The sequence below is a fragment of the Salvelinus alpinus genome, chromosome 3 (assembly GCF_045679555.1).
Source record: "Salvelinus alpinus chromosome 3, SLU_Salpinus.1, whole genome shotgun sequence".
Taxonomy (NCBI): Eukaryota; Metazoa; Chordata; class Actinopteri; order Salmoniformes; family Salmonidae; genus Salvelinus; species Salvelinus alpinus.
Genome location: NC_092088.1, coordinates 8,182,510 through 8,304,405, shown reverse-complemented (window position 1 = coordinate 8,304,405; position 121,896 = coordinate 8,182,510). Strand labels below are relative to the sequence as shown.

At 45.6% G+C, this 121,896-nt stretch overlaps 5 protein-coding genes across 10 annotated transcripts; 2 read left to right on the top strand and 3 right to left on the bottom strand.

Moving 5' to 3' along the window:
* Nucleotides 1-220: 220 nt before the first annotated feature.
* Nucleotides 221-21,600, bottom strand: nolc1 (nucleolar and coiled-body phosphoprotein 1). Its single transcript, XM_071391367.1, is given in 15 exon segments — nucleotides 221-1,744; nucleotides 2,690-2,770; nucleotides 6,675-6,802; nucleotides 7,212-7,652; nucleotides 7,804-7,936; nucleotides 7,939-8,534; nucleotides 12,851-13,447; nucleotides 15,141-15,236; nucleotides 15,399-15,513; nucleotides 16,159-16,502; nucleotides 16,855-16,963; nucleotides 17,579-17,658; nucleotides 20,277-20,431; nucleotides 20,647-20,705; nucleotides 21,282-21,600. Coding segments are annotated over 15 exon segments (3,204 nt in total). The 5' UTR covers nucleotides 21,393-21,600; the 3' UTR covers nucleotides 221-1,585.
* Nucleotides 21,601-21,703: 103 nt separating this feature from the next.
* Nucleotides 21,704-22,838, top strand: mrps6 (mitochondrial ribosomal protein S6). Its single transcript, XM_071391366.1, has one exon. It carries the CDS (start codon nucleotides 21,831-21,833, stop codon nucleotides 22,185-22,187), a length of 357 nt encoding a protein of 118 aa, XP_071247467.1. The 5' UTR covers nucleotides 21,704-21,830; the 3' UTR covers nucleotides 22,188-22,838.
* On the bottom strand, nucleotides 21,721-43,118 carry LOC139569961 (equilibrative nucleoside transporter 1-like). The gene is made up of 13 exons (XM_071391365.1): nucleotides 42,781-43,118; nucleotides 39,201-39,284; nucleotides 38,401-38,482; nucleotides 37,839-37,993; nucleotides 37,462-37,601; nucleotides 35,981-36,115; nucleotides 35,276-35,373; nucleotides 33,452-33,521; nucleotides 30,645-30,724; nucleotides 27,283-27,391; nucleotides 27,041-27,126; nucleotides 26,260-26,459; nucleotides 21,721-25,901 (listed from the first exon to the last, which is right to left on the bottom strand). The coding sequence occupies exons 2-13, from the start codon at nucleotides 39,224-39,226 to the stop codon at nucleotides 25,790-25,792; spliced, it is 1,293 nt and encodes a 430-aa protein (XP_071247466.1). The 5' UTR covers nucleotides 39,227-39,284; nucleotides 42,781-43,118; the 3' UTR covers nucleotides 21,721-25,789.
* psap (prosaposin) lies at nucleotides 41,889-71,595 on the top strand. Of its 5 annotated transcripts, none has more exons than XM_071391358.1 (14): nucleotides 41,889-42,043; nucleotides 52,560-52,693; nucleotides 52,828-52,902; nucleotides 55,679-55,804; nucleotides 56,672-56,893; nucleotides 57,242-57,385; nucleotides 58,493-58,549; nucleotides 65,171-65,317; nucleotides 65,569-65,661; nucleotides 68,552-68,735; nucleotides 69,124-69,287; nucleotides 69,417-69,497; nucleotides 69,687-69,794; nucleotides 70,145-71,595. In XM_071391358.1, exons 1-14 carry the CDS (start codon nucleotides 42,010-42,012, stop codon nucleotides 70,175-70,177), a joined length of 1,602 nt encoding a protein of 533 aa, XP_071247459.1. In that variant the 5' UTR covers nucleotides 41,889-42,009; the 3' UTR covers nucleotides 70,178-71,595. The 5 variants fall into 5 exon arrangements, with proteins under 5 accessions (XP_071247459.1, XP_071247458.1, XP_071247460.1 ...); XM_071391357.1 differs by having other exon boundaries at nucleotides 56,669-56,893; XM_071391359.1 differs by lacking the exon at nucleotides 58,493-58,549 and having other exon boundaries at nucleotides 56,669-56,893.
* Nucleotides 71,596-78,196: 6,601 nt separating this feature from the next.
* Nucleotides 78,197-113,604, bottom strand: slc29a3 (solute carrier family 29 member 3). 2 transcript variants are annotated; one of them, XM_071391364.1, is made up of 11 exons: nucleotides 113,077-113,604; nucleotides 105,977-106,645; nucleotides 105,049-105,291; nucleotides 103,083-103,165; nucleotides 100,704-100,782; nucleotides 98,244-98,391; nucleotides 97,703-97,865; nucleotides 96,046-96,265; nucleotides 85,736-85,794; nucleotides 79,695-79,799; nucleotides 78,197-79,022 (listed from the first exon to the last, which is right to left on the bottom strand). In XM_071391364.1, the coding sequence occupies exons 2-11, from the start codon at nucleotides 106,091-106,093 to the stop codon at nucleotides 78,917-78,919; spliced, it is 1,323 nt and encodes a 440-aa protein (XP_071247465.1). In that variant the 5' UTR covers nucleotides 106,094-106,645; nucleotides 113,077-113,604; the 3' UTR covers nucleotides 78,197-78,916. The 2 variants fall into 2 exon arrangements, with proteins under 2 accessions (XP_071247465.1, XP_071247464.1); XM_071391363.1 differs by having other exon boundaries at nucleotides 79,695-79,839; nucleotides 113,077-113,602.
* Between the last annotated feature and the right edge of the window lie 8,292 nt (nucleotides 113,605-121,896).

Sequence of the window (121,896 nt, the reverse complement as noted above, 5' to 3'; positions counted from 1 at the left end):
CAAACTACAGTAGAAAAGAGATTCAGTAACTTAGAGGACAACGTTAAGTAAATCAAATGGTAATTTTTTTTTTGGGGGGGGCCTTCTGCGTTATTTACATGTTGGTTCTATTTAACATAATTTTTTTATTTAATATCCTGTCCTCCAGGAGTTGCTGAAACTCTAAGTTCACAAGTCAAAGGAAAAGACAGCTTTTAAATGTGGAGGGAGGAAGGAGAGATTGGGACAACCAAGTATTTTATTCAAGTAATAATAATACTCAATAAGACTAAGGGTGTTTTATAGGAATAGAAACAGGAAATTGAAAATTCACAAAATTAAAACAACTTGGGGTTTGGTTGCTGAACCTCAGCGGCCAATGAACCACCGAACCAAAAGGCTGGCAGTTTCACCTCAGCGGGAAACAACATCACATCTGAAATGGCAACGTATTCCCCACAGTACACTACTTACGACCAGGAGTGAATGGGGTGCCATTCCAGATGCAAAGAGACCTGTTCAGTAGGCACAACATACTGAGTTTACCGTTTCAAAACGTTTTGTTTCAGTATACCCTACTGAACACGACCCAGAAAGTTTTCTTTTTTTTGACTGCAGCTTGTAATGACAGTTGGATGATCCCAGGCTGAAAAACTTAAATAGTGACATAAAACCTACAAAATCTAAACCGTGACGGCCGCACATGAGTCTGCAGGATTAGAAAACGGGTACGTTCCAGACTACATTGCAGCGGTTGAATCCTTATCCAGGCGTGAGATCTGGTAGACCACTGCAATGTAGTCAGCCTGGAACGCACCCACTACGAAAGATTCACACCATAATAATCATACCAAAGAGAAACTAAAGAACATTTCATTCAACTCTCAAACAAACCACAGGTCTGCATGTTCCATACAAAAAATCTAACAAATAACCCTTCTCCCCGCAATGTGTCTGACAATGCAAACTGCAATACACAAGAAACAGAATTTAAATTTACCACTGAATTATCATTTTTTTTTTTTTTTTAAATCACTGGACAGAAGGTGTGAGATCCAGGCTAACAATATCACAACAAGCAACAGATTAAGGGGCTGAGAGAAAAAGGAAACAAGAAATCTGAACAGTTTAAATTGATATGTGGCGTACTACCGCCACCTGGTGGCTATATGTTGTACATGAATCCTTTGTGATCCGTCCTGAAAGCACAAGGGGAGACAGTCAAGACCTCCCCTGCAGTCTTACCTGTGTTCTAAATGGCACCCTATTCCCTATGTATAGTGCACTACTTTCAATAAGGTCAAAAGCAGTGCACTACATAGCAATAGGGTGCCATTTCAAGGAAAGCTAGTCTCCGCTTCTACACCCGTCATTCCACCATTCCAGAAATGTGCATTTTAAAGGACTGGTTTAACACAGACGTACGAACTAAAAATCACCAGCCAGTTATATGAGTGCAGCAGTCTCAGCTCTAGTTCATGATCTTCAGCTCAGTCAGGTCGCTGCTGAGGAGGTCGGGGGGGGGGGGGGCAGACTGTCCTGGTCCTCAGATAGTCCTGGGTCGAGAGAGGAGGAAGAGGGGTAGTGACAAACGATGACTAGGTTCTCAGTCGCTGTCGAACTTGATGGAGTTGACGGACTGGGAGATGGCTCCTCCACAGTAGCTACCCCTCTTCTTCTTGGTCTTCTCGTGGCGGAAGGACTTTCCCTTGGTGAAGCGGAGCACGTCATTGGCCCTCTGGCCCCAGTCTCCATCCGACCCGCGCTGAGGAGGAGAGCAGAGAGACAGTCAGAACCAGTCTAGCCAGTGATCACATCCCTGGTTGAAGGGTTGACAACTGTCAAGTCATAACTACTGTAGAGTTTAATGATTAAGCATGGTAAATTAGTGCAAGCTAATGTGTGAACGTACTGTTGTCCATTCAGAGTGTGAATGATTAATGACATTTACATAAAGAGGTTGGAATAATACTGCGAAATGATAATGCCCTTTTGGTGTTTGAAAAGACGGCCTGAAATGTCAGCCTGTTTTGGTAGGATGGAGTTTGTCTGTCTAGTGACATCACAAGGCAGTAAATGAGTTAATAGACCAATAAGAAAGAGTTCCAAAGCTCTCGGCCAATAACTTGTTTTCCCCTCCCAGCTAAATTGGTGATTGGGGGAAATCGCTCTTTGCTAAGAAGCTGTTTGTTTCTTTTTGACCATTTTAACCAATCACAGTAAGGTATTTAAATCATTACCCAGAAATGACTTGTTAGAGGTGAATAAATATCACCAATAATGTTTACACAGAACAGTAATGGTGTTAAATGAAGGACTTAGTACACAGAACACTAATGGTGTTTAAATGAAGGCCTTAGTACACAGAACAATAATGGTGTTTAAATGAAGGCCTTAGTACACAGAACAATAATGGTGTTTAAATGAAGGCCTTAGTACACAGAACAATAATGGTGTTTAAATGAAGGCCTTAGTACACAGAACACTAATGGTGTTTAAATGAAGGCCTTAGTACACAGAACAATAATGGTGTTTAAATGAAGGACTTAGTACACAGAACAGTAATGGTGTTTAAATGAAGGACTTAGTACACAGAACAATAATGTGTGTTCTTAGTAAGATGTGTTATAAAGGAAATAATTATACAAATTGCAACTGAATCAGGTTTGAGCTGGCGCCGTTAGTACACAGTGGGGAGTGGCGTTCTCACCTTGGCGTCGAAGGAGTTATCGGCCAGTCGGTTATCCACATCAATGTCCTCCTCTCTTATTCTACGGAAAGGTACATTGATCTTTAGGAGGGACAGACGGGTCAAACAGGGAATTTAGGAGGCAAGTTACGTCCACATTTGACACAATGCTCCACAATGACACAGACCAGTTAGTTCCACAATGCACCTCAGTTCTGTATAGACCCAAACAAACATATATCTGAAACGTATACAGTGCCTCTGGAAGTATTCAGACCCCTTGACTTTTTGTTACGTTACAGCCTTATTCTAAAATGGGTACCGGTACAGAGTCAATATACAGGGTGTTAGGGTACAGAGTCAATGTGGAGGCTATATACAGAGTGTTACGGTACAGAGTCAATGTGGAGGCTATATACATGGTGTTACGGTACAGAGTCAATGTGGAGGCTATATACATGGTGTTACGGTACAGAGTCAATGTGGAGGCTATATACAGGGTGTTACGGTACAGAGTCAATGTGGAGGCTATATACAGAGTGTTACGGTACAGAGTCAATGTGGAGGCTATATACATGGTGTTACGGTACAGAGTCAATGTGGAGGCTATATACAGGGTGTTACGGTACAGATTCAATGTGGAGGCTATATACAGGGTGTTACGGTACAAAGTCAATGTGAGGGGCACAGGTTAGTTGAGGTAATATCTCAAATAAAATGTTATTGGTCACATACACATGGTTAGCAGATGTTATTGCGAGTGTAGTGAAATGCTTGTGCTTCTAGTTGACAGTGCAGCAATATTTAACAATTCCCAACAACTATCTAAGAGATGTAATAAGAATATATACATATAAATATATGGATGAGCAATGAACAAGCGGCATAGGCAAGATGCAATAGTTGGTATAAAATACAGTATATTCATATGGGATGAGTAATGCAAGATATGTAAACATTATTAAAGTGACTAGTGATCCATTTATTAGTGGCCAAATATTTCAAGTCTGTATGTAGGCCGCAGCCTCTATGTTAGTGATGGTCTTGAGATTGAAAAACAGCTTCTGTCTCTCGGTCCCAGCTTTAATGCACCTGTACTGACCTCGCCTTCTGGATGGTAGCGGGGTGAACAGGCAGTGGCTCAGGTGGTTGTTGTCCTCGATGATCTTTTTGGCCTTCCTGTGATATCGGGTGCTGTAGGTGTCATGGAGGGCAGGTAGTTTGCCCCCCCGGTGATGCGTTGGGCAGACCGCACCACCCTCTGGAGAGCCTTACGGTTGTGGGCGGAGCAGTTGCCGTACCAGGCAGTGATACAGCCCGACAGGAAGTTCTCAATTGTGCATCTGTAAAAATTGAGGGTTCTAGGTGACAAGCCACATTTCTTAAGCCTCCTAAGGTTGAGGCGCTATTGCGCCTTCTTCACCACTGTGTGCGTGGACCATTTCAGTTTGTCCGTGATGTGTACGTCGAGGAACTTAAAGCTTTCCACCTTCTCCACTACTGTCCCCTCGATGTGGATAAGGGGAGTGCTCCCTCTGCTGTTTCTTGAAGTCCACAATCATCGTTGCTTTGTTGACGTTGAGTGAGGCACTCCAATGTGCCCTCACCTCCTTCCTATAGGCTGTCTCGTCATTGTTGGTGATCAAGCCTACTACTCTTGTCGTCTGATGCTCTCATGCTTGACTCGAAGCGAGCATAGAAGTAAATTTAGCTCGTCTGGTAGGCTTGTGTCACTGGTCAGCTCTCGGTTGTGTTTCCCTTTGTAGTCTGTAATAGTTTGCAAGCCTTGCCACATCCGACAAGCATCGGAACCCGAGGTGGTACGATTCGATCTTAATCCTGTATTGGCGCTTTACCTGTTTGATGGTTCGGAGGGCATAGCGGGATTTCTTATAAGCTTCCGGGTTAGAGTCCCGTTCCTTGAAAGCGGCAGCTCTAGCCTTTAGCTCAGTGCAGATGTTGGTTGGGGTATGTACGTACGGTCACTGTGGGGGCAACGTCCTTGATGCACTTATTGATAAAGCCAGTGACTGAGGTGGTATACTCCTCAATGCCATCAGAAGAATCCCGAAACATATTCCAGTCTGTGCTAGCAAAACAGTCCTGTAGCGTAGCATCTGCGTCATCTGACCACTTCCTTATTGAGCGAGTCACTGGTACTGCCTGCCTTAAATTAAGCAGGAATCAGGAGGGTAGAATTATGGTCAGAATTGCCAAATGGAGGGTGAGGGAGAGTTTTGTAAGCAGCTCTGTGTGGAGTTAGTGGTCTAGAGTCCCCCCCCCCCCCCCCCGATTGCACATAACATGCTGGTAGAAATGAGGTAAAAATAATAAGTTTCCCTGCATTAAAGTCCCCGGCCACTAGGATCGCTGCCTCTGGATGAGCATTTTCTTGTTTGTTTATGGTCTTATACAGCTCGTTGAGTGCGGTCTTAGTGCCAGCATCGGTTTGTGGTGGTAAATAAACAGCTACGAAAATAACGATGAAAACTCTTGGTAAATAGTGTGGTCTATAGCTTATCATGAGATACTCTACCTCAGTCGAGCAAAACCTTGAGACTCCCTTAATATTAGCTTTCGTGCACCAGCTGTTATTGACAAAGACACACAGACCCTTTGTCTTAGCGGAGGCAGCTGTTCCATCTTGCCGATGCAGCGTAAACCCAGCCAGCTGTATGTTATCCATGTCGTTGTTCAGCCACGACTCGGTGAAACATAAGATATTACAGTTGGTAGGATAGTGTAAGAATATTTTGAAGATAAATACACAACGCAGAAAGGACTAGATTTAACGATCAATGGAAATAGTGGTTTTTCTGTAATAGGAAATTATTGATCACTGGGTCAGATACATGGCAGGAATTTGTCTAGGCACCGAGCCTGAAATAGGATACTTGTTATTTGGCCATTGGCCCAGTTTTATTGCAAGGAATTCTAATTGGTCAACCACAAGCTAGGGCGGGGTTATAAATGACATCCTGTTCCTTTGTTCTGTGGAGAGAATCACTGAGGACAGGGGAGCACGGACATCTACCTCCCCGCATGATTTGTTCTCTTTGAATGAACGTATTTACCTCCCCCTGATTTACTTCGGGGTCTGTGTTACTGAATAATAACATCCACTGCTAACAGTAGTCTTGAGCGGAGCTCATTCATTTTGTTATCCAATTGCGCGTTAGCTAATAGGACTGATGGTAGAGGGGGATTATTCACTCGCCATCAGATCCTTCCCTGACCTACGTCCCCGATATCTCAGTCTCTTCTTCATGAGAAGGACAGGGATTTGGGCCTCGTCGGGTGTCTGAAGCAAATCCTTCACGTCCGACTAGTTACGAAAAAAAATCTTTGTCCAGTACGAGGTGAGTAATCGATGTCCTGATATCCAGAAGCTCTTTTCATGTCATAAGAGACGGCGGCAGAAACATTACGTACAAAATAAGTTACAAATAACGCGAAAACACAAGAGGATAATTGGTTAGGAGCCTGTAAAACGGCAGCCATCTCTGTCAGCACACAGCCAAGACAACGCAGGTCTTGAAATGTCCTTGAGCGGACAAGCGTATCTCTGGATAAACCTGAACATAGCTGCGCAGTAACGCTCCCATCCAACCCGACAGAGCTCGATAGGATCTGCAGAGAAAAATACTGGTGTAGAATTTGTTTTTAAATTTCTTTATAAATTAGCAAATATGTCCAAACCTGTTTTTGCTTTATCGTTATGAGGTAGATTGACGAGGAAAACCCCCAATTTATATCAATTTTAGAATAAGGCTGTAACGTAACAAAATGTGGAAAAAGGTCAAGGGGTCTGAATACTTTCTGAAAGCACTTTACATGCAAGAAAAGTATCTCTGTGGTACAGAAATGAAACATCTATTTCTGTATACTAATAGTCTGACACCATGTTAAAGTGTATTTACCATATACAACAAATACTCTGAATCAAACCAAAAAATAAGTATTAAATAGTTATACAAGCCCAGCGCCAGCCAGTCTCTGTTCTCACCTTCTTAGAGACTTTAGGGAAAGTCTGTGGTTTAGTTGTTGCTGCTTTCTTATTTTTAGGTGTCGTTAATTCTTCCTCATCCTCTGACGAGGCGTCTCCATCCCTTTTTCTCTTACCGTTTACAGTGCCTGTGGAGGGAGAGAAGAGGGATAATGAGAAAAATATCCTTCTTGTCAATCTATCCAGTTATATAAAAACAATCCTGGTTATAAGAATTCAAACGAACCCAATAACCCATTTAAAAAAGGGCAATACAACTATAAAACAATTCAAACAAGGATGACTAATTTAATTGTAGCGTGATAATTAGCCTTGCTGCAAAACATGGGCCATTTTTCCTTCTCTTGGTAAATGGCTCCAATATGTAGGCCATTAAGATAGCACTCAACACAATACAGTTGTACTGAGGCTTATGGAGGCATTTAAAAGCTATAAATTGTCAAGAATCAAATGGGTAATTATCATGCATTTAAAATGACCATTGAACAGTTTCCCCAGGTTCCAGACTGTACCGTTTTAGTGGCGTTCAACACTCACCGTTAGCGATGGGAGTGGTGACTGCTGCCGGTGCTTTCACCGCCTCTTCTTCAGAAGAAGAAGAGTCGTCTGATGAGCTGCTGGCCTCCTTGGTTTTAGGTCTGGCTGCTGGGGTGGTCTTGGGGGTGGTCTTGGGGGTGGTCTTGGGGGTGGCGGCGGGTTTCACAGTCTTTTTACTGGCCTCCTCTTCCTCAGAGCTACTCTCCTCGGAAGAGGAAGACTCGGCAGCCTTGGTCGGTTTCGTTGCCTTGACTGCAGAGGTGGTTGCTTTGGGTGTAGCTGGCTTTCCATTGGTCAGAGCAGGCTTAGCGGGCGTCGTCTTGGCGGCCTCCGTCTCCACCTCCGAGTCGGAACTGTCGGAAGAGTCCGAGCTGCTTTCGGCTGCCTTTTTAGCGGAGGCCGGGGTTGTAGCCTTCACTGCTGCTGGTTTGGGCGCTGCTGCTACAAGGTTCAAAGTTCAATTTAGTTGTCATATGTATAAAAAATACAACGGAATGCTTATTCACAAGCGACCTCGAAATATGATAAAGATACACAACAACAAAAATAAGCCTACACATAAGTATGAGAGAGAATCTGTGAATCTTCTTACCCTCTTCATCGCTGGAGTCACCTGAAGAGCTGCTGTCCTCCTTGGCTTTAGGTCTGGCTGCTGGGGTGGTCTTGGGGGTGGCCTTGGGGGTGGTGGCGGGTTTCACGGCCTTTTTACTGGCCTCTTCTTCCTCAGAGCTACTCTCCTCGGACGATGACGACTCTGCAGCTTTAGCCGGTGTCTTGACGGCAGGACTCTTGGCTGCAGGTTGGTGGTGGTCTTCTTGGCAGCAGCAGCAGCCTGGTCCTCGGAGTCCGAGCTGTCTGAATCGGAGCTGCTCTCGGCTGCTGCCTTGGCTGGGGCTGATTTAGTCACCACTGGGGTGGCTGGTTTGGAAGCTGATTTAGTAACCGGGGTGGCTGGTTTGGGGGCTGATTTAGCAACAGAGGCTGGGGTAGCCTTCTTAGCCGGGGGTTCGTCATCTTCAGAAGAAGAGTCGGAGTCCGAGCTGCTCTCCGCTGCAGCTGCTTTAGTAACCGGGGTGGCTGGTTTGGAGGCTGGTTTAGTAACCGGGGTGGCTGGTTTGGAGCCTGGTTTAGTAACCGGGGTGGCTGGTTTGGAGCCTGGTTTAGCAACAGAGGCTGGGGTAGCCTTCTTAGCCGGGGGTTCGTCATCTTCAGAAGAAGAGTCGGAGTCCGAGCTGTTTTCTGTAGCAGCCTTGGCTGGGGCCTTGGCTGGGGCCGCTGCAGCAGGTTTAGCTGGTGTCTCGTCCTCAGAACTGCTGTCAGAGTCTACAGGACAGACAGATGTGAACAATACAGCATTTTAAAATGGTAGATTCAGTTAAATAATGTGAGTTTGTTTGACATTAGTCTAAGCCAAGACCTAAATTCTAATCCCCCACTCCCTAGTGCTATGGAACACTTAACTGTTAATTATTCAGCACCCAACAAACAGAAAAATATTTCTTAACAAGTTCAGACAGCTTTATCCGGTGTCAGACTGAAATGTATTCAACTGGTGCAGAGTGAGAACAGAAGCAAAACTGAGGACAGGGAAGAATGAACATCTATAACCTCCCACCATATCTGATTTGTCCTTTTCAAATAAATACATTTTTTCTCCCCTCCGATTTGCTTTGGCGTCTTTGTTATTGAATAATAACATCAACTGCTAACACCGGTTAGTCGAGGTAATATGTACATGTAGGTAAAGTTAGTGACTATGCATAGGTTATAAAACAGAGTAGCAGCAGTGTAAAAGAGGGGTCTGGAAAGCCCTTTGATTAGCTGTTCAGGAGTCTTATGGCTTTGGAGTAGAAGCTGTTTAGAAGCATTTTCGCCCTCGACTTGGCGCTCCGGTACTGCTTGCAATGCGGTAGCAGAGAGAACAGTCTATGACTAGGGTGGCTGGAGTCTGACAATTTAGGGCCTTCCTCTGACACCGCCTGGTATAGAGGTCCTGGATGGCAGGAAGTTTGGCCCCGGTGATGTACTGGGCCGTACACACTACCCTCTGTAGTGTCTTGCGGTCGGAGGCCGAGCAGTTGCCATATCAGGCAGTGATGCAACAAGTCAGGATGCTCTTGATGGTGCAGCTGTAGAACTTTTGAGGATCTGAGGACCCATGCCAAATCTTTTCAGTTTCCTGAGGGGGAATAGTCGTAAAGAGGGCACAAAAAAGCCTATCTTGGTGTGTTTGGACCATGTTAGTTCTGTTGGTGATGTGGACACCAAGGAACTTGAAGCTCTTAACCTGCTCCACTGCAGCCCCGTCGATGAGAATGGGAGCGTTCTCGGTCCTCCTTTTCCTGTAGTCCACAATCATCTCCTTTGTCTTGATCACGTTGAGGAAGATGTTGTCCTGGCACCACATGACCAGGTCTCTGACCTCCCTATAGGCTGTCTCGTCATTGTCAGTGATCAGGCCTACTACTGTTGTGTCATCGGCAAACTTGGTGTTGGAGTCGTGCCTGGCCATGCAGTCATGAGTGAACAGGGAGTACAGGAGGGGACTGAGCACGCACCCCTGAGGGGCCTCTGTGTTGAGGATCAGAGTGGTGGATGTGTTGTTACCTACCCTTACCATCTGGGGGCGGCCTGTCAGGAAGTCCAGGATCCAGTTGCAGAGGGAGGTGTTTAGTCCCAGGATCCTTAGAGTAGTGATGAGCTTTGAGAGCACTATGGTGTTGAACACTGAGCTGTAGTCAGTGAATAGCATTCTCACATAGGTGTTCCTTTTGTCCAAGTGTGAAAGGGCAGTGTGGAGTGCAATAGAGATGAAACCTGTGGATCTTTTGGGGCGGTATGCAAATTGGCGTCGGTCTACAGTTTCTGGGATAATGGTGTTGATGTGAGCCATAATCAGCCTTTCAAAGCATTTCATGGCTACAGACATGAGCGCTACGGGTCGGTAGTCATTTAGGCAGGTTACCTTGGTGTTCTTGGGAACAGGGTGTTCTTGGGAACAGGGTGGTCTGCTTGAAACATGTTGGTATTACAGACTAGAGGTCGACCGACTACGATTTTTCAACACCGATACCGATTATTGGAGGACCAAAAAAAAGCCGATACCGATTAAATTGGCCGATTTTAATATATATTTGTAATAATGACAATTACAACAATATTGAATGAACAATAAACACTTATTTTAACTTAATATAATACATCAATAAAATCTATTTAGTCTCAAATAAAAAAATGAAACGTGTTCAATTTGTTTTAAATAATGCAAAAACAAAGTGTTGGAGAAGAAAGTAAAAGTGCAATATGTGCCATGTAAAAAAGCTAACGTTTAAGTTCCTTGCTCAGAACATGAGAACATATGAAAGCTGGTGGTTCCTTTTAACATGAGTCTTCAATATTCCCAGGTACGACGTTTTAGGTTTTAGGACTATTTCTCTCTATACCATTTGTATTTCATATACCTGTGACTCTTGGATGTTCTAATAGGTACTTTAGTATTGCCAGCCTAAACTCGGGAGTTGATAGGCTTGAAGTCATAAACAGCGCAATGCTTGAAGCATTGCTAAGAGCTGCTGGGAAATTCACGAAAGTGCTGTTTGAATGAATGCTTACAAGCCTGCTGATGCCTACCACCGCTCAGTCAGACTGCTCTATCAAATCATAGACTTAATAATAATATAATAAACACAGAAATACGAGCCTTAGGTCATTAATATGGCCAAATCCAGAAACTATCATCTCGAAAACACGTTTATTCTTTCAGTGAAATACGGAACCGTTCCGTATTTTATCTAACGGGTGGCATCCCTAAGTCTAAATATTGCTGTTACATTGTACACCCTTCAATGTTATGTCATAATTATGTACAATTCTGGCAAATTAATTACGGTCTTTGTTAGGAAGAAATGGTCTTCACACAGTTCAACGATCCAGGCGGCCCAAACTGATGCATATGCCCTGACTGCTTGCACAGAACGCAAGAAAAGTGACAATTTCCCATAGTTAAAAGAAATTCATGTTAGCAGGCAATATTACCTAAATATGCAGGTTTAAAAATATATACTTGTGTATTAAGAAAGGTGTTGATGTTTATGGTTAGGTACACATTGGTGCAACGGCAGTGCTTTTTTCGCAAATGCACTTGTTAAATCATCACCGTTTAGCGAAGTAGGCTGTGATTCGATGATAAATTAACAGGCACCGCATCGATTATATGCAACGCAGGACAAGCTAGTTAACCTAGTAATATCAACCATGTGTAGGTAACTAGTGATTATGTTAAGATTTAATGTTTTTTTATAAGATAAGTTTAATGCTAGCTAGCACCTTACCTTGGCTCTTTGCTGCACTCGCATAACAGGTAGTCAGCCTGCCACACAGTCTCCTTGTGGAGTGCAATGTAATCGGCCATAATCGGTGCCCAAAAATGCAGATTAACGATTGTTATGAAAACTTGAAATCGGCCCTGATTAATCGGTCGACCTCTATTACAGACTCAGTCAGGGAGTGGTTGAAAAAGTCAGTGAAGACACTTGCCAGTTTGTCTGTGCATGCTCTGAGTACACGTCCTGGTAATCCGTCTGGCCCTGCGGCGCTGTGAATGTTGACCTGTTTAAAGGTCTTACATCGGCTACGGAGAGCGTGATCACACAGTCGTCCGGAACAGCTGGTACTCTCATGCATGTTTCAGTGTTACTTGCCTCGAAGCGAGCATAGAAGTTATTTATCTCGTCTGGTAGGCTTGTCACTGAGCAGCTCTCGGCTGTGCTTCCCTCTGTAGTCGAATAGTTTGCAAGCCCTGCCACGTCCGAAGACTGTTGGAGCCGGCGTAGTACACATCGATCCTAAACCTGTAATGAAGCTTTCCCTGTTTGATGCTTCGTCACTCTTAAAAATGTACGCACGGTCACCGTGGGGACGACGTCCTTGATGCACTTATTGATGAAGCCATTGACTGATGTGGTGTACTCCTCAATGCCATTGGAGGAATCCCAGAACATATTCCAGTCTGTGCTAGAAAACCAGTCCTGTAGCTTAGCATCTGCTTCCTCTGACCACTTCCTTATTGAACCATTCACTTGTGCTTCCTGCTTTAATTGTTGCTTGTAAGCAGGAATCAGGAGGATAGAATTATGGTCAAATTTGCCACATGGAGGGCGAGGGAGAGCTTTGTACATCTCTGTAAAGGTGGTCTTGAGTGTTTTCCCCTCTAGTTGCACATTTAACACGCTGATATAAATGAGGTAAAACTGATTAGAGTTTCCCTGCATTAAAGTCCCCGGCCACTAGGAGCGCCACCTCTGGATGAACGTTTTCCGGTTTGCTTATGGCGCCGTATACAGATCTGACGGACGTCACCATCATGAGAACTATCTAGCAAAGTATTATCCCTGAGAAGACCATAGAGGGGTCCAACCGGGGAGAATGAGTCGCAATTTACTGCATTGTTTAATGGTTTTGTAACATAACCCATGCATAACAGTAAAAAAGTAAAGAAGTCTCTAACCCGAGGCACAGGTCTGTTTGTGGCCTCTTGCCAACTCATTCAGTTGAGTTGGCAAGACTGCACAAACAGATCTGGGACACATTCTAAAATGACTCAGTCCATCTTACAGCCTATTGTATTAAATCTGTCTTACCAGAGCTGGAAGAGTCTGATCTCTTAGTTGGGGGAGTCTTCGTTGGAGTCACCTTGGCTGCTGGCTTTTTAGCCTCTTCCTCATCTTCTGAGCTTGAGTCAGAGTCCGAGGAGGACTTAGCAGCCTTGCCCCGGGTCACGGTAGGAGTCGCCTTAGCTGGTGCTACTTTCACTGTCCCCTCGTCGTCATCCTCGGAGCTCGAGGAAGAGGAGCCGTCTTCCATCACCTTCACAGTAGCCTTCGCCCCCGCTACAGTCACAGTCTTGGTCCCCTGCTCCTTTACCTCTGCCACCGTTACCGCTGCTGTAGCTGGCGCTACTTTCACAGTCTTCGAACCCTCCTCCTCCTCCTCTGAGCTGGAGTCTGAGGAAGAGTCTTCCTTGGCAGGGGTAACCGTTATTTTGACAGCTGTGGACTTAACCCTTATTAATTCTGGCTTCTTAGCCTCTTCTTCATCCTCAGAGCTGGAGTCAGAGTCTTCGGCTGGGGTAGCCTTGGCCGGGGTAGCCTTGGCCGGGGTAGCCTTGGCCGGGGTAGCCTTGGCCGGGGTAGCCTTGGCTGCTGGCTTCTTTGCTGCTTCTTCTTCAGAGCTGGAGTCTAAGAGGAACAAGAGAATCAATGAAACTGTTCACTTCCACTTTAAAATCATAACACCTCAACTCAGGTAAAACAGTTGGAATAGTGGCTCGTCATAAAAAAAAAAATGGACAAGTTTCACAATATATTTCCACAAATCTAACGTAGATTGATGATACTCCATCTAAACAGTCTTTATGCAAAAGTTCACAACAAAAATAGACACTTCTATTTTAGAAATGTGAATTATATATTTATCAATAACTCAAACGTACAATACATTGCGGCTTTGACGTCAAGGAGTAACGGCCTGGTGCTGGCGGCAGTGCACTGTACCGGCATGCATGTTTGGTTGGAATGCAAGTAGACGGGAAGAAAGTCCTATTGCGTCAGACAGACTAGCGTTAGGGGAACCCCTGGCGCTTCAGTCATACGCAGGCCTCACTAGACGGGAAGAAAGTCCTATTGCGTCAGACAGACTAGCGTTAGGGGAACCCCTGGCGCTTCAGTCATACGCAGGCCTCACTTCGGTAAGTAGGTACTAAAATGCCCAAAAACGTATCATGTTATGTTGCTAGTAGATAAACAAATATAGATAGCTGGCTAAGTGCACCAGGTCATGCAAAACGAACTGGCCCACACACACACGGATTTAGAATGGTGTTTGGCAATGGAGTTGTTGTTGCTAGCTTATTCCAACAGAATACGGCACGTTTTGCTGATATGAAAACGGGCATAATTCAAGACACGTCTTTATGATTGCTCTACTTCCTGATCTTTATTAGCCGATGTAACTTGCAAGGATATCATTGTAGCCAACGGTTGTGTTAACCATCGTCTGGGTTTACTGCTGCTAGTCGTATCACTTGTGTTAGCATGTGGCTAGCTATAGCTATCATCAGCCAACAACTGAGTTTTAACCAGTTTGTTTATAGACGTTCAATGTCTACTATGCTGGTAAAGGTAGATCTTGTTTTTCACAGTAAAAGAAATGTGCTGAAATGCTAGTATGTTTTTATTTAACTAGGCAAGTCAGTTAAGAACAAATTATTATTTACACCGACAGCCTAGGAACAGTGGGTTAACTGCCTTGTTCAGGGGCAGAACGACAGATTTTTACCTTGTCAGCTCGGGGATTTGAACATGCATGTGATGTGTTTCACGGCTGCTAGTGGGTTAGCTAGTAAAAGTAATCCAGCAGCAATGGAAAAGATGCTGTGTTAAAAGCCTGCGTGTTTGCGTAAGTGATCAAAATAACATTTAAGCTGATAGAGAACAAAGAAATCACAGGATATGGTCAGACGATAAGTTGGTTTTATTCAGAGTGTCAAAATATGTTGTTGTTAAAACAACAGACCTCAGGATGATGTGGGTCTTCGCCGTTTTGTGTGGACAGCGGCTTTCCTCCTGCTAGTGTAGTGATCCTGTCTTTACGTCACTTTTCCCAACGCGACTTCAATCAAATTCATATAAAAATATACATTTCTACCGAAATACAAAATGTATAGTGATCTATCATATTGGGACTTTTAGTTTGAAGGATGTAAACAAATCAGAATGTTGAACAGCAACCGATTTTCTTAAATTTTCCCTTTCACCTGTGCTGAAGATATACAACGTGTCGTGTTTTCAATCGCTCTAGTCTAGAACCTTAAGAACCAGGGTCTACAACAGATATAATCTATAGCCTTTAGAAACTCGGTCTCGAACCTACCTGTGCTCTCAGAGCTGGACTCTGCCTTCTTGGCAGCTGCGGCAGCTTTGGGGGTCACAGTCTTGGCCGGGGTGGTTTTGACCGGGGCTGCTTTAGCTGAGGAGAATAACAAGATGGCAGATACCAGGACAGTACTCAGGGCCGGTTTCCCAGACAGATGTAGCTGGTCTTGGACTACAAAACACTTCATTTGAGTTTAGTCTTCAAAATAATCTATGTCCGGGAAACCGGCCCTGAGTACAAACAGTAGTTTGTTACCTGCCACTTTCTTCTTCTTCTCCTCCTCATCATCACTGCTGTCATCGCTGCTGTCTGAGGAACTACTGTCCTTAGCTGGAGGGGTCTTGACAGGGCCAGAGGGTTTCACCGGGGTCTGTTGGGGGAGACCGAGTCAGTCTAGGAGGTACAGGTATCACTAACTACATTGTGTAGACAGTCTGAAGATATAGCAGCTGTACATGTGGTTTTAATTATCATCGAGGACATGCTAAAACAATACATTTTTTTTTTTAAATCCCACCAAAATATGAAGAGTGCCTTGGTATTTTCGTTCTAATGTGTCCATTGTAGATTTTTCATGAAGATGTGTAATGACTTAGTTTTACGGTTGACCGAGTCTTAATTTCTCGTCTACTACCCCCCCCCCAAAACACATTTACTCCACAATATATAGCTAATGTTCCTTCATCCATTCCTGCGTCGTATGACAGAGGCACACGAGACTGCTTTGTTAGATCAAGAAGATACTGTACCACGCCTAGGAAGGGAGGCTGTCATTGACAACACAGCTCCCATGGTAACGTGGACGCCTGTCCTGTTTGTGAGTCCTGGGCACATATTTACAAATAGTCTCAGAGTGGGACTGCTGATTTAGGATCAGGCCCCTTCTTGTCAACCGACCTTTAAGTCGTTACGATCTAAAAGGCAAAACTGATCCTAGATCAGGTCTCCTCCACTGAGAGGCTTTTTGAATAGACCCCCTGGTGAGAGGTTGTGTGTTGTGGATCAGTTTCAGTACCTTAGTGGGCGCCTCGTCTTCACTGGAGCTGTCTTCACTACTGCTGCTGCTCGCAGTCTTCTTCTGAGCTGCCGCCTTAGGGGTCACGGCTCCAGCCTTTCCCGCCTTAGGGGTCACGGCTCCAGCCTTTCCCGCCTTAGGGGTCACGGCTCCAGCCTTTCCCGCCTTAGGGGTCACGGCTCCAGCCTTTCCCGCCTTAGGGGTCACGGCTCCAGCCTTTCCCGCCTTAGGGGTCACGGCTCCAGCCTTTCCCGCCTTAGGGGTCACGGCTCCAGCCTTTCCCGCCTTAGGGGTCACGGCTCCAGCCTTTCCCGCCTTAGGGGTCACGGCTCCAGCCTTTCGTTCTACAGAGCAAGAAGAACAGTCAACAAGACACCCGCACAATGAGGGAAGCAAAGCTTATACAAATATGGGATCATGTGTGCATGGTCGTAAAGCGATCGTCTTGGTCAGGTCTCCGTCTAAAGAGAGTCCATGTCTCAAGGGAGTTCATGGTTGAACAAAGGTTAAAAATGTACAAAAGTGAGGTCATACGCACATCCTAATAAAAAACATGGGTGCTGGGCTAAAGAAAGACACTAGAATCTGACGGAGATCCTTCTGGATCAAAACGTTATCAAGTAAAGGTGGCGATTGGGAAAACATTCAGTGTCCGCGGGCCTTCCTGTTCATTCCAAAAGGTTAACATGTACTTACTAGCTGCAGGAGCTTTGGCCTCATCTTCAGACGACTCACTGCTGGAGGCCTTTTTCCCGACTGCTGACCCCGCGGGCGTCTTCACTGGGGCTTTGGCTGCTGCAGGTTTCTGTTAGCAGAGAAGAAGAACAGATTTAAAAACATGCTGCAAGAACAGACCTACACCTTCTTTATAACATAACCAACATCTCAACAGCGAGATGCCTTCATCAGGACACGCATCGTCTTCACTAAACCCTCCCCCCCATTGCTCTGTTATAGCCTATGGTCAGCCATTATAGCAAACATTGATATTTTATTAGGATCCCCATTAGCCGACAACAAATGGTGACAGCTAATCTTACTGGGGTTCTACACATAACAAAAAAATACATTCGACGTTTACATCCACAAACTACATGTTAATGTTTTTAAAATGTATGTGTGTGTGTGTGTGTGCATCTATCAGTTCCACATACATGTCAGTACATACACACAACCAGTAGGTCACGTGGGGGGGGGGGGGGGGGGGGCGGCGTTATGCCGTGAGGTGTTGCTTTATCTGTTTCTATAAACCAGGTTTGCTGGTCACCACATAAGATGGAAAGGGAGGTCCATGCAATCATGGCTCTGTATAATACTGCACGTTTCCTTGAATTTGTTCTGGAGCTGACCATAGATCATATGGTTAGGGATTTTAACATAATAAAAAGAGAAGATGACTTGTAAAACATAGCTCGTGTACCTTCGCTACAGCCTCCTCCTCGTCACTGGAATCATCGCTGCTGCTGGAGTCTGATTTAGCCGGGCGTGGAGCCTTGGCTGCTAACAAAAACACATCAAGAAAACCATTAAACGGTAGACTCAGCAAAATTACGTTGCCACGAGCAACACCACAGATAATGAGAAGAGCGAGATGCAAGACTCTGCTCTAACAGCATCTGTGCATGGGTTCACTTCACAACGTCGTAGCCAGGGTAGCAAAACAGCAGAGAAGTTGAACCTCACGCTTCAACTCTTTGTGTATGCGAAAATCTACCCAATATGCTGTTTACATATCTCAGTCCACCTTTCTTACCCCCGTTTTCGTGATAGCCAATTGATAGTTACAGTCTGCAACTCCCGTACGGACTCTGGAGAATTGAACGTCGAGAGCCGTGCGTCCTCTGAAACACAACCCAGCCGCACTGCTTCTTGACAATGCTTAAACCGGAATCAAGCCGCACCAATGTGTCAGAGGAAACACCTGGCGACCGTGTCAGCGTGCGTTGCACCCGGCCCGCCACAGGTGCTCGATGGGACAAGAACATCCGGGCCGGCCAAACCCTCCCCTAACCTGGATGACTTTGGGCCAATGATGCGTCGCCTCCGGGGTCTCACGGTCGCAACACAGCCTGGTATCGAACCAGGATCTGCAGTAACGCAGCTAGCACTGCCTAAGACTGCAGCACCACTCGGGAGGCCCCTCCGAGTCTACCTTTAACTGGATAAAAAAGGTCAACTCTGTCCATCAATGCAGGATATTGGTTTAGGGGCAGCGGTTCCCAAACTAGGGGTCACGACCCCATGTGGGGTTGCCTGGTATGAAAGTTGGAGAATTTCAAAAAATCCTTAAAATACACACACTGTCCAGTCAAAAGTTGACACACCTACTCATTCAAGGGGTATTTATGTTTACAATTTTCAACATTGTAGAATAGTGAAGACATCAAAAATATGAAATAACACTTTTTGGTTACTACATGATTCCATGTTTGTTAAACATATCAAAATATATTTTATATTCTTCAAAGTAACCACCCTTTGCCTTGACAGCTTTTCACACTCTTGGCATTCTCTCAACCAGCTTCATGAGGTAGTCACCTGGAATACATTTCAATTAACAGGAACGCCTTGTTAAAAGTTAATTTGCGTAATTTTTCCTTCTTAATGCGTTTGAGCCAATCAGTTGTGTTGTGACAAGGTAGGGGATGTATACAGAAGGTAGCCCTATTTGCTAAAATACCAAGTCCATATTATGGCAAAAAGAGCTCAAATAAGCAAAGAGAAACAACAGCCCATCATTACTTTAAGACACGAAGGTCAGTCGATCCGGAAAATGTCAAGAACTTTTAAAGTTTTTTCAGGTGCAGTCGCAAAAACCATCAAGCGCGATGATGAAACTGTCTCTCATGAGGACCGCCACAGGAAAGGAGGACCCAGAGTTACCTCTGCTGCAGAGGATAAGTTCATTAGAGTTACCAGCCTCAGAAATTGCAGCCCAAATAAATGCTTCACAGAGTTCAAGTAACAGACATCTCAACAGCCACTGTCCAGAGGAGACGACGTGAATCAGGCCTTCATGGTCGAACTGCTGCAAAGACACCACACAGAAGAAGTAAAGGGGATACCTAGTCAGTTGTACAACTGACTGTACTCAACTGAAATGTTCTGGTTCAGGTATTACACTATAGGGCCAACCTGGACCATAACGTTCTGGCTCGGGTATTACACTATAGGGCCAACCTGGACCATAATGTTCTGGTATTACACTATAGGGCCAACCTGGACCATAATGTTCTGGCTCGGGTATTACACTATTGGGCCAACCTGGACCATAATGTTCTGGTTCTGGCTCGGGTATTACACTATAGGGCCCACCTGGACCATAATGTTCTGGTTCGGGTATTACACTATAGGGCCAACCTGGACCATAATGTTCTGGCTCAGGATTTACACTATAGGGCCAACCTGGACCATAATGTTCTGGCTCAGGTATTACACTATAGGGCCAACCTGGACCATAATGTTCTGGTATTACACTATAGGGCCAACCTGGACCGTAATGTTCTGGCTCAGGTATTACACTATAGGGCCAACCTGGACCATAATGTTCTGGCTCAGGTATTACACTATAGGGCCAACCTGGACCATAATGTTCTGGCTCGGGTATTACACTATAGGGCCAACCTGGACCATAATGTTCTGGTATTACACTATAGGGCCAAACTGGACCATAATGTTCTGGTATTACACTATAGGACCAACCTGTCCCATAATGTTCTGGTTCGGGTATTACACTATAGGGCCAACCTGGACCATAATGTTCTGGCTCAGGTATTACACTATAGGGCCAACCTGGACCATAATGTTCTGGTTCGGGTATTACACTATAGGGCCAACCTGGACCATAATGTTCTGGTTCGGGTATTACACTATATGGCCAAACTGGACGATAATGTTCTGGCTCAGGTATTCTCTCTTGCATTGTCCTTTCCAGCATTGTTCCAGGCCAGGCTAACTCATTTCAGCAGTGTGGCTCAGGTGATAGAGCATGGTGCTTGCAAAGCCACGGATTCGATTACCGCCGGGGCTACCCATACAAAAATGTATGCACACACTACTGTTGCTTTTGATAAGTCTCTGCTAAATGGCATATATTAAAAGGACAGATGAGTGCGTACCTGTGGGTGCAGCCTTGACAGGCGCTGCAGCTTCCTCCTCGTCACTGCTTGACTCCTCACTGGAGCTCTCTGCAGTCTTTGCCTTCTTAGCAGACGGACTGCCACTGGTTTTAGGACCGATGGGCAGCGCCTTGCGTTTCTTAGCTTCGGGAGACCTGAGAAGGGAATGGTTAAACAGAGCAGTGAGAGACATTCAAAAATAATTTAAAGAAAATTTAAACTATTGGTATGTGCACTTAATGGTTTAGCCTCACAGTCATCGACAAAGGGGCTCTGGGAAGATGAGGTTGGATTGAAAATATACACATGTCAAGTCATTCTCGCCAGCCACGTTGTTGGGTAGTAAAGTTACTGACAAGAGTGTACTTACTTCACCCAGAAGTTGAAAATGTCAAGAAGACCCGCAGCTTCTTTTTCATCCTGGGGTGGCTGTTGCAAAGGAAGAATCATTCACATCAGCCATTTTATTCTCTTTGCAGGTTTATAGGCATCATGAGGTAATACATTTAACCAATTTTTTTCCGAACAATGTTTTACCTACAAACAAGTGCATGAAACACATATTGAAGAGTATTATTCGAACAAGTAAAGTTTTCGATTATGTATCAATTTTCCAACAGCAATAACCATTTCCCAATAAACGCCTGACATGTTAATCTAGCTTGTTAGGTAGTTATAGCGTACACACACGGTATTTCATAGCCTGCTGACTAGTCAGACAGACATTTTATTCAATCGTTCAACGTGAACTTGTTAAGCTATCTAGTTTAGTCCAGTTATTGTGTGGCGGCAGTTGAAGCAGAAAACATTCTAAAAGTTGAATATGTAACTTAACATATTAAATGGGTATTTTAATTTAAAAAAAAATTATTGGTGGGTTGGAGTCACACGTGTTCTCTCGGCACGGCGTGTACCTCCTGCGTAGCTGGCTAGCTCACCTAGCTAGCCGAGCGGTACACAACATTGTCAACAGCTACTAAACGGGATACGGAATATGTCACTTACCACTTTAGCTTGTTTGATGAACTGTTGGGCAGCCTTGGTAAACTTATTCTCCAGTAGAAATGAATAGACATGTTTGTAAAGATCACTCGGCACAGAACTCTGCTCCGCCATTTTCATCAGGCTCGTGTGGAAGAAAATCGCCGGAATCGCATGCGCGTTGAAACGCCGTCGCGTAATAAAACGTCACCAAAATAAATAAAAAAAACACGGAAAAGCACATCTGTAAAAGTCAAAAATCTTTAGTTTGAGACCAATAATCATTTAGTACTCAAAACTAGTAATATTAATGGACATAACTCCAAACATTGTCCTAATTGCGTTTATTATGTATTGTATCAAGATATTTTTTTTAATGTAAAACGTTTTAAGCGCCATACCTCCACCCCTCCACCTTTGGTACAGTCTAGTGTATATATTTTACGTCATCTCTAACCGTCTCACGACATGGCACTTGACGTCCGGGAAACGTTGTAAATGAAGGACATTTTTGTGAGTCTGGACATTTAAACGGTATTACTGTCTGTTCTTGTCTTTCACAAACTATAAATCATGCCTCGATATGAACTTGCTCTCATTGTAAAGGCCATGCAGAGGCCGGAGACCGCGGCACTTTTGCGGCGCACAGTGGAAACCTTGATGGAACGAGGCGCTGTGGTGAGAGGCTTGGAGAACCTTGGAGAGAAACTTCTACCGTACAAGATATCGAAACACAACGAGCGACACACGCGCGGTGGATACTTTCTGATTGACTTCCACGCTGCTCCCGGTATTGTCACGGGCTTGCTGGATCATCTGGAGCGGGACATTGACGTGGTGAGGCCTACGGTCTTGAAGAATGATCCGGAGCCTTCCAATGGACCCTGTTGCGGACCCCCGGTGGCATCTAAACTCCAGGACACAGTGTAGAAATGAACGGTCATCATAAGAGTTGTTTCTAGTTGCCCTGCTTCTGTGACACATTGGGAAGTGGATCGCATTTGATAGCCAGGCTTTAGCCTGGGTGCCAGTCTATTTCTGCTCCCTTGCCAACAATTTAGAACTAGAAGACAGGGTTTTTCACATCCTGAGTGAAGACTCACATCGTCATGTTCATTAGGCACCAAACGGAAGAAAATTGACAAACAGGGAGGCACCGCCTGGACACAAAACCATCGGGAAATTACAACGTATCATTGAGTACGTTTTTGGCATACAACATGTAAACACCTTTTCCTTGGTCATTCATACCATCCAATATACTGTAATACTATTTCAGTGCCATCTACTTTAAGAGTTGATTAATAAATGACTAAACACATTACAAACTTGTAAAAAAAATACATGGTTTCATTTTTTATTCATGAAGTGTATAGTCAAGTTTTGGTACGTGTTTAATTACATGACATTTCCACCTACTCTAAAATGCATTCAGTGAGATGTTAAAGTAATGGCGCATTACCTTCCCTTACAGTCATTTAGCAGACGCCCAGACAATTTAGTGCATTAATCTTATTAACGTAGCAAGGTTAAGACAACCACATATCACAGTCATATAATTAAAGTACACGTTTTCCTTAAGCAACTGTCAACAAAGTCAGTATTAGTAAGAAAAGACTAGAGCAAGTGTTAAAGCCAATTTATGTTGATCTGAAAATGTGGTCGGAGGCGTCATGGAGGGTGTGACGCAATTTCGGGCCTCCGGAGGCATACAGAGACCAAATTGAGCTGTGTACCGCATCGCCGTGTGCCTCATTTTGTAACACTGCGGTGGGCTCCGTGTAGCTCCGCATTCATATGATTAGTTGACGGTAAGTGAGGGCGGGAGGTCCTGCATGAACACAAACTCACTCCATTGACAACTAATAATATTCTCCACTGGGGGGGAAGGTTACTGTTAGGAAATAGACACACTATCCAGGAGACACTTCCACACTTGATCACCAGGTGGCGGTCTAGGTGCTGACCTTGGTAATTACTCTGCTGTGTATAATTAAGGTGATTGTCAGTCAGAGGGCTAGCTTGGAGAGCCGACGAGGCTGCTAGCTTTGTTCGATGGCCTTTTTGTTTTGAGTTAGGAATCTTGAGTTTAGGCATGATTTTTGTAGTTTTATTTTTAGCTGGCTAGTTATTGGTTTCGTAACAATACCACACTAGGTATAGAATTGTTTTCCTCGGCGACTTCTGTAAAGTAGGCTTTTTGAAGGCTGCTTAGTGTTTATCCCATCATAATTCAAATTGAAAGTACTGTATTTGGGACACTACATTGAGACCATATACTATTACACTACTGTAAGCAACATTTGTCATTTAGCAGATGCTCTTATGCAGAGCGACTTACACTTTCCAGTCAGTACAGTTTGGGTATATATTATGAACATTTTGTGACGTTTTTGTTCGGTTTGGTCTCCCCGAAGGGTAACAACAGCACTACACCTAGTAGGAGTGGGAACATGAAGTCATTCAACGAGAGACAAATAGTTTTCATGCACATTTTTTCATTTGAGAAATATTGCACCAAACATCTTAGCTAGATGTAAAATTGCTGCGACTAAGACCAAAAACGTCATAATTAATGACAGATTTCTTGAGTTAGATTCATTTGGACTAGGAGAGACAACCACATATCACAGTTAGTGTATTCATCATCAGATAGCTAGGTGAGACAACCACATATCACATTTAGTGTATTCATCATCAGATAGCTAGGAGAGACAACCACATACCACAGTCACAGTCAGTCCATTCATCTTCAGATAGCTAGGTGAGACAACCACATATCACATTTAGTCCATTCATCTTCAGATAGCTAGGTGAGACAACCACATATCACAGTTAGTGTATTCATCATCAGATAGCTAGGAGAGACAACCACATATCACAGTTAGTGTATTCATCATCAGATAGCTAGGAGAGACAACCACATATCACAGTTAGTGTATTCATCATCAGATAGCTAGGAGAGACAACCACATATCACAGTCAGTACATTCATCTTCAGATAGCTAGGTGAGACAACCACATATCACAGTCACAGTTAGTGCATTCATCTGACCTAAGACGGGGATTTTTTACTAGGAATAAATGTCAGGAATTGTGAAAAACTGAGTTTAAATGTATTTGGCTAAGGTGTATGTAAACTTCCGACTTCAACTGTACATACATATACATGCATATACATACATCCAGGCTGTCAAACACGTGGTTGATACCATTCCACTGACTCCATTCCATCCATTATTATAAGCCGTCCTCCCCTCAGCGGCCTCCACTGCTGTAGCCTAGTAAGGATTCAGCTTCATAAGGATTGCTACAGAATCCAAAAGGCATAGAATGTGATAGGAACAAACCTTCTGCTATGTTCCATTCTAGTTTGGTTGCTGTCAAATAAAAGAATCCTACCAACCGTAAGGTTCTCCAGAGGGTAGTGAGGTCTGCACAACACATCACTGGGGCCAAACTACCTGCCCTCCAGGACACCTACACCACCCGATGTCACAGGAAGGCCATAAAGATCATCAAGGACAACAACCACCCGAGCCACTGCCTGTTCACCCTGCTACCATCCAGAAGGCGAGGTCAATACAGGTGCATCAAAGCAGGGACCGAGAGACTGAAAAACAGCTTCTATCTCAAGGCCATCAGACTGTTAAACAGCCACCACTAACATTGAGTGGCTGCTGCCATACACATAAAAAATGTATCACTAGCCACTTTAAACAATGCCACTTAATATAATGTTTACATACCCTACATTACCCATCTCATATGTATATGTATATACAGTACTCTATATCATCTACTGCATCTTGCCATCTTTAGGTAATACATGTATAACTAACCACTTTAAACAATGCCACTTAATATAATGTTTACATACCCTACATTACTCATCTCATATGTATATACTGTACTCTATATCATCTACTGCATCTTGCCTATGCCGTTCTGTACCATCACTCATTCATATATCTTTATGTACATATTCTTCATCCCTTTACACTTGTGTGTATAAGGTAGCTGTTGTGAAATTGTTAGGTTAGATTACTCGTTGGTTATTCCCGCATTGTCGGAACTAGAAGCACAAGCATTTCGCTACACTCGCATTAACATCTGCTAACCATGTGTATGTGACAAATAAAATTTGATTTGATACTACTAATAAGGCCAGGATTCAATCTGATCGCGCCTTGCTGGCTATGCACCTTTTAAAGGCATTCATGCAAGACCACTTCAACGGTAAATGCTGCATACAGTATGTCCGCTCAATCGTAAATGACCTTTAAATAGCACATAGCCTAGCCGACAAAGCGTGATCGGATTGAATACAGGCCTTAAGCTACTTGCCACACTTTCTGTTCTTTGGATGACCAGATTTGAAGTGAATCAGTATCACTAGTTTAAAAATATACACAAACAGTTGAGAATCTGTTGCAATGCAAGAGTTATGTTTGGGTTATGTTATGTTTGGGTTATGTTATGTTTGGGTTATGTTATGTTTGGGTTATGCATGCTCCTCACAGGGGGATATTTTAGACAATGGCTCTGAAGAGGAATGAGAAGGATGCTCCCAGAGCCAAACCCAGGGACAGGAAAAAGGCCATGATGGCACCAGCCGTCTCTGCCTCATTAGGAGCAACTAATCTGGAGAGAGGAGAGAGAGAAAGGAGAGAAAGGAGAAAGAGGGAGAGAGAGGGGGGATCAGGTATGGCCTGGGTGGCTGTGTGTTTCTGCTGTCTGGCCAACTCCTTATGGAAATGTCATGCAGAACATGGCTTGACAACACCAATGGCGCAGTAGGCAAAAGCACAAACAGATCTGGGACCAGGCTACAAACATGTCTGGGACCAGGCTACAAACATGTCTGGGACCAGGCTACAAACATGTCTGGGACCAGGCTACAAACATGTCTGGGACCAGGCTACAAACAGGCTGTAGGCTACCTTGAAAGTTTCAAATCTATCTGGTTTTTCGCCCAGGCGAAGGAGCCAAGTGGTCTTACTTGGGCCCGAAGCACATGCAGAGGCTGGCCAGGTATCCACTGGAGAAGGCGAAGAGGATCATGAAGACGATGAACCAGGCATCGTGTTGAAAGACGACAGGCAGGTTGTAGCGGGGCTGAACGTTGCACAGCATGAAGAGAGGCACAAAGATCACACGGGCCACCATAAAAATGGGCACCAGTTTGCTTTCCTTCCCAGGCTGAAAGTGGATGGCAGAGAAAGAGACATAGCACATGCACATTCAATTAAATGCCATAGTGCTATGGCTAAGTGATAGTGCCAAGGCTAAGGGATAGTGCTAAGGCTAATTGATAAGTGCTTTATTCGATAGAAGATGACTTAAATTCACATTCGATAAAAACATTGTTTAATAAAATGTTACTGCCGTGTTTGTTTTAATTAAGCCGGTTGTAAAATGCATAGAAATTGGATTGATACATGCATCACATGCACAACGTCACCACAAGATAAGATGCAAAAGGGATTTATCTTAAATTCAGAGTAGTTCAAAGTTTACTTGTATTTTTTTGTCTCTTAAAAAACTACGGTAAATGTACCATGCCAGTAAAGGCTTATGGGTAACCTCTACTGTTCTGTTCGTGTGAGCTGGAATCCTTAGTTCACAAAATCCACAATTCAAATAAGTAGCAGTTAGTTTCAGGCATGTTCATTCAAATGAGCCAATGTCTTCCATTCTGTATCATGTGTTCAATGTCTTCCATTCTGTATCATGTGTTCAATGTCTTCCATTCTGTATCATGTGTTTTGTTGCTGACTTACCCACATGCACACAGCAGTAAGGCTTCTCCCGGCCCAGTCGCTCAGGTTAAAGAGCAGGAAACAACACACGGGGACGAAGTACATCTCTGAGAGGAGAGGGTAACGTACAATAACACATATTACCAGTCATTTTTTTGGTAAAAAGGCTTGTAAATCAAAAGTGTGTAAGTATACCGTAAAATGAACACATAAACCATGCTCTTGTCATAGATATTCAGATACACAGACACACACACACACACCCCAGGCGCCTCCGTTAGCGACGGTAGACTTGACATCCACTGTGACAGCAGGGTAGACACCGATGGTGACGGTGAAGGCAAAACATACAGAGAGAGCCAGGACCCAGATCTACAGTCAATGGGTCGAGAAGAAAGTACTTTAGATCACCTATTTGGAGAGTTGGGGCGATAGAAATCGAATGGTTGGGACATTGAGGTTTCTGCATTATGATGCATTTATATATAACACTACAACATTCTTTGGCAGCCATGTTAGGGTGGCCCGTGGGTTTTTGCATTATGATGCATTTATATATAACAATACAACATTCTATGGCAGCCATGTTAGGGTGGCCTGTGGGTTTCTGCATTATGATGCATTTATATATAACAATACAACATTCTATGGCAGCCATGTTAGGGTGGCCCGTGGGTTTCTGCATTATGATGCATTTATATATAACAATACAACATTCTATGGCAGCCATGTTAGGGTGGCCCGTGGGTTTCTGCATTATGATGCATTTATATATAACACTACAACATTCTATGGCAGCCATGTTAATGCCACATTCAAAATAAATGGGGAATATTTCAACAATGCTATGTTACTGAATGTTTTGAATTAGAACAATATTACACATTCTAAATATACAGTTGAAGTCGGGAAGTTTACATACACCTTAGTCAAATACATTTAAACACAGTTTTTCAAAAAAATTCCTGACATTTAATCCTAGTAAAAATTCCCTGTCTTAGATCAGTTAGGATCACCACTTTATTTTAAGAATGTGAAATGTCAGAATAATAGTAGAGATTTTATTTCTTCCATCACATTCCCAGTGGGTCAGAAGTTTACATACACTTAATTAGTATTTGGTAGCATTGCCTTTAAATGGTTTAACTTGGGTCAAACGTTTTGGGTAGCCTTCCACAAGCTTCCCACAATAAATTGGGTGAATTTTGGCCCATTCCTCCTGACAGAGCTGGTGTAACTTAGTCAGGTTTGTAGGCCTACTTGCTCCCACACGGTTTTTCAGCTCTGTTCACAAGTTTTCTACAGGATTGAGGTCAGGGCTTTGTGATGGCCACTCCATACCTTGACTTGGCTGTCCTTAAGCCATTTTGCCACAACTTTCAAAGTATGCTTGGGGTCATTGTCCATTTGGAAGACCCATTTGCGACCAAGCTTCAACTTCCTGACTGATGTCTTGAGATGTTGCTTCAATATATCCACATAATTTTCCTGCCTCATGATGCCATCTATTTTGTGAAGGGCACCAGTCCCTCCTGCAGCAAAGCACCCCCACAACATGATGCTGCCACCGTGCTTCACGGTTGGGGTGGTGTTCTCTGGCTTGTAAGCCTCCCCTTTTTTCCTCCAAACATAACAATGGTCATTATGGCCAAACAGTTCTATTTTTGTATCATCAGACCAGAGGACATTTCTCCAAAAAGTACGACCTTTGTCCCCATGTGCAGTTGCAAACTGCGGTCTGGCTTTTTATATTGCGGTTTTGGAGCAGTGGCTTCTTCCTTGCTGAGCGGACTTTCAGGTTATGTCGATATAGAACTCGTTTGACTGTGGATATCTATACTTTTGTATCTGTTTCCTCCAGCATCTTCACAAGTTCCTTTGCTGTTGTTCTGGGATTGATTTGCACTTTTCGCACAAAAGTATGTTCATCTCTAGGAGACAGAACGTGTCTCCTTCCTGAGCGGTATGACGGCTGCGTGGTCCCATGGTGTTTATACTTGCGTACTATTGTTTGTACAGATGAACGTGATACCTTCAGGTGTTTGGAAATTGCTCCCAAGGATGAACCAGACTTGTGGAGGTCTACAAATTTCTTTCTGAGGTCTTGGCTGATTTCTTTTGATTTTCCCATGATGTCAAGCAAGGAAGCACTGAGTTTGAAGGTAGGCATTGGAATACATCCACAGGTACACCTCCAATTGACTCAAAATATGTAAATTAGCCTATCAGAAGCTTCTAAAGCCATGATCTCTCGGGTGGCGCAGTGGTCTAGGGCACTGCATAGCAGTGCTAGCTGCGCCATCAGAGTCTCTGGGTTCACGCCCAGGCTCTGTCGCAGCCGGCCGCAACCGGGAGGTCCGTGGGGCGATGCACAATTGGCATAGCGTCGTCCGGGTTAGGGAGGGTTTGGCCGGTAGGGATATCCTTGTCTCAGTATGTAAAATGTAATAAAAATGTATGCACTCTACTGTAAGTCGCTCTGGATAAGAGCGTCTGCTAAATGACTAAAATGTAAATGACATAATTTTATGGAATATTCCAAGCTTTTTAAAGGCACAGTCAATTTAGTGCATGTAAACTTCTGAACCACTGGAATTGTGATACAGTTAATTAAAAGTGAAATAATCTGTCTGTAAACAATTGTTGGAAAAATGACTTGTGTCATGTGTAACCGATGTGAAATGGCTAGCTAGTTAGCGGGGTGCGTGCTAATAGCGTTTCAATCAGTGACGTCACTCGCTCTGAGACCTTGAAGTAGTGGTTCCCCTTGTTTTGCAAGGTCTGCGACTTTTGTGGAGCGATGGGTAACGATGCTTCGAGGGTGGCTGTCGTTGTTGTGTGCAGAGGGTCCCTGGTTTGAGCCCAGGTAGGGGCGAGGAGAGGTACGGAAACTAAACTGTTACACATGTACAAAGTAGATGTCCTAACCGACTTGCCAAAACTATAGTTTGTTAAACAATACATTTTTGGAGTGGTTGAAAAACAAGTTTTAATGACTCCGATAGAGAGCAGTATGAGGGTAGGTATAGTGGAGAATATCAAAAGTGTGATTGAAGGTGACTCTTTAGTTTAGGGATCTACTTTCTAAGTCATGGAAAAACGAGCATTTAAAAAGTATTTATTGCTATGGTGGGTTCATAATCCATTTTAAATACCTACAAAGGTTATTGGTTTTCATTGTTTTTCCAATTCAGAAAGTGAATTGAAATTAATATATTTTTTGTTTTAAATACTCAAACTCAAAATATGCTATGAAAGTGACTGGTCATTCGACATGCTGGAGACAGCTATCGATTAGCGATAAGTGTCTGCAAATGTGTCTCTAAAAATGATGTAATGTAGTGTTTTGTATGTACTTTTAAAGCGCAGTAACGATTTTCAGTTCATCAATAGAATTTCAATTAATTTCCTGAATTGTTTTAGGTCGGGATTTAATCCGTGCTATAACAAACTTTTTAATTTACAGTTGAGCCAACATGTGCAGAGTTTACAATGAATGCGATCTCCGTGAACATCTGAGAAAATGTCTTTAATTAAAAACCTCATTGTGGGCTGTCTAGTGTCCTCCTCTAAAACGAGCCATGGTTTGAATTCCGGCCTCAATCCAAAAATAATTCTGGCATACCTTCTTGAAGATGGTCAACATGGACACGGTTTGTTTCTCTTCTCCTTGGTCGAGAACTGTTGTAGTCGCTGCAGCATTTTCTGACGGGATAAGGAACGAGGCTATCCAATACATGCTTTCGTGATCATTAAAAATTGGTAGCCTAATACAAATGTTTGAATAAAAATATATTCAACAAGAGTCCAAGTTGATGCATGGCTTGGATTTACCTATCTATACATAAAACATGACAACTATCGTTCTCTTATTTCTACATATCTGACTAAACATAAATGGATGTCATTTTACCTTCCAGCCTGTTCCCCTCGTTACTAAGCCTGTTTACCTTCCAGCCTGTTCACCTCGTTACTAAGCCTGTTCACCTCGTTACTAAGCATGTTTACCTTCCAGCCTGTTCACCTCGTTACTAAGCCTGTTCACCACGTTACTAAGCCTGTTCACCTCGTTACTAAGCCTGTTTACCTTCCAGCCTGTTCACCTCGTTACTAAGCCTGTTTACCTTCCAGCCTGTTCCCCTCGTTACTAAGCCTGTTTACCTTCCAGCCTGTTCACCTCGTTACTAAGCCTGTTTACCTTCCGGCCTGTTCACCTCGTTACTAAGCCTGTTCACCTTCCAGCCTGTTCCCCTCGTTACTAAGCCTGTTTACCTTCCAGCCTGTTCACCTCGTTACTAAGCCTGTTCCCCTCGTTACTAAGCCTGTTCACCTCGTTACTAAGCCTGTTTACCTTCCAGCCTGTTCACCTCGATACTAAGCCTGTTTACTTTCCAGCCTGTTCCCCTCGTTACTAAGCCTGTTTACCTTCCAGCCTGTTCACCTCGTTACTAAGCCTGTTTACCTTCCAGCCTGTTCACCTCGTTACTAAGCCTCTTCACCTCGTTACTCAGCCTGTTTACCTTCCAGCCTGTTCCCCTCGTTACTAAGCCTGTTTACCTTCCAGCCTGTTCACCTCGTTACTAAGCCTGTTTACCTTCCAGCCTGTTCACCTCGTTACTAAGCCTGTTTACCTTCCAGCCTGTTCCCCTCGTTACTAAGCCTGTTTTACCTTCCAGCCTGTTCCCCTCGTTACTAAGCCTGTTTACCTTCCAGCCTGTTCACCTCGTTACTAAGCCTGTTTACCTTCCAGCCTGTTCCTCTCGTTACTAAGCCTGTTTACCTTCCAGCCTGTTCACCTCGTTACTAAGCCTGTTCACCTTCCAGCCTGTTCACCTCGTTACTAAGCCTGTTTACCTTCCAGCCTGTTCACCTCGTTACTAAGCCTGTTTACCTTCCAGCCTGTTCACCTCGTTACTAAGCCTGTTCACCTCGTTACTAAGCCCGTTCACCTCGTTACTAAGCCTGTTCACCTCGTTACTAAGCCTGTTCACCTCGTTACTAAACCTGTTCACCTCGTTACTAAGCCTGTTCACCTCGTTACTAAGCCTGTTCACCTCGTTACTAAGCCTGTTCACCTCGTTACTAAGCCTGTTTACCTTCCAGCCTGTTCACCTCGTTACTAAGCCTGTTTACCTTCCAGCCTGTTCACCTCGTTACTAAGCCTGTTCACCTCGTTACTAAGCCTGTTTACCTTCCAGCCTGTTCACCTCGTTACTAAGCCTGTTTACTTTCCAGCCTGTTCACCTCGTTACTAAGCCTGTTCACCTCGTTACTAAGCCTGTTCACCTCGTTACTAAGCCTGTTCACCTCGTTACTAAGCCTGTTTACCTTCCAGCCTGTTCACCTCGTTACTAAGCCTGTTCCCCTCGTTACTAAGCCTGTTCACCTCGTTACTAAGCCTGTTTACCTTCCAGCCTGTTCCCCTCGTTACTAAGCCTGTTTACCTTCCAGCCTGTTCACCTCGTTACTAAGCCTGTTTACCTTCCAGCCTGTTCACCTCGTTACTAAGCCTGTTCACCTCGTTACTCAGCCTGTTTACCTTCCAGCCTGTTCCCCTCGTTACTAAGCCTGTTTACCTTCCAGCCTGTTCACCTCGTTACTAAGCCTGTTTACCTTCCAGCCTGTTCACCTCGTTACTAAGCCTGTTTACCTTCCAGCCTGTTCACCTCGTTACTAAGCCTGTTTACCTTCCAGCCTGTTCCCCTCGTTACTAAGCCTGTTTACCTTCCAGCCTGTTCCCCTCGTTACTAAGCCTGTTTACCTTCCAGCCTGTTCACCTCGTTACTAAGCCTGTTTACCTTCCAGCCTGTTCACCTCGTTACTAAGCCTGTTCACCTCGTTACTAAGCCCGTTCACCTCGTTACTAAGCCTGTTCACCTCGTTACTAAGCCTGTTCACCTCGTTACTAAGCCTGTTCACCTCGTTACTAAGCCTGTTTACCTTCCAGCCTGTTCACCTCGTTACTAAGCCTGTTTACCTTCCAGCCTGTTCACCTCGTTACTAAGCCTGTTCACCTCGTTACTAAGCCTGTTTACCTTCCAGCCTGTTCACCTCGTTACTAAGCCTTTTTAACTTCCAGCCTGTTCACCTCGTTACTAAGCCTGTTTACCTTCCAGCCTGTTCACCTCGTTACTAAGCCTGTTTACTTTCCAGCCTGTTCACCTCGTTACTAAGCCTGTTCACCTCGTTACTAAGCCTGTTCACCTCGTTACTAAGCCTGTTCACCTCGTTACTAAGCCTGTTTACCTTCCAGCCTGTTCACCTCGTTACTAAGCCTGTTTACCTTCCAGCCTGTTCACCTCGTTACTAAGCCTGTTTACCTTCCAGCCTGTTCACCTCGTTACTAAGCCTGTTTACCTTCCAGCCTGTTCCCCTCGTTACTAAGCCTGTTTTACCTTCCAGCCTGTTCACCTCGTTACTAAACCTGTTTACCTTCCGGCCTGTTCCCCTCGTTACTAAGCCTGTTTCCTCCTTGTCTTTTGTTGTAATATCGGTAGATCTCCTAAAGGAAGGTTCAGAAAGACACGAAATTACATTCAATTATCTCACACTGTCTAGGGATTTTAACGAAACAGAAGAGATGAACTAGAAGTATTACATATTTGACATTTATACACTGGTAAATTAATATGTGAAGAATGAAAAGGGGACGTAGTATTAGTTGATTATGAATTATTAGTTGTATTATGAAGTATTCGTTGTATTATGAAGTATTAGTTGTATTATGAAGTATTAGCTGCATTATGACGTATTAGTTGCATTATGACGTATTAGTTGCATTATGGAGTATTAGTTGCATTATGAAGTATTAGTTGCATTATGAAGTATTAGTTGCATTATGAAGCATTAGTTGCATTATGAAGTATTAGTTGCATTATGAAGTATTAGTTGAAGAATGAAAAGGGGACGTAGTATTAGTTGCATTATGAAGTATTAGTTGCATTAGGAAGTATTAGTTGCATTATGAAGTATTAGTTGTATTATGAAGTATTAGCTGCATTATGACGTATTAGTTGCATTATGACATATTAGTTGCATTATGGAGTATTAGTTGTATTATGAAGTATTAGTTGCATTATGAAGTATTAGTTGCATTATGAAGTATTAGTTGCATTATGAAGTATTAGTTGCATTATGAAGTATTAGTTGCATTATGAAGTATTAGCTGCATTATGAAGTATTAGTTGCATTATGAAGTATTAGTTGCATTATGAAGTATTAGTTGCATTATGGAGTATTAGTTGTATTATGAAGTATTAGTTGTATTATGAAGTATTAGTTGTATTATGAAGTATTAGTTGTATTATGAAGTATTAGTTGCATTATGACGTATTAGTTGTATTATGAAGTATTAGTTGTATTATGGAGTATTAGTTGCATTATGGAGTATTAGTTGTATTATGAAGTATTAGTTGTATTATGAAGTATTAGTTGTATTATGAAGTATTAGTTGTATTATGAAGTATTCGTTGTATTATGAAGTATTTGTTGTATTATGAAGTATTAGTTGTATTATGAAGTATTAGTTGTATTATGAAGTATTAGTTGTATTATGAAGTATTAGTTGTATTAGTTGTATTATGAAGTATTAGTTGTATTATGAAGTATTAGCTGTATTATGAAGTATTAGTTGTATTATGAAGTATTAGCTGCATTATGGAGTATTAGTTGTATTATGAAGTATTAGTTGTATTAGTTGTATTATGAAGTATTAGTTGCATTATGGAGTATTAGTTGTATTATGAAGTATTAGTTGCATTATGAAGTATTAGTTGTATTATGAAGTATTAGTTGTATTATGAAGTATTAGTTGTATTAGTTGTATTATGAAGTATTAGTTGTATTATGAAGTATTAGTTGTATTATGAAGTATTAGTTGTATTATGAAGTATTAGTTGTATTACGAAGTATTAGTTGTATTATGAAGTATTAGTTGCATTATGAAGTATTAGTTGTATTATGAAGTATTAGTTGTATTATGAAGTATTAGTTGTATTATGAAGTATTAGTTGTATTATGAAGTATTAGTTGTATTATGAAGTATTAGTTGCATTATGAAGTATTAGTTGTATTACGAAGTATTAGTTGTATTATGAAGTATTAGTTGTATTATGAAGTATTAGTTGTATTATGAAGTATTAGTTGTATTATGAAGTATTAGTTGTATTAGTTGTATTATCATCGAGTAGCATCTCCTAACCCCATTTTTATGTCAAATATATGTAACAATAACATTTCAAATCCAGAGTTTATTACCAGTTTAGGGAGGATCGCATAGGACATTATGGCCAATATGATCACTACACAGGCTGTGAGGAAGTATCCAAAAGCAACATCATTTAGTGCTGAGCCACCTGGGGTGTGTGAGAGAGAGAGACAGAGAGAGAGAGGGAGGGACGGAGAGAGGGAGGGAAAGAGAGAGAGAGGAGAGAGAGTGGGAGGGACGGAGAGAGGGAGGGAGAGAGAGAGAGAGAGAGAGAGGGAGGGACGGAGAGAGGGAGGGAGAGAGAGAGAGAGGAGAGAGAGTGGGAGGGACGGAGAGAGAGAGAGAGAAGAGAGAGATAGAGGGAGGGACGGAGAGAGGGAGGGAGAGAGAGAGAGAGGAGAGAGAGTGGGAGGGACGGAGAGAGAGAGGAGAGAGAGTGGGAGGGAGAGACATCACTTGTACAGCCATATCAAAAGTCATATAATCTTAATTCCAGGCACACCATCACCATTTACATTTGTATATGAATCATTTACAGACATGGTAACATGTACATATCCCAAAGGAGTCTATGAATTAATTTCAATACTACTAATCACTTGCCTCAACTGTCTTTTGTGGAGGTGGACTTAATTATTTTACTTTATTCTAAAGCATTATTAGTAAAAATGTAAAAACATGTATTTTTTATGATTATATATATCTGTAGATGTGTTAATTCTGAAATAAAAAGGTGTATCATGTCTCAGACGTACTTGCGATAGCGCAGATCATGGAGAAGGCAGCGAAAGTGCCTGCCAGGCCTTGCCCACTCATTATGGGTGTGGTGTATTTGGCGGGCAGAAGGCCTGCCATGCCAAACAGACTGCCCTGCAGGATAGCTCCAAAGGCTGAAGAAAGGTTAAAAAAAATTATACTAAACACAGTCAATAACACCGAGTCCAGTCATACAAACATGAAGCTAACATTTAATATGCAGTTTGAGTGTTCAATAATCTTACTTCTCAGTCTAAAAATACATTTGGGTTAGAGATAATTACTGTATTTGTCTTCTTGGCAGCTGAATGAATAAGAGCGTCTGCTAAATCAGCCGTTCCCAAACTTTTTCACGGGGCCCCCTTCCAGCATTGGGGAACATCCCGCGGTTTTCATCAAGGATCTCGCTGTACTTTGCTCCATTCATCTTTCCCTCGATCCTGACTAGTCTTCCAGTCCCTGCCGCTGAAAAACATTCCCACAGCATGATGCTGCCACCAGCATGCTTCACCGTAGGGATGGTGCCAGGTTTCCTCCAGACGTGACGCTTGGCATTCCGGTCAAAGAGTTCAATCTTGGTTTCATCAGACCAGAGAATCTTGTTTCTCATGGTCTGAGAGTCCTTTAGGTGCTTTTTGGCAAACTCCAAGTGGGCTGTTATGTGCCTTTTACTGAGGAGTGGCTTCCGTCTGGCCACTCTACCATAACGACCTGATTGGTGGAGTGCTGCAGAGATGGTTGTCCTTCTGGAAAAGGTTCTCCCATCTCCACAGAGGAACTCTGGAGCTCCGTCAGAGGGACCATCGGGTTCTTGGTCACCTCCCTGACTAAGGCCCTTCTCCCCCGATTGCTCCGTTTGGCCGGGCAGCCAGCTCTAGGAAGAGCCTTGGTGGATCCAAACTTCTTCCATTTAAGAATGATGGAGGACACTGTGTTCTTGGGGATCTTCAATTTTTGGTACCCCCTCCAGATCTGTGCCTCAACACAATCCTGTATCGGAGCTCTACGGACAATTCCTTCGACCTCATGGCTTGGTTTTTGCTCTGACATGCATTGCCAACTGTGGGACCTTATATAGATAGGTGTGTGCCTTTCCAAATCACATCCAATCAATTAAACTTACCACAGGTGGACTCCAATCAAGTTGTAGAAACATCTCAAGGATGATCAATGAAAACAGGATGCACCTGAGCTCAATTTCGAGTCTCATAGCAAAGGGTCTGAATACTTAGGGTCTGAATAGGGTCTGAATTAGGGTCTGAATGTAAATAAGGTATTTACCCGTGCCCTACCAGGGTGCGTGCCCCACAGTTTGGGAACCACTGTGCTAAATTAACAAAATGTAAAGTAAAGACAGACCACATTGAAGGGTGGCTGAGGTCTAATGGTGCTTTCAGGACAACTCAAGGGGAAAGAATTGACTGGTTAAACAGAAGGAAGAAGGGGCCAAAAATGAGGCCGTAGGCTAAAGAAAACTCACAGTTTATGATAACAATCTTGATCACGGTTAATGTGAAGAAAGGGACCACGGCCATGTCTATTTTCACCGCGATGGCCGTGATAAGAAACAGCACCAAAATCACCGCCAGGCTGCCCGTGATCCGGAACTTTAGAGGAATCCTGGGAGTTGGAGTCAAATAATCTGAGGTCAATCTTATGTTGATCACAAGTGGGTCCTCTGCCTGGTTAGTGCACTTTTAACACTACCGAGCCAAGCTGGGCCAAGCTATACATTTACTATGATATTAACTTGTCCCATAAAATATGAAGATTTGACTTTTTGGAGTCGTGCTTTAACGCATTAGGAAACTCAAGATATTGTGGGGCGGGTGGGGGTGAAGTGGTGGTCTAACTAACCTGTGATGCAGGACTGAGTTGAGACAGGTGAAGATCAGTAAAGGTACCATGGCACAAAGTGTCGATACGTTATTGTAACTGGTCTCCATAGGATTACGGTCGTAGGGCTTGTCGGTTGATATCTGGGTGGGGTCTCTGAGACGGCTGGTAAAATACTGTAGAGGGACAAGAGGACAGACCGTTCATTTTAGTTCATTGCTAATGTGTGGCGAAAGGTTCTACAGCAACATGGCTATCGTGCATCACCCAGCTAAGTGCTATTCATTGGTAGTGGATGCAGTACAATAATGTATCAAATATTATGTAAAGCGCTTTGAGCACTTGAAAAAAATACTTGTTCAAATTAATTATTCTAATGAATAGATACGGGGGGTATCAGTATCTCTGTGAATTATCACAAGCTAATATCAAAGATGGTCTGGAAAAGGAACACTTGAGACATATTTGGAAAAGAATACAGACTGAATAAAGACGTCTCACTAAACGCTCCGCCATTGTATTTCTGGTATTCATTTATCGTTCAGGCTGAAAGTAGACGATGAGAACTAATGCCGTGCTCTACCATGGTGGCTGTCATGAAGAAGTTCCACGGCAGGAGAGTTCCTAAACCCAGCATGAAAAAGATCAGCCACACGCCATTGTTTCTGTTGGATGACAGAGGAGAGGAAGCAACTGTTACCCGGGTTTATTTGTGTAGTTTAATATGACATGTAGTATGTAGGCCCACAAATAAATGACAAGGTAAAATGGTAATTACTTGACACATATGATACTAAATGTGGGATTAAAGTGGGCTCCTGAATGGTGCAGCGGTCCAAGGCACTGCATTTCAGTGCAAGAGGCATCACTACAGTCCCTGGTTTGAATCCAGGGACTGTAGTGGGAGTCCCATAGGGTGGTGCACAATTGGCCGGGGTAGGCCGTCATTGCAATTAAGAATTTGTTCTTTAACTGGCTTGCCTAGTTAAATTAAACTCAGCAAATTTAAAAAATGTTCTGTAGGACAAGGTGTGACCACTAGGGGGCATTAGATCCCCGGACGCCTGGCTGACCTCAAGTTGAGCACTCTGGCCACAGTCCCTAAAGAGGTATCTCCCTAAACAGGTATCTCCCTTGGAGGAGCTCGTGACACACTTCCAATCCAAAGGCTAACCTATCGGGTACATTACCATTTGGTGCATGTTACAATATAATTTACCAGTAACCATTATTAAAAGAGGGACTAGCCAGAGTTTCACAGAACCTAGATACTGTATCTAAAACAGTTAAGATGTCAGGATAAAAAGAGGGACTAGATACTGTATCTAAAACAGTTAAGATGTCAGGATAAAAAGTGAACACATAACTAGGCTGCTAACTCACTTGTCTTCAGGCTCGTGGACATCCATTGTTTGTTTTCCAGTGATTAATGTCTATCACCTTTGTCCCCACAGCTCTGCGGCAAACCTGAAAACAAATGGGATGGATTGAAACACATCTCATGTATTTTGTCCTTCAGTCACGTCGAAGGAATTACAACAAAACAAAACTCTAATTATTTCAGTATTCAACAACTTCAGACAAAAACAATGACCTAGACTAGAGGGGTTTAGGGAATAACACTGGATAGAGTATTTACAATTCTACCATTGCAATCTATCTGTAGGTTACTATTCAATCTGAGTATCTAATATTATTGCCCCTTTTGTGGTCGTTAAGGATCCATTTCTAAGCATCCTTCACTATGGCTGAGTTTACACAGGCAGCCCAATTCTGATCATTTTCCCAATGATCTGATTGGTAAACAGACCAATAAGTAAACAAAAAAAAGATCAGAATTGTGCTGCCTGTGTAAACACAGCCATATGTGTTTCCCAAACTGTGGTAATGTTACAGTAGGCTATATGACCTGATCCAATGCCCAGAATTTCACAAGTGAACTTGGAAAGAATCTGTGATTGAGGATTTGCCTGATTGTAAGTCAGGACAAGGTTGTCTCCTAAATGATCCACGTGTAAATGTACAATTGTGGGTAGGCTACCATGTAGGGAAATAGTAAAGAGATAAGCAGATGTATTTAGACCCAATTTAATGAAGATACTGTACAAAAACACTGTTACTCTTCTTCACAAAATATGACCGAGGGTTCAAATGAGAACCACTAAGCTTGAGCTCCAGCTGAAGATAAATACTAATAAAATGTAGGAACATTTGGAGAAAGATCCTTCTGGTGGGAAAAAACCCCCGGAAATTAAATACCCAAAAAATACGATTGTAGGATCCCACTTATTACATAACTAAGTGACATATTTAGTGTCAGCAATAAACCCCCCAAAAAATACAACCTAAATGAGCAAACCAACCGTAAATGTAGGCTAATACTGAACGATTCATATCAATAGCAGTAGCAGGTGTATAGGGCGGCAGGTAGCCTAGTAACCAAAAGGTTGCTAGATCAAATCCCCGAGCTGACAAGGTAAAAATCTGTCGTTCTGCCCCTGAACAAGGTAGTTAACCCACTGGTTCCTAGGCCGTCATTGACAATAAGAATGACTGACTTGCCTAAGTTAAATAAAAAGGTACCCTTTAAACTGAGTTTGCTGTAAAACCTTAGTGCGTGATTCAAAAGTTTTGCGTTGCTCATTTGAATATCATTTACTTTGGGCTTAGTTTTTATATTTAAGAAAAATGCAAGCAAATACATGTCCATATGGAAAATAATACTTAGGCTACAGCAAAAAAAACAATGACAGCAAAAAAAAACTATGACAGCTGCATTTTTCAAATTACGCAATTATTTTCCTGAATGAGATCATGATCTGTCACCCCAAAAGCGATTTTAATGAACACTTTTAAAAAGCAAAAACATTTGGCAGGAGTCTGTAGCCTACCTTTGTTTAAACGTAGAAGCTGGTAGAAATTAAACTCACGGCCCACGATAAATGTGTAGACTAAACAGTCTACAGTAACGCAGACAGTTTGACAAATTGGTGCGTTTTGACTAACTTAACTTTTTCCAGGGGACCTCTACGTAATATATATATATATATATATATATAGTAAACGTGTACCATTCACATTTAAGTCAAATTGTATGTAAAGGAATATATGCAAGATAAACATAGGGCATCTTAATTTAATGACATTTCCAATAAAATACATTCTAATAACGGTAAGCAACCTCTGTACAAAATAACATCTTGAATCCCTGATTGAGTCACAACAGTAAAATACAGAAATGACAAGTATCAGTTCCGTTGGAGTGTCATTAACTAGAGCTTTGTGCTGTTGCACCATATCGTTCCCAACGCAATAAAACCTTTATTTTGAGGAAATATGGCTGTTCTCTGTCACAATCCACCCTGTTAAAATAAATCACATCAAATAAATGTGATCTGGCGCAATTACGTTACATCACAGTAGTACGTCTACATATTCCCCGAGGAGATACCTAGTGAGTTGTACAACGGAACGCATTCAACTGAAATGTGTCTTCCGCATTTAACCCAACCCCTCTGAATCAGAGAAGTGCCGGAGGCTGCCATTATCGACATCTCCGTCTTCGGCGCCCGGGGAACAGTGGGTTATTTATTTGTATGTAAACGGGATAAATTGAGTACCAAACCCTCAGTAGAAATCAAACCAAGTTGAATTAGATCAGTTGAATACAGTGATCGGTGATCTTATCATGTGCAAGCCGTCATTATAAATAAGAATTTGTTCTTAACTGACTTGCCTAGTTAAATAAAGGTAAAATACAAAAATTAAATGTGCTCATATTGATCACCTCATAGGCTACTAGCTAAAGATCAATTGTGATGAGAAATAAAGTGCCTATAGCCTTTTTAGTCAATGTGGGGATGAACAATGAGAATGTTTGTCTACACATATTTGCAATTATGTTCATAAATAATGATATACTATCTATTTTAAAAGCAACAACAACAACAAAAAATGACAGTAAATAGTTATTTGTGGAAACATCAATCAATCAATCAAAGACGCCAAGACAAGATGGTCACATGTCGGGGCTCAGTGGTCAGCTGACGGTGAGGCGTCCTATAAACAAAGACAGTAGAAGCTGTGTGATATAAACCAAGAGCAAGCACCCGTCCTGCATAGCAGCTCGCAGAACTACACCCGAGATTCAAATATACTCCACACAACAAGAGGGACTTCACACAGCTCCGCCATGCTGTGCCTTGCCCTGTTTTTCGTCTCCGCAGGTAATATGATACAATGTCGAATGTATGATTAGTTGTATCAAAGATGGCTAGTTAAAGTTGTGGAGAGAAACAAAGTATCCAGGTTACTTTCGTTTCGTTAACAACAACACAGTAGCCAATTGCTAACTAACCAAGTCATTTAGCCATGTCACTGATACTTTTTAAACCTATTCCTTCACTTTATGCACATTCAAGATGTGTAGTTAACTAGCTGATGAAGCAGCATTGACTTTGTAGTAGTTGGTTAACGTTGGCTAATCATTGTGTTATGACGCTTCCTAGGAGGCAGCAAATTAGCGCTAACGATGGCTATATTATATATCAGTCAAAAGTTTGGACACCTACTCGTTTAAGGATTTTTCTTTATTTTTTTTACTATTTTCTACATTGTAGAATAATAGCGAAGACGTCAACTATGAAATAACACATGGAATCATGTAGTAACCCAAAGTTTTAAACAAAATAGTTTAATGTTTTAGATTCTTCAAAGTAGCCACCCTTTGCCTTGACAGCTTGGCAGTTTCTCAAACAGCTACACGAGGTAGTCACCTGCAATGCATTTCAATTAACAGGTGTGACTTGTTAATTTGTGGACTTTCTTTCCTTAATGCATTTGAGCCAATCAGTTGTGACAAGGTAGGGGTGGTATACTGAAGGTAGCCCTATTTGGTAGAAGACCCAGTCCATATTATGGCAAGAATAGCTCAAATAAGCAAAGAGAAACGACAGTATATTACCTTAAGACATGAAAGTCAGTCAAGCCTGAAATGTCAAGAACTTTGAACGTTTCTTCAAGTGCAGTTGCAAAAACCATCAAGCGCTATGATGAAACTGGCTCTCATGAGGACCGCCACAGGAAAGAAAGACGCAGAGTTACTTCTGCTGCAAAGGATAAGTTAGAGTTACCAGCCTCAGATATTGGCAATTAACTGCACCTCAGATTGCAGCCCAAATAAATGCTTCAGAGTTCAAGTAACAGACACATCTCAACATCAACTGTTCAGAGGAGACTCTGTGAATCAGCCCTTCATGGTCAAATTGCAAGGAAACCACTACTAAAGGACACCAATAATAAGAAGAGACTTGCTTGGGCCAAGAAACATGACCAATGGACATTAGATCGGTGTATATCTGTCCTTTGGTCTGATGAGTCTGAATTTCTTTTAGTTCCAACCGCCGTGTCTTTTGTGAGAAGCAGAGTTGGTGAACGGATGATCTCTGCATGTGTGGTTCCCAGGTTGGCGGGGTAGGTGTTATGCTGTGTGGGGGGGGGGGGGTGTTTTGTTAGCGACACTGTCAGTGTGTTTAAATAATAAAAAAGAATTCAAGGCATGGCTACTGCAGCGATACGCCATCCCGTCTGGTTTGTGCTTAGTGGGACGATAATTTGTTTTTCAACAGGACAATGACCCAACACACCTCCAGGCTGTGGCAGTCCTCATGCTAGCTAAGTTTAGCTCAGCTGTTGGTGTGATGCATTTAGTTAAACACAGTATCTAGCTAGGCCAATGTATTTCTTACACCTGCTTTTATTTTTATTACATCTGTCTACATTAAGTCTGTACCCTCTCCTTTACGTGGAGCATCTTTTAGGGAACCAAAGTATAGTACTGTTGTCGTCTCAAATCAATCTATCCCTACTCTAACCTGTTTTCCTGTTCACTTAAAAATAATAATGTCATTTGAAAGACAGCATGTATTCTTGAGGTAGTCCATCCAGGTGCATGATGGGGCCCCTATCTTTCTCATCTAAACAAATGCATTCATATCCTCAAAGTTCTTTCGCCCCAACTACGTTCCTAATGCAGAAGTCCTAACAAATGATTGTTGAGACAAAACGGGGACAAAGTGTGTAGGACAAGTAAATCTTGGAGTGGGTAGGTAGGCCCCAAGGGAGTGTGGGTAGTGAAAGCTAGTGGGGCTTTATTAGGTAGATGTTTTCAATTTCCTCATTTATGTTTCGTTAGGGTTTCACTTCACTTTCTGATCGTGTGGATTTCTGATTTTAAGTAATAGATGTTAGTATCGACATGTATAATGTTGCCTTTCCATGATTCAGATCCAGAGTAATTTTGCTGCAAACTATTTAACACGCTCCCTAAATCAATCATGCAGTCAGTCTGTCACATTCCCCTATACATGCTCTATACTTAATCAAGCAAAGCTATCTTCCCTATAGGCCTAATTATATCATTACAAAAAGCTTTGTTGTAATAAACATGCACAAGCTTGTTACCTTTCGCTTTAGTGTCCTAGTTTGGTCAGGGTGTTGAGGTTGTCATATTGCTGCTCTGAGAGACAATGGCTAGGCCTATTTATAACGTGCAATTTCCTTGTTGACAACACCCTGTGTGATATGAAATTGTTTGATTATTCATAGTGAATGTCAGTCGTATGATTTCTCATATTTGCAAAACTACAGGCTAGGTATCAGTTCCTGCAATACAATTGTTCTGGTTCCCCTTTAGTTTTGAGGTAATTTGTAGAGCACTTAGTTTGCAACGACGACAACACAATCAGTACGAGACTAGTTCTTTGACGTCGTCATTAGGAGTACTGCTTAAGCATTTGGTGCTTAAGGTGAAGGGGCAGTCGTGGGTGGGGGGGTTAGCTGAATGGGGAGGGGGGGGGGGGGGGGGGTTAGCTGAAGGTGCAGTCGGGGGTTTAGGTGAAGGCGTGGGGGGGGTTTAGGTGAAGGGGCAGTCGGGTTTAGGTGGGGTTTAGGTGAAGCCGTGGGGGGGGGGGGGGGGGTTTAGGTGAAGGGGCAGTCGTGGGTGGGGGGGGTTAGCTGAATTGGGGGGGGGGGGGGTGTTAGCTGAAGGTGCAGTCGGGGGTTTAGGTGAAGGCGTGGGGGGGGGGTTTAGGTGAAGGGGCAGTCGGGGGTTTAGGTGAAGGCGTGGGGGTGGGTTTAGGTGAAGGCGTGGGGGGGGTTTAGGTGAAGGGGCAGTCGGGGGGGGGGGGGGTTTAGCTGAAGGAGGTTCTCTTGTGCCGCCATGTGACGTTTGATTCACTCCCGCCTCACACAGCTGAGTGGCGTAGGCTACAAGCAGCTTTGACCTGTTCCAGTATGCTTCATCAAACTCAAACATGAGATTGATCACTCAACTGTGTTAGTCGTGAATGGTCCTAAACTTTTTTTTTTTTTAATGAAAAGCCGGGCAAGTTTACTGTATAACTATAGGCTATCATGCTAGTGTAGACTCCTAAAATGTAGCCTGTTTTTGTCATGTTTATCCCCCTTGTGATGTTTTCAAAGTAGGTGGTTAAAAAAAAAAGTGAATAGTTGACTCACTGACAATGTAGCATAATGGCTTTGCTCATTGGAGTCAGAGGAGCTGAAATGTCCTTGTGATAACGAGGCCCAGCACCTCACAGAGCAACAACTTGTTGTTTGTCTGCCTAAGAGCCCCCCCCCCCCTCATTTTCTCCATCTCTACTGTAGCTTTCTACTGTAGCTTTCCCAGTACAAGGCAGCATGGGAGAGTGAATGGTTGACTCACTGCAGTGTGAATGTATTATCAGCATATGAACATGAGTGATTTGTTGTACATTGGGTTGCTGACTATGGCCTCAGACGCCTGGGGGTGAGTTTTGGGGCACATCGTACAAGGTTTTGCAACAGAACCAAAAGGAGCGTTTTCTAATTGGACAAATGCACATAGTACCGCCCCCTTTCGGGAATGTTTCGTGCTTACAGGACAGTGCCTGTGTCCTATCTGCTATCTCTTCAGGCTGTTAGCTTGGAGTGGGGCTTTGTGATAACTAGGCAATGTTATGTTGGTTTTTGTCTTGATTTTTCTTTTGTCACATGAGTAGCTATCAGATTGGTTTATTTGGCAAGGGCTGTGCGTCGTCAGTTACTCCCCTCAGTCAATGCAACATTTGTTTTTACGTCTTTGACTGTGAAGATCAGCGTTTTTGCGTCTCTGCAAATTTGGCAAAAAAAACAACTCATGGTAGCCTTTGAATGAAAATAAAATGGTAATATCTTCGGCAGTTAGTGATGGATAAATATGTTTCAACAATAAACTCAACAGTTTTTTGCACAAAAGGTAATCGTGTCTTTTTTTTTTTTCAATTTAGTGATAACCAATTGCGATCTCGTCGCTGTAACTCCCCCAACAGACTCGAGAGGGGCAAAGGTCAAGTCATGCATCCTCTGAAACATGACTTACTAAACCATGCTCCTTAACAAAAAAAAAAAAACCCTCCTTTGCACCTGGTTAAATATAAAACGGTTTAGTGTTGTCCCAATAATGGACTCTCTTATCCAGAGAGACTTACTTACAGGGGGAACTAGGGTTAAATGCCTTGCTGAAGGGCACACCGACAGATTTTTCACCTTGTCGGCTCACGTATTCCAACCAGCGACCGTTCAGTTATTTGCACAATGCTCTTAACCACTAGGCTACCTGCCAGCCATACCAAGACGATACTTGATGCTGTATTGATACAACAAAACAGGAAGTGTATTGGCTGAAGTCGGAGAATAACCACTGGGCTTAATGTTGTTGTTTTTTAAACATTGAACAATATGTTTAACTGATAGAACAACTTTCTTTCAAAAATAAACGCAAATATTAAATAATGCAACATCTGAAATTTCCCTTATGCAAAACCATGTCTGATAACTTATTTTTTTGTTGACAATTACAGAACTCAAATTTTTATTTTATTTGATACATATCAGGGTTTGCTGAGCTATAACGTTCAATAGACCTAGAATCCATTACAGTTAAGTCATTTCTGTTATAATAAATGAAAGAGTTTAGTGCCAAAGCAACAAACACTTAAGCTCGTTTCTGAAGCTTGCTAGTTGGAATCTCAGACTGGGTGACAAATCTGTCTGCCATTGAGCAAAGGAACTCAACCCTAGTTCCTCTAAGTTCTGGATAAGCGCGTCTGCTCAATGACTCAAATGTAAATGTACACATTTATACTATGATTCAGAGTGTATTTCAACTCCCAGGGCGCAATGCTCCACCCAGGGCTCAAGGGGCCAGGGTTCTGGTCTAGAAGCATGGTTTTGACTGGGCCTATAGCTTTGTGTCGGTACTGCAGTTTAACTGACGCCCGAACCAGAGACAATTTCCATAAAGTATGGCTGGTGGCATTGTCATGCTGAGCCTGTAGGAAGGGTACCACATGAGGGAGGAGGATGTCTTCCCTGTAACGCACAGCGGTGAGATTGCCTGCAATGACAACAAGCTCAGTCTGATGATGTGACACCGCACCAGACCATGACGGACCCTCCACCTCCAAATCGATCCCGCTCCAGAGTACAGGCCTCGGTGTAACGCTCATTCCTTCGACGATAAACGCGAATCTGATTTTATCACCCCTGGTGAGACAACCTCGACTCGTCAGTGAAGAGCACTTTTTGCCAGTCCTGTCTGGTCCAGCGACGGTGGGTTTGTGCCCATAGGCGACGTTGTTGCCGGTGATGTCTGGTGAGGACCTGCCTTACAACAGGCCTACAGGCCCTCAGTCCAGCCTCTGTCCGCAATAGGCTGAGAGTCTGAGCACTGATGGAGAGTGTGCGTTCCTGGTGTAACTTGGGCAGTTGTTGTTGCCATCCTGTCCCGCAGGTGTGATGTTCCGATTCTGTGCAGGTGTTACACGTGGTTTGACACTGCGAGGACGATCAGCTGTCTGTCCTGTCTCCCTGTAGCACTGTCTTAGGCATCTCACAGTACGGACATTGCAATTTATTGCCCTGGCCACGTCTGCAGTCCTCATGCCTCCTTGCAGCATGCCTAAGGCACATTCACACAGATGAGCAGGTACCCTGGGCATCTTTTTTTGGTGTTTTACGCAGTCTGTAGAAAGGCCTCTTTAGTGTCCAAAGTTTTCATAACTGTGACCTTAATTGCCTACCGTCTGTAAGCTGTTAGTGTCTTAACAACCGTTCCACAGGTGCATGTTCATTAATTGTTTATGGTTCATTGAACGAGCATGGGAAACAGTGTTTAAACCCTTTACAATGAAGATCTGTGAAGTTATTTGGATTTTTATTGATTATCTTTGAAAGACAAGGTCCTGAAAAAGGGCCTTTTCTTTCTTTTTGTTGCTGACTTAATATATTAATATTGTAATTTGCTTATGGAGCCAGTTTTGTCACGCTGTAGGCATAGAGGTATGTTTTTAAAAGAAGCTGTCTCTTTTCTCTCCTCTCGCTTCTCAAACGTGGCTTACTCTGTCAGCTAGCCTGGCTAGCTAGAGAACTTTCAGACAAATTACTAGATGGACTTGATCCTCTCAATCTGTATATGACGTGAAACGTGTTTGACAGAAGTACCGAAAGTAACACATTCTTGTACCGGAACTGTTTTTATGTTCTAGTATTGGGTGGGTGGGGGGGGGGGGGGTACTGACATAGTGTACAATGACTGTTATATTTTGGTCTTCCGTAGGTTCTCTTTTCAGGGACAACTGTGTACTTTTGTGTGTGGACACCCCTTCAAATTTGTGGATTTGGCTATTTCAGCCACACCCATTGCTGACAGGTGTATAAAATCGAGCACACAGACATGCAATCTCCATAGACAAACATTGGCAGTGGAATGTCCGGTACTGAAGACCTCAGTGACTTTCAACTTGGCATCATAGTCAGCTTGTCAAAATGGCTGTCCTGCTAGAGCTGCCCCAGTCAACTGTAAGTGCTGTTATTGTGAAGTGAAAAATGTCTTGGCGCAACACCGGCTCAGCCGTGAAGTGGTAGGCCACAAGCTCACAGAACAGGACCACTACTGAGTTCCAAACTGCCCCTGGAAGCAACGTCAGCAAAATAACTTTGTCGGAAGCTTCATGGGTTTCCATGGCTGAGCAGCCGCACACAAGCCTAAGATCACCATGCGCACTGCTACGCATTGGCTGGAGTGGTGTAAAGCTTGCCGCCATTGGACTCTGGAAACGGGACAAATCTGGGTTTGGTGGATGCCAGGAGAACGCTACCTGCCCCAATGCATAGTGCCAACTGTAATGTTTGGTGGAGGAATAATGGTCTGGGGGGCTTTTCATGGTTCGCGTGGGGGGTGAGCGCGATCCATCCATGACACTCCTGCTAAATCCAATTTCAGTCGGTGTAGATGAAAGGGGGGAGACGGGTTAAAGAAGGATTTTTAATCCTTGAGACATGGCTTGTGTATGTGTCCCATTCAGAGGGTGACTGGGAAAGACAAACCATTTGAAGTACCTTTTGAACGGGGTGTGGTAGTTTGAGTATGTCAGAACTGCAACACTGCTGGGTTTTTCACGCTCAATAGTTTCCCGTTTTGTATCAAGAACACTCCACCACCCAACGGACATCCAGCCAACTTTACACAACTATGGGAAGCATTGGACTCCACATGGGCCAGCATCCCTGTAGAACGCTTTCGACACCGTGTGTGAAGTCCATGACCTAACGTATTGAGGCTGTTCTGAGGGCAAAAGAGAGGGGTGTAACTCAATATTAGGAAGGTGTTCTTAATGTTTTGTACACTGTGTGGATAGCTGCTGTGTTCATATTGAGGCCAACTGCCTTTAATTTTCTCCAGATGGCGGATTGGACACTGACCTCGTTGACCTCTCTAACGTATATGTGTGGTGTGTGTGTATATATATATATATATATATATATATAAAATACAGTCTAACAGATGGCTGGTGTTGGGTGCTTTCCACTGTGGTTTCTTGGTAGGATCTGTTTCCAAAACTGAAATATAGTGAACTTAGTTTTTTTTTTCTTTTTTCTCTGCCTCTCTGATCAGATGAGGAAGTAGACCTAGGTGGTCGTGGCATTTCCCTTACGAGTCACATGATCCTTCTTTCACTTCCTGTTCTCAGATTTATTTTAGGGAATTGTAATACGTCTCTACTTTCGCCTGTTTGAAAAGGAACTGGACCTAGGTTACTTGTAGGGCTGGGACTAGGTTACTTGTAGGGCTGGGACTAGGTTACTTGTAGGGCTGGGACTAGGTTACTTGTAGGGCTGGGACTAGGTTACTTGTAGGGCTGGGACTAGGTTACTTGTAGGGCTGGGACTAGGTTACTTGTAGGGCTGGGACTAGGTTACTTGTAGGGCTGGGACTAGGTTACTTGTAGGGCTGGGACTAGGTTACTTGTAGGGCTGGGACTAGGTTACTTGTAGGGCTGGGACTAGGTTACTTGTAGGGCTGGGACTAGGTTACTTGTAGGGCTGGGACTAGGTTACTTGTAGGGCTGGGACTAGGTTACTTGTAGGGCTGGGACTAGGTTACTTGTAGGGCTGGGACTAGGTTACTTGTAGGGCTGGGACTAGGTTACTTGTAGGGCTGGGACTAGGTTACTTGTAGGGCTGGGACTAGGTTACTTGTAGGGCTGGGACTAGGTTACTTGTAGGGCTGGGACTAGGTTACTTGTAGGGCTGGGACTAGGTTACTTGTAGGGCTGGGACTGGGTTACATACATACTGGGACTAGGTTACTGTAGGGCTGGGACTGGGTTACTGTAGGGCTGGGACTGGGTTACTGTAGGGCTGGGACTGGGTTACTGTAGGGCTGGGACTGGGTTACTGTAGGGCTGGGACTGGGTTACTGTAGGGCTGGAACTAGGTTACTGTAGGGCTGGGTTGCTGTAGGGCTGGGACTAGGTTACTGTAGGGCTGGGACTGGGTTACTGTGGGACTGGGTTACTGTAGGACTGGGTTACTGTAGGGCTGGGACTGGGTTACTGTAGGACTGGGTTACTGTAGGACTGGGTTACTGTAGGGCTGGGACTAGGTTACTGTAGGGCTGGGACTGGGTTACTGTAGGGCTGGGACTGGGTTACTGTAGGGCTGGGACTGGGTTACTGTAGGGCTGGGACTGGGTTACATACATACTGGGACTAGGTTACTGTAGGGCTGGGACTGGGACTGGGACTGGGTTACTGTAGGGCTGGGACTGGGTTACTGTAGGGCTGGGACTGGGTTACTGTAGGGCTGGGACTGGGTTACTGTAGGGCTGGGACTGGGTTGCTGTAGGGCTGGGACTAGGTTACTGTAGGGCTGGGACTAGGTTACTGTAGGGCTGGGACTGGGTTACTGTGGGACTGGGTTACTGTAGGACTGGGTTACTGTAGGGCTGGGACTGGGTTACTGTAGGACTGGGTTACTGTAGGACTGGGACTGGGTTACTGTAGGACTGGGACTGGGTTACATACATACTGTAGGACTAGGTTACATGCATACTGTAGGACTAGGTTACATGCATACTGTAGGACTAGGTTACATGCATACTGTAGGACTAGGTTACATGCATACTGTAGGACTAGGTTACATGCATACTGTAGGACTAGGTTACATGCATACTGTAGGACTAGGTTACATGCATACTGTAGGACTAGGTTACATACATACTGTAGGACTAGGTTACATACCGTAGGCCAATGTCTTCAGTATAATGGCTAGGCCTGAACAGATCCTTCAAACAAATAGGTTGACTTATAAACCAATGAATGTTTAACATACACTGTCTACCTAAGAATGTGTAGGGCAGTGTCACTTCCGCTACACCGACCGTTTGGGATAGATGGGTAGGCAGATAAATGGTAGCTGTCACCACCCCTCTGTTGGGTACTGAACAGTCTCTCCTAGCTGTCACCACCCCTCTGTTGGGTACAGAACAGTGTGTCTACTCTCTCCTAGCTGTCGCCACCCCTCTGTTGGGTACAGAACAGTGTGTCTACTCTCTCCTAGCTGTCGCCACCCCTCTGTTGGGTACAGAACAGTGTGTCTACTCTCTCCTAGCTGTCGCCACCCCTCTGTTGGGTACTGAACAGTCTCTCCTAGCTGTCACCACCCCTCTGTTGGGTACTGAACAGTCTCTCCTAGCTGTCACCACCCCTCTGTTGGGTACAGAACAGTCTCTCCTAGCTGTCGCCACCCCTCTGTTGGGTACAGAACAGTCTCTCCTAGCTGTCGCCACCCCTCTGTTGGGTACAGAACAGTCTCTCCTAGCTGTCACCACCCCTCTGTTGGGTCCAGAACAGTCTCTCCTAGCTGTCACCACCCCTCTGTTGGGTACAGAACAGTCTCTCCTAGCTGTCGCCACCCCTCTGTTGGGTACAGAACAGTCTCTCCTAGCTGTCACCACCCCTCTGTTGGGTACTGAACAGTGTGTCTACTCTCTCCTAGCTGTCACCACCCCTCTGTTGGGTACTGAACAGTGTGTCTACTCTCTCCTAGCTGTCGCCACCCCTCTGTTGGGTACTGAACAGTCTCTCCTAGCTGTCGCCACCCCTCTGTTGGGTACTGAACAGTCTCTCCTAGCTGTCACCACCCCTCTGTTGGGTACTGAACAGTCTCTCCTAGCTGTCGCCACCCCTCTGTTGGGTACTGAACAGTGTGTCTACTCTCTCCTAGCTGTCACCACCCCTCTGTTGGGTACTGAACAGTGTGTCTACTCTCTCCTAGCTCTCACCACCCCTCTGTTGGGTACTGAACAGTGTGTCTACTCTCTCCTAGCTGTCGCCACCCCTCTGTTGGGTACTGAACAGTGTGTCTACTCTCTCCTAGCTGTCGCCACCCCTCTGTTGGGTACTGAACAGTGTGCCCGTGGTCCTCCCTACTGGTGCCAAAATGTGAAGACTGCCTCCATCTGTGGCGCCGTAGTCCACTGCCAGCAGAACGTATGGAACCAGCCCCAGATGGTGAGACTAGTCTAAGTTATTGTCTAATGAAGGTGGGGAAAGGTATTTTCCCTGTGTAAACGGATGAACAGTGGACATTGTTTAACCTGGCCTTGGTTTTGCTTCCCTAATCAACTCCCTCCTCCCTGTTTCAGAAATCCGTGCCATGTGACCTGTGTAAGGGGTTGCTGATTGCGGTGGACCAGCTGCTGAACAACAATGCTACTCAGGTGAGTCATGGAGGATGAATGTGGGGAAGTTCCCTGTTTGTTGTTGCTGGAAACAAATTCATGCTCTGCCAAACTGTCTTCTATCCAGTGTACACAAGTGGTACAAATATGCCAAACTGTCTTCTATCCAGTGTACACAAGTGGTACGAATATGCCAAAACTGTCCTCCGCTCCCAGATGAATGAGTGCTTTAAGATAGAAACACTACTCAGCCATTGTGCACTCAAACCTCTACTAGGGGAGCCCCATTTAAAAATGTTGTCGTCCTGAATTAGTTCACGTGATTTACGTAGTAAAGGGCTTGATGATTAGTTGAATCGGGTACTATTTCTGGAATGGTTCAAATACATGGAACCGCTGGGGGGGCCAGAGGAGAGGCTGGGGGGGCCAGAGGAGAGGCTGGGGGGCCCGTCGCTCCACATAGTGGGGCCAGAGGCTGGGGGTCCCAGAGGAGAGGCTGGGGGTCCCAGAGGAGAGGCTGGGGGGTCCCAGAGGAGAGGCTGGGGGGCCCGTCGCTCCGCATAGTGGGGTCTGAGGCTGGGGGGGGGCCCGTCGCTCCACATAGTGGGGTCTGGGGGGGGGGGACCAGTCGCTCCGCATAGTGGGGTCTGAGGCTGGGGGGGGGCCCGTCGCTCCACATAGTGGGGTCTGAGGCTGGGGGGGGCCCGTCGCTCCACATAGTGGGGTCTGAGGCTGGGGGGGGCCCGTCGCTCCACATAGTGGGGTCTGAGGCTGGGGGGGGCCCGTCGCTCCACATAGTGGGGTCTGAGGCTGGGGGGGGCCCGTCGCTCCACATAGTGGGGTCTGAGGCTGGGGGGGGCCCGTCGCTCCGCATAGTGGGGTCTGAGGCTGGGGGGGGGGGGGGCCCGTCGCTCCGCATAGTGGGGTCTGAGGCTGGGGGGGGGGGGCCCGTCGCTCCGCATAGTGGGGTCTGAGGCTGGGGGGGGGGGGCCCGTCGCTCCGCATAGTGGGGTCTGAGGCTGGGGGGGGGGGGCCCGTCGCTCCGCATAGTGGGGTCTGAGGCTGGGGGGGGGCCGTCGCTCCGCATAATGGGGTCTGAGGCTGGGGGGGGCAGTCGCTCCGCATAGTGGGGTCTGAGGCTGGGGGGGGGCCGTCGCTCCACATAGTGGGGTCTGAGGCTGGGGGGCCCGTCGCTCCGCATAGTGGGGTCTGAGGCTGGGGGGGGGCCCGTCGCTCCGCATAGTGGGGTCTGAGGCTGGGGGGGGGGCCCGTCGCTCCGCATAGTGGGGTCTGAGGCTGGGGGGGGGGGCCCGTCGCTCCGCATAGTGGGGTCTGAGGCTGGGGGGGGGGCCCGTCGCTCCGCATAGTGGGGTCTGAGGCTGGGGGGGGGGCCCGTCGCTCCGCATAGTGGGGTCTGAGGCTGGGGGGGGGGCCCGTCGCTCCGCATAGTGGGGTCTGAGGCTGGGGGGGGGGCCCGTCGCTCCGCATAGTGGGGTCTGAGGCTGGGGGGGGGGCCCGTCGCTCCGCATAGTGGGGTCTGAGGCTGGGGGGGGGCCCGTCGCTCCGCATAGTGGGGTCTGAGGCTGGGGGGGGGCCGTCGCTCCACCTAGTGGGGTCTGAGGCTGGGGGGGGCCTGTCGCTCCACCTAGTGGAGGCTGGGGGGGGGGCCGTCGCTCCGTATAGTGGGGTCTGAGGCTGGGGGGGGGCCCGCCGCTCCACCTAGTGGGGTCTGAGGCTGGGGGGGGGCCGTCGCTCCGCATAGTGGGGTCTGAGGCTGGGGGGGCCAGAGGAGAGGCTGGGGGGGCCGTCGCTCCACATAGTGGGGTCTGAGGCTGGGGGGGGCCCCGTCGCTCCACATAGTGGGGTCTGAGGCTGGGGGGGGGGCCCGTCGCTCCGCATAGTGGGGTCTGAGGCTGGGGGGGGGGCCCCGTCGCTCCACATAGTGGGGTCTGAGGCTGGGGGGGGCCCCGTCGCTCCACATAGTGGGGTCTGAGGCTGGGGGGGGGGCCCGTCGCTCCGCATAGTGGGGTCTGAGGCTGGGGGGGGGGCCCCGTCGCTCCACATAGTGGGGTTTGAGGCTGGGGGGGTCGCTCCACATAGTGGGGTCTGAGGCTGGGGGGGCCAGAGGAGAGGCTGGGGGGCCCGTCGCTCCACATAGTGGGGTCTGAGGCTGGGGGGGGCCAGAGGAGAGGCTGGGGGGGCTGTCGCGCCGCATAGTGGGGTCTGAGGCTGGGGGGGCCAGAGGAGAGGCTGGGGGGGCCGTCGCTCCACATAGTGGGGTCTGAGGCTGGGGGGGGCCAGAGGAGAGGCTGGGGGGGCCAGAGGAGAGGCTGGGGGGGCCAGAGGAGAGGCTGGGGGGGCCCCGTCGCTCCACATAGTGGGGTCTGAGGCTGGGGGGGCCAGAGGAGAGGCTCGGGGGGGGCCCCGTCGCTCCACATAGTGGGGTCTGAGGCTGGGGGGGGCCAGAGGAGAGGCTGGGGGGGCTGTCGCGCCGCATAGTGGGGTCTGAGGCTGGGGGGGCCAGAGGAGAGGCTGGGGGGGCCGTCGCTCCACATAGTGGGGTCTGAGGCTGGGGGGGGGGGGGCCAGAGGAGAGGCTGGGGGGGCCAGAGGAGAGGCTGGGGGGGCCCCGTCGCTCCACATAGTGGGGTCTGAGGCTGGGGGGGCCAGAGGAGAGGCTCGGGGGGGGCCCCGTCGCTCCACATAGTGGGGTCTGAGGCTGGGGGGGCCAGAGGAGAGGCTCGGGGGGGGCCCCGTCGCTCCACATAGTGGGGTCTGAGGGTAGGCGACTCTAAGCTGATGTTCATGTCCTCTAGGGTGAGATCCTGGACGTCCTGGAGAAGGCCTGTCACCTGATCCCTGACAAGAGCCTGGCTGCAGAGTGTAAAGACACGGTGGACAAATACTACCCTATCCTCATTGGTGTCATCGCTGGAGAGCTGGTACACACACACACACACACACACACACACACACACGGGTTTATGGGAAAGTAAGCTAGCCTACAGACACAGTGAGGGAGAGAGAAATGGTTTGTTATTCATAATCAATCCAACATCCTCATACTGCTAAGCTAAATGGCATTGTTTCAAGGTCATTCCAGGTATAATTTAGCCATTTGAATTTGATAAATGTTTATCCTTAATGCTATTAGCCCATACTAAATGTATTGAATTACAGTTTCACTACATAATTGGTTTGTGGATTCATGTTTATTGTATTGCTATTGAACATTGAAATCTGAGAGCTCCTCAGAATAAGAGTTGGGTTCACCCTAGTAAACATTAGGAGGATATATGGCCCATTATGTAACACTAGCCCGTAGTGGGACACTAGCTGCACCCGTAGTGGGACACTAGCTGCACCCGTAGTGGGACACTAGCTGCACCCGTAGTGGGGCACTAGCTGCACCCGTAGTGGGGCACTAGCTGCACCCGTAGTGGGACACTAGCTGCACCCGTAGTGGGACACTAGCTACACCCGTAGTGTGTAGACACAGGGCCATTTTTAGTCATTAGAGTTGAGCTCTGTGTAGTAATGGTCATTTATTGGAAAGTACACAGATATTCTGTTGGGGACCGGGGAACACGGTGGCTGTTCTGTTGGGGACCGGGGAATTAATGGCATTTAGGATGCCAGCTGCATATAGATTAACCCGGTTCCTGGACTCAAACACACTTTCAATGGAAATATTGTTTTGGACAAGGCCTAATCTGGATCTGTGAAGTGGGAAATTGACCCTGAGAGTTTATTGTAGTGAGATGTACAGATTGTAGTGACCAGAGTCTGATGTTTCTGGATTCCAGAAGAACCCTCAGGTGGTGTGTGGTGCCATAGGTCTGTGTGGCTCCCAGCAGGCAGCTCTGGCCAGACTCCAGGCTCAGATCCAGTCTAACCAGATCCCACAGCTCACGTCCAATGAGATTCCTCAGGAAGACCTGGCCCAGAGGGTCGCCCCCTTCCTCCTCAACATCCCTGGGCTCCTCTACCCCCAGGCCAAGGAGAACACCAAGCAAGAGGTTCCTAAACAGGTACGCCAGTCGTCATAGAATCTTGGGGGTTGTAATTCTGGTCTTTGGTGTCTAAGGTTGGGTTTCTGTGGAATAATTGTTAAAGGACTTTACAAAATCATTAGAGTTATAATTTACTATGGTGCCCAGCATAGCTGCACATAAGTTATGTTCAGTAGGGCACAAAGTACCAAATCTTTTTGCAACTGAAATCTGTCTTATTGATCAAATTCTGGCTGTACGTTCCCATTCCAAACTGTTATTTCACTACTGACCATGACCCAATACCAACTTTAAACCGTCACTGATTTTCATATGTGTAACTGCTACTCCTTTATTCACTAGTGAGGGTCTTCTGTCTCCTTGTAGGAGGCTGGAGACTTGTGTGAAGACTGTGTGAAGTTCATCACAGACTTCCAGGACGAGGCGAAGAGAAACACAACCTTCATCAACTCTCTGATTGAACGGATCCAGAGCCAGTGTGACCTGCTGGGGCCTGGAATCTCTGACATGGTGAGAGGACTACGTACTTATCTAGCCAGTGTGACCTGCTGGGGCCTGGAATCTCTGACATGGTGAGAGGACTACGTAGTTATCGGGCTAGGAGTTAGTGAGAGGACTACGTAGTGATCTAGCTAGGAGTTAGTGATCTAGCTAGGAGTTAGTGATCTGGCTAGGAGTTAGTGATCTGGCGAGGAGTTAGTGATCTGGCGAGGAGTTAGTGATCTGGCGAGGAGTTAGTGATCTGGCGAGGAGTTAGTGATCTGGCGAGGAGTTAGTGATCTAGCTAGGAGTTAGTGATCTGGCGAGGAGTTAGTGATCTGGCGAGGAGTTAGTGATCTGGCGAGGAGTTAGTGATCTGGCGAGGAGTTAGTGATCTGGCGAGGAGTTAGTGATCTGGCGAGGAGTTAGTGATCTGGCGAGGAGTTAGTGATCTGGCGAGGAGTTAGTGATCTGGCGAGGAGTTAGTGATCTGGCGAGGAGTTAGTGATCTGGCGAGGAGTTAGTGATCTGGCGAGGAGTTAGTGATCTGGCGAGGAGTTAGTGATCTGGCGAGGAGTTAGTGATCTGGCGAGGAGTTAGTGATCTGGCGAGGAGTTAGTGATCTGGCGAGGAGTTAGTGATCTGGCGAGGAGTTAGTGATCTGGCGAGGAGTTAGTGATCTGGCGAGGAGTTAGTGATCTGGCGAGGAGTTAGTGATCTGGCGAGGAGTTAGTGATCTGGCGAGGAGTGAGTTTTTAAACAAGTTCGGTGGAGTGACTATTTTGAGTAATCCAGCAATGGAATTAGCCATAATCTAATTTACAGTTCGTGCCCTAGATGCCATCTGGTTTAATGCATTAGTTGGTTTATTTGACCCTGCTCGTTATCCATGAATGTTCAAACATGTTGAACAGTCTGGCCTTAATAATCTCTAGCCCGGCACAGCCAGAAGAGGACCGGCCACCCCTCAGAGCCTGGTTCCTCTCTAGGTTTCTTCCTAGGTTCCCGCCTTTCTAGGGAGTAAAAAAAGGGTTTTATAAATACATTTGATTGGAAGTATTTGTTGGTCAATCTATGAAGCTGGTTTGGGTTTCGACTGACTTTGTTTCTGACTGTGTTTTGTCTTCTGTGTTTCAGTGCAAGCAGTATATCAGCCAGTACGCTCCCCTCGTCGCCCTGCAGCTCATGTCCATGGTCAGTCACTCAGTGTCTTCTAGGGTGTGTCCAAAATGCCATCCTGTTTCATGTATTTAGTGCACCACTTCTGGTTTTCAGCCCCCCCCAAACTGGAGAGGTTTCTCTTCTGCTGATGTGTAATTGTAGCTGATAACTCTGCACAGTGTTGCCTGACAAATACTTAACAGGTTTATACGTGAACCAATATGTATGTCATAATAATTTAGTGTATCTATATGTATATCCAGACTCTTACTACAGCTCCTCCTAGCCTGCTGATTCCATTCACATCTTTAATCGTTTTTATTTTCCCCTCCATTCATGCGCCTCTTCCTGCTCTCTCCCCTCCTGCTCTCTCCCCTCCTGCTCTCTCCCCTCCTGCTCTCTCCCCTCCTGCTCTCTCCCCTCCTGCTCTCTCCCCTCCCGCTCTCTCCCCTCCTGCTCTCTCCCCTCCTGCTCTCTCCCCTCCTGCTCTCTCCCCTCCTGCTCTCTCCCCTCCCGCTCTCTCCCCTCCCGCTCTCTCCCCTCCCGCTCTCTCCCCCTCCCGCTCTCTCCCCCTCCCGCTCTCTCCCCCTCCCGCTCTCTCCCCCTCCCGCTCTCTCCCCCTCCCGCTCTCTCCCCCTCCCGCTCTCTCCCCCTCCCGCTCTCTCCCCCTCCCGCTCTCTCCCCCTCCCGCTCTCTCCCCCTCCCGCTCTCTCCCCCTCCCGCTCTCTCCCCCTCCCGCTCTCTCCCCCTCCCGCTCTCTCGCCCTCCCGCTCTCTCGCCCTCCCGCTCTCTCGCCCTCCCGCTCTCTCGCCCTCCCGCTCTCTCGCCCTCCCGCTCTCTCGCCCTCCCGCTCTCTCGCCCTCCCGCTCTCTCGCCCTCCCGCTCTCTCGCCCTCCCGCTCTCTCGCCCTCCCGCTCTCTCGCCCTCTCCCCTCCCGCTCTCTCGCTCTCTCCCCCTCCCGCTCTCTCGCTCTCTCCCCTCCCGCTCTCTCGCTCTCTCCCCTCCCGCTCTCTCCCCCTCCCGCTCTCTCCCCCTCCCGCTCTCTCCCCCTCCCGCTCTCTCCCCCTCCCGCTCTCTCCCCCTCCCGCTCTCTCCCCCTCCCGCTCTCTCCCCCTCCCGCTCTCTCCCCCTCCCGCTCTCTCCCCCTCCCGCTCTCTCCCCTCCCGCTCTCTCGCTCTCTCGCCTCCCGCTCTCTCGCTCTCTCCCCTCCTGCGCTCTCTCCCCTCCCGCTCTCTCCCCTCCCGCTCTCTCCCCTCCCGCTCTCTCCCCTCCCGCTCTCTCCCCTCCCGCTCTCTCGCTCTCTCCCCTCCCGCTCTCTCGCTCTCTCGCTCTCTCCCCTCCCGCTCTCTCGCTCTCTCGCCTCCCGCTCTCTCGCTCTCTCCCCTCCTGCGCTCTCTCCCCTCCCGCTCTCTCCCCTCCTGCGCTCTCTCCCCTCCTGCGCTCTCTCCCCTCCTGCTCTCTCTCCCCTCCTGCTCTCTCCCCTCCCGCTCTCTCGCTCTCTCCCCTCCTGCGCTCTCTCCCCTCCCGCTCTCTCTCCCCTCCCGCTCTCTCTCCTCTCTCGCTCTCTCTCCTCTCTCGCTCTCTCCCCTCCTGCTCTCTCCCCTCCTGCTCTCTCCCCTCCTGCTCTCTCCCCTCCTGCTCTCTCCCCTCCTGCTCTCTCCCCTCCTGCTCTCTCCCCTCCTGCTCTCTCCCCTCCTGCTCTCTCCCCTCCTGCTCTCTCCCCTCCCGCTCTCTCCCCTCCCGCTCTCTCCCCTCCCGCTCTCTCCCCTCCCGCTCTCTCCCCTCCCGCTCTCTCCCCCTCCCGCTCTCTCCCCTCCCGCTCTCTCCCCCTCCCGCTCTCTCCCCTCCCGCTCTCTCCCCTCCCGCTCTCTCCCCTCCCGCTCTCTCCCCTCTCGCTCTCTCCCCTCCCGCTCTCTCCCCTCCCGCTCTCTCCCCTCCCGCTCTCTCCCCTCCCGCTCTCTCCCCTCCCGCTCTCTCCCCTCCCGCTCTCTCCCCCTCCCGCTCTCTCCCCCTCCTGCGCTCTCTCCCCCTCCTGCGCTCTCTCCCCCTCCTGCGCTCTCTCCCCCTCCTGCGCTCTCTCCCCCTCCTGCGCTCTCTCCCCTCCTGCGCTCTCTCCCCCTCCTGCGCTCTCTCCCCTCCTGCGCTCTCTCCCCCTCCCGCGCTCTCTCCCCTCCTGCGCTCTCTCCCCCTCCCGCTCTCTCCCCCTCCTGCGCTCTCTCCCCCTCCTCGCTCCCCTCCTGCGCTCTCTCCCCTCCTGCGCTCTCTCGCCTCTCTCCCCTCCCGCTCTCTCGCTCTCTCCCCTCCTGCGCTCTCTCGCCTCTCTGCGCTCTCTCGCCTCTCTGCGCTCTCTCGCTCTCCTCCCCCTCCCGCTCTCTCGCTCTCTCTCCGCCTCCCGCTCTCTCCCGCCTCCCGCTCTCTCCCGCCTCCCGCTCTCTCCCGCCTCCCGCGCTCTCCCGCCTCCCGCTCTCTCCCGCCTCCTGCGCTCTCTCCCCCTCCCGCTCTCTCCCGCCTCCCGCTCTCTCCCGCCTCCCGCTCTCTCCCGCCTCCTGCGCTCTCTCGCCTCTCTGCGCTCTCCCGCCTCTCTGCGCTCTCTCCCCTCCTGCGCTCTCTCCCCTCCCGCTCTCTCCCCTCCCGCTCTCTCGCCTCCTGCGCTCTCTCCCCTCCCGCGCTCTCTCGCCTCCTGCGCTCTCTCGCCTCCTGCGCTCTCTCCCCTCCCGCTCTCTCGCCTCCCGCTCTCTCGCTCTCTCGCCTCCCGCTCTCTCGCTCTCTCCCCTCCCGCTCTCTCGCTCTCTCCCCTCCTGCGCTCTCTCCCCTCCCGCTCTCTCTCGCTCTCTCTCCCTCCTGCGCTCTCTCCCCTCCTGCTCTCTCTCCCCTCCTGCTCTCTCCCCTCCCGCTCTCTCGCTCTCTCCCCTCCTGCGCTCTCTCCCCTCCCGCTCTCTCTCCCCTCCCGCTCTCTCTCCCCTCTCTCGCTCTCTCTCCTCTCCTCGCTCTCTCCCCTCCTGCTCTCTCCCCTCCTGCTCTCTCCCCTCCTGCTCTCTCTCCCTCCTGCTCTCTCTCCCCTCCTGCTCTCTCTCCCTCCCGCTCTCTCTCCCCTCCCGCTCTCTCCCCTCCCGCTCTCTCCCCTCCCGCTCTCTCCCCTCCCGCTCTCTCCCCTCCCGCTCTCTCCCCTCCCGCTCTCTCCCCCTCCCGCTCTCTCTCCCCTCCCGCTCTCTCCCCCTCCCGCTCTCTCCCCCTCCCGCTCTCTCCCCCTCCCGCTCTCTCTCCCCCTCTCGCTCTCTCCCCGCTCTGCGCTCTCTCCCCTCCTGCGCTCTCTCGCCTCCTGCGCTCTCTCGCCTCCTGCGCTCTCTCGCCTCCTGCGCTCTCTCGCCTCCCGCTCTCTCTCCCCTCCCGCTCTCTCTCCCCTCCCGCTCTCTCTCCCCTCCCGCTCTCTCTCTCTCCTGCGCTCTCTCCCGCCTCCCGCTCTCTCCCCTCCTGCGCTCTCTCCCCTCCTGCGCTCTCTCCCCTCCTGCGCTCTCTCCCCTCCTGCGCTCTCTCCCCTCCTGCTCTCTCTCCCCTCCTGCTCTCTCTCCCCTCCTGCTCTCTCTCCCCTCCTGCTCTCTCTCCCCTCCTGCTCTCTCTCCCCTCCTGCTCTCTCTCCCCTCCTGCTCTCTCTCCCCTCCTGCTCTCTCTCCCCTCCTGCTCTCTCCCCTCCTGCTCTCTCTCCCCTCCTGCTCTCTCCCCTCCCGCTCTCTCGCTCTCTCCCCTCTCTCGCTCTCCCGCTCTCTCGCTCTCTCCCCTCCCGCTCTCTCGCTCTCTCGCTCTCTCGCTCTCTCGCTCTCTCCCCTCCCGCTCTCTCGCTCTCTCCCCTCCCGCTCTCTCCCCTCCCGCTCTCTCGCTCTCTCCCCTCCTGCGCTCTCTCCCCTCCCGCTCTCTCGCTCTCTCCCCTCCTGCGCTCTCTCCCCTCCTGCTCTCTCTCCCCTCCTGCTCTCTCCCCTCCTGCTCTCTCGCTCTCTCCCCTCCTGGGAGAGCTGTGGGTCTCTAGGAACAGGTAGGTTTCTCTGTTCAGTCTCTAGTCTCACACCCTTTAGGCTGTGGCCACAGAGACTTGCATGAAATCCTTATTATGCATTCAGCATTGTCCCATTTTTGTCCGGCAAAAAGGCTGACGTATCGAGCGTTTTGACAGACGATCATCTCCATTGTCCGTCTGTTAATGGATGACTACCATTGTAGAAAATGCCAGATCTTTCTGTCTGCCCACAGCCTTAGCTTCTGTTTCTTTACGTCTGTCCACTAGTGCTACTTACTTCAAGTACTCACATGTTACTCAATTTTTTTTTTTTAAACTGACGCGTTTCGGCTGTATGGCCTTCGTCAGGGAGTACTGACATACTAATAAAGGCATTTTAATTAATTATATGAAGAGTGCCTTGGTCCTCCTTTTTGATGACCAATTTAACCCTTTTACCAAAGAGCATCTTCTGTCTACCAACATGTACTATAGTGGACCTTAGTAGCGCTTCCCTTCCTCCTCTTTCTACTCACATGTTACTGTTCTAGAACTGCATCACGATGTTTCTCTGTGCTGAATGCTAATACCTTAGTCCTTGGCAAACCAAGCTTTTTGATGGGCATGTCATGCTACTAGACTGCAGACTGGTCCATGCAACCGTTTCCATTTAGTTCATTAGGTTTGGGATGTGTATTTGGGAATAGACACGGGATGGTTTTTCAATTCCACCAATACCGTTGAAACAATTTCTTTTTTAAATGTAAAAAATATTTATATCATATTTTAAGTAAATACAGTCAACATGTATAAAGCAGATTTATGTTGTTAATTTCACCTGTTACATTTGACATTATGAAGCTTCCCATAGTTCCCCAGAACGTTTGAGCCAGTCGTCTGTAAATGGCACAACAGGAGAGAGCTGCAGCAGATCAGACCAGCTGTGTATTGACAGGGGTCACGTTTTTATATTGAAAGTCAAGTTGTTATTTTTTCTTGTTGCTTCAATAGCATGATCAGGGACGTCCAACTATAGTTTTCCTTCAAGACATTAGTGTAACACATTTGGTAAAAAATGGCTTCATGTTTTTCAGGTGACAGTGAAAATGCAATTTTTGGGCAAAAACAATGCATGGCTGCCATATTTGTAATATTTTTAGGCTTATAATAGAAAGCATGTAGCCAGGTGAATTTTCTAATGTTTTGCTTAAAGTTAATATTGTATTTTACCAGAGGAAAAAGTAGGCTGGCTATACTGAGGAACAGTAGCTCCACATCAGTCAGAGAGCTGTCTGCTGATAGAATGATGGAGAACAGCAGCTCCACGTCAGTCAGAGCTGTCTGCTGATAGAATGATGCAGAACAGCAGCTCCACGTCAGTCAGAGAGCTGTCTGCTGATAGAATGATGGAGAACAGTAGCTCCACGTCAGTCAGAGAGCTGTCTGCTGATAGAATGATGGAGAACAGCAGCTCCACGTCAGTCAGAGAGCTGTCTGCTGATAGAATGATGGAGAACAGTAGCTCCACGTCAGTCAGAGCACTGTCTGCTGATAGAATGATGGAGAACAGTAGCTCCACATCAGAGTTCTTGAATTCTCATCAGAGTGAAGTGTAACTGAAGCAAAACATGTGTTTTGATGCTGAGCAGAAATTGCAATAAGAACCATTTTAGATCTGTGTTTACAAAACGCAGAAATATATTTCTTAAGTAATTTTTTTTTCCTGTGTGGAAAAACACACAATTCTGCGTTTAACATGGCCCTTACATTTAACTTGCTAGTTATCTAAGTAAGTGGCTGAATAAGGTCACGGGGCATCATATCGTGTTAGCTTTGTGCTGTGTTTGAGAAGTCAAAGCCCTTTGGATGAGTTCTGTACAGTTGCCACTGCAGCTTTGATTACCTTGTTATTTATTCTTCTCTGTTCTGGTCCTGTTTGCTCTGCCCCCATCTTCGCTGAGCAGGCAGGCCCGTTGCCCTAGCGACTCCACACACACACAGCGGGTAGACATGCTGCTCCAGAGGCAGTACTGTTCTTCCTTCAGACAAGCATGCGTTAAAACTTTCTTCATTTGCACAATGTCTCTCGTTCACTTGTCATTTTTGGGGAGTTGAAATTTACATTTGGTAGCGTGTGTATGTATGTATATATATATTACGCACATACTTGTTAGCATATTTAGCTAGCAGGCTCCATGGAAATTCACTATTACTTGTACTAATTTTGTTAGCATTCTGCTAATAACACTATTTTTATTTTTTATGGCAAGCCGGTAATACCGTAAATCCCGGGGTGAGAGAAGGACGGTAGGATGATATGAAAAGCTGGATATTGTCCATGCCACTAAAATGAATGATTTGTTTTACCAATGCTATAGTTTCTTAATGCCTCATTAGTGTCTGGAACCATCTGCATGCATGTTGCTCTATGCATGCCTCTAGCATGAGGATCATCTACCTGTGACATGGGTTGCTGGCTTAGACTGTACACTACCTATTGTGTGGGTTTGAAAGTGATTGCATGAGAACATTTTAGCCTGGCTCTGTCTCTGAGACTAAGGAACAGTGGGTTCATACATACATCTTAATGTCATGTGATGAAACCTATTTTCTGTAGAATGGTATGAATGTGTCTAACTGTACATTCTGACATTCTCCCCACTCAGCAACCTAAAGATATTTGCTCCCGTGCTGAGTTCTGCTCTGCAGAGGTGAAGAGCTCTGTCCCCATGATGAACCTGGTGGCTGCCAAGGCCGTCCCTGCTGTCAAACTGGTCCCTGCCACTAAGCTGGACGCTGTCAAGCCCGCCAAGGTAACCTACTGGTACCAGAGGCGCTGGCAAGTGGCTGTGTACATCTGTACCTTCCCTTTTCATTCTTCCATATGGAATACATGGACATTTCCATAAACATAAAGTTATATAATCACACTGACTACGTGTTTTGTAATGTAGTTATGACGTTGGCATGGTTACTATTCCAGTTATACTGATGCGTTTTGGAACCACAACTTATTTTGTTCCAAGACTTTTGTAGTTACGCCGACTCTTTGTCTATCCTCCAGAACATGGTGCACGCCCTCTCCTCCCCTCAATGTATCGCATGCGAGTTCATTATGAAGGAGGTGGAGAGCATGCTGGGGGATGAGAAGACTGAGGTAGGTCACCTGACGGGTTGCTCATGAGTCATGACCTGCTATAAAACACTGACGATGTGGTAAAGGGTTTCACGTTCAAACAGGAGTGGAGGTGCTTCTCTCTGTCTGATGGTGTATGATTCTCTCTGTGTCTGATGGGGTATGATTCTCTCTGTCTGATGGGGTATGATTCTCTCTCTGTCTGATGGGGTATGATTCTCTCTGTGTCTGATGGGGTATGATTCTCTCTGTCTGATGGGGTATGATTCTCTCTCTGTCTGATGGGGTATGATTCTCTCTGTGTCTGATGGGGTATGATTCTCTCTGTCTGATGGGGTATGATTCTGTCTGTGTCTGATGGGGTATGATTCTCTCTGTGTCTGATGGGGTATGATTCTCTCTGTGTCTGATGGGGTATGATTCTCTCTGTGTCTGATGGGGTATGATTCTCTCTGTGTCTGATGGGGTATGATTCTCTCTCTGTCTGATGGGGTATGATTCTCTCTGTGTCTGATGGGGTATGATTCTCTCTGTGTCTGATGGGGTATGATTCTCTCTGTGTCTGATGGGGTATGATTCTCTCTGTGTCTGATGGGGTATGATTCTCTCTGTGTCTGATGGGGTATGATTCTGTCTGTGTCTGATGGGGTATGATTCTGTCTGTCTGATGGGGTATGATTCTCTCTGTGTCTGATGGGGTATGATTCTCTCTGTGTCTGATGGGGTATGTCTCTCTGTGTCTGATGGGGTATGTCTGTGTCTGATGGGGTATGTCTGTGTCTGATGGGGTATGTCTGTGTCTGATGGGGTATGTCTGTGTCTGTGTCTGATGGGGTATGATTCTGTCTGTGTCTGATGGGGTATGATTCTGTCTGTGTTTGATGGGGTATGATTCTCTCTGTGTCTGATGGGGTATGACCGAAATGTAACGCTGTTTGTAAGGGAGTTGTTTTTATCATGGAGCAGTTTTGACACATTCTTAACGCCATGAAAAACTATAAAACAGCCCGTTACTAATCGTGATTTGTATTCTAAAATGCACGATACATGTGATTTCTCTCCACCTCTGGAATATGCTGGATGGACAACACATTTTCAGTTGGAATATTTCTGCTAAAAAGCCACAGTTAATCCAGACAAAAGAACCTATTTGCGGCTTTCACGTAACATTTAATGTTCATTTTAAAGAGTTCAACTGAAATTGTTATTAAAGTAACATGTTGGCTGTGTCTTCAGGGTTGTTAAAAACAATGATTCTGTCTGCAATATGCTAGAATGTATGAGTTATTCATTACAGAATCTCCCACCCCCCCGGAGGCCAAGTGGGCTTGTTTGTCCTGTGTGTCAAGGATGAACAAGAATTTAGTACAATGTGTTTCCTCTCTCTGTCCTCAGGCCACCTGTTACTCTGACCCTGTGTGATGGTTACTACTGTGCAAGCAGCAGTGGGTATTGTTTTACCCTAGGTCACTTTGTAGCGGTGTTGTCAGAGGGGTGAAGATAAAGATTTGGTTGGGCCACCAGTCAGGTATTAACTCTGCTGAAAGGACAAGAGTGGGATAGATAGAGTACCACTACTGGACACACATCAGCAGAACAGACTGACTAGAGGGTAGCCGGGTTGGCCAGATAGCCAGTAGAGACTAGAGAGTAGCTGGTTGGCCAGATGGCCAGTAGAGCGAGGATAAGACACACCATATAAAGCACACGTCACAGCACAGGGGTAACCCAACCAATAATGGCAGAGCAATTTTTAACAGTAACTTCATAGAAACAATTGACAAAGAACCCAGTCATCAACAATCTGTATTACCTCCCAATGGGGAGGGGGGGGGGATTCATTGACAAAACAAAGGCTTTAATGTAAAATCTTCTCGGCCAAATGTCAATAGTTCCACACCAAATCAATACATTTCAAACCGGCAGCAACCTCCCCTTTAACTAAAATGTCAACCCAAATGCGTCTGGCAGGGCAATGATAGTCCAGTGACACTGAACATGAAAGGGAGCGCATTGAAAAAGAAGTCTGCTACAGTGTAAACAATAGAGGGAAGATAGAGAAAGGTTTCTTAGCTGTTGACTTCAGGCTTGACTGTGACTGTCCGTCGGTTACAGCTGGTTGGTTTGTCGAAGCTTCGCAAATGTCAATGACAGGAGCAGTCCCAAAATATACAGCCACGGCGCCATAGAGGGGTAACCCCGGCGATCATCTTCAAACACTTTACAAACTAAGCACGCTGACAATAAGACTTCTGCAGAGTTGCACAAACTGCCACGCCGACCGAGGAGCTATCTTTATATCCTCACCGCTGAAGGCGCTCTTAGCCGAAGGCGCTCTTAGCCGGCGGCGCATGCTGAAGGCGCTATATGTAACGGATGTGAAATGGCTAGCTAGTTAGCGGGTAGACGGTTTAAAGTTATACTGTTACATATAGCTAGCTACCTTTTTTAAGCCAAGCTGTTGTCTTATAAGAATTTTCTATCAAAAACCTAGTAAGGTAAATGGTGTATAGGCAATGGCTAAACTAGGAGATAAAAGGAATGTGAAATGGTATTGGTGACGCCTGACCTCGTCTCCAGGGTTTTGTGCATATAACCCTGGGACATCAACCAATCAGGAGTTCTTAATTCTATGGGCGTGACCTTACTAAGTAAAGTATAGGTGATCATTTAATTTGAGCAAATCACATGACTGAGGCGTGGCTCCAAACGGAGTCAAGACCCCGTATGGAAGACGCGTACAAGGAGGGTTAGTGGGAAGGTGTTGTTGGTAGATTAAGCCAATGCACCGGGAGATTATTTTGTTTGCTAATGAAGGCCACGTTGGCATTTGGGCAGAAGTGTCTGGGAAGGAGAGTAAGTCATGCCTAACTGACCCCTGTGCTCTTCTGCTCCTCCCTCCCTCTCTCAGCAAGATGTGGTGCGTGTGTTGGAGAAGGTGTGCCTTGTGCTGCCGCCCTCCCTGTCAGCCCAGTGTAAGGATCTGATTGAGTCCTACGGCAAGGTCATCATTGAGCTGCTGTTACAGGAGGCCGACCCCAAGACTATCTGCACCGCGGTGGGACTCTGCCAGGACGCCAGCCGTGCCTTCATCCGTGAGTAGAGGGAGTGTGTGTCCTTGGAAAGTCTTGAGGGGTGTGTGTGTGATCTATCCTGTGTTTGAGACAGGCCCTGTTGGTTGTTTTAATGCATACAGATTAGAGAACGACCGGGCCGATACGTATTCTTGTGGGGGGTGGTCGTCTAGGAGGCAGATACGTATTCTTTTTTGGGGGGGGTCTAGGAGGCTGATACGTAGAATTTTCTTTTTGGGGGGGGGGGGCTAGGAGGCTGATGCGTATAAAAAAAAAAATTGGGGGGGGGGGGGGTCTAGGAGGCCGATGGCCTATTTATTTATTCAATATCATTCAACTAGAAAAGGCCAATTTATTGATGGTGCTCCAATCCAGATGAAGTTAACCCTGTGTTGTCCTTTCCCCTCAGCGGTGTTGGACCAGTCCCAGGTCGTGGCGGGAGGCTCCTGTGACATCTGCAAGATGGCTGTGCGTTACATCGACGGGATCCTGGAACAGAACGCCACACAGGCTCAGATTGAAGACGCAGTCAGGAAAGTCTGCAGCCTTGTCCCGGAGGCCGTCAGGGGCGAGGTGAGGATGGAGGACCCTGTGTTTCCTAAAACAGTGTTAATGCAACAGAAGAAGAATGAATATTGGCTAGTAACTGGTCAACTAGACGTTGTTGGTGTGACCGTTAACCACTCCCTCTCTCTCCTCCAGTGTAACCAGCTGGTTGAGCAGTATGAGCCCATGCTGGTTCAGCTCCTGCTGCAGGTGTTGGACCCTGACTTTGTCTGCATGGTGAGCACTGGAATACATAGAGAATATACTTCACTATAGAGAAAAGCTGTCAGAAGGATGATGATGATAGAAGGGGAAAAACATCTAGTGTTGAGATCAATGAAGAGGATTTCACTTAACCGACTTCCCTGGTTTAAATGACTGCCAGTGTCTGACAGTTGGTTCTTCTGTGGTTGTCCTGGGTTACAGAGGGTGGGATTGTGTCCCGAGGCAGTGCAAAGTCTTCTGGGTATGGACCAGTGTAGCTGGGGACCTGCGTTCTGGTGCAAGAACATGGACTCTGCAAAACTCTGCAACGTGAGTACTCAACACACTGGCACTGTTTCTATCATAGTAGCACAGCAGCAGTGAGCAATGTTTCATTCCAGGGTTGAAAAATAGATTGTCAATGCAGCTCCCCTGGTTTAAATAAATTCAATACAAATTCCTGATTTTAAAAATGTATTTTCTTTTTTTTTATCCAACTGTTATTTCCGGCCATGCATTATGATTGGCCGAGAAGAACGGCTCATCCGGGTCTGTTCTTGAAATCCTGCGACCTAAAGTACTCCTGAATATCACAGACAGGATATCTTCTGTAAAGGACAGAGTAGCCTCTAGGATGCCTATTGTCGTGTAACCTGTGGGTTTTGTGTCTTCTCTCTCAGGCGGTGGCACACTGCAGGCGTCACGTGTGGTAATAGAAGAACAGATAAAGACCAACCTGAACCTTTCAGGAGAAATACTGTTGCACTGCTGTTTTTTTTAAATCAATAAATGTGTCCTGTTTTCTTAAACATGTGAAATAGATTTTTTGCAAATGTCAATATAAATTTACCAGGCAGTTTGGACTGGAGAAGTGGGGAGGGAGTGGAAACCTTTTTTTCCTGACAAGTTTGTTTCTTTATTTTGGGGTAGGAGAAGCAGTGTTAGGGTTGTAGAGTCAATCTACCAGACTGTTTTTAGTTATTGGGACAACCCTCCAAACAGACCTAGTTGTACTGATTATTGAATGGATGTGGTTTGTGTACAGAATCTCTTTAGATAAATGATTTTACATGTCACACACGGTCGCTTACTTGACACACCTAGTTTCCCGGACATGGGTTAAACCTAGTCCTGAACTAAAATATAATGATTCTTAGTCCAAGACTAGACTTAATCTCTGTCCATGAAACTGGCCCATTAAGTATGTGACGCAGACAGGTGGGTAAATGGATACTACTGTCTGTGAAAGAGCAGTGGTACGAGACCTATTGAATCTCAGGGGGTCCGTTCAAATGTACTCCCTTGCAGTGACTGCAACTGGGAGAACTTTCTTGGACAGTGGATCTAGCATACCTTCCTGGGATATTTTCTGATTTAATTGAGTCTCTCTACAAAATAGAGATGAACTTGCATTAGGAAACAGTTGAATTGTGTTATAAATTATTTTGTGTAAGTTTTATTTTTAAATGAATGAGCTGATGTGAGGAGAGATTGGGTGTGTGATATGGTACCCTATTCCCTAATATAGTGTGCTACTTTTCAACAGGGATCTATTGGGGGGTCAAAAGTAGTTTCCACTGTAGAACCAATAGATTGGTCTACTCTAAATGTTGAGCCACGCCCTGTGTGAGTGAGAACGAATGCGTCCTTTGACTATGTCCCATATGGGACCATATTCCCTATGTAGTGCACTACTTTTGACCTAAACACCCACGGGCCCTGTTGAAAAGTAGTGCAGTTATATAGGGAATATGGTGCCATTTGGATGCAGATTTCTAATGGCATGTTTGTGCCCTTTTTTTTATAGCCTCTCTGCTTGCGGTTTCCTTCTCAGCTAATGCTCTCTTCACCCTGTTTTTGTGAAGTAATGTTTTCTGAAGGAAATGTAAACGAAACGGTATATCGCCTCAACGTGGTTAACTCAATTTTAATATCATGGGATGTCAGTCAAACCCTCCAGCTTTTTCTGAAAGCGGTGGGTAGTTTTTAATTGTTTAATCTGCTGATTTTGTTGCTTTAAAAATTAAGAGCTTTTTGTGATCAATAATCAGTCTACTGTCAGGTGATCAATTGGCTCTGTCAGATTTATTTTTATTTTTTTATAGTTGAAATAAAAATGATCTCAAATCCACTTTGTATTCTGATTGGTCAGAATGTTTATACTAGTAATTGACACACTAGAAGCATTCTTTGAATACTGTTGCTTTTATATAGGACATATTGCACCCACCACTAGTGGTTCTGGGGGGGGGGGCAGAAGGTGATGCAGAAGGTTACAATTGGTGGAATCATGTCATATTTAGACTAGATCATGTTTAACAAGGTTGTTACAGGTGACAGTTTTGATACTGTTGTGGAAAACTCGATCCAAAGATTAAGGCAGAGACTATTTAATTGTATGATAGAAAAATGTTTCATCAGCTGCGATGGAGATCTATCTCTGATTTCACAGGGAATGAGCTCCCAGAGTAAATGGCTACATGGCGATTAGGCCTGGCTCGTACTCTGCATTCCAATTCATCCCAAAGGTGTTCGATGGGGACGAGGTCAGGGCTCTGTGCAGGCCAGTCAAGTTCTTCCACACCGATCTCGACAAACCATTTATGTTTGTGAGCAGGTTTATTGTCATGCTGAAACAGGAAAGGGCCTTCCCCAAACTGTTGCCACAAAGTTGGAAGCACAGAATCATCTAGAATGTCATTGTATGCTGTAGCGTTAAGATTTCCCTTCACTGGAACTAAGTGGTCTAGCCTGAACCGTGAAAAACAGCCCCAGACCACTATTCCTTCTCCACCAAACTTTACAGTTGACACTATGCATTCGTGCAGGTAGCGTTCACCTGGCATCTGCCAAACCCAGATTGGTCCGTCGGATGAATACAATTACAAGGCCCTACTTCATAAACTTCTGTCTTATCTGACTTTGCTGTTGAAGTGGAGACACCTGAGTTGCCGAACCAGTTCACAGGATTGGTTAACTCTTGAGGTTCCTAGGGTCTCCACCGAGCGAGGTAAATCTACTTTTAGTTTTAATGCACCGTTTTGCTGGAACAAAATTCCAAATACATTTAATCTTGATGTTCTGGTGCCGTTCAGGCAATTTAAAGTTTTGATTGGGGACTTATTTGTTGAGGAATGTAACTTTTTTTTTCTCTGGGTGATAGGTGATGTTTTATTTGTGATTCCCATGACTGTGTATTTGTATTTTAATCATATATATATATATACACTGCTCAAAAAAATAAAGGGAACACTTAAACAACACAATGTAACTCCAAGTCAATCACACTTCTGTGAAATCAAACTGTCCACCTTGGAAGCAACACTGATTGACAATAAATTTCACATGCTGTTGTGCAAATGGAATAGACAACAGGTGGAAATTATAGGCAATTAGCAAGACACCCCCAATAAAGGAGTGGTTCTGCAGGTGGTGACCACAGACCACTTCTCAGTTCCTATGCTTCCTGGCTGATGTTTTGGTCACTTTTGAATGCTGGCGGTGCTTTCACTCTAGTGGTAGCATGAGACGGAGTCTACAACCCACACAAGTGGCTTAGGTAGTGCAGCTCATCCAGGATGGCACATCAATGCGAGCTGTGGCAAGAAGGTTTGCTGTGTCTGTCAGCGTAGTGTCCAGGGCATGGAGGCGCTACCAGGAGACAGGCCAGTACATCAGGAGACGTGGAGGAGGCCGTAGGAGGGCAACAACCCAGCAGCAGGACCGCTACCTCCGCCTTTGTGCAAGAAGGAGCAGGAGGAGCACTGCCAGAGCCCTGCAAAATGACCTCCAGCAGGCCACAAATGTGCATGTGTCTGCTCAAACGGTCAGAAACAGACTCCATGAGGGCCCGACGTCCACAGGTGGGGGTTGTGCTTACAGCCCAACACCGTGCAGGACGTTTGGCATTTGCCAGAGAACACCAAGATTGGCAAATTCGCCACTGGCGCCCTGTGCTCTTCACAGATGAAAGCAGGTTCACACTGAGCACATGTGACAGACATGACAGAGTCTGGAGACGCCGTGGAGAATGTTCTGCTGCCTGCAACATCCTCCAGCATGACCGGTTTGGCGGTGGGTCAGTCATGGTGTGGGGTGGCATTTCTTTGGGGGGCCGCACATGTAACGGATGTGAAATGGCTAGCTAGTTAGCGTTTCAATCAGTTACGTCACTTGCTCTGAAACCTAGAAGTAGTGTTGCCCCTTGCCCTGCAAGGGCCGCGGCTTTTGTGGAGCGATGGGTAACGATGCTTCGTGGGCGACCGTTGTTGATGTGTGCAGAAGGTCCCTGGTTCGCGCCCCTATCGGGGCGAGGGGACGACGTAAAGTTATACTGTTACATTGATGCTGTTGACCCGGATCACTGGTTGCTGCGGAAAAGGATGAGGTTGAAAGGGGGGTGAGTGTAACGGATGTGAAATGGCTAGCTAGTTAGCGGGTACGCGCTAATAGCGTTTCAATCAGTTACGTCACTTGCTCTGAAACCTAGAAGTAGTGTTGCCCCTTGCTCTTTTGTGGAGCGATGGGTAACGATGCTTCGTGGGTGTCAGTTGTTGATGTGTGCAGAGGGTCCCTGGTTCGCGCCCGGGTCGGGGCGAGGAGACGGACGTAAAGTTATATTGTTACACACATCCCTCCATGTGCTCGCCAGAGGTAGCCTGACTGCCATTAGGTACTGAGATGAGATCTTCAGACCCCTTGTGAGACCATATGCTGGTGCAGATGGCCCTGGGTTCCTCCTAATGCAAGACAATGCTAGACCTCATGTGGCTGGAGTGTCAGCAGTTCCTGCAAGAGGAAGGCATTGATGCTATGGACTGGCCCGCCCGTTCCCCAGACCTGAATCCAATTGAGCACATCTGGGACATCATGTCTCGCTCCATCCACCAACGCCACGACAAATTAACGTTAGCTAGCAAGTGCAAACTAACTAGCTAAAATACCATACATGTTTAATGCTTTTCGACCTGTCCCCAAATTAATGTCATTGGTTCAGAGTTTGTTTTGATATTTTAACCTGCGTGTCGTGATCGCGTTTGGTGTGGGGGGCAAAATAAATTTATGCACGATAGCGCACGATGGCGCACGCGCGCAGCCGGTTTGGGCAAGGTGTAAGTCTCAGTGTCTTCCCTGTTAAAATGTAGGTTAAATAAAAAATACAAACAAATGTACGAATCAACTGTTTATTGCACCAGTTCTTCCTCTATTACCAAATCAACGTTCCTCTTGTGCTCTAATGATAAGAGTTTACACAGCAGCTCATCCTTCTCAGTACTAAAGTCCAGCCAATCAAACCTGGAAAATAAATACTTCAGACTCTGTCAATACAATGCAATGCTCGTTTCATTGAACATTGGGCTCAGTGTCGTTATGATAGTCCGGACAGGGCTTTTCTTCCCTAGTTAGGGTCCTCTTCGTTCCCCACCTTGGACACTTTTTCTTTTTTTTACAGTTCTGCTCAGTTCTGACACTCTCCCTACATATTAGTCACTATATTTTCCACTACTTTATCGTTCATGTGTTTTTTATATTATGTTTATCCTAATATGTGATTTTATCTCCCTTCCTAACGACCCCAACTACTAAGCCGCCATTCAAACCCCTCATGTGCCTCTGAGTTACTGTTTTGACCTGTGTAATAAATATCCAATAATGGAACTCTTTCCTTATGATTTCATTGCATTCTCACCGATGCGCCATGGTGGCAATACTACCCTGAACCGATGAAACAAAAAACAACTATACAGAAGTTGGTGCTAAACTGCTAAAACTGTTCAGTCATAATTACCAGTGCTATTTAGTTTACAGCTACTTGTCAATAGGTGAATAATGTATTCTGTAAAAAATAATTACAGTAACAGTAATGCTTCAGTAAACTTCTGTCAATCTTATGTTGGAAACCATATTCAAAGAAACGTAGTTGTGTCACGGATCCCCCCGGGACTTTCATTACGCACACCGTGTGCCCTTTGGTTTCCGTTGGGCTGTCCATTATTGTTACAATGTCAGTTGGTGCGTGTGAGTACCTGTGCTGTGTGTTTTGGGCTTTCGTGCCCTTGTGGATTGCACAGATGATTACGGGTCTCGTCCCGTGTGTTAATCATTGTGCGCATGTGTTATTTATTCGAGGTACTCCTCGCTCTTTTGTTTTGGGTTTCTACCCTGTGTTTTTGTGACGTGTTTGTTTGGTCTTCGTCCCGGTGCCTTTACACAAAATGTGTTCTTAACTGACTTGCCTAGTTAAATAAAAATAAATAAAATAATTCCCAGGCCCACCCACAGACACCAGCCATGTCACTGCAACGTTCTCCACCCCATGGTCTGCCCAATACTCTAAAAACATTATCCACATCTTTATCATTTACTGGATCAAAATCACATACATTTCCTGACCATTTTTATAATTATTACATTTACATGATTTAATTTGCTTCTGTCGCGATCCAATTATTTCAGAAGCTCCACTTTCTCTCTGGATGAAAGAGAAAGAAACGGAAAGGAAAAGGGGAGATACCTAGTCAGTTGTCCAACTGAATGTATTCAACTGAAATGCGTCTTCCGCATTTAATCCAACCCCTCTGAATCAGAGAGATGCGGGGGGGGGGGGGGGGGCTGCCTTAATCGACATCCCCGTCTTTGGCGCCCTGCCTTGCTCAGGGGCAGAATGACAGATTTCTTTCCTTGTCAGCTCGGGGATTCGATCCAACAAATAGCCTGGTACCACGGTAACTGAGACAGTTACAAACAGCCAACATTACCGTGCCCATCTGTCACGAGAATTTTCAATCACAATGATAATAACAATCAATAGCTTTGACCAATCCCCGAGGTTTGTTAGACCCTGGGTTTAATAATAATTAGTCAAAGACTCAGTTTATGCAAAAGGTTAGTACAGTTTTTTCACGAGAACGTTTTGAAGTCCATTATACAAACCCAGTCTTTTATAACACAAACACAAACAAGTTAAAATCTTAAACTACGCCTTGCTTAGACAGTCGGGGTTTTTCCACTACACAGATACATTGTTTAATCTGCAACATGTTTCATAATCTTCTGCCAGCCTAACAGTTTCTCCCCAGAATGTCCTGTAAGGAACACAGTAGTCCAGCTTGTCTGTCGATAGTTCCTCTTATCATGTGTTTCTCACTTGCACCCTGCTTACATAATAAAAAGGAACAAAAGGTCCTTGTTCTAATTCTGACTAAAACTACACACATCATCAGATTATAGTTTTATGATTCTAATACATTTCATACAATTATATGGTTTCAGAGTGGAATTATTTAATCATTATCTTTAAACATATAAATTATTTTATCACCATCCCTACGTCATACAATTACTTTTATCCACAAAGTAAATGTGCAGGGAATTGTTACTCTTTCACTGACTGTTGATTGCGAATGTAATATTTGTTTTGTGGTCTTTTTGCCTTAGACTGCTGCGCCACTCGGGAGCCCTTTACAGACAGCAGAATTTATGTTACATCCAAACAGAACTAGCCAATTGAGTTATTTAGTGTGAACACCCGTTGACAGTTTGAGTGAGAGGGATGCGTGCAGGAAACAGATAATTACTCTTTTTTTTTTTTACAATCACGATAATTCCACAAAATAGTCATCATCGTATTCATAAAAGTCTCCATATCTGTTACAATACGTGTTATGTATGAGTACTCGGCACACCTCTAACGTCAAGCATGTGGAGTAACGATTTAGGATTCAGTTTTCACATTTTACATGTAAAAGTTTTGTTAGGGCTAAATCAAAATGCAAGTGCTTTATCTGCCTTCCCAAGGAAAACTAGTTAGAAAATGTAACATGCACGTGTTTTTTAATAAAATATGTATCTGAACAATGACCGATGTTGTTTTGTTGACAATATAATCTGGCAGCACAGATTATTATTTCGGTTTGATAAAGGTTGCTCCTCTCACCGATTTTGCCTGGTCACGGGTAGTGTCTGTTTCCGCTTTCTTAACGATACATGCACTATGCATAATGGGGGGGGGGGGGTGTATTAAAATACAAGGCAAGGAGCGTAACAGGGGAATTCCCGAACCGAGTTAAACGAGTGTATAATTGGAACATAATTCTCTTTTATGCACTTGTGTTATTTTTAGATTTTTTTCACAATGTGTATCCTTTTAAATATTAGCCACTAGCATCCACCGTCAGTTACACCTACATATTTCCACAGAGTTGGGTATGGCTGCCTTTTCCTGTTAAGCTCCTTGTCTATGGAATAGCCTGCAGACTAAACTTTAACTTGAGACTCTTGTCCTCCTGTTGCTTATTTTAAATATTTATTGGATGATTTTTATTTTTGTATTGCTTGTAACTGTTTCGGGTAATGCAGGTTCTTGTGCTGTTAGGGGAATAACCTGTGTAAATGTAATCTGTTGCTGTATTTTATTATGTTATCTGTGATCGTTTTGTTTTGTCTAGTTTCTTAATCGTTGTACCTAAACTGTCTGTGTGAACATGTATACGCAGGGCCCAGCTGTAAAAGAGACCTTGGTCTCAGTCTGTGTTCCTTGTTGAAATAAAGGTAGAATAATACATTTATAACTGTCACTGACTTTGGTTTTGGTATTTATTAGGATCCCCATTAGCCACGGCTAAAGCAGCAGCAACTCCTGGGGTCCACATGAAACATGACATTGCAGTGCATTCGGAACCTCTGTGATGATAACCTAATGTGATGGGTGGAAGGGAGAAGAACTGACAAAAGGACTGCAACCATTTATTATGAAACTATCAAAACAGGAAATGTAGATGACTTGTTATATTACACGGAGAGAACTGAACCAACTGTGTAATGCCTTTAGTCAAATCATAAAAACAATCCATAGATTTACGTGGGTGTCAGCTATCGCTTTATCTGATTGAATCTGGGCCTTACTCCTCCTCAGATACAGTGGACTAATGAGGACAGAGAAGTCCAGCCAGGTCGCTCAAGATCCACTGTGAAATTCGACGTCCGTCCAAGGTAAGCAGGACGTCAGGAGATGACTTCAAAACGGGCCAGTAGGAACAACGGTGAGTGTTGTGGAACAACCAATCACAAGTAGGCCGTTGTGGACTGGGATGGCGGATGGGCGTAAGCCGTGAGCTTCGGCACCGAGGGTCATGAGTTCAATCCCAGTACTTTTTTAAAACCCTAATCCCAAACTTTAACCATTCAGAGTTAATGCCTAAACTTAACCTTTGCAATTTGACGTTTATGAACAAATGTCGGATTCTGCAGTGAGACCAAGCTTGTTGGAGAAGTCAGCCTGGATTTGCCATCTTTCTCCTCCTGTCTCCTCCTCCTCCTGTCTCCTCTTCAGATGAAGTGTACTATCAACACAGAGAAGGCCGATCCCACAGCCAGTCCCAACGTCAGGAAGAAGCTCATCACCACGCCTGCGGGCTCCGCCAGGTCCCGTGGCACCACCTTGGGTCCGTAGATCATGGGCAAGGTGCCCAGGTACCCGTTGGTGATGCCCAGGAGACAGATGAAGAAGACAGGGAAGAGGTCGTGGTTGAAGAGGACCGTGTGAAGGTGGTCTCTGGGCTAGAGGTTACACAAAGAAAATTATTATTAAAGACAAGTTGCTATAAGACAAACTAAATGAAAGCGAAGGCAGCGTCCCTATGGGTCCTGGTCAAAAGTAGTGCCCTATAGGCCATGGTCAAAAGTAGTGCACTATTTATAGGGAATAGGGTGCCATTTCTGGTCAAAAGTAGTGCACTAGTGCCCTATAGGCCATGGTCAAAAGTAGTGCACTATTTATAGGGAATAAGGTGCCATTTGGGACTCACTCACAGTGCTGGCCCTCTTGGGTAGTTACAGGGGGGGAAAAAATAAGCTAATAGTCAATGTCATAACACATAAGTGTATTAAGGCATTATAAAGGACGTTATAAAGCATTATACACATGTACTACATAGAAGGTGCTACTAAAAAAACTATTAAGACGCGTTGCAATAAGAATAAAATAAAAAAATTATTTTTATTTTAAATTGTTTTTTTTAACAAAGCTTATATTCAACTGAGTGCTGGTCTTTTAATAAAAAAATCTTTGATGTCATCGACTGCCTGGTCATTGTCTAGCCAAGTGACAACGAGTGACAAGGAGTTGGCTTGATAGCACAGACAGACTGGCTAATGGACGCTCCTCCAAGCACCCTTTTCCTTATTTCCACTAGAGGATTAGTGTTGAGGACGTTCTCTCCTTTTCTTTACCTGGTAGTTGCAGAACATGAGGAGAGGCACCAGGACTGTCCGGGAGAGGACCAGGGCAGGGAGGACTCTACTGGTGGGGCCTGGAACCTGCAGCCAGGCCGTGGCCTGACGACCACAGAAGTCAGCCACGTTATAGAGGAAGAAGCTGGGAGAGAAGATAATGACTTCATTATCCCCATGGTCCATATTCAGAAAGAGTCTCAGAGTAGCTGATCTAGGATCAGGTCATAAAGAGTCTCAGTAGGTGATCTAGGATCAGGTCATAAAACGTCTCAGTAGGTGATCTCAGGTCATAAAGAGTCTGAGTAGGTGATCTAGGATCAGGTCATAAAGAGTCTCAGTAGGTGATCTAGGATCAGGTCATAAAACGTCTCAGTAGGTGATCTAGGATCAGGTCATAAAGAGTCTGAGTAGGTGATCTAGGATCAGGTCATAAAGAGTCTCAGTAGGTGATCTAGGATCAGGTCATAAAACGTCTCAGTAGGTGATCTAGGATCAGGTCATAAAGAGTCTCAGTAGGTGATCTAGGACCAGGTCATAAAGAGTCTCAGTAGGTGATCTAGGATCAGGTCATAAAACGTCTCAGTAGGTGATCTAGGATCAGGTCATAAAATGTCTCAGTAGCTGATCTAGGATCAGGTCATAAAGAGTCTCAGTAGGTGATCTAGGATCAGGTCATAAAGAGTCTCAGTGGTGGTGATCTAGGATCAGGTCATAAAGAGTCTCAGAGTAGGTGATCTAGGATCAGGTCATAAAGAGTCTCAGAGTAGGTGATCTAGGATCAGGTCATAAAGAGTCTCAGAGTAGGTGATCTAGGATCAGGTTTTCCCTGTCCATGTAATCAATTTCATTATGATCTAAAATCCCAAAACTGATCCTAGATCAGCCCTCCTTCTCTGTAACGCTTTCTGAATACAAGCCCTGTGATGGCATATCAAGCATACATACAGGAAGCATAGATAGGCTAAGACCGCATTCCACCAGCTGTATAAGGCCATAAGCAGGGGACTTTAATGCTGGAAAACTTAAATCTGTTTTTACCTCATTTCTATCAGCATGTCACATGTGGAACAAAACTCTAGACCACCTTTACTCCACACAGAGACACATACAAAACTCTAGACCACCTTTACTCCACACAGAGACACATACAAAACTCTAGACCACCTTTACTCCACACAGAGACACATACAAAACTCTAGACCACCTTTACTCCACACAGAGACACATACAAAACTCTAGACCACCTTTACTCTACACAGAGACACATACAAAACTCTAGACCACCTTTACTCCACACAGAGACACATACAAAACTCTAGACCACCTTTACTCCACACAGAGACACATACAAAACTCTAGACCACCTTTACTCCACACAGAGACACATACAAAACTCTAGACCACCTTTACTCCACACAGAGACACATACAAAACTCTAGACCACCTTTACTCCACACAGAGACACATACAAAACTCTAGACCACCTTTACTCCACACAGAGACACATACAAAACTCTAGACCACCTTTACTCCACACAGAGACACATACAAAACTCTAGACCACCTTTACTCCACACAGAGACACATACAAAACTCTAGACCACCTTTACTCCACACAGAGACACATACAAAACTCTAGACCACCTTTACTCCACACAGAGACACATACAAAACTCTAGACCACCTTTACTCCACACAGAGACACATACAAAACTCTAGACCACCTTTACTCCACACAGAGACACATACAAAACTCTAGACCACCTTTACTCCACACAGAGACACATACAAAACTCTAGACCACCTTTACTCCACACAGAGACACATACAAAACTCTAGACCACCTTTACTCCACACAGAGACACATACAAAACTCTAGACCACCTTTACTCCACACAGAGACACATACAAAACTCTAGACCACCTTTACTCCACACAGAGACACATACAAAACTCTAGACCACCTTTACTCCACACAGAGACACATACAAAACTCTAGACCACCTTTACTCCACACAGAGACACATACAAAACTCTAGACCACCTTTACTCCACACAGAGACACATACAAAACTCTAGACCACCTTTACTCCACACAGAGACACATACAAAACTCTAGACCACCTTTACTCCACACAGAGACACATACAAAACTCTAGACCACCTTTACTCCACACAGAGACACATACAAAACTCTAGACCACCTTTACTCCACACAGAGACACATACAAAACTCTAGACCACCTTTACTCCACACAGAGACACATACAAAACTCTAGACCACCTTTACTCCACACAGAGACACATACAAAACTCTAGACCACCTTTACTCCACACAGAGACACATACAAAACTCTAGACCACCTTTACTCCACACAGAGACACATACAAAACTCTAGACCACCTTTACTCCACACAGAGACACATACAAAACTCTAGACCACCTTTACTCCACACAGAGACACATACAAAACTCTAGACCACCTTTACTCCACACAGAGACACATACAAAACTCTAGACCACCTTTACTCCACACAGAGACACATACAAAACTCTAGACCACCTTTACTCCACACAGAGACACATACAAAACTCTAGACCACCTTTACTCCACACAGAGACACATACAAAACTCTAGACCACCTTTACTCCACACAGAGACACATACAAAACTCTAGACCACCTTTACTCCACACAGAGACACATACAAAACTCTAGACCACCTTTACTCCACACAGAGACACATACAAAACTCTAGACCACCTTTACTCCACACAGAGACACATACAAAACTCTAGACCACCTTTACTCCACACAGAGACACATACAAAACTCTAGACCACCTTTACTCCACACAGAGACACATACAAAACTCTAGACCACCTTTACTCCACACACAGAGACACATACAAAACTCTAGACCACCTTTACTCCACACAGAGACACATACAAAACTCTAGACCACCTTTACTCCACACAGAGACACATACAAAACTCTAGACCACCTTTACTCCACACAGAGACACATACAAAACTCTAGACCACCTTTACTCCACACAGAGACACATACAAAACTCTAGACCACCTTTACTCCACACAGAGACACATACAAAACTCTAGACCACCTTTACTCCACACAGAGACACATACAAAACTCTAGACCACCTTTACTCCACACAGAGACACATACAAAACTCTAGACCACCTTTACTCCACACAGAGACACATACAAAACTCTAGACCACCTTTACTCCACACAGAGACACATACAAAACTCTAGACCACCTTTACTCCACACAGAGACACATACAAAACTCTAGACCACCTTTACTCCACACAGAGACACATACAAAACTCTAGACCACCTTTACTCCACACAGAGACACATACAAAACTCTAGACCACCTTTACTCCACACAGAGACACATACAAAACTCTAGACCACCTTTACTCCACACATAGACACATACAAAACTCTAGACCACCTTTACTCCACACAGAGACACATACAAAACTCTAGACCACCTTTACTCCACACAGAGACACATACAAAACTCTAGACCACCTTTACTCCACACAGAGACACATACAAAACTCTAGACCACCTTTACTCCACACACAGAGACACATACAAAACTCTAGACCACCTTTACTCCACACAGAGACACATACAAAACTCTAGACCACCTTTACTCCACACAGAGACACATACAAAACTCTCCCTCGCCCTCCATTTGGCAAATCTGACCATAATTATATCCTCCTGATTCCTGCTTACAAGCAAAAACTAAAGCAGGAAGTACCAGTGACTCGTTCAATATGGAAGTGGTCAGATGACGCAGATGCTACGCTACAGGACTGTTTTATTAGCACAGACTGGAATATATTCCGGGATTCATCCAATGGCATTGAGGAGTACACCACATCAGTCACCGGCTTCATCAATAAGTGCATCGATGACGTCGTCCCCACAGTGACCGTACGTACATACCCCAACCAGAAGCCATGGATTACAGACAACATCCACACTGACTTAAAGGGTAGAGCTGCCACTTCAAGGAACGGGACACTAACCTGGACGCTTATAAGAAATCCCGCTATGCCCTCTGACGAACCATCAAACAGGCAAAGCATCAATACAGGACTAAGATTGAATCCTACTACACCGTCTCTGATGCTCGTCAGATGTGGCAAGGCTTGCAAACTATTACAGACTACAAAGGGAAGCCCAGTCATGAGCTTCCCAGTGATACGAGCCTACGAGACGAGCTAAATTACTTCTATGTGCGCTTCAAGGCAAGCAACACTGAAGCATGCATGACGACTGTGTGAAAACGCTCTCTGCAGCCGATGTGAGTAAGACCTTTAAACAGGTCAACATTCACAAGGCCGCAGGGCCAGACGGATTACCAGGACGTGTACTCAGAGCATGCGCTGACCAACTGGCAAGTGTCTTCACTGACATTTTCAACCTCTCCCTGTCTGAGTCTGTAATAACAACATGTTTCAAGCAGACCACCATAGTCCCTGTGTCCAAGAACACTAAGTTAACCTGCCTGAATGACTACCGACCCGTAGCGCTCACATCTGAAGTGAAGTGCTTTGAAAGGCTGGTCATGGCTCACACCACCATCATCCCAGAAACCCTAGACCCACTCCAATTTGCATACTGCCCCAAAAGATCCACAGATGATGCAATATCTATGCCCTTTCTCACCTGGACAAAAAGAACACCTATGTGAGAATACTATTCATTGACTACAGCTCAGCGTTCAACACCATAGTGCCCTCAAAGCTCATTACTAAGCTAAGGACCCTGGGACTAAACACCTCCCTCTACAACTGGATCCTGGACTTCCTGACGTGCCGCCCCCAGGTCGTAAGGGTAGGTAGCAACACATCCGCCACGTGATCCCCAACACCGGGGCCCCTCAGGGGTGCGTGCTTAGTCCCCTCCTTTACTCCCTGTTCACCCACGACTGCGTGATCAAGCACGACTCTGACACCATCGTTAATTTTCCAAAGACACAGTGGTAGGCCTGATCGCCAACAACGATGAGACAGCCTATAGGAAGGAGGTCAGAGACCTGGCAGTGTGGTGCCAGGACAACAACCTCTCCCTGAATGTGATCAAGACACCCCCATTCTCATCGACGGGGCTGTAGTGGAGCAGGTCGAGAGCTTCAAGTTCCTTGGTGTCCACATCATCAACAAACTATCATGGTCCAAGCACACCAAGACAGCTGTGAAAAGGGCATTACAAAACCTATTCCCCCTCAGGAGACTGAAAAGATTTGTCATGGGTCCTCAGATCCTCAAAAAGCTGCACCATCAAGAGCACCCTGACCTGTTGCATCACCGCCTGGTATGGCAACTGCTCGGCATCCGACCACAAGGCAATAGTGTGTACGGCACAGTACATGACTGGGGCCAAGCTTCCTGCCATCCAGGATCTCTGTCCCAGGCAGTGTCAGAGGAAGGCCCTAAAAATTGTCAACGACTCCTGCCACCCCAGTCATAGACTGTTCTCTCTGCTACCGCACGGCAAGCGGTACCGGAGCGCCAAGTCTAGGTCCAAGAGGCTTCTAAACAGCTTCTACCCCCAAGCCATAAGACTGCTGAACAGATAATAAAATGGCCACCCGGACTATTCACATTGACTCCCCCCTTTTTTTAATGCGTCTGCTATTCATTGTTTATTATCTATGCAGTCACTTTACCCCTACCTACATGTACAAATGACCTCAATTACCTGGACTAACCTGTACCCCCGCACATTGACTCAGTACCAGTACCCCCTGTATATAGCCTCGTTATTGTGATAGTTTTAGATTTTTTTTTTAAACTTTAGTTTATTTAGGAAATATTTTCTTAACCTCTTATTTTGCTTAAAACTGCATAGTTGGTTAAGGGCTTGTAAGTAAGCATTTTACGCGGTAAGGTCTACACTTGTTGTATTCAGCGCATGTGACATACAATTTGATTTGATTTAGACACCTACTGACAAGATAAAGAGCCGAATCAATCCGATTCTCACCTGGTGATGGGGGTGAAGTATGTTGTTGTCCAGGGGCTGCCACTCTTCTGGTTAACAGACTGAGAAGAGAAGATAACATGCTGTCCTTGTTAACAGACTGAGAAGAGAAGACAACATGCTGTCCTGGTTAACAGACTGAGAAGAGAAGACAACATGCTGTCCTGGATAACAGACTGAGAAGAGAAGACAACATGCTGTCCTGGTTAACAGACTGAGAAGAGAAGACAACATGCTGTCCCGGTTAACAGACTGAGAAGAGAAGACAACATGCTGTCCCGGTTAACAGACTGAGAAGAGAAGACAACATGCTGTCCCGGTTAACAGACTGAGAAGAGAAGACAACATGCTGTCCCGGTTAACAGACTGAGAAGAGAAGACAACATGCTGTCCCGGTTAACAGACTGAGAAGAGAAGACAACATGTTGTCCCGGTTAACAGACTGAGAAGAGAAGACAACATTGCTGTCCTGGTTAACAGACTGAAGAGAAGACAACACGCCGTCCTGGTTAACAGACTGAAGAGAAGACAACATGCTGTTCTGGTTAACAGACAGAGAAGACAACATGCTGTCCTGTTTAATAGACAGAGAAGACAACATGCTGTCCTGGTTAACAGACTGAGAAGAGAAGACAACATGCTGTTCTGGTTAACAGACAGAGAAGACAACATGCTGTCCTGTTTAATAGACTGAGAAGACAACGTGCTGTCCTGGTTAACAGACTGAGAAGACAACATGCTGTCCTGGTTAACAGACTGAGAAGACAACATGCTGTCCTGGTTAACAGACTGAGAAGAGAAGACAACATGCTGTCCTGGTTAACAGACTGAGAAGAGAAGACAACATGCTGTCCCGGTTAACAGACTGAGAAGAGAAGACAACATGCTGTCCCGGTTAACAGACTGAGAAGAGAAGACAACATGCTGTCCCGGTTAACAGACTGAGAAGAGAAGACAACATGCTGTCCCGGTTAACAGACTGAGAAGAGAAGACAACATGCTGTCCCGGTTAACAGACTGAGAAGAGAAGACAACATGCTGTCCCGGTTAACAGACTGAGAAGAGAAGACAACATGCTGTCCCGGTTAATAGACTGAGAAGAGAAGACAACATGTTGTCCCGGTTAACAGACTGAGAAGAGAAGACAACATTGCTGTCCTGGTTAACAGACTGAAGAGAAGACAACATGCCGTCCTGGTTAATAGACAGAGAAGACAACATGCTGTCCTGGTTAACAGACTGAGAAGAGAAGACAACATGCTGTTCTGGTTAACAGACAGAGAAGACAACATGCTGTCCTGTTTAATAGACTGAGAAGACAACGTGCTGTCCTGGTTAACAGACTGAGAAGACAACATGCTGTCCTGGTTAACAGACTGAGAAGACAACATGCTGTCCTGGTTAACAGACTGAGAAGAGAAGACAACATGCTGTCCTGGTTAACAGACTGAAGAGAAGACAACATGCTGTCCTGGTTAACAGACTGAGAAGACAACGTGCTGTCCTGGTTAACAGACTGAGAAGACAACATGCTGTCCTGGTTAACAGACTGAGAAGAGAAGACAACATGCTGTCCTGGTTAACAGACTGAAGAGAAGACAACATGCTGTCCTGGTTAACAGACTGAGAAGACAACATGCTGTCCTGGTTAACAGACTGCAGAGAAGACAACGTGCTGTCCTGGTTAACAGACTGAAGAGAAGACAACATGCTGTCCTGGTTAACAGACTGAGAAGAGAAGACAACATGCTGTCCTGGTTAACAGACTGAGAAGACAACATGCTGTCCTGGTTAACAGACTGAGAAGAGAAGACAACATGCTGTCCTGGTTAACAGACTGAAGAGAAGACAACATGCTGTCCTGGTTAACAGACTGAGAAGAGAAGACAACATGCTGTCCTGGTTAACAGACTGAGAAGAGAAGACAACATGGTGTCCTGGTTAACAGACTGAGAAGAGAAGACAACATGCTGTCCTGGTTAACAGACTGAGAAGAGAAGACAACATGCTGTCCTGGTTAACAGACTGAGAGAGAAGACAGACATGCTGTCCTGGTTAACAGACTGAGAAGACAACGTGCTGTCCTGGTTAACAGACTGAAGAGAAGACAACGTGCTGTCCTGGTTAACAGACTGAAGAGAAGACAACATGCTGTCCTGGTTAACAGACTGAGAAGAGAAGACAACATGCTGTCCTGGTTAACAGACTGAGAAGACAACATGCTGTCCTGGTTAACAGACTGAGAAGGGAAGACAGCATGCTGTCCTGGTTAACAGACTGAGAAGAGAAGACAACATGGTGTCCTGGTTAACAGACTGAGAAGAGAAGACAACATGCTGTCCTGGTTAACAGACTGAGAAGAGAAGACAACATGCTGTCCCGGTTAACAGACTGAGAAGAGAAGACAACATGCTGTCCCGGTTAACAGACGGAGAAGAGAAGACAACATGCTGTCCCGGTTAACAGACTGAGAAGAGAAGACAACATGCTGTCCCGGTTAACAGACTGAGAAGAGAAGACAACATGCTGTCCCGGTTAACAGACTGAGAAGAGAAGACAACATTGCTGTCCCGGTTAACAGACTGAGAAGAGAAGACAACACTGCCGTCCTGGTTAACAGACTGAAGAGAAGACAACATGCCGTCCTGGTTAATAGACAGAGAAGACAACATGCTGTCCTGGTTAACAGACTGAGAAGAGAAGACAACATGCTGTTCTGGTTAACAGACAGAGAAGACAACATGCTGTCCTGTTTAATAGACTGAGAAGACAACGTGCTGTCCTGGTTAACAGACTGAGAAGACAACATGCTGTCCTGGTTAACAGACTGAGAAGACAACATGCTGTCCTGGTTAACAGACTGAGAAGAGAAGACAACATGCTGTTCTGGTTAACAGACAGAGAAGACAACATGCTGTCCTGTTTAATAGACTGAGAAGACAACGTGCTGTCCTGGTTAACAGACTGAGAAGACAACATGCTGTCCTGGTTAACAGACTGAGAAGAGAAGACAACATGCTGTCCTGGTTAACAGACTGAGAAGAGAAGACAACATGCTGTCCTGGATAACAGACTGAAGAGAAGACAACATGCTGTCCTGGTTAACAGACTGAGAAGACAACGTGCTGTCCTGGTTAACAGACTGAGAAGACAACATGCTGTCCTGGTTAACAGACTGAGAAGAGAAGACAACATGCTGTCCTGGTTAACAGACTGAGAAGAGAAGACAACATGCTGTCCTGGTTAACAGACTGAAGAGAAGACAACGTGCTGTCCTGGTTAACAGACTGAGAAGAGAAGACAACATGCTGTCCTGGTTAACAGACTGAGAAGAGAAGACAACATGCTGTCCTGGTTAATAGACTGAGAAGAGAAGACAACATGCTGTCCTGGTTAACAGACTGAGAAGAGAAGACAACATGCTGTCCTGGTTAACAGACTGAGAAGAGAAGACAACATGCTGTCCTGGTTAACAGACTGAGAAGAGAAGACAACATGCTGTCCTGGTTAACAGACTGAGAAGAGAAGACAACATGGTGTCCTGGTTAACAGACTGAGAAGAGAAGACAACATGCTGTCCTGGTTAACAGACTGAGAAGAGAAGACAACATGCTGTCCTGGTTAACAGACTGAAGAGAAGACAACATGCTGTCCTGGTTAATAGACTGAGAAGACAACATGCTGTCCTGGTTAACAGACTGAAGAGAAGACAACATGCTGTTCTGGTTAACAGACTGAAGAGAAGACAACATGCTGTCCTGGTTAACAGACTGAGAAGAGAAGACAACATGCTGTTCTGGTTAACAGACTGAAGAGAAGACAGCATGCTGTCCTGGTTAACAGACTGAGAAGACAACATGCTGTCCTTGTTAACAGACTGAAGAGAAGACAACATGCTGTCCTGGATAATAGACTGAGAAGACAACATGCTGTCCTGGTTAACAGACTGAAGAGAAGACAACATGCTGTCCTGGTTAACAGACTGAAGAGAAGACAACATGCTGTCCTGGTTAACAGACTGAGAAGAGAAGACAACATGCTGTCCTGGTTAACAGACTGAGAAGACAACGTGCTGTCCTGGTTAACAGACTGAAGAGAAGACAACGTGCTGTCCTGGTTAACAGACTGAAGAGAAGACAACATGCTGTCCTGGTTAACAGACTGAGAAGAGAAGACAACATGCTGTCCTGGTTAACAGACTGAGAAGACAACATGCTGTCCTGGTTAACAGACTGAGAAGGGAAGACAACATGCTGTCCTGGTTAACAGACTGAGAAGAGAAGACAACATGGTGTCCTGGTTAACAGACTGAGAAGAGAAGACAACATGCTGTCCCGGTTAACAGACTGAGAAGAGAAGACAACATGCTGTCCCGGTTAACAGACTGAGAAGAGAAGACAACATGCTGTCCCGGTTAACAGACTGAGAAGAGAAGACAACATGCTGTCCCGGTTAATAGACTGAGAAGAGAAGACAACATGTTGTCCCGGTTAACAGACTGAGAAGAGAAGACAACATTGCTGTCCTGGTTAACAGACTGAAGAGAAGACAACACGCCGTCCTGGTTAACAGACTGAAGAGAAGACAACATGCCGTCCTGGTTAATAGACAGAGAAGACAACATGCTGTCCTGGTTAACAGACTGAGAAGAGAAGACAACATGCTGTTCTGGTTAACAGACAGAGAAGACAACATGCTGTCCTGTTTAATAGACTGAGAAGACAACGTGCTGTCCTGGTTAACAGACTGAGAAGACAACATGCTGTCCTGGTTAACAGACTGAGAAGACAACATGCTGTCCTGGTTAACAGACTGAGAAGAGAAGACAACATGCTGTCCTGGTTAACAGACTGAAGAGAAGACAACATGCTGTCCTGGTTAACAGACTGAGAAGACAACGTGCTGTCCTGGTTAACAGACTGAGAAGACAACATGCTGTCCTGGTTAACAGACTGAGAAGAGAAGACAACATGCTGTCCTGTTTAATAGACTGAAGAGAAGACAACATGCTGTCCTGGTTAACAGACTGAGAAGAGAAGACAACATGCTGTCCTGGTTAACAGACTGAGAAGACAACATGGTGTCCTGGTTAACAGACTGAGAAGAGAAGACAACATGGTGTCCTGGTTAACAGACTGAGAAGAGAAGACAACATGCTGTCCTGGTTAACAGACTGAGAAGAGAAGACAACATGCTGTCCTGGTTAACAGACTGAAGAGAAGACAACATGCTGTCCTGGTTAATAGACTGAGAAGAGAAGACAACATGCTGTCCTGGTTAACAGACTGAAGAGAAGACAACATGCTGTCCTGGTTAACAGACTGAGAAGAGAAGACAACATGCTGTCCTGGTTAACAGACTGAGAAGACAACATGGTGTCCTGGTTAACAGACTGAGAAGAGAAGACAACATGGTGTCCTGGTTAACAGACTGAGAAGAGAAGACAACATGCTGTCCTGGTTAACAGACTGAGAAGAGAAGACAACATGCTGTCCTGGTTAACAGACTGAAGAGAAGACAACATGCTGTCCTGGTTAATAGACTGAGAAGACAACATGCTGTCCTGGTTAACAGACTGAAGAGAAGACAACATGCTGTCCTGGTTAACAGACTGAAGAGAAGACAACATGCTGTCCTGGTTAATAGACTGAGAAGACAACATGCTGTTCTGGTTAACAGACTGAAGAGAAGACAGCATGCTGTCCTGGTTAACAGACTGAGAAGACAACATGCTGTCCTTGTTAACAGACTGAAGAGAAGACAACATGCTGTCCTGGTTAATAGACTGAGAAGACAACATGCTGTCCTGGTTAACAGACTGAAGAGAAGACAACATGCTGTCCTGGTTAACAGACTGAAGAGAAGACAACATGCTGTCCTGGTTAACAGACTGAAGAGAAGACAACATGCTGTCCTGGTTAACAGACTGAGAAGAGAAGACAACATGCTGTCCTGGTTAACAGACTGAGAAGACAACGTGCTGTCCTGGTTAACAGACTGAAGAGAAGACAACATGCTGTCCTGGTTAACAGACTGAGAAGAGAAGACAACATGCTGTCCTGGTTAACAGACTGAGAAGACAACATGCTGTCCTGGTTAACAGACTGAGAAGGGAAGACAACGTGCTGTCCTGGTTAACAGACTGAGAAGAGAAGACAACATGGTGTCCTGGTTAACAGACTGAGAAGAGAAGACAACATGCTGTCCTGGTTAACAGACTGAGAAGAGAAGACAACATGCTGTCCTGGTTAACAGACTGAAGAGAAGACAACATGCTGTCCTGGTTAACAGACTGAGAAGACAACGTGCTGTCCTGGTTAACAGACTGAGAAGACAACATGCTGTCCTGGTTAACAGACTGAGAAGAGAAGACAACATGCTGTCCTGTTTAATAGACTGAAGAGAAGACAACATGCTGTCCTGGTTAACAGACTGAGAAGAGAAGACAACATGCTGTCCTGGTTAACAGACTGAGAAGACAACATGGTGTCCTGGTTAACAGACTGAGAAGAGAAGACAACATGGTGTCCTGGTTAACAGACTGAGAAGAGAAGACAACATGGTGTCCTGGTTAACAGACTGAGAAGAGAAGACAACATGCTGTCCTGGTTAACAGACTGAGAAGAGAAGACAACATGCTGTCCTGGTTAACAGACTGAAGAGAAGACAACATGCTGTCCTGGTTAATAGACTGAAGAGAAGACAACATGCTGTCCTGGTTAACAGACTGAAGAGAAGACAACATGCTGTCCTGGTTAACAGACTGAAGAGAAGACAACATGCTGTCCTGGTTAATAGACTGAGAAGACAACATGCTGTCCTGGTTAACAGACTGAAGAGAAGACAACATGCTGTCCTGGTTAACAGACTGAAGAGAAGACAACATGCTGTCCTGGTTAACAGACTGAAGAGAAGACAACATGCTGTCCTGGTTAACAGACTGAGAAGAGAAGACAACATGCTGTCCCGGTTAACAGACTGAGAAGACAACGTGCTGTCCTGGTTAACAGACTGAGAAGAGAAGACAACATGCTGTCCTGGTTAACAGACTGAGAAGAGAAGACAACATGCTGTCCTGGTTAACAGACTGAGAAGAGAAGACAACATGCTGTCCTGGTTAACAGACTGCAGAGAAGACAACGTGCTGTCCTGGTTAACAGACTGAGAAGACAACATGCTGTCCCGGTTAACAGACTGAGAAGACAACGTGCTGTCCCGGTTAACAGACTGAGAAGACAACGTGCTGTCCTGTTTAACAGACTGAGAAGACAACATGCTGTCCCGGTTAACAGACTGAGAAGACAACGTGCTGTCCTGGTTAACAGACTGAGAAGACAACATGCTGTCCCGGTTAACAGACTGAGAAGACAACATGCTGTCCCGGTTAACAGACTGAGAAGACAACGTGCTGTCCTGGTTAACAGACTGAGAAGAGAAGACAACATGCTGTCCTGGTTAACAGACTGAGAAGAGAAGACAACATGCTGTCCTGGTTAACAGACTGAGAAGAGAAGACAACATGCTGTCCCGGTTAACAGACTGAGAAGAGAAGACAACATGCTGTCCTGGTTAACAGACTGAAGAGAAGACAACATGCTGTCCTGGTTAATAGACTGAGAAGACAACATGCTGTCCTGGTTAACAGACTGAGAAGAGAAGACAACATGCTGTCCTGGTTAACAGACTGAAGAGAAGACAACATGCTGTCCTGGTTAATAGACTGAGAAGACAACATGCTGTTCTGGTTAACAGACTGAAGAGAAGACAGCATGCTGTCCTGGTTAACAGACTGAGAAGACAACATGCTGTCCTGGTTAACAGACTGAAGAGAAGACAACATGCTGTCCTGGTTAACAGACTGAAGAGAAGACAACATGCTGTCCTGGTTAACAGACTGAAGAGAAGACAACATGCTGTCCTGGTTAACAGACTGAGAAGACAACATGCTGTCCTGTTTAATAGACTGAGAAGACAACGTGCTGTCCTGGTTAACAGACTGAGAAGACAACATGCTGTCCCGGTTAATAGACTGAGAAGAGAAGACAACATGTTGTCCCGGTTAACAGACTGAAGAGAAGACAACACGCCGTCCTGGTTAACAGACTGAAGAGAAGACAACATGCCGTCCTGGTTAATAGACAGAGAAGACAACATGCTGTCCTGGTTAACAGACTGAGAAGAGAAGACAACATGCTGTCCTGGTTAACAGACTGAGAAGACAACATGCTGTCCCGGTTAACAGACTGAGAAGACAACGTGCTGTCCTGGTTAACAGACTGAGAAGAGAAGACAACATGCTGTCCTGGTTAACAGACTGCAGAGAAGACAACGTGCTGTCCTGGTTAACAGACTGAGAAGACAACATGCTGTCCCGGTTAACAGACTGAGAAGACAACGTGCTGTCCTGGTTAACAGACTGAGAAGACAACATGCTGTCCTGGTTAACAGACTGAGAAGACAACATGCTGTCCCGGTTAACAGACTGAGAAGACAACGTGCTGTCCTGGTTAACAGACTGAGAAGAGAAGACAACATGCTGTCCTGGTTAACAGACTGAGAAGAGAAGACAACATGCTGTCCTGGTTAACAGACTGAGAAGACAACGTGCTGTCCTGGTTAACAGACTGAGAAGACAACATGCTGTCCTGGTTAACAGACTGAGAAGAGAAGACAACATGCTGTCCTGTTTAATAGACTGAAGAGAAGACAACATGCTGTCCTGGTTAACAGACTGAGAAGAGAAGACAACATGCTGTCCTGGTTAACAGACTGAGAAGACAACATGGTGTCCTGGTTAACAGACTGAGAAGAGAAGACAACATGGTGTCCTGGTTAACAGACTGAGAAGAGAAGACAACATGGTGTCCTGGTTAACAGACTGAGAAGAGAAGACAACATGCTGTCCTGGTTAACAGACTGAGAAGAGAAGACAACATGCTGTCCTGGTTAACAGACTGAAGAGAAGACAACATGCTGTCCTGGTTAATAGACTGAGAAGACAACATGCTGTCCTGGTTAACAGACTGAAGAGAAGACAACATGCTGTCCTGGTTAACAGACTGAAGAGAAGACAACATGCTGTCCTGGTTAATAGACTGAGAAGACAACATGCTGTTCTGGTTAACAGACTGAAGAGAAGACAGCATGCTGTCCTGGTTAACAGACTGAGAAGACAACATGCTGTCCTTGTTAACAGACTGAAGAGAAGACAACATGCTGTCCTGGTTAATAGACTGAGAAGACAACATGCTGTCCTGGTTAACAGACTGAAGAGAAGACAACATGCTGTCCTGGTTAACAGACTGAAGAGAAGACAACATGCTGTCCTGGTTAACAGACTGAAGAGAAGACAAAATGCTGTCCTGGTTAACAGACTGAGAAGAGAAGACAACATGCTGTCCTGGTTAACAGACTGAGAAGACAACGTGCTGTCCTGGTTAACAGACTGAAGAGAAGACAACATGCTGTCCTGGTTAACAGACTGAGAAGAGAAGACAACATGCTGTCCTGGTTAACAGACTGAGAAGACAACATGCTGTCCTGGTTAACAGACTGAGAAGGGAAGACAACATGCTGTCCTGGTTAACAGACTGAGAAGAGAAGACAACATGGTGTCCTGGTTAACAGACTGAGAAGAGAAGACAACATGCTGTCCTGGTTAACAGACTGAGAAGAGAAGACAACATGCTGTCCTGGTTAACAGACTGAAGAGAAGACAACATGCTGTCCTGGTTAATAGACTGAGAAGACAACATGCTGTCCTGGTTAACAGACTGAAGAGAAGACAACATGCTGTTCTGGTTAACAGACTGAAGAGAAGACAACATGTTGTCCTGGTTAACAGACTGAGAAGACAACATGCTGTCCTGGTTAACAGACTGAAGAGAAGACAACATGCTGTTCTGGTTAACAGACTGAGAAGACAACATGCTGTCCTGGTTAACAGACTGAAGAGAAGACAACATGCTGTTCTGGTTAACAGACTGAGAAGACAACATGCTGTCCTGGTTAACAGACTGCAGAGAAGACAACGTGCTGTCCTGGTTAACAGACTGAGAAGACAACGTGCTGTCCCGGTTAACAGACTGAGAAGAGAACATGCTGTCCCGGTTAACAGACTGAGAAGACAACATGCTGTCCCGGTTAACAGACTGAAGAGAAGACAAAATGAGATAATATAACATAAAAGATAACTTAATTGTCCCCAAGTTGACTATTGTCTTTGAATACAGTTTGCGTTGTAAACTAGCAGCTCTGTTTACCCCCCCGTCAGAACTGTCATTGTTAGTAAGGAGACATCTTAGTCCTTCTACCTGGATCCCAGAGGAGACGGCAGGGAACACCATTATAGAGATGAAGAAGACGTAGAAGACACAGAGACCCAGGAGCCATGTCTTCTGAAGGATGGGTTTTAGAGGAGGGATGGACACGGAGGAGACCGTGCTCGCTGGTGCCCCCTCCTGGCCGTCCGGCTCACCACGGGGCTCTGGTAGAGACCCTGACCTGTTATACTCTGCTGCCAGCATGTAGTGCCTGAGGAAGGGAAACAGTTTCAGTAGGGGAAAGGGGGGGATACCTAGTCAGTTGTACAACGGAACGCATTCAACTGAAATGTATCTTCCGCATTTAAACCCAACCCCTCTGAATCAGAGAGGTGCGGAGGGGGCTGCCTTAAATCGACATCCCCGGTATGCAACATTTAAATCATGCATCATCTATGCAATAACATTGGTAACACCTGTAGATATATGCTTTATAACTTGTTATAACTACGTATAAGCCTTTATAATGTAATATTATAAGGTCTATAATATGTTGTCTCTCTATGTAATTAAGTCATTGACCTTTAGCACTTGTAATGTATTACAATGCTGAATAGTAAACTATGTCCAACAAGCTTTTGTTCAAAACACTTCCTGGTTTAGTTCTGGAATAGTTTAAGGCCAGAAAAATGCCTTTTTTTGGCCGTGTTTACTGTTCAGCATCAACTGCTGTTTGTTCTCTGTGATATTGCACCTCGTAATCTAAGAGCTCCTCCAGGTTTATCACACCGATAACCTGACAACACACCTCTCCCTTTGTCTCTGCTGATAACGTGTTGTTGATATTGATGCCTTTTGAGTCAAAGGAGCCGTCTGTGAGAAGGTTTTTTGACAAAGGCTCATATCAAAAGGTTTTTAAGAAACAGACACTGGGAAGCGTTTATGTTATTCTCAGTATCAATAAAGCTTGTTTCCTTGGTTTCGGGAGAGGAGACTAGTTTCATTTAACTGTGGCTTGCCTGACCACAGGACAAAACTCAGTCTCATTACAGTTCCTCATCTCTCCCCACATCTCACTCAGCCTCTTTGACACATGTGTATGCACATTGTTGTACAGTCTATATTAGTCCACCTGCTGTCCCCAGTCCACCCGCTGTCCCCAGTCCACCCGCTGTCCCCAGTCCACCCGCTGTCCCCAGTCCACCCCAGTCCCCCTGCTGCTGCTCCAGTTTCAACTGTTCTGCCTGTGGCTATGGAAACCTTGTTTTGGATTCTCGCTCTCTACCGCACCTGCACTCTCGACCTCTGAATGATCGGCTATGAAAAGCCAACTGACATTTACTCCTGAGGTGCTGACCTGTTGCACCCTCTACAACCACTGTGATTATTATTATTTGACCCTGCTGGTCATCTATGAACATTTGAACATCTTGGCCATGTTCTGTTATAATCTCCACCCGGCACAGCCAGAAGAAGATTGGCCACCCCTCAGAGCCTGGTTCTTCTCTAGGTTTCTTCCTAGGTTTTGGCCTTTCTAGGGAGTTTTTCCTAGCCACCGTGCTTCTACATCTGCATTGCTTGCTGTTTGGGGTTTCTGTATAGCTTTGTGTGACATCGGCTGATGTAGAAAGGGCTTTATAAATACATTTGATTGATATGGTGAGAGTGAGAGTGTTATTGCTGTGTGTGTGTGTGTGTGTGTGTCTACCGTGAGTAAGCCAGTTTGGGCAGCAGCAGGTACATGATGATGCAGAGAAGGATGAAGACATCAGCCGTCAGGAAGTAAGCTAGAGCGCTGTCAGTCACATCTTTAGCTGCTGCCAAGTCCACTATGGAGGCTACTGCACTGATAGTACCACCCATAGCCTGGCCTGGGAGAGGGAGAGGTGGGGAGAGAGGGAGGGAGGGGGAGAGAGAGAGAGGGAGGGGGATGGTGGTAGAGAGGGATGGGGGAGAGGGAGAGAGCAAAAGGACTGACTGTGTTATGCTGTTATAAAATGATGTCTGGATTAAGAAGAAGGAAGTCAAATCAGCTGATGAGTGGTTCAAGTGTGAAAGCCCCGGCTAAGAGAATGTAAGCAGTGATGGAATACAGAGAGTCTCCAAGGGAACAGTTCAGGTATGCTGTGGTTTATTATCATGTAGACTAGACTGTTGGGTATATGATATTGGCTAAGTATGGAATGTAGACACATTAATCTTCCCAATATGAGAGACTTAGTGTGCGTGTGTGTGTGTGTGTGTGATACCTGATATGAGTGCCTGTGATATCCTCATGGGGAAATGCCCACTGATCCCGAACACAGAGCCAGAGAAGAGGTTGGATGCCCCACTGACAATAGCAACACTGGCTAAAGTCCCAAAGAAGAACTGCTCTCTACAGCCAGACGAATCCACCTGTACAGTAGCATCAACTTTAATGTCCTGAGGTTAAAACTGTCTTACACACCTACTCATTCCAGGGTTCTTTACTTTTACTATTTTCTACATTGTAGAAGGAAAGAAATTCCACAAATTAACTTTTAACAAGGCACACCTGTTAATTGAAATGCATTCCAGGTGACTACCTCATGTAGCTTGTTGAGAGAATGCCAATGCAAAGGGTGACCACTCAAATATAAGAACAATTTTGGGGGTTAGTACATGATTCCCATGTGTGTTATTTTATAGTGTTGATGTCTTCACTATTATTCTACAATGTAGAAAATAGTAAAAATAAAGAAAAACCCTGGAATGAGTAGGTGTGGCCAAACTTTTGACTGGTACTGTACATTACAGCTGTATACAAAATAAACTGTACATTACAGACTTGACATTCACACAATAAACCATGTTACCCATGTCATTTTGTAAAGCCATATATATATGTATGTAGCCTACCACGTTATTCACATAGCCTACCACAGATCATTTGTTAATATATATATACCATTCAAAAGTTTGGGGTCACTTAGAAATGTCCTTGTTTTTGAAAGAAAAACAATTTGTTTGTCCATTAAAATAAAATAACATCAAACTGATCAGAAATACAGTGTAGACATTGTTAATGTTGTAAATGACTATTGTAGCTGGAAACGGCTGATTTTTTATGGAATATCTACATAGGCGTACAGAGGCCCATTATCAGCAACCATCACTCCTGTGTTCTAATGGCACATTGTGTTAGCTAATCCAAGTTTATAATTTTAAAAGGCTAATTGATCATCAGAAAACCCTTCTTTAGACTAGTTGAGTATCTGGAGCATCAGCATTTGTGGGTTCGAGTACAGGATCAAAATGGCCAGAAATAAAGAACTTTATTCTGAAACTCGTCAGTCTGTTCTTGTTCTGAGAAATGAAGGCTATTCAATGAGAGAAATTTCCAAGAAACTGAAGATCTCGTACAACGCTGTGTACTACTCCCTTCACAGAACAGCGCAAACTGGCTCTAACCAGAATAGAAAGAGGAGTGGGAGGCCCCGGTGCACAACTGAGCAAGAGGACAAGTACATTAGAGTGTCTAGTTTGAGAAACAGAGGCATCACAAGTCCTCAACTGGCAGCTTCCTTAAATAGTACCCACAAAACACCAGTCTCAACGTCAACAGTGAAGAGGCGACTCCGGCCTTCTAGGCAGAGTCGCAGAGAAAAATCCATATCTCAGACTGGCCAATAAAAAGAAAAGATTAAGATGGGCAGAAGAACACAGACACTGGACAGAGGAAGATTGGAAAAAAGTGTTATGGACAGACGAATCTAAGTTTGATGTGTTCAGATCACAAAGAAGAACATTCGCGAGATGCAGAAAAAATGAAAAGATACTGGAGGAGTGCACCATCTGTGAAGCATGGTGGAGGCAATGTGATGGTCTGGGGGTGCTTTGGTGGTTGACGCCATCTGTGAAGCATGGTGGAGGCAATGTGATGGTCTGGGGGTGCTTTGGTGGTTGACGCCATCTGTGAAGCATGGTGGAGGCAATGTGATGGTCTGGGGGTGCTTTGGTGGTTGACGCCATCTGTGAAGCATGGTGGAGGCAATGTGATGGTCTGGGGGTGCTTTGGTGGTTGACGCCATCTGTGAAGCATGGTGGAGGCAATGTGATGGTCTGGGGGTGCTTTGGTGGTTGACGCCATCTGTGAAGCATGGTGGAGGCAATGTGATGGTCTGGGGGTGCTTTGGTGGTGGTAAAGTGGGAGATGTGTACAGGGTAAAAGGGATCTTGAAGGAAGGCGATCACTCCATTTTGCAACGCCATGTCATACCCTGTGGACTGTGCTTATTTGGAGCCAATTTCCAAAGCACAGCTCCAAACTATGCAATAACTATTTAGGGAAGAAGCAGTCAGCTGGTATTCTGTCTATAATGGAGTGGTCAGCACAGTCACCGGATCTCAACCCTATTGAGCTGTTGTGGGAGCAACTTGACCGTATGGTACGTAAGAAGTGCCCATCAAGCCAATCCAACTGGTGGGAGGTGCTTCAGGAAGCATGGGGTGAAATCTCTTCAAATTACCTCAACAAACTGACAACTAGAATGCCAAAGGTCTGCAAGGCTGTAATTGCTGCAAATGGAGGTTTCTTTGACGAAAGCAAAGTTTGAAGGACACAATTATTATTTCAATTATCATTATTTATTTATAACCTTGTCAAGTATGTTTTCATGGAAAACAAGGACATTTATAAGTGACCCCAAACTTTTGAACGGTAGTATATATATATATATATTACACACCTTGACCATGACCGTGGTCACTATGAAAACAGCCAAGATGATGAGCAGAGAAGACAGGATACGCACCGCTGGGGACAACCTGAGAGAGAGACAGACAGAGAGAGACTGACTGAGAGAGACCGACTGAGGGAGACCGACAGAGAGACTGACAGAGAGACTGACTGAGAGACTGACCGAGGGAGACTGACTGAGGGAGACTGACAGAGAGACCGACTGAGGGAGACCGACTGAGGGAGACAGACAGAGAGACCGACTGAGGGAGACCGACTGAGGGAGACCGACTGAGGGAGACTGACAGAGAGACTGACAGAGAGAGAGAGACAGAGAGAGACTGACAGAGAGAGACTGACAGAGAGAGAGAGACTGACAGAGAGACTGACTGAGGGAGACTGACTGAGGGAGACTGACTGAGGGAGACTGACTGAGGGAGACTGACAGAGAGACCGACTGACAGAGAGACCGACTGAGGGAGGGACTGACTGAGGGAGGGACTGACAGAGAGACCGACTGACAGAGAGACCGACTGAGGGAGGGACTGACTGAGGGAGGGACTGACAGAGAGACCGACTGACAGAGAGACCGACTGAGGGAGGGACTGACTGAGGGAGGGACTGACTGAGGGAGGGACTGACAGGGAGACTGACTGAGGGAGACTGACTGAGGGAGACTGACTGAGGGAGACTGACTGAGGGAGGGACTGACTGAGGGAGGGACTGACTGAGGGAGGGACTGACTGAGGGAGGGACTGACTGAGGGAGACTGACAGGGAGACTGACTGAGGGAGACTGACAGGGAGACCGACTGAGGGAGGGACTGACTGAGGGAGACTGACAGGGAGACTGACAGAGAGACCGACTGAGGGAGGGACTGACTGAGGGAGGGACTGACTGAGGGAGGGACTGACAGGGAGACTGACTGAGAGACCGACTGAGGGAGGGACTGACTGAGGGAGGGACTGACTGAGGGAGGGACTGACTGAGGGAGGGACTGACAGGGAGACTGACTGAGGGAGGGACTGACAGGGAGACTGACTGAGGGAGGGACTGACTGAGGGAGGGACTGACTGAGGGAGGGACTGACTGAGGGAGGGACTGACTGAGGGAGACTGACAGGGAGACTGACTGAGGGAGACTGACAGGGAGACCGACTGAGGGAGGGACTGACTGAGGGAGACTGACAGGGAGACTGACAGAGAGACCGACTGAGGGAGGGACTGACTGAGGGAGGGACTGACTGAGGGAGGGACTGACAGGGAGACTGACTGAGAGACCGACTGAGGGAGGGACTGACTGAGGGAGGGACTGACTGAGGGAGGGACTGACTGAGGGAGGGACTGACAGGGAGACTGACTGAGGGAGGGACTGACAGGGAGACTGACAGGGAGACTGATTGATGGATTGGCATCCCTCTGTTCTAGCACTGCGTTCCCTTGCATCAGAGAGGCAAGTCGAAGTTCGGTAGTCGAAGTCGATGCCCCATCGTCAGTGACCGGTCAACAATAGGGGTGAGACGTGATTCTTCAATGTGTTTGCTGTCATTCAACGAGAGAAACACCAAGAGGGGATGGAGGCAATGTTCCATCCGCAGCGTAGAACCACTAGAGCAATTATCAGGGGTCAAGCGTCTTGCTCAAGGGTACAACATCATTAATACATAACATTCTGTTCAGCCAGAGGGATGGAGACTATGATCAGAATTGTAGACATCTACATTGTCCCAGACCCAGCCTGATCCCAGATCTGTGTGTGCCAGAGTTGTAACTAGGAGTTGGCAAGACAGCCCACACAGATCTGGGATCAGGCTTACCCAATGCCTTTAGTACAGGAGATTCAGCAACTCTTGGAGGACAATGGATGTTAATACAAGGAAAACTCTAAAGAAGGCGAAAACGTGTTCAGTTTCAGGAAGTAGCAGTGATGCCTTCCCTCAACACTTACATTTAAAAAGGTCCAAAACAAACTGCAGGACTGTAAAATGAAGGTCACGGTGTGGAAGGATACTGAGTCCTTTATATCCAGAACAGACCATCTGTTTGGCCGAGACAACATGTGACCTCACAGGCTCCAGTGTTTGTAGCCAGGCCTACTGATAGGCTGATTGAATCTGGTCCCTCTCATGATGTTCTCTGAAGGGGGATTTGGCTTTTGGTTTGGTATGTGTGTGTTTCCTGTTAACTAGTAGGTAGTTGATGACCGAAGGCACAGTGGAGGTTACCTGTTAACTAGTAAGCAGTTGAGGACCAGACAGAGGACTGAAGACACAGTGGAGGTTACCTGTTAACTAGTAGGTAGTTGAGGACTGAAGGCACAGTGGAGGTTACCTGTTAACTAGTAGGTAGTTGAGGACCAGACAGAGGACCGAAGGCACAGTGGAGGTTACCTGTTAACTAGTAGGTAGTTGAGGACCAGACAGAGGACCGAAGGCACAGTGGAGGCTATGGCCAGATAGCTCTCAAAGTACTCCTGTCAAGGCCAGAGGGAAACAGTCACATTTTAGTCATTTAGCAGACACTCCTATCCAGAGAGTCTTACAGTCAGGCCATTCATCATAGACCTTCCCACTCACAGCCCGTCATCCCTTACTCCGGTTGAAAATGGCAGATTTAGCCTAAATTTAAACGCAGTGGCTGTACAGTAACATGTTATACATGACGTCTGTACAGTAACATGTTATACATGACGTCAGAGCTCAGTGGCTGTACAGTAACATGTTATACATGACGTCTGTACAGTAACATGTTATACATGACGCCAGAGCTCAGTGGCTGTACAGTAACATGTTATACATGACGTCTGTACAGTAACATGTTATACATGACGTCAGAGCTCAGTGACTGTACAGTAACATGTTATACATGACGTCTGTACAGTAACATGTTATACATGACGTCAGAGCTCAGTGGCTGTACAGTAACATGTTATACATGACGTCTGTACAGTAACATGTTATACATGACGTCAGAGCTCAGTGGCTGTACAGTAACATGTTATACATGACGTCAGAGCTCAGTGACTGTACAGTAACATGTTATACATGACGTCTGTACAGTAACATGTTATACATGACGTCTGTACAGTAACATGTTATACATGACGTCAGAGCTCAGTGACTGTACAGTAACATGTTATACATGACGTCAGAGCTCAGTGGCTGTACAGTAACATGTTATACATGACGTCAGAGCTCAGTGACTGTACAGTAACATGTTATACATGACGTCTGTACAGTAACATGTTATACATGACGTCTGTACAGTAACATGTTATACATGACGTCAGAGCTCAGTGGCTGTACAGTAACATGTTATACATGACGCCTGTACAGTAACATGTTATACATGACGCCTGTACAGTAACATGTTATACATGACGCCTGTACAGTAACATGTTATACATGACGCCTGTACAGTAACATGTTATACATGACGTCAGAGCTCAGTGGCTGTACAGTAACATGTTATACATGACGCCTGTACAGTAACATGTTATACATGACGCCTGTACAGTAACATGCTATACATGACGTCAGAGCTCAGTGGCTGTACAGTAACATGTTATACATGACGTCAGAGCTCAGTGGCTGTACAGTAACATGTTATACATGGCGTCTGAAAAGTAACACGCCATACATGACGTCTGTACAGTAACACGCCATACATGACGTCAGAGCTCAGGTTCTCCATTTGATCCACAGTACCAGGGATGACATGACGTTATACCCTGGGACGTCCTGAACAGAATAAGCCTGTTTGTTGTATTGTGAACACAATTAGCACCTGAATGCCATCATGACTCCTTTCTACAGGCACCAACATTACAATCTGTTTGTCTGAAGTGGCTTTTGGAACGGCTAACGGCTAACACTATAGTGTTATATTTTATAGTTTAGCTAGCCATGTTGGCAATAGAATCATCTTTAAAACGACGCCCACCTGACACAGATTATTGTTTTATTTTACCTTTATTTAACCAGGCAAGTCAGTTAAGAACAAATTCTTATTTACAATGACAGCCTACTGGGGAACGGTGTGTTAACTGCCTTGTTCAGGGGCAGAACGACAGATTTTTTCCTTGTCAGCTCGGGGATTCGTTCTTGCAACCTTCCGGTTACTAGTCCAACGCTCTGACCACGAGGCTAACTGCCACCCCGATTGCGATTTCTAATTGTGTTGCAAGTGAACGAGCACTTCAATTCCTACAGCTGTCAAAGTGATTTAATGCAGTAGACAGACAGACAGACAGACAGACAGACAGACAGACAGACAGACAGACAGACAGACAGACAAGGCAGACAAGGCAGACAGGCAGACAGACAAGACCAGACAGACACAACTTCACTGACTCACACTAAGATCTGAGCGAGTCTCCTCTCCGCCACCATCAGTATTATTGCTCAGCTTGTAGGTCCAGTAGTGTTTAGCCGTAATGAAGAAGTTCCAAGGCAGCAGGGAGCCGATGCCCAACAGGAAGAAGATCATGTACACCATACAGTAGGAGTCTTCTGGACAGTGGCGGGAGGCTAGGGGCCTCCCGGTGGCCCCTGGGGGTCCTGCATGATGCTGCTTGGGCAGGAGAGGGGCCCTGTCTATCTACAATGCAAGGAAGTGGATGTGTTACAGGTAAATGTGGGGAAAGGTTATACAAGTTAGCATTGGGTTAGTGTAGCATTGGGTCAGTGTAGCATTGGGTTAGTGTAGCATTGAAAATAAAGCAGTTTAATATACACTATAATGTCCACAATTTTTAGATTTCTGCCTTTCTAAATGACATGTTGTGATGTCCTCTCTCTCTCTCTCTCTCTCTCTCTCTCTCTCTCTCTCTCTCTCTCTCTCTCTCTCTCTCTCTCTCTCTCTCTCTCTCTCTCTCTCTCTCTCTCTCTCCCTCTCTCTCTCTCTCTCTCTCTCTCTCTCTCTCTCTCTCTCTCTCTCTCTCTCTCTCTCTCTCTCTCTCTCTCTCTCTCTCTCTCTCTCTCTCTCTCTCTCTCTCGACTCTTTTATGATTTCTAAATACTGCACAATTTATTCCCCGTTTCCCCAGAACATGTGTAAATATCGGACTATAAATTGTGTCTTCCTGTATTATACTGATGCTAAAATGTTTATTATATTCTACTGAGACATTTACTTTATGTTCGTATTCTTCTCTTGTATAATGTTTTGTTGTTGCATGGTCCGGATTGAACCTGCAGTCAGCATTTAGTTCTGTGATGTATACCACAAATATCCTGTATATATACACGACTAACACATCTTGAAACGTGTTGATGTGGTTTACCTCATCAGCGACCTGTCCCTCGGTCTCCTCGTCAGACATAGCGGAGGCGTGGATGGGAGAAGCTGCCCAGTAAGAGTTTACACTGGCCTGTAGAGACTCTGTACCATCAGCCATCATCACACACAGGGGAATGGAGAAAGAGAGGGAGACAGAGGAGAGAGGGATGGAGGAGAGAGAGATGGAGGAGAGAGAGATGGAGGAGAGAGGGATGGAGAGGGACAGGAGGAGGAGAGGAGGAGACAAGGAGAGAGAAGGACAGAGACAGGGGAGGGGGAAGAGGGAGGAAAGGAGAGAGGGTGGAGTGTTCCTCCAGGGGTGTGTAGGACTGCTCTACCCAAGGTTGAGGTTCATAGTGTGGGGGAAAGACTCAGGCTGACACTGGGGACCAGGGAAGTACCGGCAGTCAGGCTGACACTGGGGACCAGGGCAGTACGGGCAGTCAGGCTGACACTGGGGACCAGGGAAGTACCGGCAGTCAGGCTGACACTGGGGACCAGGGCAGTACCGGCAGTCAGGCTGACACTGGGGACCAGGGCAGTACCGGCAGTCAGGCTGACACTGGGGACCAGGGCAGTACCGGCAGTCAGGCTGACACTGGGGACCAGGGCAGTACCGGCAGTCAGGCTGACACTGGGGACCAGGGCAGTACCGGCAGTCAGGCTGCAGCACCTACAGACAGAGGGAGGAAGGAGAGAGAAGGAGAGAGTCAGGGGGAGGGGGAAGAGAGAGGAAGGAGAGAGAAGGAGAGAGAGAGGGGGAAGAGAGAGGAAGGAGAGAGAAGGACAGAAACAGGGGGAGGGGGAAGAGAGAGGAAGGAGAGAGAAGGACAGAGACAGGGGGAGGGGGAAGAGAGAGAAGGAGAGAGAGAGGGGGAGGGGGAAGAGAGAGGAAGGAGAGAGAGCTCACATGAATGCGTTTGACCAACGACCATGACAGTTATAGTACTGAATACAGTGTTTTATCTGTACCATGTAACAGGAGCACACACACACACACACACACACACACACACACACACACACACACACACACACACACACACACACACACACACACACACACACACACACACACACACACACACACACACACACACACACACACACACACACACACACACACACACACACACACACACACACACACACACACACACATCCTCCTCGCTTATAGAACGGGAAGTTCAGGATGACCGTGACCCCTGACCCCTGACATCAGCACATGACCCACAACACTACCACTCAGATACTTATAGACGTGCGTGTGTGTGTGTGTGTGTGTGTGTGTGTGTGTAACACCATGGTAAAAGGATGTCACGGACAGTTAGGTTAGAGGTGAGAGAGAATTAGACAAAGCTGCTTGTGTTCCACTTAAAAGTGGAATGTGAAAACTACCTCTCCTCCCTAGTTGAGACAGTCTACCTCTGTGTCTATGTAGACCTAACACCACAGTTAACTGTTAAAGACAGGTCTATATAGACACAGAGGTAGACTAACATCACAGGTAACTGTTAAAGACAGGTCTATATAGACACAGAGGTAGACTAACACCACAGTTAACTGTTAAAGACAGGTCTATATAGACACAGAGGTAGACTAACATCACAGTTAACTGTTAAAGACAGGTCTATATAGACACAGAGGTAGACTAACATCACAGTTAACTGTTAAAGACAGGTCTATATAGACACAGAGGTAGACTAACATCACAGTTAACTGTTAAAGACAGGTCTATATAGACACAGAGGTAGACTAACATCACAGTTAACTGTTAAAGACAGGTCTATATAGACACAGAGGTAGACTAACATCACAGTTAACTGTTAAAGACAGGTCTATATAGACACAGAGGTAGACTAACATCACAGTTAACTGTTAAAGACAGGTCTATATAGACACAGAGGTAGACTAACATCACAGTTAACTGTTAAAGACAGGTCTATATAGACACAGAGGTAGACTAACACCACAGTTAACTGTTAAAGACAGGTCTATATAGACACAGAAGTAGACTAACTCCACAGGTAACTGTTAAAGACAGGTCTATATAGACACAGAGGTAGACTAACACCACAGTTAACTGTTAAAGACAGGTCTATATAGACACAGAGGTAGACTAACATCACAGGTAACTGTTAAAGACAGGTCTATATAGACACAGAGGTAGACTAACATCACAGTTAACTGTTAAAGACAGGTCTATATAGACACAGAGGTAGACTAACATCACAGTTAACTGTTAAAGACAGGTCTATATAGACACAGAGGTAGACTAACATCACAGTTAACTGTTAAAGACAGGTCTATATAGACACAGAGGTAGACTAACATCACAGTTAACTGTTAAAGACAGGTCTATATAGACACAGAGGTAGACTAACATCACAGTTAACTGTTAAAGACAGGTCTATATAGACACAGAGGTAGACTAACATCACAGTTAACTGTTAAAGACAGGTCTATATAGACACAGAGGTAGACTAACACCACAGTTAACTGTTAAAGACAGGTCTATATAGACACAGAAGTAGACTAACTCCACAGGTAACTGTTAAAGACAGGTCTATATAGACACAGAGGTAGACTAACACCACAGTTAACTGTTAAAGACAGGTCTATATAGACACAGAGGTAGACTAACATCACAGGTAACTGTTAAAGACAGGTCTATATAGACACAGAGGTAGACTAACTCCACAGGTAACTGTTAAAGACAGGTCTATATAGACACAGAGGTAGACTAACACCACAGTTAACTGTTAAAGACAGGTCTATATAGACACAGAGGTAGACTAACATCACAGTTAACTGTTAAAGACAGGTCTATATAGACACAGAGGTAGACTAACACCACAGTTAACTGTTAAAGACAGGTCTATATAGACACAGAGGTAGACTAACATCACAGGTAACTGTTAAAGACAGGTCTATATAGACAGAGGTAGACTAACACCACAGTTAACTGTTAAAGACAGGTCTATATAGACACAGAGGTAGACTAACATCACAGTTAACTGTTAAAGACAGGTCTATATAGACACAGAGGTAGACTAACATCACAGGTAACTGTTAAAGACAGGTCTATATAGACAGAGGTAGACTAACACCACAGTTAACTGTTAAAGACAGGTCTATATAGACACAGAGGTAGACTAACACCACAGTTAACTGTTAAAGACAGGTCTATATAGACACAGAGGTAGACTAACTCCACAGGTAACTGTTAAAGACAGGTCTATATAGACAGAGGTAGACTAACACCACAGTTAACTGTTAAAGACAGTCCTAACTTCTGCCACAGTTGGAATGTTTCATCTGTCCTTGACTGGATAAAACAAGAAAGAAAGTCTCACACTATGTAGGTGATGGGAATCCAGCGAACTTCTGGAAAGTAGTTAAATCTCTGAACCCCCCCCTAAGATCTGGAAAGCAGCATATGTCCTCTTCCCCATAAAAGAGGACATCCTTCTGACTTCTGTCCAATTCACCAATTATTTTGTCTTTCCAAAGATTTAGAATCCCTGGCCAACTCTCAGCTAATAACGTTTAAACTTCTCATTCTATTCTAAATGTGCATCAATCTGGTTTTGGACCTGGACATCGCACCATTTCACTAATCTGGTTTTGGATCTGGACATCGCACCATTTCACTAATCTGGTTTTGGATCTGGACATCGCACCATTTCACTAATCTGGTTTTGGATCTGGACATCGCACCATTTCACCAATCTGGTATTCGACCTGGACATCGCACCATTTCACCAATCTGGTATTCGACCTGGACATCGCACCATTTCACTAATCTGGTTTTGGACCTGGACATCGCACCATTTCATCAATCTGGTTTTTGACCTGGACATCGCACCATTTCACTAATCTGGTATTCGACCTGGACATCGCACCATTTCACTAATCTGGTATTCGACCTGGACATCGCACCATTTCACTAATCTGGTTTTGGACCTGGACATCGCACCATTTCACTAATCTGGTTTTGGACCTGGACATCGCACCATTTCACTAATCTGGTTTTGGACCTGGACATCGCACCATTTCACTAATCTGGTATTCGACCTGGACATCGCACCATTTCACTAATCTGGTATTCGACCTGGACATCGCACCATTTCACTAATCTGGTATTCGACCTGGACATTGCACCATTTCAGCTGCTACGCTTGTTCTAGAGCAGGTATTCTCAAATGGTTTTGACCTGGACCCCCAGAGGTACGCACAACGCCGTCGGGGCTACGCCAAAATAAAAATGTGATTCCTTTTTTTAAATTATTAATAAATGGAGTAGCCTCGTTTCACTGCCAAAAATAAAATGAAACCATCTAGTGTTCAGCAAAAATAACAACACAATGTCAAATACAGGAAGCCTCGTCAAATAATTAACGGCCAATCACATTGTTTCTACATACTTTTACTCAGATATTTAGAAACGAAAAATTACCATTTGAAAAATAAGCCACGGGAGTTTTTTGAGCGAGAATAAAGACGACTTTCAAGTAGTAATACGTGTATAAATGCAACAGATACCATTAATAAGAAGGAGCTAGAAGCATCTTATATGGTGAGCTACCGAGTGGCTAGGACAGGCAAGCCCCATACTATTGTGGAGGACTTAATTCTTCCTGCTTCCGCAGATATCGCTGGGACAATGCTGGGGGAAAAGGCCCCAAAAACTATACAGACAATGCCTTCAAACAACACTGTTTCACAGTGCATCAGTGACATGGCAGGAGATGTTTTTTATTTTATTTTTTATTTTATTTTTTAAATTTTATCCCCTTTTCTCCCCAATTTTCGTGGTATCCAATCGCTAGTAATTACTATCTTGTCTCATCGCTACAACTCCCGTACGGGCTCGGGAGAGACGAAGGTCGAAAGTCATGCGTCCTCCGAAGCACAACCCAACCAAGCCGCACTGCTTCTTAACACAGCGCGCCTCCAACCCGGAAGCCAGCCGCACCAATGTGTCGGAGGAAACACCGTGCACCCGCCCCCCTCAGTTAGCGCGCACTGCGCCCGGCCCGCCACAGGAGTCGCTGGAGCGCGATGAGACAAGGATATCCCTACCGGCCAAACCCTCCCTAACCCGGACGACGCTAAGCCAATTGTGCGTCGCCCCACGGACCTCCCGGTCGCGGCCGGCTGCGACAGAGCCTGGGCGCGAACCCAGACTCTGGTGGCGCAGCATAGCACTGCGATGCAGCGCTCTAGACCACTGCGCCACCCGGGAGGCCATTGCAGGAGATGTTTTAAAACAATTACTGCTTTGCATAAAAGCCAGTGAATTCTATGTGTTACAGCTGGATGAGTCGACAGACGTGGTGGGCCTGGCACAGCTCCTGGTATATGTCCGTTACGTTTATGGGGGGTCAATTAAGGAAGACATCCTCTTCTGCAAACCACTGGAAACCAGGACAACAGGAGAGGATATTTTTAAAGTACTGGACAGCTTTGTGACATCAAATGGACTTTGGTGGTCAAGATGTGTTGGTATCTGTACTGATGCAGCAAAAGCCATGACAGGGAGACATAGTGGAGTGGTAACGCGCATGCAAGCAGTTGCTCCCGAAACCACTTGGGTACACTGCAGCATCCACCGAGAGGCTCTTGCTGCCAAGGGAATGCCTGACAGCTTGAAAGACGTTTTGGACACTACAGTGAAAATGGTTAACTTTGTTAAAGCAAGGCCCCTGAACTCTGGTGTATTTTCTGCACTATGCAATGATATGGGCAGCGACCATGTAACGCTTTTACAACATACAGAAGTGCGCTGGTTATCAACGGGCAAAGTATTGACACGTTTTTTTTTAAATTGAGAGACGAGCTTAAAGTTTTCTTTACTGACCATCATTTTCACTTGTCTGACCGCTTGCATGATGACGAGTTTCTCACACGACTGGCCTATCTGGGTGATGTTTTTTCTCCCTGAATGATCTGAATCTAGGATTACAGGGACTCTCCGCAACTATATTCAATGTGCGGGACAAAATTGAGGCTATGATTAAGAAGTCGGAGCTCTTCTCTGTCTGTATTAACAAGGATGAACTCAAGCTAACGGACAATGTCAAATGTGATATAGAGAAGCACCTGAGTGAGTTGCGTGCACACTTTGTATTTATTTTACCTTTAACCAGGCAAGTCAGTTATGAACAAATTCTTATTTTCAATGAAGGCCCAGGAACAGTGGGTTAACTGCCTTGTTCAGGGGCAGAACGACAGATTTGTACCTTGTCAGCTCGGGGATTCAAACTTGCAACCTTTCGGTTAATAGTCCAACTCTAACCATTAGGCTACACAGGTACTTCCCTGTGTCCTTGACTGTGACAGACACACTAGGACGACACCAGTCCATTTAAATGAATGTAGCCAGCCTACAGTTGGGGAGTTAATGACAACGTTCTCTCTCGTTGACAGACTACTTAAACATAACTAAGCATCTGACCAAATTACGCAAGCTTTTAGTTCTGGGTTAACCGATTGGAATGAAAACGTGACCAGACAGATCACATGAAGCCACAATACTTGTTCCAGTGAACCAATGTCACTCATATAGTTATAGGTGTGACGTGATTAAATGATGCGGTCTTCCTCTTTTCGGTGAGCCAGTCAGGCAGAGAGGACTATAGGATTGTAAAGTGCTGATATTGCATCCATAAGTATCACGTGTTGGCAGGCATGGAAATAGAATCACGACTTTAATTCTAGTTCTGTGTTTTGCACAACTGCTGCAGATAGATGACGCATCGACTAGGCTAATTCACAATCACATCAGCCTGAGTTTGACTGGTCTGAAACTGTGATCACGAGTTTAGTGGCTATATTTGTTCATAACGCATCTATCCGCAGACACAATAGTAATTCAACCGGTTCGTTCACCTGCCTTTCCACACTGCAGCAGCAATCTAGTAACCTTTATACACTCCCTGCATCATTCGTTTGATTGAATCCACGGTACAACGTATCAAACCGATAACACCGTATGGAACAGACTTCTTGAAACGTTCAGAATACACCGTCAGTCACCAACCAAGGTGCTCAAGAAAACAAATATCCCTTATCGATATTCATGTACCATCAGATACTCACCTACTATTGGACGCGTGTCACCCATCAGCATGACGAGACAGAAAGCACACATTCGCTGATGTTGTTGGCTTTGGCGTGTCAGAATACGTTGTATCCGATGTCAGATGAACTTGACTTGTTTTATTGTTGTCTTGGTCTCGGCTCGAAATACTCGGTCGTCACCAGTTACCACAGCCACAGAGTTATAAACTCCGCCCTTTTCTTAAATGTAGCTTCTTAAAATTATATTTTAAACCTAACCTTAACCACAATGTTAACATTATGCTTAACCCTAACCATAAATTAAGATCAAAAAGTTATTTTCTGTTAATATACATTTTGACGATTTTTTACACTTTGTAGTTGTGGTAACTAGTGGAAACCAAAACACCCCCGGTGTGTTTCTATCAAGTTCCTGACTACAGAGACCAGAGTATTGTTTTAAATGTTTTGTTTTATTTAACCTTTACTTAACTAGGCAAGTCAGTTAAGAACAAATTGTTATTTACAATGACGGCCGAAGCTGGGCTAATTGTGCGCCGCCCTATGGCACTCAAAAATCACCGCCGGATGTGATAGAGCCTGGACAGCAGAATTCAGAGCAGTCGTCGCAGGTATTCACAACATATCCACGAGTGCATGGATTAATCGTGCAGTACTCATATTCAGCAGCAAACGGCGATGTGGGACCGCATATTTTGTTAGCGATGGTTTAGAAAAGGTTTACCCGTGGGTTGTGAATGAATACTGTACAGCCCTCATTTATTGTACCAGTCAACCAACTGTAATGAAACAGCAGGGAGCAGGTCCCGAACCCTCGACTTTCTAGCCCGAAGTCCGGTGCGCTATCGACTGTGCCGCAAAAGCATGCTCGTGCGGCAGAGTCGATTTCCCCGATTATAGACCCAGGGTCGTTACACTACTAGGGCGTATTGAACACTTACATAGGAAAAACAAAGCAACGTGGATGTTTTGGAGTCTGATAACTCTGAGGAGGACTTTGGGGGGGGGCATTTGGGTACTGAGCCAAGCTAGTCTGGGTGATTCCCTCCACCATCTTCTTCCAAAACCAAGATAGTAATGCTTGTGGATTTAATCTACACACGCTAATCACTGCAGCAGAAAAATAAAATAACATGTACAGATATGCTGTATTTAATGGATCTTCAAAGATTAGTTTTATATGTTTAAATTTATAAAAAAATATTTCACATAATAAAAAGTGAGACCTGAATCAAGTGGAGCACCACTGTGTGTCATGACTTGTCTGTTAGTGATGTCATATGCAAGTGTGTACATTTAATGTGTGGCGTGTCCACAGAGAATGGGCTGAATCCCCTTCTCTTTTATTGAGCAAACTGAGTTTGATTTTGAAGGCGAACTGCAAATTCCACTATTGTGGCTAGCTTCATACCACATAACCCAGTCCGGTCAAGCCGCACTAGCCAACTGGAGCTAGCTGGCTGCTTATAATGTTAGCTTTGGGCAACAGGGTAGATGTCTAGCTAATGTAGTTATTTTCATGAACTGAAGTTCGATTTCAATAGGAGAACAACAAGTGGCTAACTAGCTAATACTTACTCACATGGATTCCTAAATCATTGCTAAGAATATTGAAAATGACTGCAATCGCTACTGGTCATTGTGTTCAGGCTGGTTGTATTGGTGCTAGCTAGATACCAAGCTAAAGTTTAGAATAACATCTGTATCAAAGATATTTGCAAACATTTTTGATCCTGCTCTTATTTCAAATGCACAGCACAGACGTTTTCCCATTTGGTTGAACAAATAATGCCTTATTACCAACTCAGTACTGTAAACACAAATTCAGCACACACAACATTCTAGAATATAATTTTGTTATTTGACGTGTCAAATTTAAAAGCTGATTTGACGCATCAAATAGTGTTATTTGACGTGTGTTTATTTTTTGACACGCAAAGACCCAAACAGCGTTCCATAGAAATCTACCTGAAAGAGTATAGGGGGTGATAAATGACAGAATTAAGCCAAGGCAACTGTACCACCGTGTGGCTGTCGCCTACCATTGAACGCCTTACTAACGCCTGTGTGACGGCTGTGTGTAACTAACACGTCGTCATCCCAACGCCTGTGTGACGGCTGTGTGTAACTAACACGTCGTCATACCAACGCCTGCGTGACGGCTGTGTGTAACTAACACGTCGTCATACCAACGCCTGTGTGACGGTTGTGTGTAACTAACACGTCGTCATACCAAAGCCTGCGTGACGGCTGTGTGTAACTAACACGTCGTCATCCCAACGCCTGCGTGACGGCTGTGTGTAACTAACACGTCGTCATACCAAAGCCTGCGTGACGGCTGTGTGTAACTAACACGTCGTCATACCAACGCCTGCGTGACGGCTGTGTGAAACTAACACGTCGTCATACCGACGGCTGTGTGTAACTAACACGTCGTCATACCAACGCCTGCGTGACGGCTGTGTGTAACTAACACGTCGTCATACCAACGCCTGCGTGACGGCTGTGTGTAACTAACACGTCGTCATACCAACGCCTGCATGACGGCTGTGTGTAACTAACACGTCGTCATACCAAAGCCTGCGTGACGGCTGTGTGTAACTAACACGTCGTCATACCAACGCCTGCATGACGGCTGTGTGTAACTAACACGTCGTCATACCAAAGCCTGCGTGACGGCTGTGTGTAACTAACACGTCGTCATACCAACGCCTGCGTGACGGCTGTGTGAAACTAACACGTCGTCATACCAACGCCTGCGTGACGGCTGTGTGAAACTAACACGTCGTCATACCAACGCCTGCGGGACGGCTGTGTGAAACTAACACGTCGTCATACCAACGCCTGCGTGACGGCTGTGTGTAACTAACACGTCGTCATACCAAAGCCTGCGTGACGGCTGTGTGTAACTAACACGTCGTCATACCAACGCCTGCGTGACGGCTGTGTGAAACTAACACGTCGTCATACCGACGGCTGTGTGTAACTAACACGTCGTCATACCAACGCCTGCGTGACGGCTGTGTGTAACTAACACGTCGTCATACCAACGCCTGCGTGACGACTGTGTGTAACTAACACGTCGTCATACCAACGCCTGCGTGTTAATGAAAGGCATAAAGGTGCATCGTTTCTATTTATATTAGTTAAATCTCAAACATAAATGTTAGGAACTTACCGGTTTTTACCCGTGCAAGCCGACATTCCGAAGTAGCCAACTTGCAGTGTAGCCTACTGCTTGTGCATTTCCTGTTATCGCTAATGGGCCTAGAAAAGATTATGTCCAATCTATAGGTAATCTGTCTTTCCCTCAACACCTCATGGTATGTTATCTTATCTCACTGTTTTCAGATCTAAATCTTGTTAGCCAATCACAGACTGTGTTGTTACCAGTTCCCAGTATTAGACAACCAATAAGAGCTGTGTCCGTGGTCTTCAGTCGAATAGAGGAGTTCATAGGCTTTCCCAGAGGGTATGTGCTATTCGGGATCCTTGGGATGTCCATACCTCAATCAAGTAGACATGTAAAATGGTTAAGTTTAATGTTAGTATAAGGGTTATAGTTTAGGGTTCAGGGTAAGGTCGTCCCAAGGAATCCGGAAAGCAGTGACCGTTCATAGAGTGAGAGACGGGCACGGTATTTGAGAGTTCGGCGGCGACACAGACAATTGTTTAATTTTATTTTTTTACAAGCGGCAGACGCGATTTTCGAGAGTGTCTAGCCCAGACAGTTTTCTTAGAGACGATGAAAAAATTATCAAGATGTCTTTGATCCGATTGAGGAGTAAGTAGGCAATATTTAAGTAGTGATATCGTTAGAAAATATTTAGGCCTACTGTGTTGATGAGGCAATTTAAAAAAAATTGAAAATAATACTTTTTGCTGATAACAAGTTGTACGAAAGACTTTTGAGAGTAAATATTAGTTTAACATATGAGAGCTGTAGCTCCGCCCACCTGTGATGTGGAGCAGAGCATGCTGGACAATAAATATTTGACCTTTATTTAACTAGGTCAGTTAAGAACACATTTTTATTTTCAATGACAGCCTAGGAACAGTAGGTTAACTGTTAACTGCCTTGTTCAGGGGTAAAATGACAGATTTTTTCCTTGTCAGCTCAGGGATTCAATCTTGCAACCTTTCGGTTACTAGGTCAACGCTCTAACCACTAGGCTACCTGCTGCCCTTCCTGCTGCCCCCAATAACTGAGGGAAAGGAAGTAACTAGAGAAAGTACACAAGCCAAGTGATACGTTCCAGCCATCTTCTGTAATTACCTTTAATTAGCATCCTTTGTTTTAGCCAAGGCCAGTGTGCGTCCTTCAGAAATGTCAGTTCATATGATTTACTATTCATGTGTTGTGGACGCACTCCACTTTGTTACGCTAATTAGCATTTTTACCGTGAGCTAGCAACTGTAAGCTTGCTAACCTGTTGTTTCTGTCATCTCATTTCAGACATTTATATAGTATAATGTCCACCAGTGTCTAGTCTTATATGCGCTCTGGTTGCATGGATGTTTACTGTGTAGATTATGTGGCTATTTTGTTAGCAATGCGACTTGTGGATGTACAGTAGCTATAGACATTCAAGTTAACGCAGTTGTGTGAGGAGGATGGTGCTCGGTAGTGCTGCTCGGTGGTGCTGCTCGGTAGTGTTGCTCGGTAGTGCTGGTAGTGCTGCTCGGTAGTGCTGCTCGGTAGTGCTGGTAGTGCTGCTCGGTAGTGTTGCTCGGTAGTGCTGGTAGTGCTGCTCGGTAGTGCTGCTCGGTAGTGCTGCTCGGTAGTGCTGCTCGGTGGTGCTGCTCGGTGGTGCTGCTCGGTAGTGCTGCTCGGTGGTGCTGCTCGGTGGTGCTGGTAGTGCTGCTCGGTAGTGCTGGTAGTGCTGCTCGGTAGTGCTGCTCGGTAGTGCTGCTCGGTAGTGCTGCTCGGTAGTGTTGCTCGGTAGTGCTGCTCGGTAGTGCTGCTCGGTAGTGCTGCTCGGTAGTGTTGCTCGGTAGTGCTGCTCGGTAGTGCTGGTAGTGCTGCTCGGTAGTGCTGCTCGGTAGTGCTGGTAGTGCTGCTCGGTAGTGTTGCTCGGTAGTGCTGCTCGGTAGTGTGCTGCTCGGTAGTGCTGCTCGGTAGTGCTCGGTAGTGCTGCTCGGTAGTGCTGGTAGTGCTGCTCGGTAGTGCTGCTCGGTAGTGCTGGTAGTGCTGCTCGGTAGTGCTGCTCGGTAGTGCTGGTAGTGCTGCTCGGTAGTGCTCGGTAGTGCTGCTCGGTAGTGCTGCTCGGTGGTAGCTGCTCGGTGGTGCTGCTCGGTAGTGCTGGTAGTGCTGCTCGGTGGTGCTGCTCGGTAGTGCTGGTAGTGCTGCTCGGTAGTGCTGGTAGTGCTGCTCGGTAGTGCTGCTCGGTAGTGCTGCTCGGTAGTGCTGCTCGGTAGTGTTGCTCGGTAGTGCTGCTCGGTAGTGCTGCTCGGTAGTGCTGCTCGGTAGTGTTGCTCGGTAGTGCTGCTCGGTAGTGCTGGTAGTGCTGCTCGGTAGTGCTGCTCGGTAGTGCTGATAGTGCTGCTCGGTAGTGTTGCTCGGTAGTGCTGCTCGGTAGTGCTGCTCGGTAGTGTTGCTCGGTAGTGCTGCTCGGTAGTGCTGCTCGGTAGTGCTGCTCGGTAGTGCTGTGTAGTTGCACTCCTCTAGTCATTCATTAGTGAAGTCACAGCCATGTTGTTAGGTTGTATTGCCCTGTGCACCAATTGTAGCCATATTATTTATAGCTTCCTGCTCTATGTGAATCAGCGTCAATAAACTACCTTAACTGGAGTTGTGTGTATTGTTGTGAATTGTTAGATACTACTGCACTGTTGGAGCTAGGAACACAAGCATTTCGCTACACCCACAATAGCATCTGCTAAATACGTGTATGTGACCAATAAAATTGGATTCGATTTGAATTCTACCTGTCTGTCGTCTGTGCCCTTACAAGCACCTGGAAGAGAACACACAGCGCTAAGAATTTACAGTCCAGCAGGTTCTCAAAAACACAAGTTGATAACGTATTGTCGAAAGCAATTAGGCAATATTATTTACTGTGTTGATAGGGGAGTAGGCAAGTGTACAATAATAACGTAATTTTATTTTCTAGTACTATTTATTTAATGGATTAATTAAATTGTAAATTAAAATATACACACACGGTGCTATAGGATATATATATATATACATATTTTACATTGTAATACACTACATGCCATTGTACTATGCAGTGGTTCCCAAACTTTTTATAGTTCCGTACCCATTCAAACATTCAACCTCCACTCTCAAATGTTGTTGTTTGCCATCATTGTAAGCCTGCCACACACACAACACAATACATTTATTAAACATAAAAATCAGTGTGACTTTTTATCACAGCCCAGCTCGTGGGAATTGACAAAGAGCTCTTATAGGACCAGGGCACAAATAATAATATAATAAATATCAATAATTCTGCTCTTTATTTAACCATCTTACATATAAAACCTTATTTGTTCATCGAAAATCGTGAATAACTCACCACAGGTTAATGAGAAGGGTGTGCTTGAAAGGATGCACATAACTCTGCAATGTTGTTTTGTATTGGAGAGAGTCTCAGTCTTAAATCATTTTCCACACACAGTCTGTGCCTGTATTTAGTTTTCATGCTAGTAAGGGCTGAGAATCCACTCTCACAAAGGTACGTGGTTGCAAAGGGCATCAGTGCCTTAGCGATTTGCCAAGACAGGATACTCTGAGTGCAGCCCAATCCAGAAATCTGACAGTGGCTTCTGATTAAATTCAATTTTCACAGAACCGCTTGTCGCAATTTGATGAGGCTCTCTTGTTCAGATATCGGTAAGTGGACTGGAGGCAGGGCATGAAAGGGATAACGAATCCAGTTGTTTGTGTCATCCGTTTTGGGAAAGTACCTGCGTAATTGCGTACGCAACTCACTCAGGTGCTTCGCTATATCACATTTGACATTGTCTGTAAGCTTGAGTTCATTTCCACACAAAAATCATACAATGATGGAAAGACCTGTGTGTTGTCCTTGTTAATGAAGACAGAGAAGAGCTCCAACTTCTTAATCATAGCCTCAATTTTGTCACGCACATTGAATATAGTTGCGGAGAGTCCCTGTAATCCTAGACTCAGATCATTCATGCGAGAAAAAACATCACCCAGATAGGCCAGTCATGTGAGAAGCAAGCGGTCAGACAAGGGAAAATTATGGTCAGTAAAGAAAACTTTAAGCTCGTCTCACAATTAAAAAAACAGTGTAAATACTTTGCCCGTTGATAACCAGTGCACTTCTGTATGTTGTAAAAGCGTTACATGGTCTCTGCCCATATCATTGCATAGTGCAGAAAATACATGAGAGTTCAGGGGCCTTGCTTTAACAAAGTTAACCATTTTCACTGTAGTGTCCAAAACGTCTTTCAAGCTGTCAGGCATTCCCTTGGCAGCAAGAGCCTCTCGGTGGATGCTGCAGTGTACCTAAGTGGCGTCAGGAGCAACTGCTTGCATGTGCGTTACCACTCCACTATGTCTCCCTGTCATGGCTTTTGTCCCATCATTACAGATACCAACATGAGCAGCAGCTACGTTTGGCTACATACGGACAGTTAGTGGAATTCCCGCGAGAGAGTAACGGTTAATGTGATTGGATGTTAATTATTTGACTAGAGCTACCTGTATTTGACATTGTGTTGTTATTTCGCTGAACACTAGATGGTTTAATTTTATTTTTGCCAGTGAAACGAGGCTACTCAGGTGAGAAAAAATCCTCACCAAAATGTATACGAGGTACAACATACAACTTCGATCGAAGACCTAAAATCATGCCTGACAAGACCAATGAAATCATAATTGTATCCTAATATAGTGTGGATACAGTAGTAGCCTGTTCTACAATGATGACATCATAATGGTATCCTAATATAGTGTGGATACAGGAGTAGACTGTTCTACAATGATGACATCATAATGGTATCCTAATATAGTGTGGATACAGGAGTAGACTGTTCTACAATGATGACATCATAATGGTATCCTAATATAGTGTGGATACAGTAGTAGCCTGTTCTACAATGATGACATCATAATGGTATCCTAATATAGTGTGGATACAGGAGTAGCCTGTTCTACAATGATGACATCATAATGGTATCCTAATATAGTGTGGATACAGGAGTAGCCTGTCCTACAATGATGACATCATAATGGTATCCTAATATAGTGTGGATACAGGAGTAGCCTGTCCTACAATGATGACATCATAATGGTATCCTAATATAGTGTGGATACAGGTGTAGCCTGTTCTACAATGATGACATCATAATGGTATCCTAATATAGTGTGGATACAGGTATAGCCTGTTCGACAATGATGACATCATAATGGTATCCTAATATAGTATGGATACAGGTGTAGCCTGTTCTACAATGATGACATCATAATGGTATCCTAATATAGTGTGGATACAGGAGTAGCCTGTTCTACAATGATGACATCATAATGGTATCCTAATATAGTGTGGATACAGGTGTAGCCTGTTCTACAATGATGACATCATAATGGTATCCTAATATAGTGTGGATACAGGAGTAGCCTGTTCTACAATGATGACATCATAATGGTATCCTAATATAGTGTGGATACAGGAGTAGCCTGTTCTACAGTGATGTAACTGTATGTGCTAGTGTTATTTATCTAGTTGATGAATGAAATTGTAAATGTGGCTGGGTACGCTACTTCGTTCAATGATTATGGTATTGTACAAGGTTGATACAGGAGTAGCCTAAAGTCTACAAAAATACCGTAATTGATTGTGCTGTAGTATATGGGTAGGC

What these genes read in the sequence shown, in the direction of transcription:
- slc29a3 (XM_071391363.1), bottom strand. Translation starts at nt 106,093, where the DNA reads ATGATGGCTGATGGTACAGAGTCTCTACAGGCCAGTGTAAACTCTTAC. An exon ending in TACTTCACCCCCATCACCAG is followed by an intron (nt 79,840 to 85,735) that starts GTGAGAATCGGA and finishes CTTCTCTCCCAG; the next exon opens with CTTCTTCCTCTATAACGTGG. An exon ending in TCATGTTCTGCAACTACCAG is followed by an intron (nt 79,023 to 79,694) that starts GTAAAGAAAAGG and finishes TGTAACCTCTAG; the next exon opens with CCCAGAGACCACCTTCACAC.
- LOC139569961 (XM_071391365.1), bottom strand. Translation starts at nt 39,226, where the DNA reads ATGGATGTCCACGAGCCTGAAGACAA. An exon ending in TCTTCATGACAGCCACCATG is followed by an intron (nt 37,994 to 38,400) that starts GTAGAGCACGGC and finishes GTCCCTCTACAG; the next exon opens with TATTTTACCAGCCGTCTCAG. An exon ending in CGCTAACGGAGGCGCCTGGG is followed by an intron (nt 27,127 to 27,282) that starts GTGTGTGTGTGT and finishes CTCTCCTCTCAG; the next exon opens with AGATGTACTTCGTCCCCGTG.
- psap (XM_071391357.1), top strand. Translation starts at nt 42,010, where the DNA reads ATGCTGTGCCTTGCCCTGTTTTTCGTCTCCGCAG. An exon ending in GTGTCATCGCTGGAGAGCTG is followed by an intron (nt 55,805 to 56,668) that starts GTACACACACAC and finishes TCTGGATTCCAG; the next exon opens with AAGAACCCTCAGGTGGTGTG. An exon ending in GGCCTGGAATCTCTGACATG is followed by an intron (nt 57,386 to 58,492) that starts GTGAGAGGACTA and finishes TCTGTGTTTCAG; the next exon opens with TGCAAGCAGTATATCAGCCA.
- mrps6 (XM_071391366.1), top strand. Translation starts at nt 21,831, where the DNA reads ATGCCTCGATATGAACTTGCTCTCATTGTAAAGGCCATGCAGAGGCCG.